Here is a 121,896-nt window from a genome sequence, read left to right on the forward strand (position 1 = left end):
TTACACCGATCAACATTTATATCCACTTGGGGACAATATTCAGGCTAGGGAAACTCATATTAATGTTGAAAAACCTCATAAAATGAAAATTTCATGCCATGGGACCTTTAAGAAATCATCACAATCCAAATGTCATTACTGACAAGATATGCGGCAAGAATTTTGTCCGTCACTTTGCTGTGAAACCCAAGTAAGCAGGTGAACATGTGAACTTGTGAATGTGAATGCAGAGCAAAATGAGGTAAAAGCCCACATGAGGATGCCGACAGCTGTCATGAGGTAACAGGAGATGGAAGACTCATTTGTCAACATCAGAAAGAATGACAAATGGAGACAGAGAGCCGGGCGAGGTCAGTGCACCTGTCAATCACTACAGAAATGGTCCTACAGCGGGTGGGGATGAATATACTGAGGGAGATTTCTCGTATTCATATTCTTTCTTACTCTGTAACATGACATCACCTGCTTCATATTGCTTAATCCATCTATTTTCATTCTCTGGGTACAGCAGATCCAGCGGGGATTAGGTGAACCAGAACCACAGCGCGGAGAGAGTGAGAGACGGGCCGTGCGCGAGCAGGCTGTGACCTCGTGCATGGAAGAACCGTACACAGTCCAATCTCAATCAACTCACTGGCCCCTACGGGACAGGAGAGGTACTGCAGTGTTAATTGCTCAAACTGTGAGCTGCTACACACTTTCATTATTCATGAATCATGATGTAAGATGTCCAAATCAAGAACAAAGAAACACTAATAGTGACAATATATAAGTGGCAAACAGCAAATCACACAAACTATTTAATATAGGCTAAACATTATGCGAGATGACTGTTTGCCGCCTCTTGTGACTGTGAGAACAGTGAGCAGATTCATTGCTATGATATATCAGGGCCATGCACAAAAATAAACATACAAAAAGTATTTTATATATTGACGCATATATATTGCATGTTCGCTAACTATAAGTTAAGTTAACTATAAGATAAAGTATTGCACATATCCATATATAGCACTGTAGGTGATACTCTGATGAGCAGGATGAAATATGATGCTGATATATTCTAAACAAATAAATCATCAACCACCAAATTAATATATACACACACTGCGTCTATTTCTGGCCCTCTGTGCATTCTTCCCGCCATGGCTCTATAAATAAAATAAGGAGTTCATTATGTATTCTATGGGAATATCTTAACAGTTCTCGCCAGGAGAGGCGACAGGAGTCATAAATCTGGTCAGATCTCAGACACACACGCATACTGGCGCAGTGAACACAAAGTACACATACATATACAATACACATATATATATAATACTTAACAATATTATTGATTTGACTGCACTGACACTATTGGATGGAAACTGAACTGAGCTGGACTTTTTTTTCTGCAGAACTGCTTTATAGATGCAATTAACTAAATTAGTAATTGATGATCTTTACGACGGAATTGAATTAATACCGACTTCAACTGAAAAATGACACTATTTGGGGGTCCAAGCACGTAGCTTTCAGCGTAGGATCAGCATTCTCCACTAAAAGTGATCGGACAGACCAAACAATAAGTCGTAGAGACCTGAAACTTTGAGGGCTGGTACTCACACGGTCTACACAACGTCACCAAGGCTCGTCCTGATTGGCCTGCCGGGGGGACGCTACAGCAGTCAAAAGTAAGAAATCGCTCATAACTCCTAAACCGTTAGGCGCAGGCTCAAGTGTCTTATATCGATGGAATCCGTGATTCAATGCGGGTATGGGTATTTTGGATTTTTTGAAAAATTGACGTTTGCAAACTAGTCCTACGTTTTTGGCCTGATCGGATGCAAACCAGTGCAGCAACATTCCCTGGAGTCTGATTGTAAATAATTATCAAAAATAAAGTTGAAATTTCAATTCACAGTCTCAAAACGTTTGAAGTCAGAGGAGACACTTTTACTAAAATGGTATAACTCGTGAACAGAATGAGATATTTTCACCAAACTCGGAGCACAAATGTAAGAGCTCATTCTGTGGTCGTGTGAAAAAGCACACGGCGACTGGCTAGTTGGTGGTGCTATAAAATGGAAAAAACAAAGATGGCTATAACTATGCTACACTAAGTCTGATTCATTTGAAATTTGGCATGCAGTGTTTTAGGCCTAGTACACACGTACATGGATATTTTTATAACCAAAGTTTTTCCTCCTCTGTTTTAAAAAACAATCGCATCCACACAAGCACGGTTTAAAAAAAATCTCTGTCCACATGAAAATGCGAAACCATGCTATGATTGGCTACCTGATTGCCACATGGTCCCATCCATGGCACCAATGCACTGAGGGATGCCATGGGCTCAGTAAAACCCTTCTACAAGTTCCTTTACTTTGGACTCAGTGACAGGTAAATGTACAGGTGCTGGTCATATAATTAAAATATAATCAAAAAGTTGATTTATTTCACCAATTCCATTCAAAAAGTGAAACTTATAGATTATATTAATTCATTACACACAGACTGATATATTTTAAATGTTTATTTCTTTTAACTTGGATGATTATAACTGACAACTAAGGAAAATCCCAAATTCAGTATCTCAGAAAATTAGAATATTTCTTAAGACCAATACAAAGAAAGGATTTAAAGAAATCTTGGCCAACTGAAAAGTATGAACATGAAAAGTATGAGCATGTACAGCACTCAATACTTAATTGGGGCTCCTTTTGCCTGAATTACTGCAGCAATGCGGCGTGGCATGGAGTCGATCAGTCTGTGGCACTGCTCAGGTGTTATGAGAGCCCAGGTTGCTCTGATAGTGGCCTTCAGCTCTTCTGCATTGTTGGGTCTGGCATATCGCATCTTCCTCTTCACAAAACCCCATAGATTTTCTATGGAGTTAAGGTTAGGCGAGTTTGCTGGCCAATTAAGAACAGGGATACCATGGTCCTTAAACCGGGTACTGGTTGCTTTGGCACTGTGTGCAGGTGCCAAGTCCTGTTGGAAAATTAAATCTGCATCTCCATAAGGTTGGTCAGCAGCAGGAAGCATGAAGTGCTCCAAAACTTCCTGGTATACGACTGCATTGACCTTGGACCTCAGAAAACACAGTGGACCGACACCAGCAGATGACATGGCACCCCAAACCATCACTGACTGTGGAAACAGTCACATTTTTGAATGGGTTTTGTTTCAAAATCCTCTCCAGGGTGCGGTTATCCCTATTGCTTGTACACTTTTTTTCTACCACATCTTTTCTTTCCCTTCACCTCTCTATTAATGTGCTTGGACACAGACCTTTTGTGTCTTGCCCTCCTTGTGCAAGGTGTCAATGGTCGTCTTTTGGACAACTGTCAAGTCAGCAGTCTTCCCCATGATTGTGTAGCCTACAGAACTAGACTGAGAGACCATTTAAAAGGCCTTTGCAGGTGTTTTGAGTTCATTATTTTATTAGAGTGTGGCACCAGGTGTCTTCAATATTGAACCTTTTCACAATATTCTAATTTTCTGAGATACTGAACTTGGGATTTTCCTTAGTTGTCAGTTATAATCATCAAAATTAAAAGAAATAAACATTTGACATATATCAGTCTGTGTGTAATGAATGAATATAATCTACAAGTTTCACTTTTTGAATGGAATTAGTGAAATAAATCAACTTTTTGATGATATTCTAATTGTATGACCAGCTCCTGTATATACACAGGGACAGGGCCCAAGTGGACTGTAATAGCTTCACACACTTGCCTTACTATTTTGTTATTATTCTGGCGCCTTTGTTCTGCAATACAATGAGAACTGCGCATGTATCTGTATACCTGTAATAAGCTCTGTTAGCAGAGTTATTAAAAGCTACGTCCGCCATTGCATAGACTCGACTCACGTAAACAAAAGAGATAACGTGCACAATCTGACGTCAAACAAAGAAGAGAACGGCGCACACTTCGACTTCACAAGCCGAAATCTCCGGTTTCACCATCTACACGACAACACTGCAACCGGAGTTTCGAAAAATCTTCAACTTGGCCGGAGTCTGGTTTTAGTAACCGGATACTGCGTTTGCGTGTGGACGAACAGCCAAACAGAGTAGAAAAAGCTGCGGTTTTGAAAATAGCTGTTTTCGTGTGGACAGGGCCTTAGTCCAAGGTGCCAAGACTGCCTTTGAGGACAATCTGAAAAACGCCAAAAATCTTGGAAAACGGCAATGAAGTTTGAGCAGCTATTAGACAAGGTTAACGGAGGCCGATCAAATTTGCGTTTTTCACATGTGTAAAAGATTGCGTACTATGCAATATTTTTCCACACGCCATTCATACCGCATGGTAGAACTCCTCATTCTGAGCAACTATGCCTCTATGACCGCTGCTGTCAATCAAAACGCTTATTAAATATTGGAGATTATTTCAAAAAACAACTTTAGCGAAGTAAGTGAAGAGAAAGTGAAAAGGCGTTGTGTGCACTGTGTGAACATGATGGTTATTATAGTTCTTGACTAAATGTGAGCATGCATTTACTCATATTGCAGAAAAAAAGATTCCGTATTCGTCAAAATGAATAAAAATGCAAATTCAGTCCATTACACAAACCTGTAATACTTAAATATGTTAAATAACACAAATATACTTTATGTATTTAATCTCACTTTATTAAGCAATGCTGACCTTCAACGATCCAATTCAACCATACTAAGCAAAAATGACTTTAGTTAAACATCACATTTGTCTTTCTTTTCCCTTCTTTCTTTCTTTATTGCTGAAGTAAGTTGAATTTGCTTCTCCTGCGTCCTATTCTTCTTCAATCCATAATGGCAGCACAGATAAAAGGTTTGTTTGAGCTGCGCCCTCTACTGTACAGGCGTGAATTTGCATTTCCATCAGACTGAGGCTTATTCATTTCATTTGTATAAAAAGTTTGCATAACAAAATATATGTAAATGTTTCTTTTCTTTGCTTTTTGAACTATGAACAATTAAAAGTAATTATATGCATTTAGCTTTATTTTTTTCTTGCCATTTACAACCCTCATATCAGACCAGTCGAGAGCACTGCCTTAGATTATCCGATACATTATTAGTTAATTCATGTAACAATCTCTGGTGTGCTCAGACAACCGCATGATCCACTGGTGCACAATACCAAGAGCAGCCATCAACACATTCCCACAGATCAAGAGTGACATGCACGCACACATGCAGTTGACTCTCAGTGTACGGGTCAGTTATGATGCATCCACTATAAAGGATGAATTCAGCTTCTTACAGATGCCCGACTTCATTTCTTCTGCATGCACAAGACTTGCCATTATACCACTGATGCATCTGTATGTTTATTATGCAAAAGCATTTTATGGGAGTGCTCTTGTACGCTTCATGCAGTGGCGAGCATGTTTGTCGCTGTGTGTGGCAGAGATGATGATGCATCCAACATTTCACAGCATCATCTGCAGCAAGTAAACATTAGCTTATGTGACCGCAGAGAGTATCAAATCACCTGCGTCACAGCCGGCTGTGTTGCCTAGGAAACAATGGGAATGATGATGTCACAAAGACATCACAGTTCACAGTGACCGCTCGTAGCACCACCCAGTCGTGGCCTGTTTTCTAATCACAACTTCATGACGCAAAGAACAAACGACAAAGGCATTTGTTACAAACATCCAACCACATAATCCTCTTCATCTGTGCAAACAAAATACAATGCAAATACAACCTAAAACTAGTTTGGTGGAGAGGGAACGAAGCAGAAAATGTTCAGCAATGCAGAAAGCACTGTAAACTTGACCAAGAGCTCTTCTGCAGTTCTTCTGTACTCAAACAAATGTACTTATTTAGCTGCAACTTATTTTTTCCTTCCAAGATTCAATCGCAAAAACAAAAAATTACAGTGGGAGTACCTTGGTATCAGATGGGAATACTGTAGTATGGTATGAATACCATAAAATGTAATTTAATTTAATTTCAGATACAACTATGATGGCAGAAGCATTCTTTGGTATATGGTACAGACAGATAGATAGAATGAAGGACAAATAGAGTGATAAACGAATGATAGACAGACAGACAGATGTAATGTAGACAGAATGAAGGACAGAGCGATAAACAAACGACAGACAGATAAGACAGTTAGATTGAATGAAGGACAGATAGAGTGATAAATGATCGACAGACAGATAGATTGAATGAAGGACAGAGAGTTATAAACAAACGACAGACAGACAGACAGACAGAATGAAGGACAGAGTGATAAACAAACGACAGACAGAATGAAGGACAGATAGAGGGATAAATGAACGACAGACAGAGTGATATAAACGATCGACAGACAGATAGACTGAATGAAGGACAGATAGTGATAAACGAATGACAGACAGACTGAATGAAGGACAAAGAGTGATTAACAAACGACAGACAGAATGAAGGACAGATAGAGTGATAAACGAACGACAGACAGACAGATAGATAGAATGTAGACAGAATGAAGGACATAGAGTGATAAACGAACGACAGACAGACAGACAGACAGTGATATAAACGATCGACAGACAGATAGACTGAATGAAGGACAGATAGTGATAAACGAATGACAGACAGACTGAATGAAGGACAAAGAGTGATTAACAAACGACAGACAGAATGAAGGACAGATAGAGTGATAAACGAACGACAGACAGACAGATAGATAGAATGTAGACAGAATGAAGGACAGAGAGTGATAAACGAATGACAGACAGACAGATAGATAGAATGTACACAGAATGAAGGACAGAGAGTGATAAACGAATGACAGACAGACAGATAGATAGAATGTAGACAGAATGAAGGACAGAGAGTGATAAACGAATGACAGACAGACAGATATAGATAGAATGTAGACAGAATGAAGGACAGAGAGTGATAAACGAATGACAGACAGACAGACAGAATGTAGACAGAATGAAGGACAGGGAGTGATAAACGAATGACAGACAGACAGAATGAAGGACAGAGTGATTAACAAATGACAGACAGAATGAAGGACAGATAGAGTGATAAACGAACGACAGACAGACAGATATAGATAGAATGTAGACAGAATGAAGGACAGAGAGTGATAAACGAACGACAGACAGACAGATATAGATAGAATGTAGACAGAATGAAGGACAGAGAGTGATAAACGAATGACAGACAGACAGACAGACAGACAGACAGACAGATAGATAGACAGATAGACAGATAGACAGATAGACAGATAGACAGATAGATAGATAGATAGATAGATAGATAGATAGATAGATAGATAGATAGATAGATAGATAGATAGATAGATAGATAGATAGATAGATAGATAGATAGATAGATAGACAGATAGATAGATAGATAGATAGATAGATAGACAGATAGATAGATAGATAGATAGATAGATAGAGAATAAAGGACAGAGAGTGATACAGGAACAACAGACAGAATGAAGGACAGAGAACGATAAATAAACTCAGACAGACAGACAGACAGACAGACAGACAGACAGACAGACAGACAGACAGACAGACAGACAGACAGACAGACAGACAGATAGATAGATAGATAGATAGATAGATAGATAGATAGATAGATAGATAGATAGATAGATAGATAGATAGATAGATAGATAGATAGATAGATAGATAGATAGATAGATAGATAGATAGATAGATAGATAGATAGATAGATAGATAGATAGATAGATAGATAGATAGATAGAATGAAGGACAGATAGAGTGATAAACAACAGACAGAATGAAGGACAAATTGATAAATGAATGATAGACAGACTGACAGATGTAATGTAGACAGAATGAAGGACAGAGCGATAAACAAACGACAGACAGATAAGACAGATAGATTGAATGAAGGACAGATAGAGTGATAAACGAACGACAGACAGACAGAATGAAGGACAGAGTGATAAACAAACGACAGACAGAATGAAGGACAGATAGAGTGATAAATGAACGACAGACAGACAGAGTGATATAAACGATCGACAGACAGATAGACTGAATGAAGGACAGATAGTGATAAACGAATGACAGATAGATAGATAGACAGAAAGAGAATAAAGGACAGATAGAGTGATACACGAACGACAGACAGAATGAAGGACAGAGAACGATAAACAAACTAAGACAGACAGACAGACAGATAGACAGAATGAAGGACAAAGAGCGATAAACAAACTAAGACAGACAGATAGATAGAATGTAGACAGAATGAAGGACAGAACGATAAACAAACGACAGACAAACAGATAGAGACAGACAGATAGATATTAGAATGAAGGACAGAGAGTGATAAACAAACGACAGACAGACAGACAGACAGACAGTGATATAAACGATCGACAGACAGATAGACTGAATGAAGGACAAAGAGTGATTAACAAACGACAGACAGAATGAAGGACAGAGAGTGATAAACGAACGACAGACAGACAGATAGATAGAATGAAGGACAGAGAGCGATAAACAAACTAAGACAGACAGACAGATAGAATGTAGACAGAATGAAGGACAGAGAGTGATAAACGAATGACAGACAGACAGACAGACAGACAGATAGATAGACAGACAGACAGATACACGAACGACAGACAGAATGAAGGACAGAGAACGATAAACAAACGACAGATAGACAGACAGATAGAGACAGACAGATAGATAGAATGAAGGACAGATAGTGATAAACGAATAACAGTCAGACTGACTGACTGAAGGACAGATAGAGTGATAAACAAACGACAGACAGACAGAGATATTTAGCATTCATTTTCAACTCAATGCAAAACTAACTCAGATTGTGTAGTTTGTATGGATTATAATTATAAATTCTGATATGCTAGAGTAAATTAATGTAACCCATCTCGTCTATATAAATGGGAACTTATTTTCATATACCTCAGCGTTTTATATATATATATATATATATATATATGGCCTCTTTCGGTCAAACGTGGGGCTAACTGCCGAGTGGGTTACATCACGGATTTGATTCACACACTTTAATGAAACGTCTTTTTCTTTCTTTTGCTCATTCCTTGTCTGTCTTCCTGTGCAGTTCTTGCTTAGCAGTAATATTTTGGCTTGACATTCTCCAATGCCCTTTCTATATTTGTGCGCTCTGCCCATGATAGATGAATGACCCTATAAAAACAGCCCTGAGCTGACGACTCCACCGTCCCTGGACCAGCTGCAAGGCTGCTGACTGCGGCGGGAATCTCTCACAGGTACATGCATAAAACAGATGCCTAATAAGGTCAGCCAACAGCACGCTTTCCCTCTGCAAACAGAGTCCTGAGGAATGGGCTTCATGGATGCTGATTCAGCAATCAGGGCATACACTAAGTCACAGTGATAGCGGAACAATTAGGAGTTGTGGATGGTCATCAATTAACCAAGATTTAGTAAAAACCATAGACTGTAAAAAATAAAAAATGGACGTAGTGTCTGTGACGTCACCCAAAGGATTCTGAAGGGCAGGGTCGAGCTGGCTGTTGCCATCTTGGAGGCGGAAGGATGTGGGTGGAGCTGAGGTGATGTGATGACTAACAGACAGCAGACAAACGGCAATCAACCTGTCACTCAAAGTGACCACACCCCTAATTATGCAGAACTTTAAGGCTTTATATAATGTAAACGAATGAGATATAAAAAAATTCACCCCCCTCACAGTTGTCATGAAGGGCAAAATTAGATATATAGATGAAAACCACAATCTGTACCAGGCTGTAAACATGTTATTTTCTGCTGTAAAGTTGGGCATTTTAACATGGGGCTCAATGAGATTCTGCTCCCTTCTGGAGCCTGTCCCTAGCGGCCAGTTGATGAATTGCAGTTTAAGTCACTTCCGTATTGGCTTCAAGAGAAACTGGGGGAGGTTGCCGCTTGGTAAAAACACTAAAGATGGGCTAATAACAGAGCTGGACACCAAGGTCAGCTATTCCAACACCCTTATCTCAAACTTTCAGGTACTTCCCAAGCAGTGTGAGACTCAGATGACACTAAAGTAAATTGCAATCATAATTACAGATGAAAATAAAGACTTTCTTTATAACCCTTAAACGCATGCATGTTTTACCAATCATTATTACATATCCGGGTCTTTAGCGACCCGGATCTATATCGAACACGGGCGGATCTCTACCTGTCACGATAATATAACACATTCTCCTGGGGCCCGTTTCAATAAGGAGGTTCAACCAACTCTGAGTTTAAACCTGAACTCTGAGTTGACTTACTCTGAGATGGGAAACTCTGAGATTTGGGTTTCAGAACAGCTGAATTGAGGTAGTTCAATCAACTCTGAGTAGACTGACTCTGAGTTAAGCACATGCACTCCAACTATGAAAAGCCATGATCAATTGAGCTCAGAAATTACGATTCACCATGGCAACAGCACCCAACAAAAAGACGTCCGCATACTTCCGGGTCAATACATAAGTTTAATTCTTAATTATTTTAATTAAGTTTAATTTTCATGGTATCCAAAAGGCAAAAAAAGATTGTAGCAGCAGCTAAAAAATGAAAAATAGAAACTTAATTCAATCAGGTAAAGCTTTAAGCATAAAATGTTCATGGTTGTAAGTTTAATGACTTTACAAACATTTGACATATTAAATAAATATCATTCAGTGTCCAATGTGCTGCAGCTTTTCCCACATAGACCCTTTTCACAGACTGTGATGACGGGTCATCAATATCGTAAATCCTGTAAGTCTTTTTTTATTTTTTTATGTATGTACATTTATAACACTAATACTTTGTATTATATTACTTTTGCATCAAATTACAAAAAACAAGTGACCGCTTCTGTGAGGGTGTTTCTAATAAAGCGTCTATGGTAGTGATGGTGAAAAATATCTTTCTTTTCACTTCCGTTAGCAATCTCACTCTATTTTTTCCCTCTTTTTGAAAGTTGTGAAATCACTATTGTTGAGTTTTTCTTTTGCTATTTGAGCAAATGGGGACACAACTATATATTTAATGTATTCTCTCATTCACTGCTATAAAAGTTAACCCAACTATGATGACTTCAGCTTCAAAGAAACCCGGAAACGTGAAAAGGGTCTGCTCTTTACATATAATGAAATGTTCTCCACCTGTTATTATATTAATTTAAGTTGTTATATTATTTATTAATTAGGGTAATGACATTAAGTATTTGTAGGAAATAAAGATGACCATAAAAATTGTAAATAAATGTATTTAGCAGCTGTGGTGGTGGTTATGGCATATTTCTCGTACTATAGTAAACTCTAAAGTATACTCTAAAAAAAAAAAAAGGTTCTATATGGCACCAAATATGGTTCTTGGCTCGTAATCAGGGGAACCTTTTTTAGTGCTATATAGCACCAATTTTGGTGCTTCAGTGGTTCTTTGGTGGTTCTTCACTGGTTCTTTGACTAAGGTGCTATATAGCACCTCTGAAGAACCACTGAAGAACCAATGAAGCACCAAAATTGGTGCTATATAGCACTAAAAAAGGTTCCCCTGATTACGAGCCAAGAACCATTTTTGGTGCCATATAGAACCTTGTTTTTTTTTTAGAGTGTACCATCTGGCAGCAGCCTTCCATCCCATACAGTAATCCGTTTTCAGCAAGTGTGATGATGGGAATATGAGTTATCTATGCGTCCAACCACTGGAAATCCTAAAGGAAATTCTAAGTAATATAGGATACTTCTAGGTTCATCAAGTGAAGGTCAGGATCCTGTATAAAAGGACATGTCATTTTTGTCACTTTGACAGTGTCCCCATGATGAAAATATGAGCAATGAATGAATGTTCCTGCACTGCAAAAAATGCTTTTCTTACTATGTATTTTTGTCAAGTGGCAGATAATTAAATTTGTATTAAGTAAACTTTGCTTACTTTAGATTTAGATTAAATGTATAATTTTTTTATATTTGTACTTGAAATACGATCAAAATACTCAGTATGAAAAGCATTTGTGGCGTTTGAATGAATGAATGAATTAAGTATTTAAACACCCCTGGTGCTTTAAAAAGGAGAGGAGACTGAAAGAAACTCTGGGTTTACCAAAGAAAACCTGCTCCTGACCAGGTTAGGTTCACAGAGTAAGTTACCCTGGTAACTGACTCTGAGTATAAGTTACCTCTTTCAGAAACGCGCTTGACTTACCCTGCTTTCTCAGGTTTGACATACCTCCGATTCTGAAACAGAAAACCCAGAGTATCCCTTATTTCAGGGTTAACATACTCAGAGTTTTCACTTAACCTCCTTTCTGAAACAGGCCCCTGATATAAAAGTAACAATTACAGAAGAATAAAAGAAAGCATATTTTGTCACCTTTTGGAGTGGGAAGGGTTCAGTTTGAGCAGATGTTTTATACCATCATCACTGTCTTCGTCAGAGCTCATTTCCCAGTACATTCAGCATCTGCCTCATATTCGCCATCTCAAACATTCTCAAAACTATATTTTTCAACAGCTTCAAAATCAATATTTTGATCGCTGACAGCTTTTTCACCAGATCCACCATCAAGTGACACTAATGTTTGATTGCATTCAGCACTTGCTCTGCAATAAATCGCTGAGCCATTTCAAGTTTTGCATATTCTTTTGTTTTCTGCCTGCGGTAACTATGAGTGAAACGTCACTTCATCATTGTGTATCAGACATTGCCACCTTGTGGAATAAAGGTGAATTGCACTTATTCATTAATCAAAGATTCAATTATTGTTGTGCAGAAAAAACATACTTACACTGTTACACACCTCGGGTCGTTAGCAACGTTTTTGCAAAAAATTAATAGAAAAAAAAAACATTCTTTAACATTTTTCTTCTTGTTTTATTCCTTATAATGATTGAAGAATACTAAGAAAGTTGAAGTCTAACTTTAAAAAACTGAATGAGGAGGGTGGTAGTTGCAGTAGGGTAGGTGCGTTTAAAGGAATACGCCAACTTTTTGGGACTTTAGTTTATTCACCGTATCCCCCAGAGTTAGACAAGTCCATACATACCATTCTCATTTCCGTGCGTGCCATAACTCTGTCTGACGCACCCACCGCTAGCCTAGCTTAGCACAAAGACTGGAGGTAAATGGCTCCAGCTAGCCTACTGCTCAATAAGTGACAAAATAACGCCAACATTTTCCTATTTACATGTTGTGATGTGTATAGTTACATCGTGTACTAAGACCAATCAGAAAATGAAAAGATGTGATTTTATAGGAACTAGTCTCTCATTCCTGCGTAGTAATCAAGGAACTTTGAGCCGTACCATGGATGCAGCGGCGCAATGATATAATTAAGAGTCTTCCATTTTCTAATAATTGCTCCCACAGTTGATTTCAGTCTTCCCAGCCTGGTGCAGGTCTACAATTTTGTTTCTGGTGTCCTTTGACAGCTCTTTGGTCTTAACCGAAATAAAAATTGTCAAATTCACTCAGTATTACTCTATCTCTCTCGACCACTACCTCAATTACAATTATTTGTATTCAGTTGTGTTGTATGGGCACTAAAACAGTCCAGTACTTTATAGTACACTTTCTTTGCCACCCCAAACTGGTTGCTGGCCCCTGCCTGGCCACTCCTATGAAAATAGCACTGTTGATATTTATCTATCCATAAATACCACAAAAAACAAACCATTTGGATGGACACGTTTGTTAAGTGGGTGGTTCTTGACGATAATAAAGGCTGGTTTGCCCCAACAAACACCACATTTGGGCTGTTGGAGATTGCTGGAACATTGTGAACTAGCATTGTATGGACCAGATTGTGTGTTATTAGTCAAAAGTCTGGCTACCTCCAAATTTGTTGATCTGAACACTGAAGAGCTTCAGACAACAGCGAGTTAAGATCTCAAGTCCATATCATCAGCGGAGATGATGATGATTGCGGCTCTTCGGGATGGTTCTCCAACCGTCTCTTTAGACCTGCATGAACACAAGCACTCTAACACATCAAAGCAGTCGAGATCCGTGTCTCCCCCTCCTCTTTTCTCGCTCTCTTTGATCCTCTCAGTCATCAGTGGCGGGTTTCACTTCCTCCCATAATTCATTGGAGCAAGTCAAGGATGCTCATTATCACAATCGCTTTCCTCTTGTCTCAGAGGACGGGTGGCATGCACAATTTATCAAAATGATAGCATCTCCGGAGGGGAACGGAACGCCCCTCTTTGTGCTAACGGTGGTCTGCAACTTTAGACCGGTTTGGCCCCTTCTGCTCGCATTTTCCACCACATTTAGCTTGATTGTACCCCTTCGATACTTAGCATAATCTGATTAGGTTTTGTTATGGGATGCATATGAAGAAAGATGGAGATAAATGGTTTGTTTGTCTGAAAACAGGATTGTAATTGAGTAAAGAAACTAAAAATAAGCTGAATTATCGCAGCGTGATAAGACAGAGCTCAGCTTGATTCCGCGAGGTCATCCGATAGACCCTGCTGCTAATTGAATATAGCGTACAGTCAGTGGCAGGGGGCATTTTTACAACACTATTTGTCCAAAAAACCATGGGAGGATGAAATCTGTAAAAAAATCTTATATTCATTACTTAATTATCTATTGTGAAACAACGGAAGAAAACAATTGAGCTTCATTGCACGTTCTTTGAAGAAAGTTAAACCTATGAGTGAGGAAAGTGCTGATATTCTAAGCGTTTTACACTTTGAAGTATGTCTGCAGCTAGTCTAACAGCTAAAACATACAATACGCAAGTGCATGATTCAGTTTGATTCCAATTCACAAGCTTTCTATTTGATTTAGTTTTGATTCAGATAGCCGCGTTTCCGTCGTAGGAACTTTCCCCAGGAACTAGGGACTTTCGGGTGGTACTCGGTGTGTTTAGGACCAAGGTCTAAATGAAGTTCCGGGTAAAAACGTCCCCCCTCAGAAAGTCACTGCTCGCAAAGTAGTGCCTTTTTAAAGTTCAGGAACCTTCGGGGGTGGGACTTGTGCGCTGAACATGCTGATTGGTTGACTCTGTGCAGCATTTTATTTCAACCAACACTTTTAAAAGTCTGATGCTGTGCGTGCAGTAAGAGTTGTTTGCTATTCGAATCAACAAAGGAGTTTAAAAAAATACAACCGATGAATCGACAATGAGCTTTATTAAGCTTATATGCAGAGGACGAAATCCAGTGGGAGCTGGAAAGTCGCACGCAGTCCTACTTCGCCGTTACGTTGCCTAATCTGCCTAATTTTCATGGTACTTTAGACCGAGATGGAATTGCAGAAAGCAACAGGTCTGGAGCCAAAAGTTCAGACAAATTGTTTCAGGTAATTTTGGTGGAAACGCAGCTTATGTCAGTTATAATTTCCATTTTGCTTACATATGAAAGAAATTCTCTTTGCTTATTCTGTAATATTATTATTATAATATTATATGATTATATTCACATTGCACATATTATATACATCATTTTTATCTTATGCCCACCATGGCTTAATTTATATGATCAAAAATACAGTAAAAACAGTAATATTGTGACATATTACAATTTAAAAGATCTGCCTTTTCTTTTCAAATATAATATAAAAAAATATATAATATATTGATATTTTTAAATATTAAAGACATTCTAAAGGCACATTTCCACCGAAATTACCCGGAACTATTTGTACCAGGAACTTTTTTTATTTTCTAAAGTACCGTGAAGATTAGGCAAATTAGTCTGGTGATGAAGGACTGCACGTGACTGTTCCTCCCAGTCAGCGAGGGACAATAATCATTTTTGTGCGATACTGTCTGTAACAATAACAAGTATGGAGGACATGCAAGCAGCGCTGCTTTTGCTGGTTATGTATTGGTTTACTATAGAGGTAATTAACAAAACGGCGAAAAAGAGACGAGCACTGACACTAAAGTGTATTCTGAAAGCTCGTAAAGCTAGATTTAAAATAAGACAACGTATGTTATTATCAGCTATTACGGACATTGACCGTGAGATTGCTGAGACAATGCGTGCCATCGGACAGAAAGAGCAAGACTGATATTTACTGAACGCAGAATGAACCTCGCAAGACTTTTAAAAATGCCGGTTGAAATAAAATGCTGCGCAAGATCAACCAATCAGCATGTTCAGCGCCCAAGTCCCACCCCCAAAAGTTCCTGAACTTTGAAAAAGTACTACCTCGCGAGCAGGGCCGTTTGGAGGGGGAAATATTTACCCGGAACTTCATTTAGTTCCTGCGATCGAAACACAAGGGCTGCATCCGAAACCTGGAAAATGTTGCCTTCGGAGGACACATTTCAAGGCAGGAAGGCACCAAGGCACGTCCGAATCTAATGTAAGCTTCACTTCCTGTCTCCAGAGATACCTTCATCTGATCGATTTTTGAAGGCAGCATATTTGTATCCTTCGCTGCCTTTGATATCCCACAATCCTGTGCTTTCCATTCGGTGACAGTTGAGCTGGGGAAAAAAGATGGCGTCTGAAAGTTGCGTTTGCTGGTCAGTTTGTGTAAATGTACGTTTTTTTTAACAACATTTTCCACTTCTGATGTCATTTCTAGTGAGAAATTACCAATGTAGTAGTTAAATATTTGTTTAGTTCTCACCAAAGCTCTCTCTATTTTGCTGTAGATCATTAAACGGTTACACTGTCTTAGAAGTCTGTCTGAAATTAGTTTCGTGAGGTGCCTTCATGCACAAAACGCTGCCTGCAGAGTCATTGTCTGATAAGGCAGCAAGGCAACGAGTCAGCTGCCTAGGTTTCGGACGCAGCCACCGAGTACCACCCCAAAGTTCCTAGTTCCTGGGGAAAGTTCCTGCGGATTTTATGCTCAAGTAACATTTCTTATTGTTATTAAAGTTGAAAGCGGTGCTGTAATATTTTTGTGACAACCATTTTTTCAGGATTCTTTGATGAATAAAGTTTTAGAAATAGAAATTTTGTAACATTACAATTGTCTTTACTGTCACTTTTGATCAATATAATATGTAAAAGTAATCTTACTGACCCCAGACATTTTAACGGTACTTACAGTATACATTACTACAGATGCAACCAAATATTCAAGAATGTACTGTTTTTATAAATATATGCATCCTTGCTGACTAAAAATATTAATTTCTTTCATTTTTAACATTTGAATGGCAGTCTATTCGTTATTTAAATGGGTCATAAGAATCATTTGTTTCAAGAATTTAAAATTGGTCTACACTGGTCACGGTGCATGACTAAAAAGAACTGGAACAAAATTGTGAATCAAACAACAGTCCAACCAACGGTTCATGCTTTTGTACTTGTGTAGAGAGTGTTACGTACTGTATATGTTTCGCATGCAACTTCCAATCCTTTGGATGAGTAGACTGATTCAGAGAGGAAAAGTTTTCCCTTGTCTTGTCTTTGGAAATAAGAGACTCTGACTGCACTAGAATAGCTGGAATATGAACAGAAAATCATGGCAGACATAAACAAAAACTAGTCTGTGCATAATCAGAAACATTTACAAATCAAATTACAATGACTTACCAAGCTGACACAACAGTCTGTACACAAAATTTAATTTACAGTACAGTGCATTTTCCATCTGAGAGGCCATCGTCAGAAGATATCATACAGTTTAAGGAGATCATTCTTGTTTTATGGCTTAGTCTGAATTTTAAGCATCGCAAAATGCCACAATAATCGCAGCCTAATGAATCAGCCTTAAAGAAATCTTTCGTTTGTTCAAGTTAGTTCTGGATACTTCAATAAAAACAATTCAGCCAAGAGGTTTATATCAGTAGTGGCTCAGGATGAGAGAATATCTAGATAAAGGAGTCTGAAATCTGTAAATACTGTAGTGAATAAGATTTTCCTCTTATGCTAAAGCTCAATGCATACAGTGCAAAACAGCGCAACATCCGCATTAGTCCTCATTCTTCTCTCTTACAACACAAAAAAGCTCACTCAGATAAATATTTTTTGGGGAAAACAAAACAAAAATAATAATTTAGCAATACTGTAATCACCGCATACAGAAGCAGGAGAGACTCTCCTCTGTCAAACGCATGTTTACCACATGACTAAAAACAGTCAAAATATGTTTTACATCCAGCACTGAGGCATACAAGCCCCAAAAACACATAATAACACTGATGATCAATCAGCATAGCGTAACAAACCTGCACTCTCGCTCCGTGAGAATGCACAGACGTCACCAAACGTCTCCACACGCTGTTTCACAGTTGCAAAAAAAGGCTAAAATTCATTAAACCCTATATAATGTACAGCATCAGTACAGTATTTGGCAAATAAAAGTAGGTTTGAGTGCACACGTGCATGGCATTTGCAAGTATACATTCATTTAAGATACAAGCTAGCTCCATACGAACGCCCCAGCGCTCCGACGGCGATTGCTCCGAGGCTCGTTTCCCAGACTAACAGTACTTTTCCCTCCCGCTGAGTCAGAAGGTGTCGCGTATAGTACAGTACAGTAGTTTAAAAGCCTTTGGCATAAACTGGGGCGGGAAGCTAGCTGCCAAGTGCTCACCTACAAACCGCCCCCAGTTTCTGTCGCTAGCGCCAAGAGAAACCTCGCGACCATTCCAGGCACAGAGCTTGTAATGGTATTGTGATATTTTTTTAGAAATTCGTTTTTAGGAAGCAACATTCAGAGACACGAATATGATACAAAAATGAATAAATAACTAAATGAATTGCTTAAATATTCTCCCTTTGACCTGGTGGAAGAACTGGCGTCTGCAGTGCATTCTGGGTACTGCAGAGAGTACGTACGTGAGGCTTTATGACTGAGAATTCTATTGCATGTACGAGGAAGAAATGTATTATTTACGAGATTGTTAAGTTTGTTGTTTTTGTGCTATGTAGCATTACAGCGTCCGTTTTTGCGAGCAGCGCATCAGTACTCCGTGTCAGAGCCGTCCGCTGGGTCGGTGTTGCGGGACAGCATGTAGTTGTCCATGTCTATGGAGGGGCAGTTGTGAATGGAATAGCGTAGGCGCTCGGCTAATATGGCCTGGCTTGTGTAGGGAGGAAGGCGGAGCTGAAAGAAGCACGTCTGGGCCGTAGGAAGGCCGTTCATAGGCTGTTGAGAGAACATAAAGAGAAAGTTAAGACCTGGGCTTCATCCCAATGCACAATACTGCTATTAGGCATGGAAAGTGCACACAACATACTACAATAATGCTAACCTATTTGGTGCGTTCATACCAGATGCGAATGAAGCGTTTCGCCCGAGTGGTTTACATGTTAAGTCAATGCAAAGACGCGAATAGACATTCTGCGGCACGATTCGCGCAAATAAGGCGGCGCGAATGACGCAAATTGAAAAATCTGAACTTTGGCGGATTTTCGCGCCATGTTAACCAATCAGGAGCTTGCTCTAGTAGTAACAACAATGAGGACAAATCATATGTGGATACCCGGAGCTGTACGATACATCTTCGTACTTTATAGAAACAGGAATAAAAAGGATCTTGCTTGGAAGAAATTAAGTGAGTGAGGAGGTCGGACAATCGGGAAAGTTGTAAAAAATGCTCTTTACTCAATTTGAGCTATATATACGGTGATATCAGGGATTTCAGTATTTCACCCTATTGAGACTAAAAGCTAGTTAAAGTCAGCAAATTGAGCTTATTCTCCGTATTTTAAAACAATCCATGTCAGCCATTTTGCAACGAGACGAGCCGGCTGGCAGAAGCCCCTCCCATGACGCGAATTCGCATCTGTTATGTAGTAAATGTCACACGCGAATGAAGCGAATTTCACGCGCGAATGAAGCGAGTAAACTCAAAATGTTCAAACGTCCAACTACGCGCGAATAGCACGATTTCTTCGCTTCATTCGCATCTGGTGTGAACGCACCATTTCCCTAACCAAATATACTGACCACCTTTTCATAAACAAACATTAATAATAATATAAATAAAAATAAATTATTTCAAATGTTTCATTTTTGGGTGAATTTTAATTAAATAATACAAAATTTTATATTCAAAAGTTAATTTCATTTAATAAAACTCGTCTCATTTGCTGTCATTACATCATTATATATTAAAATCATATTATATACTTTTATTTTATATATTAAATTACCCAGTTTTATACATACATATAGAAGAGTAATGATGCTAAAAATTCAGCTTTTTTTCACAGAAATAAATTACATTTTAAATTATATTAAAATAAACCAAATTGTCTCAATAAATGCATGCATACATTTATTTCAAAAGAATCAAAAATCTTACTGACCCCAAACTATACATATTTTAATAAAATATTTAAATAAAATAATATTTAAATGTAATCATGTGGCGGTGGCCGTACCCGATCAACTTTGATGATCTGAAACTTTTGTGTAATGTCTGCCGGATTGGATGGCAGTCTGGAGCGCCCGGACACGAAGCGCAGGAACAGGACTCTCTCCTCATTGGTGAATTCCTCGAGGCTCTGCCACAGCCAGCCAATGAGTTGGTGGCTGTCGGTAACGTCACGGTATCGTACCACCTTCTTCAGCATCTCCACAGAGACCTCGGGCAGGCCGCACACCAGCTGTTCCAGCTGCCGAGCCGTGAGCAGGGAGAGCAACGGAACTGGGATGATGGAGGACATGCCCTCCCTCACTGCTGCCACCTACATAAACACAGATGCACACGTGCTGCATTACCACTGCTTATGTTCTGTTAGCATTCAAGATCAGTTTATTGGCATTATTACATACTGCAGAGCCACTAACACTACTTGATGTGGAGTTTGTTGTTCTCATTCACCTCTACACATAGAGAGATTATTGCGTTATCAATATTTGAGTTATTGTGGCACTTAGTTAATGTCTGTTAGCTTGGAGATATGCTAATATACTCCAAATGTTGCCAAATTCCCTTTTAGCAGAAAAGTGCACTGGAAATGTAGACATTTCCAGGAAAATTGAATAAAATACTGAGGATTCACAGATGTAGGCACACTTTTGTTCAATAAAAATACACCATTATGAAAAGACTAATAAAGTTTCTCCATCGACAGCCACTGCAAAGCTATTGTGCATTCTGACTAAATACAAATGTCATATTATATTATTTCATAATATTTGTAATGAGAAGCATTTAATGGCATCCTGCAGTTTTTACATCAAAATAAAAGCTTGGTGGTTTAACGTTAATGGTGGTTTAAGAATATTAGTGTTGCCATTTTACAGTTGTACTATATTTAATACAAATATTTGTATTTTACTTCTTATTTAATATTTTTATTTAATAACATCAAATAATAATTCGATCTCATTATTCAGTTATATTGATTTCATTAATCACAATATTATTTGTATTTTTTTTGCCAAATTGTCCAGCCCTACAAACAAGCACAGCAAATCAAATTTTTTTTCAAACATTTTACATTTTTGACAGAAAAATCACTTATTTCCCCCCAAAAAAGGCGTTTAGCCCTAATGAATTCCCAACAAAACTATTATCTGATTATTTTAATCAATATTTTAATTATGTCACATTATGTTTTAATAAAAATATTTAATTTTCAAGATGGCAGTATACAAATAATGCAGTACAGTTATTCTAAAATCTCCTATTGTGTTTCATGGAAGAAATAAAACATACATTTGGAACTAAAGTGGCAGAATATCCATTTTCAGGTGAATTGTAGCTTTAATTGAAAAGTTTAGTGAATATAACAATTCTGTAATTCCAAAGCGTCCAAAGGAGAGGCAGATACCTGTCTGTCCATCTCATGTAGTCTGTAGTGCAGGGCTCTCTCCACATAATCGTTCCTGTTGGAGAATGTCAGGGGGAAATTATGTCCACCAGGAATCACTGGAACCAACGTGCCATCAGCACTGTGAGCCACAAACGAGTCCAGAGGGATCATCTACAAATCCAGAAAAAAAGACCAGACAGTGAGAAAGGACAACGTTACGTGTTGGATGTCTGAATGGGTGATCTCTGCTAGTCTGTCAGGACTGTATGGCTCACCACTGTGAAGTTCTCTTCATTGATCACGCTGTTGTCCAGGTGCAAGATGCCCTGAAGTGAGCGGTACGTGAGCAGGTCCACCTCCTCCAGGTCGCCGGCTCCCAGAGGAATGCAGCACATTTGTTTCCACACCCACGGCGCCAGGTGCAGGTCCAAGGGCTTTTTAGTTCGAATGGCCACCGCCATTAGGATCCCCAAGAAGCGAAACTGCACAATGTGATCATCCGAGACTGCTGCTGGGTTCAGCAAGAACCTGTCCAGATGGAGGTTAGCAGAAAAACAATCTATTTTTTAGAGCCAATAGAGTGTTGCAGGGTTGACATATTTTTGTAGGCCAAAACCCCAAAACAAGCATTCCAGCACTTCCGGTTTCAGCGTCCAGGGTTTTTTTTTTTATGGGATTTTGGTTAAATGTCTAAAATAAGGTCTGTGGTGAACACAAGCTCAAGATAATTTCACACTTCATTCTTCAACATAAAATACACCATTAATACCCCTAGTGAATTGTTTAAAGGTGCAGTATGTAGGATTGACAGCAAGTGGCCGAAATAGGTACTGCAGTCCAAATTCAAAATATTGGAGATCTTTGTTTCCCCCGCCCCCTCTTCCTCAGACTCGACGCTCACACAGGTTGCCAGCTTGAGGACACGCATCAGGAGTGAGCACAATTGACAATGAAAACAGAAGGAACTTAAACACTGTAAGTTGATTTAGCCGCATTTTAATATGCTCTCATTCATAGAGATTTTTAGATGGCTGCAGAGGCTTTTTAGGTCAGGTAGAATCTGCGATCTCTGACCTGGTTTGTTTGCTGGCTTCCATTGCTGCTGCAATATTCTGTGTTTTCCACCAACTGGCAATCTCGAAAAACTATTGGGTAAACTGGTGGCGTGCGGTTTCACACAGACCAAAACAAATGGCTGTAGCATTGTTTTTCTGAGAAACAAGTAGTTGAATTTAGCCTAAATATAAATATTCCTAAATATCGGCAAACATATTATGGTATTTATTCTTTAGGAAAGTGAAAAACTTACATACAGCACCTTCAAGCTGTGTGGCTAAATGTGTGGCTAAATGTGTGGCTAAATGGGATTACAGAGGTGGGGCGACAGAAATGGGGCGGCAGTGGCTCAGTGGTTCATGTAGGTTGTCTACAAACTGGAAGGTTGGTGGTTCGATCCCCGGTTCCACCTGACCAAGTGCCGAAGTGTCCATGAGCAAGACACCTAACCCCAGCTGCTCCCGACGAGCTGGATGGCGCCTTGCATGCCTGACACCGCCGTCGGTGTGTAAATGAGTGTATGAATGGGTGAATGTGAGGCAAATGTAAAGCGCTTTGGATGGCCGTAGGTCTGTTAAAAACGCTATATAAATGCAGTCCATTTACCATTTACCAGGTTGTCGGTACAAAACAACAACGTCATCGGGCTGAACAGATAAACTCATCAACTCACTAGTCTGCTTTTCGAACGTTGTGTTTTTAAATAAATGGTAAATGGACTGCATTTATATAGTGCTTTCAACAGACCCATGGCCATCCAAAGCGCTTTACATCTTGCCTCACATTCACCCATTCATACATCGAAGGCGGTGTCAGCCATGCAAGGCACCATCCCGTTCGTCGGGAGCAGCTGGGGTTGGGTGTCTTGCTCATGGACACCTCGACACTTGGTCAGGTGGAACCGGGGATTGAACCACCAACCTTCCGGTTTGAACCACTGAAAGAGTTGTCTAAAGCTTAAAGGGATAGTTCACCCAAAAATGAAAATTCTTTCATCATTTACTCACCCTCAAGTTGTTCCAAACCGGTATGAATTTCTTTCTTCTGAACACATTTTGAAGAATGTCGGTAACCAAACAGTTGATGGATCCCACTGACTTGGAAGTCAATGGGGCCCCATCAACTCCATGGTGTTCAGCAGAAGAAAGAAATGAATACCGGTTTGGAACAACTTGAGGGTGAGAAAATGACAGAATTGTAATTTTTGGGTGAACTATCCCTTTAATGATGGTTATGTTGAAGTTATTCGACTGTGTAGTTAGTTTATAGCTTACACTTAACTATTTACTTTGGTCAATTGTATTTAGGCTAGTTGTGTTCAATTGTGAAGATTATCATGATGAACAAAACATAAGAATCATGAACTTTTGTTGGTCACAGAGCTTATTTTCATTGGGTTTTTGTCGAGGGAACCAGGGTGGTACAAACTTCCAGGTTGGTCTACAAAAACACATCACTGCAGCACTTTATTACATTCTGCTTACACATCTGTGTCTAGAAACGTACCGGTCTGTGTTACTACCAACATCTGCAGTGCTGTTAGGAGTGTGAATAAGAAGGTCGACCACACCAGACTGCAGCTCCTGGGAAAAGAAAATTTGGTTTTGAATGCATGAATAAAAAGCGACCCCCTGGTTGTTGGAGTTGGAGTTACCTGGCACATCTCAGTGATGGTGTCGTCAAACACGCCCCCGGCGTCATCCGCCCCCTCTCCAACCAACTTCACCTTCCATGCTCTGGAGGGCAGACGCAGCTCAGTAGGGTTCAGGTTCACCACCTGCTTGGCGATCTGCACGAAAATGGGCTTGCTAGAGCGCCCCCTGTGAATTTGTCAAAAACAAATCTGTAGCTCAAAACGCGAACACTATCAACTCTCTGTCAATAAATTCTCTACACAAAATATGTAACGCATTTAACGCAGAATCCGTTTTTTCTGTCATCCTTGGGCGAGCGTTACATTATATGATCACGCTCTTATTCATGCAAATGCTTTTAAACCATTGAAGCATGACAAGACAAAAGAGAACGCACTGTCTGTGAATGTCCTGTCAAAAACACACACAACGCACAGAAAGACATGCGCCAGTATTATGCGCAGACAGCATGCCAGAATCGAGTTCTCTTTCGCACTTGAACGAATTATGCCAAAATGACCCTTTTGTCGAGTTGAGAAAATGAGATGCGCGTGACAGCGCATCAGATCAGCGTCATGTTCGGCAGCCTAATAAACCAGTTGCTGTGATGCCTGTCATTCATGTAAACCAAAGAACAAAGGTAACAGAGAAAATTGGAGCTTTAATAAAGATTAATCTATATTTAATGTATTATTTATCCAGTGCAGACTGATTGATGGCATTATTACATTTCTGTATATTTCATACTTGTTAGACAGGTAGAAAGGTCACAGGTAATTATGACATTTATTATAATGGGTTTATGTGAAGATTGATTTAAACTCACTTAAATTATACGTTTTTTTTTTTAAGCCTAATAAATGTTGAAATTGATATAGTTTTCAATTATACAGTAATGTTGAATGTCTATCATTAAAGGGTTAGTTCACCCAAAAATGAAAATTCTGTCATTAATTACTCACCCTTATGTCGTTCGACACCCGTAAGACCGTTCATATTCGGAACACAAATGAAGATATTTTTGTTGAAAGCTGATAGCTGAGAAAACTTCAGATAGGCCTCCATTGGCATTCAGTACATTAATACTCCCAAGACCCAGAAAAGGCACTTAAGACGTCGTTACAAAGTCCATCTCACCACAGTGACTCTACAATAATTTTACGATGCGACGACAATAGTTTTTGTGCGCAAAAAAAAATCAAAATAACACCTTATCCAACTTGTTATTGCCTTCCGTGTGTGCCTCCACGACGCATGCGCGAGAATAAAATAAAAATAAAAATATTAAAATTAAATCACAGAAAAAAAAGTGTGATTAATTAGTTATCGTTTTTTTATCGATTGACAGCACTAATAATTTTTATTTTCTTTCCCCTTCCAAAACAATATTTCTGAGCTAGGCAAAACTAGAAAAAAATGTTTTCATTATAATAATTCCCATGGAGTTCTAAGATTTTTATTTACATAACTTTTCCAGGTCTAGAAATGACCCTTTAAAAGTATGATACTGCATATATCTAGGTTTTTCACGACGTGGAAAATGAAGGAATACCTTGATTTTTAGTTGTTTTGGCTTACTGTAAAATAATAAAAATATAAATAGTTAATAATAATACATCTATATTTTTCTAATAACTTAATAGAGAAAAACATTATTCCATGAAACATATTATATTACATTTAGTTCAAATAATAATAAGAATGTCTATATAAATCACTAATTATTAATATTATTACCATTATTATTATTATTATTAATATAATTAAATACAATTAAACAAAATAATAAATATTACAAATATATTTTACTGTAAAAAAAACACCAGGCTGCTTGCATGTAAGAACACAGTGCTGCGCTTCGCTCTCTGAAACACGCAGTCTATATATTTATTTGAATGAATCCTAACCTTTGCAATTTTATAAATCGCACTAAGCCATATCACAATTTCAGTTTTATTTTGATTAATTGTGCATCTAGATTAAATTATTCTCGCACCTGGTAGAGATCCGTTTGACTGTGATCTGTGGGCCGTAGGTCTTTCCTTGGGTCATGGTTCTGCCGATAGTGCGAACGAGAGGAAGGGTGTTGACTTTCGGGGACAGGAGACCTCGGAGTTGGCCTTGTACGATGGCAGCGGTACCTGAGCTGTAGCGAGAAGTATTCACCTGGAAACCAGCCAGAGAGTGACACAGTCAGACAAAACGCTTGCTTGGATATCGAGCGACAGAGACCTATTAGTCTGGAGGTAAAAAACAGGAATAAGAGGGAACACTTTCACACTGGCCACAAATTCAGCTGAGCTTAGAAAAGGATGAAAGGTTGCTGGCAGCGAGTCAGAGCACAGTTTCTTTCCAGTAAAACACCGACAGACAATTCTGTGATTGATGTGTGAGTGTGTTTATGTTTTATTATTGATTATGTGTACCTGACTGCGAGGGTCGAGGTTCAGAAGCCTCCAGGACTTGTACATAAGATCAGAGAAGTGGTAGAGCACTCGGAGACGGGTGTTTAGCACTTCAGGGCTGCAGTCTTTAAGGGCGTTATACTGCGGGGGCACGGACTGGGGCAAACCCAGCTGTATCCCTGAACAACCTGCAAAATACAGAGTCAGAGTTGTTGACATGAGATGCAAAAACAAATCTCACATCCAACTGCTGAGGAACTCATCCTTGAACAGTACGGTTCACTGATACGGAAACTATGGAGATGTCAACCAAGATGAATTAATGCAGAATTCAGCAGAAAAATGTTGCATATCTGAATTGTTTAAATTACAGGATTTCCATAAATTTTCACCAATAAAAACCTGGGATTTTTCAAGGTGTTTGTGAATATTATATAAGGAGACAAGCATAACAATTATACATTAATTAATAACATTAAAAATCTTACTGACACCAAACGTGTGTGTATATTTAACCCCTAGGAGTCTGAGCTGTTTTGGGGCCCTTTAGAGGTTTTGACATGCTCTTACATTTGTGTTTTTTTTCAGTTGCTTATAAACACATTAACGGCAAAAGTCTAATTACACAGTATTCAGCACAAACTGGGCTACCATAATATGTGAGCAACATGTATGTACATGCTTGTATTTTTGAGAGAAAAATGTTTATGCATGATTAAAAAAAAATAATAATAATAATTGTTTTAAAATGAAGGCCTTAAAACACACAATAGATATGTGTTCACAAGACTTTTGACTCCAGGGTGTATTTCCATTGAGTTTTTGCTTCAAACTGATGTGAGAATCATTGAGCCTACTCATTCACATAAAACAATACACTGATTTAAAATTTGTGAGACAGTTTTTCTTCACAAAGCCAGTATGCGAGGAGGCGTGATATCTAATGAATAATGATGAGATAACACCTGATATGACAAAAGAACATAATATCCTGCATAATGAGCTGCATAATGGATGAGCTTCAAACCTGACTGAGAGAGCAAAAAATGCTCTTCTTATTTAGTTGAAATTGTACTTATCTAGTAAATGCATCTTGATTTAATAATGTTTAAATATTTAGAAGAGCATAAGAGCTTCTTTATTCGGCTGAACACAAAATAAGATATTCTGCAGAATGTTTGTAACCAAGCAGAGAGAGAAACCATTGACTACCATAGTATTTTTCCCCCTACAATGGTAGTAAATGGTTGCGCTCTCTGCTTGGTTACAAACATTCTTCAGAATATCTAATTTTGTGTTCAGCAGAACAAAGAAACTCATACAGGTTTGAAACAACTTGAGGGTGAGTAAATGATGACAGAATTTTCATTTTTGGGTGAACTATCCCTTTAATGTTGCAACAGGATTCATATTTAAACTGTCTTTTTGCATTTAATATTCACAGATGCTAACAGAATAAACTGACCTGACAATCAGCGGCGGAGTCCTTTGCTTTCAGAAATGAACAGCTTTGCATGAGGAGAATAAATCCAGGATTATAGTTCAACGCGTCTCAAAACAATGTAGCTGAAGTAACGTTATAGCGCTTCACTAGATGTGTTTGTATGAGTTAATGTGTGGGCGTCAACTCTGGATCGTCAGTATTTGAATCTCAATAGAGCGCGCTCTGTGTGGGCGTGGCCACATTACCGGATAATGAAGTAGCTCGCGGGTGACTGACATCTATCGCTTTTCGAACAGATTACATAAATACAGAATATTTGTTTCCGATTTGGTTTACATTGTTTAAAACCTGACATTTCAATGTTTCTTTAGACATATGTCTCATGTTTGTGAGACAAGTATTCACTAAGCTAGAGTTCCTTTTCTGAAGACTACCTGAATGAATATCTTTGAGAGAGAGGCTGCAGATCGCGCATAATGTTTGTTTTCTTTATTTTGCAAAAAGCAAAACATTTTGTTTTTATTGTGACTGTACACAAAAAAAATATAGAAACTTAACAGATTATAATGATGTATAACACTTGCCTGAATGATAAAAAAAAAACGACTAAAAAAATTATTAACATTTAAAATAACGGTTGTTGGTTTAAATACATTTTAAAATGTAATTTATTCTTGTGATGGCAAAGCTGAATTTTTAGCATCATCACTCCAGTCTTGAGTGACACATGATCCTTCAGAAATCATTCTAATATGCTGATTTGCTTAAGAAACATTTTTTTATTATTATCATCAATGCTGAAAAAATGTTGCGCTATGTAATTATTTTTTTTTATTCAAGAAATTATTGACTACCAAAAAGTGCTAGTTCTGTGGTGTATTTGAGTGGACATTAACGTGGCTGCTGCCCATGAGGAGCGTTCACAAAAAGTTCACTTATGAGGTTCCAAACCATCATACAAGGATTTATTTCCAAGCATGTGGGTGTGTACCTGAAGCTCTGGTTGACAGAGCCGGTGTGGTCCAGGCCGAGGTATGACAGCGTCCAGCAGAGATCTGCCTGATGTTTTTGCCCTGTAGAACTGTAACTAAAGTGGGCTCTTTGACAGGATTGGAATGGCCCAGACCCAGCTGCAATGAACACATAGAAGACATAAGCTCAACTAAATATTCACCCGATCACACATGATGGTAAAGCATCAATGCACTATTTCAGCCGACTTTACCTGGGCCTCACAGTTGCAGCCCCATGCGTAAACATCTCCAGTGTTGGATAAAGCAAGGATGTGCTCACAGCCCACAGCGATGTCCTCAATAAACACGCCCTCCAAAGCAGGAATGATCTGTGGACGGTTGTGATTCTTCAGCATGGGGTCCGGCAAACCTATCAGACGCTCTGTGAAAACATACACACACACATCAGGGCTGTCTCAACATCACTAAGGTGCTTTTGAAAGACACACAGTCAACTTTAAATTAAGACCTCTCTTTAAAAAATGTAAATAATGCCACATTTACACACAAACACATTTGGATGATGATTTCTTGAGGGTCTACCTTGGCCAAATGTGTAGACGTGCCCATCTTTGGCCAGAACCACTGAGAAATGCGTACCACATCCAACCTTTTTGATGCCTTTATTGCAAAGAGCCTCCACTTTCTGCCAACCAACAGAAACGAAGGTCAATCAGCGAATGGACAAACACATACATTACAGTTTGGAGTCAGTAGGATTTTCTTTAAAGAATTCAATACTTGTATTTGGTAAGGATGCTTTAAATTGATCAAAAGTGACTGTGATGGCATTTATAATGATACAAAAGATTTCTACTTCTAATAAATGCAGGATACTATTCATGAAAGTATCCTGATAAAAATTTATCACATTTGCCACAACAGTATAAAGCGGAACAACCATCAACATTGATAATAAAAAACAGCATTATTAGAATGATTTCTGAAAGATCATGTGACACTGAAGAGTAATGATGCTGAAAATTCAGCTTTGCCATCACAGGAATAAATTACATTTTAAAATATATAAAAATAGAAAACAGTTATTTAAAATCATCATCATATTTCACAAATTTTACTGTTTTTACTGTATTTTTGATCAAATAAATGCAGCTTTGGTGAGCATAAGATCTTTTTTTCAGAAATATCTTATCAAATCTGACCAAACCCAAACTTTTGAACAGTATTTTATGATATAAATGATCAACGAGTGAGAAGTTCAGTACGATGGTACCTGTGGGTAGCACTTCACTGTGCATGGCCCGATACCCAGTTTACCATAATCACCATCTCCGAAGGCCCAAACGGTCAGGCCGTCTGATGACAGGACCAAAGTATGATTGATACCACATGACACCTAAACATGAGAGGAAAGGTCATCTACACTCATCATGCATTGGTCTAAGGTCATATGCACCTATTAGCATGAAAGTAAAAAAAACACGGCAAAGTAGCACCTGTCCAATGTGGCATCCATCTAGTGCTGTAACCCTCTCCGGGACCATCTTGTTTGAAGTTGACCTTTGACCCAAGCGTCCAGAATCTCCACTACCAAAGGTGAAGAGTTTTCCGTCTGCTGTGACGACAGCTGAGTGTTTGAACCCACACGCCAGCTGAGAAGGGGAAAGGAAGCTCAAATGAAAGCTGATCATGTGATGGTTTTGGTGATTATCTTGAACTTGAATTTCCTGTACCTGCACAACTTCCTCTCCCTGCAGAGCCTCGATTTGTTTGGGTCGCCTTTGCCGTTCGCTGTTCCCATGGCCGAGTTTCCCATAATCCCCGTCACCCCAGCTGAACACCTCTCCAGTCTCTGTGAGAGCCAGCGAGTGTCCATCTGAACCGTATGATGTCACTAGCTGTGTCACTACATAACCTATGAGGAGGAAGAAAAAAAATCATATTCCATGCAATACATGCAACATATATTTCCTGCACAAGTACATTACATTGAGTTCAAGTTTAGAGAATTACATATATACTGCGATTTGTATTACCTTGTAAAGCTGAGATGATAGTTGGGGTGTAGAGGTCGTCTGAGTTACCCTGCCCGAGTCGCCCATAACTGCCCTCCCCTACAGCCAGAACTGTACCGTTAGCCTGAACCAGGAATGTGCAGTTCTGACCGCAGACGACCTGGGAGAAACACACATCAGACATCAATGGAGAGGATAACTCTTTCTTAAAATGAACATGCCAAATTTAAAGGGTTAGTTCACCCAAAAATTTTAATTCTGTCAGCATTTACTCACCCTCATGTCGTTCCAAACCCGTAAGACAAATTAAGATATTTTTAATGAAATCTGATAGCTTTCTGTCCCTCCATTGACAGCTACACAACTACCACTTTGATGCTTCAAAAAGTTCATAAAGTGATCGTAAAACTAATCCATATGAATCAAGCAGTTTAGTCAAAATTTTCTGAAGAGACACGATCGTTTTATATGATGTACAGATTAAATGTATTTTATTCACATTAGGGATGCACCAAATCCAGGGTTCGGGTTCGGATTCGGCCGAATATTGGGCTTTTTGACTGGGTTCGGTTTCTGCCGAACCTCAGAATTTATTTCCACCGAACCCGAACCCTAGGCTTGCACTATGCGCGCCCCGCTGGTCGAACATGCAAACAGCCTATAGATCTATAGATCAGATAAAATATAAATAAAATTAATAAAATATATAGGCCTACACTAAATATTTTCACTTAAATAATTACCAAATTAAGATGACAAAACGAAAATACACTGAATCCGTAAGCTTTGAAGAACCGGAATTAGGTAAATAGGTAGATAGTATATATGTAAAGATATATAGTATATTATTCTCTTAAAACCAAATTTCGTTATTTTTACTAACCCAAATAATGATTCATCCGCTAGGTTGCACGTGAGGGGGAAAAATAGGTTCCTTCCACTTAAGAGTTGAGCTCTTTTTGTTTTAATATATCTCTTTACATAAATACTATTTTCTACTTTTTAAGAAAATAACTTCGTTATTTTACTAACCCAGTGTTTTGTATGTGAAGCTGTTTCACGTGAATATTACCACAGGAGTGAAGCGCAAAGCTTTGTTTAGCCTAGAAAGGAAATAATGGTCAGATTGCACTTTTTCATTCTGTTTTGCAATCTGGATATGGTCACTCGATTTTCCGTGAATTTGAACAATAGGCCTAGTCCATTTTATCCCAATGGACATGGACATCTCGTTTCTTTTCACAAAAACTTCACTCACGTCGCACCCATGTTCGCAGGGGATTATAAACGTTTCTTCCTTTCGTTTGCTTATAATTAAGTCTATCATAACTATTCACATCCTTTACTGTGGGAAAGTATAAAAAACACTGTAGGACGAATACCTTTTTACTTAAAATTTTATTTAACACAGTTTGTTCTTGTTATTAAACTTGGTAAGGCGCGTCAAGTTTGGTTTATTTGAATAGCGCATTTCACACACACGCCGTTTTTTTTTGTTTCGTTTTCTCTGGCAGTGAATAATCAAACATTGCCTAAATGTCTTTGACCTTGTGGAAGATAAAATCCGCTCTTCAGACCTTTTACAACAAGTGTTGCTTTGCAACATCAGTAGAACATATGAAGATGAAGATATTCGAGAAGGTGTCTATTCAGTGTCCCATTCCTCTCAAAGCGCAGAGCGGTATATGACGCATCTTTGCGGGGAAATAGTATGAATCAAATATTTTTCTAACTAATATTTAATTTTCATATTTTCTTGAGGTTACCATTATTTACTGAAAATCGTTTTTGTTTTATAGGCTGTGTTGTTTCACTGATGGAAGTGCTAAAATAAACACGCATGCTTATGATGTTTCAGCCTCAAATGATTTCAAAATGTAGGCTATATATCTGGCATAGACAACAGTATTTAAAATAGCATATATGCATTAGTTACATTCTCAATTTAATTTACAGAGCAATCCCTGCTAAGTTTTTGTTTAACTAATACTATAGAAGAGGATTAGTGTGTGTCGCACACAACAGACTCGCAACGGGGGTGTGGCATCACGATGGTGGCACAACCCTAGCGCGCGCCTCCTGCGCTCTCCGTTGGGTTGTTCTTTGAAACGACAGAGGACGACTCGGGGTAATTTTTCTATAAACCATCATGAAATAGCGTCGAGAAGAACATAGACGACAATGTTTACTTTAATAAACTTGACCAAAACAGTTAATGGTAGCATCCCTACACTGCTGTGGACGTTGTTAACTTCATTAATGTGTTTACTGTGATAATGGACTGCGGATGGGAGTAGGATTCGGTATTCGGTTTCGGATTCGGCCGAATCTTAACCAGTGGATTCGGTATTCGGCCGAACCCCAAAAATCTGGATTCGGTGCATCCCTAATTCACATATAAACATTCATCAACACACATATAAATTGTGGTAACTGGAAGCTCAAGCATGTTCGCTTGATTTGCAAGAACCAATGAGATTCATTCTTGTCACACAGCACGTTTGAGCTTCCGCAAGAACCAATGAGGTTCATTCTCGTGTGTCACAGCAAGTTTGAGCTTCCGCAAGAACAACTGAGGTTCAATCTTGTGTGTTACGCAGCATGTTTGAGCTTCTTCAAGAGGTTGGTTCTTGCATGTCAAGCAGATTCTGTTGAGCTTCGGTTTATGTTCGCTGGTCAAAGATTATATGTGAATTAAAGCCTAAATTCAATCTGTTCATCATTAAAGCAAACATTTCGAGAAAATTTGGACTAAACTGCTTGATTCATATGAATTAGTCTTACGATCACTTTATGAACTTTTTGAAGCATCAAAGTGGTAGTTGTGTAGCTGTCAATGCAGGGACAGAAAGCTCTCAGATTTCATAAAAAATATCTTAATTTGTGTTCCGAAAATGAATGAAAGTCTTACGTGTTTGGAACAACATGAGGGTGAGTAATTTTGGGTGAACTGTCCCTTTAAGAGGTGTTGTGGAAGTTGTGCATGCATTTTGTGTTGGCACTCTACCTGTTGAGTCTGAGAGAGGGAGGGCGCAAGGGTTGGCACAGATGCGCTGGTTCCAGCATCCGCCAGCTGCCCGTGACGTCCGTTACCCCACAGGTACACCTCACTTTTACCACCCTGCTGCCAGTCCTGTAACACACACAGGAAAATTGGGAAAAAAAAGGAAAATTCATCATTAAAATATGATGTTTAAACTATCCCCATTATGCCATTTTAAAGGTCTCTAATTTTGTTTTGGAGGTCACCTACAATAGGTTTACATGCATCCAAAGTAAAAAAAAAAAAAAGTTTCTCATAATATACATTGAAGCATCACCTCACATTTCTCACAGCCTTTAAAACAGTTTGATAAAGGATTCAGTCTCTCTAAACCCCTCTTTTCTGCGAGCCTACTCAGCTCTGATTGGTCAGATGGCCCCGTCTGTTGTGATTACACCGCTTACAGCGGATGTCTCTGTGGAGGCTTCCTCAGCACTTGATACACTGTGATACGAACGCTAATGCGGTTTTACCGCAGAAAACAACGTCTTCTCTAAATTTCCAGGGCACAAACCAAAACTCTTACAGATCTCAGCAACAACTACAGTAAATGAAGGCGGGTCACAGTTGATGCTGTTCACAGGCAGCCAATGAAGACTATAAGCTGGTATTATGCAAATCGGAGTTATTTAAAAAAATGTCCTGGCTCTTCCAAGAATTATAATGGCAGCCACAAATTTAAAGCCTCCATCCATTATAAAAGTAATCCACACGGCTCCGGAGGGGTTATTGAAGGCCTTTTGAAGTGAATCGATGGGTTTTTGTAAGAAAAATATCCATATTTAACACATTATAAAGTAAAATATCTAGCTTCCTCCAGACTGCCTTCTGTATTCAACTATATTTAGTGTGTAAACAGCTATGTTACACACTAAATGAAAAGGTAATTTCCGAAAAGCCTAATGGGGGCACTTTAATTATAATTTTTTTTAAATCACAACATTATTATTTCCTTTATACACAACAAATTACACAATCATTATTCTTTTAATGCAATCTCAATGTACTGATGCAAAATAAGTCCATGTCCATTAAATAGCCAATTCAGCAAGCTGTAAAGATAAAAAAATGCAGAGATATGCTTTAAATGGGGATAAAATGAGTTTTATGTTAAGATAGCCAGGTTGTATGTGCAGCTAGCTGGTAGAGTTTGTGTGAGGTAATTTATAAAAGATGGATGAATAAAACCACGTAAAGAGCGATAAAAAGCTGCCTGAAAGAACAATGTTGAACACAAAGACTATACTGACAGAGACGAATGAGGAAGATCAGGGAAGATCCGGATGTCTTAACGCACACTTTCACATATCTGCTAAACCTCACACACGTTCAGGAACACACAGACTTACTTCAGGTTTGCTGGTCGCCCAGGACATGAGTTGTTCATCCATCATGAAGCTCCATTTACTGTTGTCCTATAAAGAGAACAAAAGACACTCTACATACATTCTCATATCAAAATAACCTTTAAGAGGCATATTATGGAAAAAAGGACTTTCTGTGCTCTTTTAAAACAATGAATCATAACATTACTAAATTGAATTTCAAGCAAAAAAGGTTTTTCGAATTTGGAAATATGTAGAAAAGTACAAGAGTCAGTATTTAAAGGCGCATTCTTTTGTATGCATTTTATGCATACTTTTTCATTTTTCATTTTGATCCATTTAAGAAACCAAAAGTCAAATTATGTAAACGAAGCACCAAAAACCGCCAATCATATCAGAGGTCATTTACATATAGAACTCATTTAAAAGGTACACTATGTAACTTTTGACGCTCTAGCAGCTAATATACAAAACTGCATGTGTCTTGAAGAACATTGTAGCCAGAGCTGCTTCTCTCTGTTTATGTATATGACGTGTCGCGCAGGTACTGGGTTACTTGCAGGGGTTGGCGTCCCGCCCAGTCTAAAATAGTCCAAATATAAACACTTATTATAGGTGTACCGTAGTGATTCAGGATAAGACAAAAACACAGTTTGGAAGATAGTTTCACGATGTACATGATCATTACATATATTTTGTAATTTTTAAACAAACAAACTAAAAAAGTTATATAGTGTACCTTTAATATTCCAAGGGTGAGTGGAACGGTCAAAAATATACGAACGTTATGAATAAGTAATTCATAAGAATAAGTGTAGAATGTTGCTCCTTTAAAGGGTAACTAAACCCTAAACCAACTTTTTTTAGTTAATGATCTGTAATACTGGGGCTTTATTAATGCTGTTCATTGATTCGAGTAAATGTTTTGACATTTGAGTATAAAGTGTTTTAATTCTATAAAATATGGTGTAAAACCGCCAAAGTGCTGCCCTCTTAAGGTTGAACGGTGGCTACTGCAGTTGAATTTTCCTATTGGACGTTGCGGTACATCGTGACGTAGGATGGTACCTCCAACGGCTCACTATCCGCGCCCCTAACACGAGCTCACCACGCCCTCAGAAATGTTTCCCCCAATCACACGACGAGAACGGCTTCACTCCAGTATGAACTGTCATGTTACATGAAGTGGAAACATTATGAATGAAACTCACTTGACACTTGCTTTAACATTATATTGAAGAAAATACGGTTAAATAATGCAGTTGTCACTACACGTCAGGCTTTTCTTGCGATATTATTGCCGCGCGTCATGTGTACAGATAATTTTCATACAGGCGACGCGCTTTCAAACCCTGACACAAGTGGTTGCCGCGGACGCAGATAGATTAGGTCAGTTCTCTTGCGCGGCTGCTTCACTAGCATCGTCGGCATCGGGAGTTAACGCAGTTTGAGCAGCGGCTCGCATTGATAAGGCTCCGGGTTTGTGTCTGATACAGAAAATCCACCCTCCTCCACTTCAGGTGAAGGTAGGAGAATGACCACTCTGTTGCAAAGCTGGCGTCACTCCAGTCATTCTCCATCTTTGCGACTCGCGAGTCTGACAGCTGTCAATCAACCCATCACTGCGGGTCTCAGGTGCACGCCCTCTGCTCAGCCCCGCCCTCGGTTCGTCCCCTCTGTGTCCGCCGGGCTCTGCCCACTTTTCCAGCATTTTTTGAAAATTGCCAGTGGGTGGAGTTAAGCTCTGAGCAGGGGTTTAGTTACCCTTTAAATATCTAACTAGCTAAATTACAGATTTGACAAGGATCAACTTTATTTAGATTCTGACCAGAGGTTTGGTGAACTCCGTGGCTCCAGAATGATGGAACTCAGGTGCGATGAAGGCTTCTGGGAAGGGCGTGCCGCGAGCAAACGCCTCTGCGCTCTTCACTGTGGTTGAATATGTGGAAAGCCAGTTCCACTCTGAGGGGCAGAAGGATCCAGGGGCCCCGTCCCGATCCGGCCCCGTCCCGCTGTGGTGAGGAGGTCTGGGCTGACGGCACAGTAACTGATCCAAGAAGAGACCCACGGACAGTGTGGCCAGACTCTGAAGGAAGGCGCTGTGGGTCAACTGATCACCCGCCATCACATGACTCTGAGGAGCAAGACACACATGAAGGGATATGATGTGATATAATAGCTATAATGCACTGAGAATACCTTTATAATGCATTACATACACTACCTGTTAAAAGTTTGGAATAATTAAGTTTTTTATGTTTTTGAAAGAAGTCTCTTATGCTCACCAAGGCTGCATTTATTTGATCAAAAATATACTATATTATACTATTACTATTATAATTTTAAATAATTTTTCTATTTTTAATATATTTTAAAATATAATTTATTCCACTGAGAGCAAAGCTGCATTTTCTGCATCATTACTCCAGTATTCAGTGTCACCTTCCAATATGCTCATTTTGTGTAAAATTTTTATTGGCACGTAATTATCATTATAATAATTATTATAATTATCAATGTTGAAAACTGTTTTTGCTGCTAAATATTTTTGTGCAAAATGATTCTTTGATGAATAGAAAGTTTAAAGAACAGCATTTATTTGAAATATAAATACTTTGTAACATTTGAACTGTCTTTACTGTCAATTTTGATAAATCAAATGCGTTCTTGTTTGTTAAAAATATTAATTTCTTGTTTTTTGTTTTATACACACACACGCACACACACACTTTTAATAAAACAATTTTAAATTGCACTAATATTTCACAATATTACTGTTTTTACTGTATTTTTGATCAAATAAATGCAGTTTTGTTAAAAATAAGAGACTTCAAAAATATTAACAAATATTAAGTTTCCAAATGTTTGACTGAAAGTGTATAAGCTAAAAGCTTCATGGAAAGGTTCTTTGATGGTTTTTACAGAGCTGTTTTGGAATATCTGATGTGTGATCTGTGACGTCTTCATTCAACCATTGCATCTCAATAACTTTACTGACATAAACAGGAACGTTTTAATATTTAATGTACTTGGGCGGTTTAAAAAGCTAAAATAAAGTAAAAAGAGGTGGTGCTGCTGAGGTGCTGTTGACCCAGAGAGCTGCAGTTCATTTATCAGAGCAGAAGCTGCAGTATGAACTGAGTGCCTCTGGTCTCTCTCACAGGACTGTAGTTTAACCGAGGAAGATAATGAGCTGTTAGTATAGACTGTAAGTGAAAATATGCGGATGTGCCAGCAGAACAAACTGAGCCTCAGCAGAAACTCAGATTTAGACTAGGCCAGAATTGAGGCAAATATGTATGTGTCAGTTATTCTAATGTATTGAATACAGTTATGTAATTTCTATAGTGTTCTAGAAAACTTCAAGAGTTTAGTGTTGGCATATCATAAGAACTCATTTTAACACAAAACACACATATAATTACAGATTTCCCTGTTTTATATGAGCATATTTCATGACCTAAATCTACCCATAAAGGTCACACAAATCAATTTAATGGAGAAAAACAAAATGTAACGCAGTGCCAGTTGACAAGAAAAGCTACCATAGTTAAGCACATTAAAGATATAATGTTTACATCTCCTTTCAGAATATCTGAAAACTAGGAAAATTCCTACAACACAACTTCTGGAACCTGACTCATTTGCATATCTTGTCTAGTATCATCTTAATTATTGACGGTTTCTTTTCAATTTCCCCGACATGTTCTCACATTATCACCATTTATTCGCTATAGTTCAGAAAATGTTAATAAAACATGACAAGTACTCAGAGTTAAACTGTGTCAGAACAAATTCTTCTTAATAACGTCAGATAACTTTGATAGAAAGGTATGTAATGGATTACAATCTACCAGTCAGCTGTCAGCTGTTAAATTAATAAAAGTACACAATTAGATAATACTAATTTAGGTCAACCAATGACCAAGCAATGCATAATTATGTCCAGTCTGTGGTGTAAAAGGTCACATTAGCAATTAAATAAAAAACACTTAAGCAAAACATGCTCAGCTCAAAATGTCTTGATTAATTTTGGTCCCAAATGTTTATACATTGTACTGGTAGTCCACTGTAAGAAGAATTTTTGGGTATTATATGTCACAGTTTACTTTATTTTGCTATCCTCACTTACATAAATTCACTATAGTGTCCTGCACCCACTAGTAAAAAATTCTATCTGTTATCTGAAGAATTTTTGGTTTGATTATAAATACAAAAATCAAACAGTAAATTGCCAATCTAGGACAATAACCGGTCTGGTGCCATTGGATATTTAATAGTTTTTGCCTATTTTATTTATCTAGCACTAACATAAAGGTATATGCTAGATAGATAATAGTAAAGATTTACCATTTAAGACCATTATCTCATGAAGATTATTTCCCCTCTTTAATGTGTTTATTTATTCTTTTTTTCACCACAAAGTAGCATAGATTTATAAGTAGTACTAGCAATTTATCCATTATCTGCATAACATGAAGAGAGCAAAATATACATCATTAAATTTTGGTTTTGATGAGAAAGTATATGTACCTTCTCATAGCTGTACTGCTCCTGAAGCAGTGTGGGAAGGCGCTCAAGAAAGACAGCCATGCAGGGAGCACGATTCAATCCCAGAATGCCCTGACTGCGTAGAACAGAACGGCAGGAGGCCAGAACGTGATTCTGAGAGATCCAGTCTGGGGTACAGCGAATTAGCAAAACATCCTGAGATGGGAGAAACAGATAATTAAACCATTTTTAAATTAACTATTAATTCAATTAAACACATTTTCAGAAAGTATTTTGTACCTTTGATCGTCCAGAGCAAGCGGTCACCCCTATGTGTGGTATCCAGGTGGTACAAATCACAGAGCCCATTCCTGTAACCATAGTCTGCAGGATTGAACCATCCTAGAACAGAGGGGAGAAGTGTTACAATCATACATTTTTTTGTAAAGCTAATAAAAGAAACACCAATAAGAAGTGTTTGACTCACCCTGAGAGACCAGATGTTGAGCACCCCTCCGATTCCTCCAGACACCAGAGCAAGTCCACTGGGGCAAAATGACAGCGTTTTTACCGCAGTAATGTGTCCACTTAGTCGGAACACACATTTAGCAGTGCCCCGCTGAAACACACACACACACACACACCAAAAAAAACTGCTTTAGGTGACACATTTAATCTAACAGAGTGAAAGTGAATTAAAAGGTAAGGTTAAGCAGGTAATAAATAAGAAACTTAATTTACTCCAAGTAAATTATCTCCCAAAAAATTATAAATATATAATTCTGACCTTGATGGCGCTGCTCTTGTCTTGGCTGGTCGATGGGGTGAGGAAATTGGGCACTGAGACATTAGTGCCCCCTTGAGGAAGAGTCCACACATACAGGAGGCCATTTTGACATCCACTGAGGAAATGAAGAAAGGAAAATCTTAACACTTGGATGATGGGTTATACACCTGTGCATCCTTGAGTACAACACGACAGCTAAATGTCCATATATCCTAAAAATACTTCATGAAGTACTGATTTAAAGCTCTCAAAAGTTCCTCTGAGATATCTGCTACCCATTCTTCAAGTAAATGGTGGTACAAAATAATAAAAGTGCCATTTTATACACTTTTGTAGCACCTTTCAAGTCCACTCATAACTTAGTCAAGGTTTAATCCACCAAAGCTGTCATAATTTAATTTGACACATTCTCCTCTATTTTCCAGACATTCCAGACTACCCTCAGACATTTAGGATTTGCTTTTAGACTTTAAAAGTTGTCATGAAATGAGAACACACCCTATATATCTATTTTCTAAATGCAAATTGTAATGTTTAAATCAGCATGTCATGTCACTGGATCTCCAGGTGAACAATAGATTTCGTCCATTTCGATTCTGCCTCCACTTTTGAGTGCAACACCCACATCTCAAAATCCTATCAACAACAAATGGCAAGAACCAAGACACTGCCATACAATTTTTTTTCTTTTTTCAACAATCTCTTACACTGGGATATACATCATAATACGAAAAGCTGTTGCTACTTCCGTTTCGGTGCAACTGTAATTCTATATGAAAATGGTTTCGGTCACAATTGGCTCACTTTTTCGAATGTAAAATGAGTAGTAACAGCACCAGCAAGATGCTAAATATTGAAGTGGGTGGGAATAGGTTAATGTGCACTAGTTCTAAACATAAATGTTTGCTTTAATGATTATTAAACATATGTCACACTCACACTGCCATCATTAGACGAGGCTCAGCCCCTCTCCCTGGCATAGGGCACCACTCAGCCGTGTTGACGGTGCCCGTGTGGAACAGAGAGTGGAGGGTGACCCATGCGCCGCTGGCACGACCCCAGATCTTCACCACCTCAGAGCGGCCAACAGACAGCAGCAGATGTCCTGTAGGGTCCCACCTGAGTGCACTCACACTCTCCTGTAAAAAAAAAAAAGAAGAAGAAGAAAATAATAAGGGTTTATTTATGTAAAAGTGTATTTTCGGTTTCACACAGTGTATGCCAAAACTCTAAGCTGTGTAGAGTTGAGAAATAAAATTTTATTAAATGAGTTTATTTGTATGGTTTATTTAAAAAAAAGAATTTTGAATCATCATTTAAAAGTTTTCCTGAAGTCCCCATGTAGCATTATATTTAATGAATAACATTTATTTTTGTGATTAAAGAATCTTTTGAACCATAGTTTATTTCATGTTTTTGAAAGCGCTCTTATGTTCATCAAGGCTGTGTTTGTTCAAATTATTTGAAAATCATATATGAAAATCATTCAAATATGCTGCTTTGATGCTCAACATTTCATATTATTATCTATATGGAAAATGTGATACTTTTCAGGATTGTTTGATGGATAGAAAGTTCAAAAGAGCAGTATTTATTCCAAATAGAACGTTTGTAACATTATAAATGTCTTTATAATTTTTGATAAATTCAATCCATTCTAACCATAGACTGTAAAAAAAATATGGACGTAGTGTCTGTGACGTCACCCATAGGATTCTGAAGAGCCGTTTTGAAGCGCATAGTAGGGACGAGCTGGCCGTTGCCATCTTGTTAGCGTGTCATCGCGCATCACTCCCGGATAATAGAAAATGGGCAAAGGGGCGGGACGTGGGTGGAGCTGAGGTGACGCGATGACTAACAGACAGCAGATAAATGGCTATCCACCTGTCACTCAAAGTGGCCACGCCCTTAATTATGCAGGACTTTAAAGCTTTATATAATGTAAACGAATGAGTTATAAAAAAAAATGTACCCCCCTCACAGTTGTCATGAAGGGCAAAATTAGATATATAGACCAAAACCACAATTTGTACCAGGCTGTAAACATGTTTTTTTCTGCTGTAAAGTTGGGCATTTTAACATGGGGCTCAAAGAGATTCTGCTCCCTTCTGGAGCCTGTCCCTAGTGGCCAGTCGATGAATTGCAGTTTAAGTCACTTCCGTATTGGCTTCAAGAGAAACGGCGGGAGGTTTTGTCGCTTGATTCTAATTGAATAAAAGTATTAATTTCTTCTTGACCCCAAATTTGGAATGGTAGTGTAAATATTTAAATGCTACTATTCATCACAATTGTGAATTGTAAACGAGTTTTTTTTTATTATTATTTTGTGCAAGTTTTTGTGATTTACTTTAAATGATAATCACACTAATCAGATCAATAAAATAGTCGGTTGTAAAAAATTGCCACCCTCAAAGCTCTTTTCAAATGTAGTACTCAGAAAGTATGCGATTTCGGACGCAGCGCACAAGTGTTTTGATGACTGAAGTTCTTACTCACAGGAAATGCTGTTAGCAGAATGGGTGGTTCGGTTTCATAGCTCTCTGCTGTTGCGAGGAGAATTTTGCCATCAGGATAGCCCACAGCAAAGGGTTTATCAACACTGTACCAGGCCAGACACTGAGGTGCTGAACCGGAGGAGGAAAAGGACACAGTTCAGTCGCCACAGAATGAATCATTTTCTCCAAGCACATTAAAACAGAGAGATCATCAGCACTTTTTTGCCACCAACCTTCTTTCCTGTGGCAGTGAGTGAGCTCTGTTCTCTCCACCCTCAAGTCCTCTGTGACCTCCAGCCAGCAGAGGGAGCCGTCCAGCCGCCCAACCAGCAGACTCTCAGGGCTGACCTGACTACAGGCTTCCTGGCTGAGGAACGGAGTGGAAGTCTGTACCCACGAGAGCGCCGTGACCCAGGACGACTGAGCCTCTACCTGTGCCTGAGTACCTACAGGAAAGAAGACAAACACAAATAAAGGCGTTTGTACCACAACCAATTTGTAATATACAGTGAGGAAAATAAGTATTTGAACACCCTGCTATTTTGCAAGTTCTCCCACTTAGAAATCATGGAGGGGTCTGAAATTGTCATCGTAGGTGCATCTCCACTGTGAGAGACATAATCTAAAAAAAACAAATCCAGAAATCACAATGTATGATTTTTAAACTATTTATTTGTATGATACAGCTGCAAATAAGTATTTGAACACCTGAGAAAATCAATGTTAATATTTGGTACAGTAGCCTTTATTTGCAATTACAGAGGTCAAACGTTTCCTGTAGTTTTTCACCAGGTTTGCACACTGCAGGAGGGATTTTGGCCCACTCCACCACACAGATCTTCTCTAGATCAGTCAGGTTTCTGACCTGTCGCTGAGAAACACAGAGTTTGAGCTCCCTCCAAAGATTCTCTATTGGGTTTAGGTCTGGAGACTGGCTAGGCCACGCCAGAACCTTGATATGCTTCTTACAGAGCCACTCCTTGGTTATCCGGGCTGTGTGCTTCGGGTCATTGTCATGTTGGAAGACCCAGCCTCGACCCATCTTCAATGCTCTAACTGAGGGAAGGAGGTTGTTCCCCAAAATCTAGCAATACATGGCCCCGGTCATCCTCTCCTTAATACAGTGCAGTCGCCCTGTCCCATGTGCAGAAAAACACCCCCAAAGCATGATGCTACCACCCCCATGCTTCACAGTAGGGATGGTGTTCTTGGGATGGTACTCATCATTCTTCTTCCTCCAAACACGTTTAGTGGAATTATGACCAAAAAGTTCTATTTTGGTCTCATCTGACCACATGACTTTCTCCCATGACTCCTCTGGATCATCCAAATGGTCATGAGCAAACTTAAGATGGGCCTGGACATATGCTGGTTTAAGCAGGGGAACCTTCCGTGCCATGCATGATTTCAAACCAAGACGTCTTAGTGTATTACCAACAGTAACCTTGGAAACGGTGGTCCCAGCTCTTTTCAGGTCATTGACCAGCTCCTCCCGTGTAGTTCTGGGCTGATTTCTCACCTTTCTTGGGATCATTGAGACCCCACGAGGTGAGATCTTGCATGGAGCCCCAGTCCGAGGGAGATTGACAGTCATGTTTAGCTGCTTCCATTTTCTAATGATTGCTCCAACAGTGGACCTTTTTTCACCAAGCTGCTTGGCAATTTCCCCGTAGCCCTTTCTAGCCTTGTGGAGGTGTACAGTTTTGTCTCTAGTGTCTTTGGATTTGGATTCTTACTGATTGTATGGGGTGGACAGGTGTCTTTCTGCAGCTAACGACCTCAAACAGGTGCATCTAATTTAGGATAATAAATGGAGTGGAGGTGGACATTTTAAAGGCAGACTAACAGGTCTTTGAGGGTCAGAATTCTAGCTGATAGACAGGTGTTCAAATACTTATTTGCAGCTGTATCATACAAATAAATCGTTAAAAATCATACATTGTCATTTCTGGATTTTTTTTTTTTAGATTATGTCTCTCACAGTGGACATGCACCTACGATGACAATTTCAGACCCCTCCATGATTTCTAACTTGCAAAATAGCAGGGTGTTCAAATACTTATTTTCCTCACTGTACTTCAGGTCGTTTTTATCCATTAGGATTTAACTGGATTGTGAATGATATTGAAAATATGAAGTTATTAGTCAAGACATGCACCACTAGTAAAAATTATAAAATCGTATAGAACACCAACTGCAACAGCATATCAACAACCCCCATCATTCTAGCATTTTTGGGGGAAAAAATTAAAATAATTTAAAGTAATTTAAATAAAGTTGAAATAAATAAAACATTTCCATTAAAGTAAAAATATAAAATAATAAAATTTTAGCATATGTTTTTAATTTCACTTAAAGGGACAGATTTACTAACAGCTTGCACCAGTGCAAATCCTCTTTTGGCATTAAAAAACTATTGTCAGGATTTAATAAAAGACAAGCAGTGGAAAATTTGCACTGAAAAGGCGTGGACAGGGTTATTTTGGTGCCCCGCTGAGCGTTTTTACCGGTCGCTGAGAGCTGAAGAATGTTCAACTTTGGGTAAAACACAGTGCTCATCACTGTCACTTTTTACCCAGCTGTCCAATCAGAGTGGAGGGGAGGCGGGAAAAACACCACACCAACCAACCGTCACATTCTGCTTGCACAACGATATCAAACGACAACAGCATGCACATCTCTTCATCCAAAACTAGTGCTAGAGCAAGTATGTTACATTGTGTCAACATTTTTATATATTCAAAATCAGATACTAGTAACAGTTCCACGGATATTCCGTAACAGCACATATAGCGTCTCAACTGAAGCGCTCTCAATCGCCCACAGTGAAGCATTTTCCGAAGAGCGCTAGCGTTTTCAACTGGCTAAAAATGCTTTGGTGGACACACAGCTTTACTGCTCCAATCAACTATAAAGTACATTATACCTGTTCGATTACACAAGACTAGGAGGCAGTAGCGCTGTAACTGTGTGTGAATATGTGACAGTGGGATGCTGTTCTGACCGTTGACAGTCCAGATGTTGATGAGTTTGTTCTGGAAGGCGGCCAGTAGAGTTCCCCCTGCGCTCCACAAGACGGCGGACAGCAGATGAGATCCCATCGAACCATCTGAGCTCTGAGCATCCTCACTACAAGGAAGACACACACACACAAACACGGATATGTCAGAACCCAAAGCATCTATTTCCATCTCATTCTACAGAAAAATAATTTCCCATCAGACCTATGAAACATTTGGATTTCTCCCTATCCTAATCAAAGAGATGAAAAGCAAGGAGTCTCACCTGACGCTGCAGCTGTGTGTGTGCTGCAGCTCTGATGTGTTTGGCGTTATGGCCCACAGCCGAACGGTTCCGTCCTGTGAACCGGTAGCCAACAGACCTTGTTCTGCATTCCAGCTGCAGCTGCTCACCTACAAACACAAAAGCCAATTAGAAAAACATCAAGATTTTCTGTGATGCCCTGGACAAACTTCACAGGAAGTATAGCTCTTTTTTTTATTTAATAATAATAATAATAATAATAATAATAATAATATGTTAAATTTATATAGCGCTTTTCTAGGCACTCAAAGCTCTTTACATGGAAGGAGGGAATCTCCTCATCCACCACCAATGTGCAGCATCCACCTGGATGATGCGACGGCAGCCATATTGTGCCAGAACACCAACCACACACCAGCTGATTGGTGGAGAGGAGACAGAGTGATGAAGCCAATCGTGTAAATATGGGGATGATTAGGAGGCCAGGATGGACAGGGGCCAATGGGCAAATTTGGCCAGGATGCCGGGGTTACACCCCTACTCTTTATCGAAGGACATCCTGGGATTTTTAATGACCACTGAGAGCCAGGACCTCGGTTTAACGTCTCATCCGAAGGATGGAATATATAAGAATAGCTCTTTATATATATATACACACCCACACACACATTTAACAGTTAGCAGTTGTGTACCTAATTTGCAATTTAGCAAGTTTCTTTAAGTGTTATATCTATGTCCTATTTACCCTGTTCTGATGTCCTTCCAGCTTCCTTATGGGGCACTTGCGCAGATCTCCGGCCATGTCACTGTATGTCTGGGGTCTGGCGATGTTGTCTTTCTCAGAAACTGCCAGGGCCTGGACTAGCTGTTGTGCCGCCCATTGACGGTGTCTGCTGGTCAGCCTGGCTGACAGGGCACAGGCAGCGAGCGCATTAGCCAGCTCCAGCGGTCCGACCCGTACCCCCGCTTGAGAGAGAGGCGGACCTGAGGGTGGAGGGCTTCCTCCTTCTGTCCAATGACATGTGGAGTTAATTAGGATAAATTAATAGCAAATCCTTTATTGCAATTTTAAAAAATTATATATGGGTAGATAAGTGAGTGACTAAAATGAAAACCAGCAGCGTTCCCAAAACCACCGTTTTTTTACCCTTTGATTCAGTGGAATCGCTTCTTTCCACACTGTAACGGAATCGGACACCTTTCTCTGTCAGGAGGGACACAAGACTCTGTGTGACCAGGAAGGTGGGCGGGGTCAGTTCTCTCGGCTCCTGCAGCACCCCCTTCAGGGCGGCGCTTTGCCTCATTCTCTGCTGCGGATCAGTGATAGCACTGATGTTCATCCCTGTAGCTGCTGCCATGAGATCCTGAGAGGAAGGACATGAAGGTGAGACAGCATGATTAGGAGGAAGACAGCATGATTAAATGAGCTTAAAGGAGAGAATGATGAAGAACATAACAAGGATAATGAGGTGAGAAACATTAGCAGAGGAGTTGGGAGGAAGGAGAGAGAGAGAGAGAGAGAGAGAGAGAGAGAGAGAGAAAGAGAGAGTGTGTGTGTGTGTGTTTACCTGAGTGCAGATGTCCACTAACTCTCTGTAGGCAGCAGGACTATGGGACACTAAGCTGCCGATAGCGGAGCTGAGGAAGGACAGAAAGGCGGAGCCTGTGCGATCGCTCACAGAGCCACGTCCCACCCCTTGCTGGTCCACGCCTGTGTGGACACGCCCCCCTGCTGCCAGACACATCAAACGCACCAGGATACGGATGTCAGCCAGACCCAGAGCTTCCAGACCACTGGACTGATTGCAAACTGAACTACTGAAACATACAGGGACAGAGAAGGCTTTGAGAGAGTGTTCATAATGTACAATAACATAAATACATTGTGTATACACATAAGTATATCAAAACAGACTATGCTGCAATATAACAGAAGTTGGTTGACAATACATTTTGATCAACTGATTATTTGTTTTGTATTGTTATGTACATCCGAAAAACAGATTATCAAAAAAGAAAAAATGAAGGGAGGGGTCTTGGTTCTAACCATATGATGTTGACTGGATGGAGGCAGATCTAAATGAGAGCATGTAATCGATTGTAAGAAAGTTGAAATGCTGGTGAGTTATTTACCATTAAACATCTTGGGGAAAACAATCTGAATCTGTCACAGAAAGGAAATTTGGATTCTGGATTTGTGTGAAGGAATTCATGATTGTGAGAATAATTTGTGCAGAATGGATTTAAATCAAGTAACCGGTGTTAAACAGAACTGAGAGTACTATACTTGTATTAGTATTTGAAAGAATTAACAAATTGGTTGAATAAAATTAGAGGGGCCAAAGGAAGGGTAAAACATTTGTGAATGACGGGTATGATGTTGATTGGTGATGAATTGTGCAAGATTCAGATTCCGTCGAGGTCAGTCAGACATTGATAGATCAATCACAGTATGACATGTCAGATTCGCTGTGAAGGAGTTCACAGAGCAGATGATATTCTGCAGGGTAGTAAGGCGGAGGTGTTGTTACCTGGAGGAGGTCTGTGAGAGAGCTCTCATCACCATACTGTAGGCCAGCAGGATCTGAGCGGTGGAGGTGACTCTCCTCAGAGCCAACAGCCTCTCCTGGGGCTCCCGAAGGGATGCTGCCTGCTCCCCTAGACTCAGAGGAACCGAGGAGCTCTTCAGCTCGGTGCTAACAACACCTACACACAATAAATAAACAACAATGCGTTGCATTTCATTGATTTTGGGAAGCTCTTACATGCAGTATGAATGGGACAAATGTAAACATACTGTAGTTGTTAACTATATGAGAATATTACCTTTGTAAAGCAGGTTATTGTCGCCACTGACCAGAGCTCCAAGAGGGTCGTGTTCTATAAAGGGGATGGGGTCGGGCACGGGCTTCTTCTCACTCAGACCCAAAGGTCTCAGAAGAATCCCAAAGTCCTCCAAACCTGTAAGCCGGTCTGAGTCGGAGTCTTCCTGGTTACCTGGATCCCACTCATCTAACACACACATCATTACACATTAAGTAGTAAAGCACAGTAGTTTAAACCTAATAAATATCACCATAATTCCACATTACATTAGGAATTGCTAACCTTTTTGCATTACCAGTTTTCTGAAAGGTTATGTTTAAAAATGCAAATCAAGCATTTTCTAATTAAATATGCACTACTTTCCATACATTTCAGAGTATAAATCTGAACATTGAATAAAGCCGGTTTCATTTTGTTGACATATTAGAGGTTTTTACAGACGGGGATTTTGTATATCTCTTTTAATCGCTTCAAAAATCTGAAAATAAATGTCAAAAGCAAGGGGAAAGAAACATTTACCTTGTTTGGAGGAATAAAATGTTGTATAAAACCAGACAAACTGTATATGAACAAACCACTCTGTAAAAACCTTCAGAATACAAGTCATATTATATATGCCGGCAATAAGATAAAGATATTTTCTTTCCACTAGTCTGAAAAGTCATGAAGAGCCAAATTTGACCAGTGCATTTAAAAACATTGTTTTTGCCTGTATTTTTTAACAGAAAAATAACCACACAAATACCTTCTGATGTACCATCCAACTGACCAATCAGATCAGACGCCAAACCTCTTGCCCTGAAAAAAAAAAAAATCATCTGGGTTGCTATATAGAAAAGGTAAATGACTACAACATGCTCATAATTTCCTCATCTTCACCTATCCTGTTTTGAATTCATAACGCCCAGGTTGGAGGCCAGATACTTTTCCCTGCATGCACTGCACAGGAGGTAGTATGGGCTTCCTGATCCGCATTCGCCTCCAAACCAGCCATCCACGTAGGCCCCATTGCTGCGGTAACCACGGCGACCGGCACTCTGACCGCAACCTGGGTGGTGACGCTTCATGTGGTTGTTGAACTGCAGGGTGAGTGTGTTACACAGCTCGCACTCCACCATCTCATGGGGTTCTGGGTGCTCTTCTCTTCCCTGAGACAAAACAGACGTATGTTCACTCAACTCTGAGATACATTGAAGGAGAAATTAAAAATACATGGACAAATGCATTCATACATGGACAAATAACAATCACACAACAGAACAATTGTCAAACGGAACAAAACAATCAACAGAAATAATACATGAAGGATCGAAAGATGAAAGAACAGAACGATAAATGAGATACAGAAACGATAAAGTGATAAATTATAGCATGGAAAACAAATGATATTTGATTGAAAAATAAATCAATGGATTTATGGATGGAAAAATAAAATGGTAAATAAGAGAATGATGCACTCTAAATACATAGATAGAATGATAAAAAGATTGAACAATAGATAGATAAATTATAAATATATAGAACAATAGATAGAATAGATAGATAAATTATAGAACGATAGATAGAACGATAGATAGAACGATGATAGAACGATAGATAGAACGATAGATAGAACGATGATAGAACGATAGATAGAACGATGATAGAACGATAGATAGAACGATGATAGAACGATGATAGAACGATAGATAGAATGATTGAACGATAGATAGAACGATATATAGAACGATAGATAGAACGATAGAACGATAGATAGAACGATGATAGAACGATAGATAGAACGATAGATAGAACGATGATAGAACGATAGATAGAACGATAGATAGAATGATTGAACGATAGATAGAACGATAGATTGAACGATAGAACGATAGATAGAACGATAGAACGATGATAGAACGATAGATAGAACGATGATAGAACGATAGATAGAACGATGATAGAACGATAGATAGAACGATGATAGAACGATAGATAGAATGATTGAACGATAGATAGAACGATAGATAGAACGATAGATAGAACGATGATAGAACGATAGATAGAACGATGATAGAACGATAGATAGAACGATGATAGAACGATAGATAGAACGATGATAGAACGATAGATAGAACGATGATAGAACGATAGATAGAACGATGATAGAACGATAGATAGAATGATTGAACGATAGATAGAACGATAGATAGAACGATAGATAGAACGATGATAGAACGATAGATAGAACGATGATAGAACGATAGATAGAACGATGATAGAACGATAGATAGAACGATGATAGAACGATAGATAGAACGATGATAGAACGATAGATAGAACGATGATAGAACGATAGATAGAATGATTGAACGATAGATAGAACGATAGATAGAACGATAGAACGATGATAGAACGATAGATAGAACGATATATAGAACGATAGATAGAACGATAGAACGATAGATAGAACGATGATTGAACGATAGATAGAACGATAGATAGAATGATTGAACGATAGATAGAACGATAGATAGAACGATAGATAGAACGATAGATAGAACGATAGATAGAACGATAGATAGAACGATAGATAGAACGATCGATAGATAGAGCGATCGATAGATAGAGCGATCGATAGATAGAGCGATCGATAGATAGAGCGATCGATAGATAGAGATAGATAGATAGATAGATAGATAGATAGATAGATAGATAGATAGATAGATAGATAGATAGATAGATAGATAGATAGATAGATAGATAGATAGATAGATAGATAGATAGATAGATAGATAGATAGATAGATAGATAGATAGATAGATAGATAGATAGATAGAACGATAGATAGAACGATAGATAGAACGATGATAGAACGATAGATAGAACGATGATAGAACGATAGATAGAACGATAGATAGAACGATAGATAGAACGATAGATAGAACGATAGATAGAACGATCGATAGATAGAGCGATCGATAGATAGAGCGATCGATAGATAGAGCGATCGATAGATAGAGATAGATAGATAGATAGATAGATAGATAGATAGATAGATAGATAGATAGATAGATAGATAGATAGATAGATAGATAGATAGATAGATAGATAGATAGATAGATAGATAGATAGATAGATAGATAGATAGATAGATAGATAGATAGATAGATAGATAGATAGATAGATAGATAGATAGATAGATAGAACGATAGATAGAACGATGATAGAACGATAGATAGAACGATGATAGAACGATAGATAGAACGATGATAGAACGATAGATAGAACGATGATAGAACGATAGATAGAACGATGATAGAACGATAGATAGAACGATGATAGAACGATAGATAGAATGATTGAACGATAGATAGAACGATAGAACGATGATAGAACGATAGATAGAACGATATATAGAACGATAGATAGAACGATAGAACGATAGATAGAACGATGATTGAACGATAGATAGAACGATAGATAGAATGATTGAACGATAGATAGAACGATAGATAGAACGATAGATAGAACGATAGATAGAACGATAGATAGAACGATAGATAGAACGATAGATAGAACGATAGATAGAACGATAGATAGAACGATAGATAGAACGATCGATAGATAGAGCGATCGATAGATAGAGCGATCGATAGATAGAGCGATCGATAGATAGAGCGATCGATAGATAGAGCGATCGATAGATAGAGCGATCGATAGATAGAGCGATAGATAGATAGATAGATAGATAGATAGATAGATAGATAGATAGATAGATAGATAGATAGATAGATAGATAGATAGATAGATAGATAGATAGATAGATAGATAGATAGATAGATAGATAGATAGATAGATAGATAGATAGATAGATAGATAGATAGATAGATAGATAGATAGATAGATAGATAGATAGATAGATAGATAGATAGATAGATAGATAGATAGATAGATAGATAGATAGATAGATAGATAGATAGATAGATAGATAGATAGATAGATAGATAGATAGATAGATAGATAGATAGATAGATAGATAGATAGATAGATAGATAGATAGATAGATAGATAGATAGATAGATAGATAGATAGATAGATAGATAGATAGATAGATAGATAGTCTCCAGCACCTCTACCATCCACAGCGTGTCCCTCTCAGAGGTGATGAACTCTGGGGTGAGCAGCTCCTCGTAGGGCTCTTCATGGTACGGATCATCCATGTAGCCCAGCTCTGAGTCTTCTTCAGCAGCAAACGGGTGCGTTTCAGCCCGCTCTGGCCACTCTGACACTCCCACGTCCTGTCTGTACAGTGATGGGACAGGACTGGGGGACGGGGAATCTAAAACACACAAGATAGGTGAGCAAACTTCAGAGCTGAGTCACTGAAATGTCTCAATGCACAGTACAATGTGGGTAATCAGTTCACATCCACATACAGTTACAGGACATATACATTTACACTACCGTTAAGTTTGGGGTCAGTAAGGTTTTTTAATGTTTTTTAAAGAAGTGCTGCATTTATTTGATTAAAAATATAGTAAAAACAGTAATACTGTGAAATATTATTATAAATTAAAACAGCTGTTATCTATTTTAATGATTTTTAAAAATGTAATTTATTCATGTGATGCAAAGCTGAATTTTCAGCATCATTACTCCAGTCTTCAGTGTCACATGACCCTTCAGAAACCATTTTAATATACTGATTTACATGATACATTTGTTTTTAGGATTCTTTGATGAATAGAATGATCAATGGAACAGCGTTTATTTGAAATAGAACTCTTTTGGAACATTATAAATCCAGTCTTTACTGTCATTTTAAGCCATCCTTGCTGATTAAAAGCATTAATTGGGATGACCCCAAACGTCTGAACGGTAATGTACATTAGTGTACATGTGTGAAAATCTGACCTGCTCTCCTGAAGGATGTTCTCTGACCCACTCCAGACCGCTGTCTACGTGCAGGTGGAGGTCTGTTCCTGGTGAGGTGAACATCTAAGAAGTTCTCTCTCTCCACCAGGTCCAAACCTGCTAATAGACTGGAAAACACATCAGAATACACAGTGAATAAATACAATATTCCATGCAGTGTGCTACTTTTTGGGACTTTAGCTTATTCACTGTCCCCCCCAGAGTTAGAAAAATAATCCCCAGCACGCTCCCTGTGCAAGCAGGTTGTCACGTTGGTTATGTTGACGGAAGTTAATCTATTTTCAGGCGGTGTGTAATATCATTGCACCGCTGCACCCATGGTACGGCAGCAAAGCTCCTTGATTATTACGCAGGAATGAGAGAATAGTTCATAGCCACCCGGCCTAGAAAATCGCAACTTTTCATTTTCCGTCAGTCTTGGTACACGATGTAACTATACACATCACAACATGTAAATAGGAAAATGTTGGTGTAATTTTGTCACTTACTGAGCAGTAGGCTAGCTGGAGCCGTTTTTTTTTTAAATCGCACTATCAGTTGCAGTTGATTAGGACTCAGATCAATATGCAAGAAATGTGATTTATCGCTTGTCACTGTGTTGTGCCTGTTTGGAACGTAGGGCTGTAATCTCCCAGTCGATTTTTTTGTCGATACGTTCTGGCTCGACCAAAATGCAGCGTTCATTTCATTAGTTTTGCCGCGTTCATTTCATCAGGTGGAAAGCACTAATTGCTAATGGGAGTGTTTTCAGAGCACCCCTGTTTCACAGGTAACAGTCTGTCTTCAGAACACCCCCTTGTTTTCACTTATATTGGATTAGCCCAACCCACTGGAGAAGAGAGACAGATTGAAGTAAGCTTCTTTGCTGTAGTATTTATTTAATTGTGAGAGCGTTTTCCTAGTCAGTCCTCTTCTACCATGTCAACAAAGACATCGGCAATGTGGCACCATTTTTTAAAAATAGAAAATGGGAAAAAAGTCGAATGCAAATTTTGCAAGCAACAGTTTGTATATCACAGCTCTACGACAAACATGTCATATCACTTAAAAACGGTAAGCTAACTTGTCTGCGTCAGGTTGCCCCGTCTGTTTTGAGTTGCCCCGTCCCTTTTATTATTGTGTATTATTTATTGGATTTGGGCACTTTGTTTTATTTTTTATTTGGAGCCTATAATGCGCTGTGCCCACTGTTTGTATTAGTTTTGAGCCTATGCTTTATTTTTCACTTTATTTCATTTCTGCTCTTGATCTGGCTTGTTTAATAAATATTCCTTTTTTATTAAAGTGGACGTGCCTTTTGTGTTTAAGAGTAAAAGCTTTAAGTTAATAGTCTATTCGTGTCTCAGCCGCAAAGCTGAGCTCATATCTTCGAGCTGCCCAGAGCGGCCGAAATGATAGTGTCTGTCAGTTATTATAATTTAGACAATTGTTTTTGTCATATGTATTATGTTGCATATTCCTCAAAAGTTCTGGTGATGATATCACTAGTTGACAACATAGTACTATATTTTCGAAAATCATAGGCTATGATATTGCGCAGGTGCATGTGATGCAACACTGTCAGAGCCGACAGCCTCGTGTGTCAGACTCATTTCAGTGCAAAATAATTAGGTCAAAAACTATTTAATATACTGCAAATAGCCTACTAGTTTTTTATGTTTATAATTCATTTAGGCAGACAACAAGGTTACCAAGTACTGCACACAGTGCACAGCTAATTAATTTAACGTTTTTTTTCCTAACGTCATTTTTAGTCGATTTTTAGTCGAAAATGTCATGACTTCAGTCGACCAAGATTTTCTTTGGTTGATTACAGCCCTATTGGGACGTGGCGTATGTGTGAATTCACCTCTCGTTGGGTTCTCTGCTCTCCTGTAGGGTCAGAGGAGCAGGAGACTCGGGGCACTGGACCGTCTCAGGCCCTTCAGATGAGGGTGTATCAGTGGCGCCCCCTGCAGACGAGCCCTCTCCCACCTGCTGCTCCTCTGTGATGGGGTGTTCCAGCATCCAGCTCGCCAGCACCTCGATGGTGCGCGAGTCCACCTCTCCAGTGACCCCTAAGAGATGTCACAAAAACGGTTAGGGAGAATACCCCAAAAAAGACACACTTGACTGAATTTATGTTGTTTTCTCATGAACTTGATGATCCTAAAAAATCTGTATAATTAATTCTCGAAATTAGTCAAACTGTTTCTGTGAATTAACTTCTTTAGAAATCTATACATTTTATTTAAACAAAAAAAGAATGGAAACTGACTTGTTGGACCAGATGGTGAAGGAAAAGCAGACAATTTAGATTTTTTTTTTAATTTACTTGAATATTAATTAACTTGAATTGTTATTTTTGTACAATTATACTGCTCAAGAAAATGTTAAGTATGCAATAAAAATCATACAAATCATACAGTACACACACACACACCTGTACATACATAAGATTGTGTGTGCAAATATATACATATTATATTATATATATATATACACACACACACACACACTTTTGATTTTGATTGCAATAAGTATGCAAAAAATATGCAAAACATTATGAAGACACTTCGAAAGAATTTCGTTGAATTGTGAATTTATAACACTAAATACGACTTCATGCGGTGCTCTACTAATATTTCCCATGATTCAGCTGAGGGTTCCAGTGGGGAAGAACAGTGAGGGGTGAATTGAGGCAGGATCTCACAGGGGAAGTGTAATGAGTCAATCACCAGTAATTAATTATTTAATTACAAAAACAATCAAACGCAGTACAAAACTCAACATAGTTATCCAATATTTCTATTTGTGAATATCTGCATTGCTTTGAAAATCCAATAAAACTGACTATTGTAACAGTATAAGAGTTTAATAGTCATCTAATAACATGATTGTCTCCTTCTTAAACAGGTAAGAATGAGTCTAGATGTTGCAAGCACTTGTTGGTACCTGCTGCCTCCATGGCCCTGTAGATGTGTCTCATTGAGAAGCCCATTTCAAGCAAGCGAACTGGGACAAACATTTGGGGCTGTTCTGAAGGACAGAAATAAAAATTATTAATTGATGATTTAAAATAAAGCACAGATCAATGTGCTAGAGAAGGCTGGGGACTTGGACTGCAAATTCAATTATCAATTATTAATTTCCATTTACTATTTTATATTTTATTTAATTATTTTTGTATTTTATTTTTTATTTTAATTTTATATTATATTTTTTATATTTTTATTATTAATTAATGTATTTTATTTTATTTTACTTTTTTTTTTACACTTTTTTTTTTATTTTACTTATTTTAGTTTATAGGTTAATATTTGAAACCACACTGAAACTAAGAAACCCTTTTCATTTAAATATAAAAATAAACATGGAAAAAAACTGAAAATGAAAAAATAGATACTTTTTATATTCAAATTTGTGCTATGAAAAATAATTTCGGAATGTCTTTAAGAATGTTATTTATTAATTGTATTAATTTTTCACTTTACTTTTAACAGATTGAGTGAAATGTGCCGTTTACATTAATTACTACAAATATACATATTTATTTAGTTTATAATATAACAACAATATTTTCATAAAAATTGCATAAAATTGCATCAAAATATTTATATAGAAGCAATAGGTCTTGTACTTCATTGTGAGATTCAAGGTGCCATTCAACTGGGTGTGAAGATGCACAAAAAAGACAAACAAAATTATTGAGTGAGTATACAAAAAAACTAAACAAAAAAACTTCCAAAGCAAGACTCGAGTGTTAAACATGCACAGGTCATCAGGGTTATGTTTAAGGAAACTTCTCAAACTGCAACATTAACCAATCTTGATGTTAGTTTATAAAAAAATAAAAAAATAATAATTAAGTAGGCAAATCACTGGAACATCATCCGTTGACCAGATAAACCGTGTCCATGGACCCCATATGCTAGACATCCACTTTTACTAGTCTCTTATATTCCAAGAGTTTGTCTGGACGTTATTAAACCTGCGCTGTCGGTCTTACCCATGGGGGTCCTGGTCTGACCGCAAGGCTCCAGGAAGCTGGTCTGCTGCTCAGTGAAGCCCTCACAGGACGCTGAGCTCGTCAGGCTGAGCCCGGGGGGCAGAACGGGACTGTGGACAAGACCTGCCAATGTGGGAAAGCGGGCCAGCACCATCCGCCTAGAGGAGCCCAGCCACACACACATGCACACACAAACAAAGGAAAACCGCTAGCACCAGCTCTAGAGCAAACCATCAGTTTGAGCGCGTGTTACCTTGACGTGTTAAATCGCCCTTGTGTCATTAAGCCATGCTCACACACTTGAGGTTAACAAAGGAGCATGTGTTTGTGGGGTTATAACGAACACATGCACAACTTTACACTCGCACACTCACCTGTATTCTCACTCACACTCTCAGTGACCTGTGTGAGTGTCTCAGTTGACAGCGATCTGGAGTGAGAACATCCAGACACGTCAGAGAGTTTACAGTGTGTGTGTGTGTTAGACTGAAACCCCTTCTCATGTCCCTTTGGTTTTGTTTTCAAATTGACAGTGAATGGCACAGTAATTAAAAGCTGTACGCATTTTAAGTGCCAGAGCAATTATCGTTCCGGAGAGGTTACAGGAGATGTCTTAAAAAACTGCCATTACTTCATAATTATTTCACAAATTCATAGGTTCCTTTAAGGCCAATTCACACCGACGGCAACAGACAGAGGTTTTGTCAGATCAGTGCGTTACCCCTGTCGGCATCTGTCAGAGCTCGTTTTTGCCGATTAAACGGCAAATCGGCACTTGTCGTTCTGAGAAGTGACGTACAGTAATCTGGTGATTGTCAGAGTCTGTTGGTGCGGTATGAATTGCCCTTTATCATATACTTTTTAAGCTTTAATTCGGCAAAATAAACTATAATATCAGAACTTTTAGAAAGTTTATTTGAAGTAAAAAATGTAGCTTTCTATATACACATTTTTGAGGTTCACATAGAAATATCAGAGTTAATGAGACAATGATTTCTGTACAAATATGAACTGCAAAAATGTTTAAATGATCATGCTCTATGAAATGTGTTCAATGGCTAATTTGTTTTACTAATATAAAATAAATAATACAATTTATTATTTTATTTATTTATAAATAAAATATATAATAATATAATACCATATATGATATTATTGCTTCATATTTTCTAATATGGTGACACTAGTGGTGCAGATATTGTACGTTTCACCTTTGCTCACTGCAATGAAATCATGCACAGAATAAACTGGGACTGGATGGAAGAGAAACTCACTGTAGCAGGTTGATGGGCAGGAAAGGGTTAAAGTTCTCCAGGCCGTCAGCCTGCAGGGCGGTGAGGAGGGAGGCTGTGAGGTCATTGGTGGAGGGTGAAGCTGACTGGCCGAAGATGGCGGTGCCCTCAGAGCCGTTGCTGTAAAGCGAGACTGAACTGGAGGATTTGGACACTGGCTGAGAGGAAGAGTGACCCCCTGAATCTATGTACACAAATACAAATGAACAAGCTATATCAAATACTACTACTACTACTAATAATAATAACTTGTATTAAAATTATTCAATTATATTAATAAATAATTTAAACCTAAATAAATAAGCAAATAGCAGATACAATAGCAATTCAATATCATTAGCTATTTTTTTTCTATTTTCACTTTTGCTATTCTAAACTATTAATAATAATAATAATACATTAATACAATTATATGTATATTAAATTACATTACAATTAGTGCTGTCAATTTGATTAAATCACAATTAATCGCATCTAACATAAAAGTTTGTGTATACATTTAATGTACTATATAAATACATATATTATTCTGTATATTTACATATACATACATATTTAACTTTTATGTTTAATCGTTTAATGTTTAATTAATCGTGATTCATTGATTTGGCAGTAATTACAATTTTCTAATTATATTAATAATAAATAAAAAAAAACAAATAAATAAATAGTAGTAGTAATAATAATGTATTATATTATTATTACAATTATTAATAATAATAAAAAATTACATTATTAAAAATTAAAATTATTTCATATTAAAATTAAATTAAATTAATAAATAAATAATTAAAAACAACCAAAGAACAGTAGTAATAATAATAATACTGATAATAGTAATTCATTTAAATAATAATCAATTAAATCATTATATTACAAATAAAAACAAATAAACAGTAGTAGCAGTAGTAATAATAATACATTTATTATTATTATTATTATAACTACTATGCAGAGATAAGTTACCGAAAGGTGGTAAACAAATGAATAAACCGTTTTCAGCTTTTTAGCTTGTTCACATGTTCATGCAAAAGCAACAAACCTTTGTGTTCCTTGCTTCCATCCTGCAGTCTGTTCAATGCTCCTTTAAAGATGATGATCTGGGCCCTCTCGAGGTCTGATAAGGCCATGGCCTGTTTAATCGGACAGGGTCTGACGGCCCACTTCACCATGCTCCGCACCACAAACTGCAGCACAGAGCGCAGCTCGGCGCTCTCCTCCCCACCAGCAGAGGTCCTCGCTGGGTCAGGGCTAGTTACGCTGACTCCTGCATCTGATTTGGGAACCAGGAGAAGATCTGTGAACTTCCCGCAGCTCAGGATGACAGCCAGAGATTTTAGTGCCCCCAAGAGGAGGTAGGAAATGCGGACTGCACGAAGTTCCAAAGCAAAAAAGTCCGCCCTGGGTTGGGGTGCAAGGATTGGTGGACAGGGGGCGCCAGCACGGTCCTCGTTTGACTGTGTGAGGGTTTTGAACATCTCATCTTGGTTCTCCTCTCTCCTCTCCTCTGCGTCATTTTTGACCTCTTCCACAGGACAACTCATTCCCTCTTCGTCCATCATAATGCGAGCGATGTCCTCATCCAAACGTCTCTCCAGCTCACTACGTGGGCCGCCCTCTGAGCTGATTCGGTTCCGTGGCAATGCGGATGATCCGGAAGGAAGCTTCTGCTCATCCAAGATGCCGGTCATCAGGATGAGGTCGAACAACACGGATGCTTTGAGGCCGCGGCAGCGGGACACGTCCAGCTGGGGGATGTCGCACGGCTCCAGGGAGGAAAGAGGTGTGTCGCTAGGTGACCAAGAATTCAGGAAGCTTTGGGTTAGTGGGACCACAGCAGGTCACAAGCAGTATGAAGATGAGGAGAGGAGTGAGACGGAGGGGGCAAGACAGAAATAAAAGAGTGGAAAGGAAAGGATACCATGATTAGAAAAAAATGAAAAGGACAAAAGACAATACAGGAAAAGGGAAGTGAGGAAATTGAAAAAGACAAGATGCATGCAACTGGCAAAAAGAACAGGACAGATATAACATACAAAATATACAAAAATTACAATGGCATCTGGGCACAGACGCCAATGACAGAGTTGGAGAACATCAAGTTGTGGTTTTAAAACATTTTGATGCCAAGGACACCAAAATATGAGGGACATCTTTCGTAAAATATAACGCCAGCTATATATGTTCATGCATAAAGATCAATATGTTGTGAGAAAAATATTAGCAGCATATTATAAGGACATCTTTTTTCTTAAATTAAATAATTGGCTTTTATATTGTCATTGTACTAAATTAAAAACAAGTTAATAAAATGTTATTAGTCTGAAAATTTGAGTGTTTTTAGATGTATAAACCTTTTAAAAAAATTATCATAAATAATGCATAAATAAATAAAAATAATTATACTGAACTTGGTAAATGTGTTAAAAATGTATTGTGTTAAGAATAAGATAAGCTACGGTAACACTTAGTAATTTCATAGTCTTGTTTCTCTTTTGACAGACCCCCAAACTCCCCCAGATCCCAGTTTGAAACTCTATATTTACACCAAGCATTTTCACTGCCAACTGAATAAAAAAAATAGGGTATTTTTTTTTGTCTGCATTTAAGAAAATCATCGTATAGCATATAAAGTGAGAGTACGGTATATGAGTGTATTTGTGTGCTTACCTCACAGTAAAATCAGTCTCCTCCCACTGAAGCTTAGCTAGGGGGCTTCCGTCTTTCAAGACCCCGAGCAGGGTCGCCCGTCGACCGCTGGATTTGTGCAGGCAGGTCCCCCCAGCACGGAGACCGCTGTCCACCCCTCCGATGAGGGCCATGACAGGCCAGACTTCAGTGCACAAAATGCTGAGCTGGGCATCAGAGAGCCCCGCCGGGCCAGAGAGGTGGTCTGTCGACGTCCCGACATCTACCCAAGCAGAGCCCCTCTCTCTGTTCACCCCACATTTCTCTTCAGACTCATTACTGGCATGACCTGCTGGCAGAGGACAAAATGCAGAATATATTAACCTTTAAATGAGGATTCTGTTATCAGACAGAGGATGATTTAAAACAATGAAGAACAGTGCACGCAAGGATATTTTACGGTTTTCCTATTCCTACACTTACTGTTTTACAATTACATAATTAGTGTAATATATAACTTCAGTGTTTAAAAAAATCTAAGAGTAATTTTGTAAAATCTTACAATGAAACCTTATTCACCATTGAAAATCCATCTGTCAATCATGGCATCACTTTAATATTTGCATAATGAGTTGTAAATGTGTTTTTAAATCACACTTTGCTTTGGAAGGACAGATTTTAGACAGTATTGTAGACAGTGTTTATATAAGTTTGGTAGATCCTACAAAATGGTTTTGATGAAAATAACTGACATATAATTAAAAATGTCCTTTTATATAAAGTATTTAACTTGAAAAATGTAAGATTATATACGCTCCTGCAAACAAGATACGTAATCAACATTTTAGACCCAGAAAAATACATTTAAAATGTATATTAATATATTTTGCATGCATTTAAATACATTGTATATACATTTTGTATTTTATATATCTGAAATATCTAGTTTATTTCTAGAATTTATGTACTACAGGCTTGATATAACATAGTTAAAGGTGCAGTGTGTATAATTTATGAGGATCTATTGACAGAAATGCAATATAATATACATAACTATGTTTTCAGTGGAGTATAAAGACCTTACATAATGAACCGTTATGTTTTTATTTCCTTAGAATGAGTCATTTCTATCTACATACACCACGGGGTCCCCAAACAGTGAAGTCGCATTTTGCACCATCATGTTTCTACAGTAGCCCTTAATGGACAAACTGCTCTACAGAGTGCTAGCTACTCTCTGCTGTCTCAGATGACATCTTTGTCCAGTGTCGGCCAGCGTAGCTTCTCTATGTGCTTCGAAAGGGAGGGGTGAGGGATGGGCGGTTGCAATTCGCAACATCACCACTAGATGTCGCTAAAATGTACGCAGTACACTTTTAAGCTAATGAACACGGACTAACACATTTCCAAAATAATAATTTGCAGTGATGCCAACTAGAATTCCCTATCATTCTATCCGAGACTATATATAATATTATATAATACGTATATTCTTGTTATCCAAGTAGTCGTTTAAGCAGTTAACTGACCTATCTTGCCATGTCCCTCCCTCATGAGAGGGTTGATGAGCTGTAGTTTATTCAGCATGTGCTGGTTGATATGTTGAACCCAGTCATCGTTCACGTACAGCCGTCTCAGCAGCTGAACTGTGGACTCCAGCAGAACCGTCGCCCGCGGGCTGCACAGTGGCTCCCCTGGTAAAAGATCGCTAGGCATTCCACGCATCTGCAGGTCACACAGCGCCACCTAAAGGCCAGTGGAGGAACAAGAGGTTTTTGTAAGTTCGGAGTTGATTTGTAGAGATTTGCATTTATTTTTAGCAAGCTTATTATGAATTGTGTTTCAGTTCCGGTATGATTTACTTAAAAAGGGCCCATTAGTGTATAGGTTTAAGAGGCTGACCTTTTCTCCTGGGTTGCTGCTGTAGAACAGAACACAGGGGTAGAGTTCTGTGGCATCCACTCCTTCAAATGCCAGCTTGGGCTCCTACACACCCACACACATAATAAAAAAACAGTTAAAAGAACTTCGTAACACAGTTTGCCATAGATTTTCATTAGTAGTAATATATTATTATTAAATTTTTTATTAATTTGTACAAAATTATTTTCCATAGTAAAAATGTGTCTTAATTTGTCAAGGCTTTTGAATCAGTTTCATGTGTGCGACTTCATAATACATCATACTATTTCCAAGTGAATAATTACAGAACTTGATTTTATCCCGTGGGACTCAATCATAAGGTATTGTTTTTCTTAGCATCAATACTTTTTTTCTGGCTGTGATTTTCATTTCAGGTTATTACAAGAAAAAATTAAATTGTGCACATTTATTAACAAGTCTATTAACCTTGACATATAAAATAATATATGATAATAATAATCATTTTGTATGAAATAGTATAATATGCATATGTATTTATGTGTATATGTGTTTGTTGAGTATCATATTTGATAGATCAGGCATTTATGGCTCATACAGTATGATCTAGGAGAATATAGAGCTCATATTCGAGAAAAACTAAACAAAACAACTTCAGTACAGTCTACTGTACAAGCGTGAATTTGTATTTCCTTTATCCTGAGACTTATTCATTTCACTTTTCGGGAGAAAAAGCCTTTACATTTACAACTTTCTTTATTACAAAACAAACAAGCAAACCCAGCCCAGCCCAGGTGAGAAAAAATGAACACAAAAGTAGTGTAACGCATTACAGTCCATAAAAATGTTAGTTGCTTTTTAGGGAGTAATGCAATATTGTAACACATTACTTTTAAAAGTAACTTTCCTTAACACTGCCAGAAAGTGTTCATCTTGAAATATTACTAACAATATATAAAAGTTATTTTTAAGGCCAGGACACACCAAGCCGACGGTCGGCCGCCGGGCAACATCGGGCCGTTTTTGAGCATCAGCTGTCTAATTTTTCCGGTGTGTTCCACATCGTTGGCTCTAGTCAGTTTTTTGGGCCGATTCAGCATGTTAAATTGGCGTCAGGACGTCGGTGAGAGAGAGAGAACTCTGATTGACTGTTCAGCTTAGCGAACGAGAATAAAAGTGAAAGTGATGAAAGCGAGCAGGACGGTACAGACAGAAGGCTATTGTAATTTTACATCATCTTACCTGGGCATTTGAAAGCGCAAATATTTCCGTAATAACGAGCTGACTGGAATGAAGAAAGTGATCAGCGTGATTGATATTCAAAATAGTAAGCAAGCGCTTATTTGTTTACGGTTTGTATATCTGCAGTCCTACTTTCGGTTTCCATTTTTGAATGACAAAAATAGACTATTGATACCTTGCTGAAATAGATATCTCCAAACACGCAGTCGCAGAGCTGCACGTGCTAGTTGACAGTCACCTTTAGTCCTTTTGGTGTGTTCAAGTGCAGCTTTTTGGACGAGATGTAGCCGACGAGAGGCGACAACACAGTCAATTTCCGTCGCTGCTAGTTTTTTGACGTCGGCTTGGTGTTATTTCACAGCAAAAAGTCACAAGTACCACAACCTGAAGAAGGATGTTCTAGGAATGATACTAAAATGACATTTATTTGCTAAAAAAGTATGAACTATCATGACAGAATGCCTGTAGTAGATTGTGTGCAACAGGTTTTTCAGCAAAGTTTTGATCACCTTAACAATTGAGGCCCTTTATCGGGATAAATCTATCAAGATCTACTCATTTTTATTTCATGTCATCTTTAAGTGTAACTACTGTAGCTTCTAAATCAAGCAACACTTTGTTTGAGGGCAATTATAATCCATATTGTACCTTTACACTGTTGAGCTAAGTGGGAAAGTGTTTTTATCTCATAAACAGGCACTGACCCTGTTGTTTTTGGCGAAGGAGATAGTTCTAGCCTCCATGTCTAGGATGCAGGTTATTGTGTCGCCCTGGGTGAAGGAGGGCAAGGCTCGTCCCAGTTCTCCTCCGTGATACAGGCTACCGCTGTAGGCCCGGTACAGCCACATGTCTGTGGTGGTGCGATGGTTGTAGTCCCGGATGGGCCATCGGGACACGCCGATACACGTCCCTTCATTTCCCCTGTTCTCCTTAGTGATATAAAACTAAGACAAAAAAAACTAAACATATTAGAACATGGACCCTGTAAAGGACACCAGTAACTGTATTTTGCATTGGTACCTTCCAGATGAAGCATCCAGATGTGATGGCAGTGGTGGCCAAACCGTACCCTTTTCCCCCTGATCCATGAGATAGCACATTCCCGCTCTCCAGAGAACAACAGATCAGTTTATGTGGGTCAAAAGAAAAATCACCAATAGGAATACATTCATCTTCACTTCCGCAGTCCTGGAAGACACATAAGCACATAAAACAAACAATCTAAAATCCATGGACACAAATACGAGCGTGTGAAATGTGGACCGATAGAGAAGAGTTGAAATACCCTAATTATATTTTCAGAAGTTCTCTCTTTTTCTAATTTCTTTCTCAGGGCCACAGGTTCCTCCCACATGTATGTGGACAAAAGGCTAAACAACTGATCCACAATCTGAAATAAAACGAAAAATGACATGGTAAACGCTTATTAGTCAGAATCAACCAAGCACCAATCATTCAGTGTTAAGTGAACAGAACTAATAAAAAAGCACTTCCTTTCTCACCTGTTTCATGACGACAGGGTCTGAACAGGAAGGGAGAAGAGCTTCTAGAATATGGAAGGCCAGCAGCTTTGTCCGCAGGTTGTGTAAATGTGGATTTCCCGAGTTGCATTTGTATGAGATAATTGTCATCAATGGATCAATCCACTTGACAAATGCTGAGACTCTTTTGGCGACCCTTAGTGACAAAATGCGCCTTAGGAAGACTAGAAAGTCAGCGAGCTGGGACTCCACAACCCTGCTGCTACGAACTATATCTGCACCTAAAATTCAACAAAAAAGTGTATATATGTATATATATAATAACATGTATAATATGTAATATAATATACAATACCATTCAAAAGTTTGGATTCTGTAAGATGTTTTTAAACAAGTCTCATATGCCCATCAAAGCTTTATTTACATAAAACAGTAAAATTGTGGGTTTCACTTTATTTTGATGGTCCCTTTAACACATTCTGTTGACTATAAATAACATTGCACCTACATGTCTACTAATTCTCATTAGAGTGTTAGTAGAGTATTAGTAGACTGGTAGGGTTAGGGTTAGAATAAGTTGACATGTACTTGCAAAGTTACTTATAGTCAGTAGAATGTCTGTTGGAGGACCATCACAATAAAGAGTTAGCAGACATTAAGCAGACAGTCTACTGATAATCTAATGAGAGTTAGTTGACATGTAGTTGCTAATTTACTTATAGTCAACATAATGTTCAAAAGGGACCATCAAAATAAAGTGTTACCAAATTGTGAAATAATAGTATATTATTACTGTATTGTGGTAGTTTATAATATTACAAAAGCTTTCTATTTCAGATAAATGCTGGATCAAAGAATGCTGAAAAAAGATTGTAGCTACTCAAGTTATTATTAAAGTATGATGAAACCGTAAATAACAAAATAAATACTATACTAAAGAAGTGTGTGTTGTTATGACTCACTTTCTTGTTTGGTTGTTTCTTCTTGGATGTGTTCTGTGGTGTCTCTCTCTAGCACCTCCTGCTGGTGGACTGCATGTAACAATCCCTGCAGCTGCTCGCTCATTACATCCATGAGAGCCTGGGACACGTCCAACGGCAAGGTCTCTTCACAGGAACTGGAGAAACACGCACGGTAACTGCAACTGAACAACCTGAATTATCTGTTGCCAGGTACTGTAGCATGTGGCCAATCTTTATGGCAGAAGGGATATTTGCTGATTCTAAAACTTTTTAGATGACATGATGTTTTGGAATTTCTTTAATTGACACTTTGTTTACTATGCAAAATTGTTGCATAAAAGCAATATTATGATGTTAACATGAAAAATGCTTTGAACGTGATTATCTAAGGCAGCAGTTTTCAATGTGTGTTGTTTTCAGGGCATATTATGGGAGGTGTTCTCCCGTTTTGTATTTAATTAACTAGTTTATAATCTCACCTGGCCGCTATGGCGAATATCTGCAGGAGTCTGGCAGCGGCCAGCTTCACCGCCCCACCGAGCTGCATGTGGCCGGACATGGAGGCGGCCAGCCAGCGTTGGTTCACCAGCACACAGGTGTTATCAGTCAGCGTGGACAAGATCTCCAGAACGCCACATTTAATAATCACAACCAGATCCACCGGCTGATAGTGAAAGTTCAGAGCAAAGACTGTAGCTAACAGCAGGTGCTGATAAGAGCCTGAAATGAGACAAATCTATGTTAAATCACTGATTAATTAAACTGGTGTGTGTATTATTAGAATACTAGGACTGTGCCAAAATACATAATGCAGACAAGTTCAAATTTAACCACAAAGCAATATCCCAAATGTTGAATCAGTGGGCAATGATAACATTAAAAACAAATCATGTATTTAAAAACAATATGTACTTTTTTGCCGCTCGAGGTTGCTTATTCAAAACAAAGGCGTAGCTTGATGACGCCTTGATTTCACAAAGCTTTTATTATGCCGCAGACGACCGCTTCCGCTTCTTCCGCTCAGCGGAAGTTGTTGCACACTGCAGTAAGCTAGATTGATATTAGGCACGGTAAAGCATGGTACTCGCCGTAAATCAAGAAAACGAGATTTAAACAATAAGACTAACTGTGTTGAGCTATATAACAATGATTCGTTTTCTGTCGATGAATGTATCCAAACAGTTGCTCACCTGTATGATAAAACACAGACGCTGTGTCCCAATTCGCATACTATCCGTACTAAATAGTATTCGAAATAATAATTAGTAAGTCCCAAATCGTAGTATGTTGAAAAGAGTATTCCAAAGATTCCCAGATGGTCTACTATTTCTGGTCAGAATTCGAAGTGCAGATCGATGCGCACTCTAAGGGCTGATATGGCCCACAACCCATTGCGAGATGGACAAGGATTTGATTAGAACTACAAAAGCGGATAAGAAGTGTTAAAAAACTACAAACATGACGGTTGTGACAATTATCAGTATTTAACCTGACGAAAAGATATTTATTCAATATTATCCACATTATATTTCACCTGCAGCAGCATTGTGAACTTTTGTACTGATACGATTGGCCATTAACTTTTAAATGCATCACTATATTTAAACAAAAAAAATCTATGAAACAATCCAAAAATTATTTAAGCTTAGCTGGCTTAAGTTTATAGTTAATTTTATAGTTGTTTTTTTTGTAGTTTAGATAAATGTTGCATGCATGAGTAAGAAGCATTACCCACCTGCTTGTTCTCTCTCTAGCGCCACCTTCTGTCTTAGCACACGCACAAGCTGCTGGTAGAGCGTGTGAGCTGCAGACTGTAACTCCCTCTGAACACTGATAGGAGCCGACTGAGTCCCAGCCTACACACAAAAACACAAACAAAGTCATCTAGACACCTGAAATCATATTTTAATATGCGTTTAAGATCACAGTGATTGTGCATCTAAATGTAAGAACACAGATTCTCCGTAATTTGGCGATCATAAGATGTCTGTGATATACATGCTTTTATCTTTGCTAGCAAACAAAGGATCATTTACCCCAAAAAATGGGCAGGACCTAATTTTTAAAACCAATCAGGACAAAATTATCTTTGTTTTTATTCAAACAAATGATCACCTCTATGAATGTTTTTTTCCTCAACATGTCTTGCATTCATTCAACAAAATTCAAAATAAGCATGATGAAAAATGAATTTGTATTTAGGCTGATGTCATTAACAGCATGTCTTACTGTATAATGGTGAATCTTGTTGTTAGGTGCCACTAGACTGCCGGTGATCGGGGCTCCCAGGCCAAAGCAGCCAGAGAGGAACTGGAGCTGCACTGACTGCAGGAGGCCTGGAAAACGTGGGGGCGCTAGCGAGCTGCCACTCTTTTCCTCCATCTCTGACAGGAAGGTGGAAATCTGACACAAGGCCTCCAAACGCACCTGGACGGAGAGTATGAAAACAATTATACTATTACTGTATGAGAATATTACATGACTGTTAATACACTTAGTTCTTCTGAACTTTAACCAGTTATTGAACATAAAAATGATCTGCCATGGCTTTCCCACCTGAGCTCTTTGGTGTTGCTGTGCCATGGCTACAGTGATGGCTTTGGGGTCCGCCTGTGCACCTCCATCTTTGTCTACCAGAGAAGAGATCCTGAGGAGGCTCCCACACAGGAAATGGAAGACCTGGCCCAGGATGGGTGTGTCACCTCCACCCGGGCACAGCACGGTACTGGGACTGATGCACTGCCGCAGTCTTTCCCAGGCGTCTTTCATGATGCCCAAAGAACAGAGCGGAAGGCCTAGCAATAAATAGGGCTGATTAGCACAGAAGTGTGATATTTAAGCAAACTAAAATCGATGACTCCGGTATATGTGAAAGGAGAGAGAGAGAGAGAGAGAGAGAGAGAGAGAGAGAGAGAGAGAGAGAGAGAGAGAGAGAGAAAGAGATGTAATGTGAGATAGCAGACATGTGAGAGATTAAACATGTAACTATAGATGCGTTTCAGATTTGATGTGCGAGATCAGATTTGTGACATTCTTCTGAATTCTTCAGAAATCCGATTAAACGTGAGATCAGCAAGTGAGATGAGAGATCAAATGTGAGATCAGACAGGTGAAAATCAGAAATTTGAGAAATCGGATATGAGAGATCAATTATGTGAAACATATTGTATGTGAGATCACTCAGTTCAGACATATAAGATGTTATATGACAAGATATGCGAGATCAGATATGAGAAAACAGAAATGAGAGATTATTTATGCGAGATGAGACATGGTCAATTAAAAATGAGAGATTAGATCATTTGAAAAAGCAGATTTGAAAGATCAGACATTTAAGATATCAAGTATGTGAAATACGTGAGCTCGGACGTAAGATGTAAAATATGTGAGATCAGACATGTGAGGGAACAGTTATGTTAGATGAAATGAGATAAGACAAGAAATTGGAAACAACCGATAAAAACGTGATATCAGACATGTTAGAAATCAAATCGGCAGCATATACAATATGTGTGAGATCAGACACATAATAACTTAGTATGCTACTATATACACTCACCCATTTTATTCTTGAATGACCCTGAGGAGCTTTTAGACTGATCTAGTGTCTTTAAAAGAGAGACGAAAGACCACAGGTGAAAAAAAAGAAAAACAAGAAGACCCAAACGAGAGATCAATTCATAAATATTAAACTACGGGGAAACATGGGATGCATAAATACCTCTCTCTCACTGAATATTCTCTCGGAGGAGGACTGTAACTCCATCTTTGTTCCTAACTCCTCATAGTAGAGTGGAGATCTGTGGAGTGAGAGAGATTTATTGCATACACTAAATTTATCCCACGGCATGCGCAAGCAAATGTTCTGTAATTGTACACAAACGCAAACCTTGCCAAACTCTCAGTGGGCGTCTGCGACGACACAATCTCCTCCTGCCAAGCAGCTCGGACCCCCAGCAGAAGGAAAAGGCAGCGGGAGACCAGCAAGTGGCATGCCGCCGGGAAGGACAGGCCCTGGTCAGTGGTGCTGTGGCGGTCCCAAGGCCGCTGGGGAGGCTCTCTGTCTGGCGTTCCTGGGCTCTCAGTGCTGCTGGGTAACGTGCTAGTGCCAGACGACTCGTACACGGTCTCGTTCTGTTGGAGCTGCATGGCCTCACGGGTGGCCAGGAAACACTGCAGAACTTCTTCAGGGAGGAGGAAACATGCAAACAGTTTGCAATTACACAATACAACAACAGAGTAAGTATTTTAGAGCAAATAATGCCACATGTTAATCACAACCATGACACATCTTGCACAAACCGATCGTTTCATAAGACCTTATGAATTGTGTATCGTCAGGAGCCATGGGTATTAACGCTTTCCCCGCCAGCATTAAAAAATTAAAAATTACAAAGTTGCCAGCCACCACCATCTTCATCATCATTTTTTATTGGCGCCGAGAATATTTTGTTGTTTGAATGTCTGAACATGCAAAATATCGAGAAAAAGAACAGAGCTTTAAAAAAAACCTTTTTTAATCAACACTTGAATGTGGGTAAGTTTCGTTAAAAAAAGCAACATTTTGAGCCAAAAGTTGAGAAAAACACGTTCTTGCCAAAGACTACATCCAGATTTGATTCAGAACAATGGTCAAAACATATATGGAGTAGATATAGTCCATCAACCCCCCACCCCCCAAGATTGCACAGTCCTAGCCACTTCCTGGGTCGACATTTCATTCAGTAACATTAGGACAATTTTGTTAATTTATTTGATGTTAAATGGTGATGATTGCATTATTTTACATATGCATCTGCTTACAAATGATATCGCTTGTTTCTGCTTCTTCTTTTGATAGGGAGATTCAGTACTTTTTCAGTAGATGTGTCATAGTGCCCCCTACCATATAACAGTGAAAACACGGAAAGCCAGTAACTTCTGTCAGTGGCGGGGAAAGAGTTGTTTTAGTTTTGCCTGTATCCACCTTATTCCTACGCCCCATGACGCTTTGCGCAAATTATGGGTGTGACTTCCGTTAAGATGTAAACAAGCAGTGAAAGGCTCGCTCTATGAACGCAATACCTAACCCTTCAACCATCAAACATTAAATGCACATTTAAAAGTGTAAAAGCATCAACAAGGTACTTCCAATAGACCGTGAAGTGATACTTTCCACTGCAAAAACATAATATATGTCTGTATTATGTAACATACAATGCCTTAATGAAAAATGCTCATTAACTTCATCATTGCGTGATACTATTTCAAAGGGATTTCTGTCATTTTGATAGATAATAAATTGTATTTATCTGTAAAAACAAACCTGGAAAGATACGTGAGGATTTGAGGAGAAAAACGAGAGATACTTTGTGCATTCCAGTTATAATTATTAACTGGATATATCGTAAATGAAATCAGGTGAACAAACCACAAATGTGCAGTGTATGTTGTCTTTTTCTATCCTGTTACAGTAGAATACAAAGGGGAAAAAGAAAATTATAATGAGGAAAATAATGCAGCGACTGAATAGAGCTCTTGCCATAGTTATAACGTCATATACTCGTAACGTACTTTCAACTCATTAAAACAGCAAGCGTTAAATTATTCTCGTGATGTCTGAAAATAAAACATGAAAGAAAATTGACAGCTCATTCAGTCAAACTAATGGATAAGCTTTATTTGTTATGCAACCTTATGATTTGAAATGACTTGTTTCAGTCTTTTTTTGAATCGAAGTTCCCCAAACCGGAAGTGCCGCCCATACTTCAAAACACAGTAGGCTTGTAAGGAATAAGGTGTATATGTTTTTTTGACTCTCAAAGTGACGGTAGCCATTGGCTTCCATTATATGAATCACAAAGGACCACAGTTTCAGCTAAAAATCTTCTTTACATTTCTACTGAAGAAAAAAAAAAGACACCTGCAGCTTGTAAGGCCTGAGGGTGAGTAAATTGACAGCAAATTTTCATTTTTGGGTGAACTATCCCTTTAATTCAATGTGTTACCTCCTGTTTGTTTTTTAAATATTTGTGAAATTTACTAGCGATTACTGTGTACAATGTAAATTACAATGTAAATCCTGCAACAATTGTTTTCAGTTTAATGACAAGAGGTGGACAGTAAGTATTTTTTAAAGTATTTTTACTTTACTCAAGTACATTTTTCAAGTATCTGTACTTAATCAGAATGTTTTTGTTTGGGAAAACTTTTACTTCACTACATTTCAAAGCATACTGTCATACTTTTTACTGCACTACATTTAATAAATAAAAGTGTTTTTTTCCCCTTTAATACTTAAAGGGTTAGTTCACCCAAAAATAAAAATTCTGTCATTAATTACTTACTCTCATGTCGTTCGACACCCGTCAGACCTCCGTTCATCTTCAGAACAGAAATTAAGATATTTTAGTTGAAATCTGATGCCTCTGAAAGTCCTCCATTGGCTCAATGGTACTCTACACTCTCAAGACCCTTAAAAGGTACTAAAGACGTCATTACAAAGTCCATCTCACAACAGTGGTTCTAAAATAACTTTATGAATCGGCGACAATAGTTTTTGTGCGCAAAAAAACCCCAAATAACGACTTAAATAGTTGATGACGATTTCAAAACAAAGCATCATGAAGCTTCGAAACGTTATGAATCACTGAGTTGATTCAGCAGTTTGAATCGCCAAATTTCAGCAGTTTGGCGGTTTGACACGCGATCCGAATCATCATTCGGCTCAGTGATTCATAACGCTTTGAAGCTTCATGATGCTTTGTTTTGAAATCGTCATCACTATGCAAGTCGTTATTTTGGGGTTTTTTGCGCACAAAAACTATTGTCGCCGATTCATAAAGTTATTTTAGAACCACTGTTGTGAGATGGACTTTGTAACGACGTCTTTAGTACCTTTTAAGGGTCTTGAGAGTGTAGAGTACCATTGTGCCAATGGAGGGCTTTCAGAGGCATCAGATTTCAACTAAAATATCTTAAAGAGCACCTATCATGGCATTTAAAATGTTCCAAATATTGTTTTAGAAGTCCCCAACAACAGTTTTGCATGCATGCAATGACAAAAAAGACTTTAGTTTTCTTATAATATGCATTTATTTTTACCTGTTTTGACAGCGATTCTCAAATGATTCCTTTAGTGATTCACTTTTCAAAACCCCGCCTTTACGTGACGCTAATCTGTGGTGATTGGTCCGATGACCCAGTCAGTTGTGATTGGTATAGTCTGTGCAGATATTTTCGGAAACGGAACGCCCATCAAAGTCTTATAGTGACAGTAATTTGTTAATATGTGTCAGGAGTTATGAATATGAAAACCGCGTCTGTACGTTTGATTGTAATATGAGCCTCAGCTGATCTCATTCATAAAAAAAACTCCTCTATTCTCCTCACGAAGACTCGCGACAAATCAACATCCCTCAGGGCTTTTAGTTCAAAAGTGTGCAGATGAGGAGACATATTGATAGATTCTCATATGTCTGTGTCAAATTTCTAAACAGAGGAGTATTTTTTATTCAATACTTCCTCAAAATGCGCAGATATAGCCTAATCATGAGCGATTGAGTCTCTTATGTGTTGTTTTCAATTCATACTGGCAGCCGGATGGCGCTCTGTGCACATGTAGTCTATGTACAGACAGACGAAGAAGATACCATGTGCCATAATAGAAGTCCATAATAAAAGCTTCCTGAGATCGCGAAACATACATTTGACGACTAATAAACACTCAATCGCGACGATGTATGGTTTGTCTTCAAGCCACTTAGTCTTCAAATGCTCATCCTTGGGCAGATGAAAAAAGTTTGCTTTTGAGTGGCACTTCAGAACACAGGGTCTCGTCGCCATGATGTTTTCTAGTTTTCACTGGTGTCTTGGAGCGCAATAAGTGGGCGTATCGTATTCAAATAACTTGACAAGTTGACGTCATCTAGTCAGAGAAAAGGCTTCGGTCTTCTAACGATTCTTAAAAATGACTCAGAGTCGACTCTTACTTTTGAAAGAAAATAACTATATATACGGTGCACTGTCATATTTCAAACTATACAGGATGTTTTTGTTCACTTAGATCTATGTTACACACTACATGAAAGGTACATTTCAAAATTCCATGATAGGTGCTCTTTAATTTCTGTTCCGAAGATGAACGGAGGTCTGACGGGTGTCGAACGACATGAGGGTAAGTAATTAATGACAGAATTTTCATTTTTGGGTGAACTAACCCTTTAAGTGAATTAAAATTGTAGTACTTTCATATTTGTACTCAAGTAAGTTTTACTTGAGTAAAAGTAAGAAAGTACTAGATTTTTTATGTAATTAAAAGGTGTCATGAACTGGCTTTTTTTATTTTTTTATACTGTTGTCTGAGGTCAACTTATGACGTTCACGTGGTTTTTACATTCAAAAACATTATAATGAATAAGTAATAGCAGGGATGCAAACACATGTATGGTCAAAAAAGAGAGAGGTAATCGAAACCCTCGCCCAGCGGCAAATATCCAGATACTTACATTGCCACCAACCCCTGCCATCCCCGACCCACCCCTATAGACACATTGTGTATTTAGATTTTCAGAATTTAATTTTACTCTGACACTAATTTGGAATATTAAATTATTTTTCCCCCCGAAACATAAACTCTTATTGAACTAGCACTTCTTCTTGCTTTACTCCTTCTTCCTTTTACTCCTTATTTTTTATTTAACAGTGGTTTACTGAAAAAGTTGTCTGTCCTTAAATAAATTCAATTATAACTAAAAGTTAACTTAAAAATAATTCTGTAAACTATATAGGGAGCCCTTACTTGCACACATTACTATAATTTAGGTTAACAACAAAGCCCAAATTAGCCTAAATTCAGTTGCTATTTAATTTTAGATATAATAATCAGCACTCAATTAACATATTGTATACAAACATGTAAACTTCACATAAGGCAGTTTTTGCATTAACTTCTAAATATAATTATAAAATTATGTTTTTTTTCTCCAATTCGTCGTTGAAATATAATTTTTACAGTGTCTGTCATTTTTATGACAGATTTATTTAAACATACATTAAATAATCAAGACATCACTAACAGGTTAAATAGAATATATTGAATATATAGGCTAATACAGTGCATATATTTAGCGATAGAGTTGATTTCTGTAGTGAACTAATGGCTGTGGACACTGAATGAGGTAAATGTAATGCTACGTGCATGACATTGTTCTCAAGCGGTTTTATTGTGATGTCTTTCCACGGTCGAAACACTGGTTGAGCGATTACATGATTACATGATACGTTCGGATCTGCACGATTCACACAAGTCACCCAAATTGACGTGAAAAAAGCGGGAGGCGCCGAAAAGCGCGCTGTTAGCATCCCTGTAATAGGCTATTTTCTGCCTTGGTTTTGAGGCTCTCTGAAAAACGGTCGGTTTTGATGGCCGTGCCGCACTGAAGACTTGGAAGTAAACGTAATGAGCTTCTGCTCCCCTGTCAGTGACAGCGTGTGGTTAACAGCAACCGGAATGAATCGCCCAGCCCACAGCCAGGGCACTCAAAATGTCTTTATCAAACAAACACAATGATTCATCTCTCATCAACCCACGACTGATTGGAATGTTATTTCTGTATCAGTTCGCCCAATCATCAGTGAATATAACCGCGAACCGTACACACACACATACGGGTGATAGCCCATCTGAAAAACACATAGCCCCGGGGCTTTGCGAGCTGGCGTTACAAGTCCGAGTCTGATAACGAATGAACCAATAACACCTTCTCCAGCCTGTGACAGCGTGCTAAGGTATGTAATCAATAGATATCAAACGATCTGTAACAATGCAATACTAACACATAAAAAAACATGTTTTACTCACATAAGTGTGTTGCACCGTTCCTGTCGGATCCAATATAGAAGGCACAGCACACAGCATTGTGTTTTAATCTCAATATGTCTGCAAATCCAGTCTCGACCTCTATCTTGTTTACAATCGCTTCTGAGTCCTAATACGTCAATGGTCGACATATTGTGAGATCTCTCGTTTTCTGGGCCTGGTGTCTATAAAAGCTTTTCTTTGAGTAACAAGGATGTTTTCAGCTCTGAAACTTACATGATATTCTTAATTCACGATGAACTTTTATATACCAAAGGCTCAAAGGAAAGTTGATTTCTCAATTCATCACCCCTTTAAGTATTAATTTAAATTAAATATTAAACGTGGTGCAGTAAAAAGTACAGCATTATATGTTTTAGCATTACATTGGAATGTAGTGAAGTAAAAGTTTTCCAAAGAAAACAATTCTTTTTTAATTTTTCAAGTGTCTATACTTTATCAGAGTAAAATACTATCTGTCCTCCTCACACACAACCTTAAATGTTAAATATAAAATAAAGGAAACAAAATAGGACATTTGCATGGTTTCTAGTTCATATTGCCTGTGTGAATGTCATTATAGCCATTATTTACTCTTCACTTATATATATAAAAAAAAAAGAACTATTACATTATCATTATTAATTATTATTATTATTATTCTAATAGATTTGCGGTATTTAATCTCAGAACTATGGCCAAAAAAAGTGGGAGTGCACCATAACACTGAGCTTTTAGTATATGGTCCAACAGAAGGAAGAACACAGAAAGCACAGTGTTTACCCGGCAGGTACATACTGCTGATGCTGGGCGTCTCCTCCTCTAAGGGATCGTCCTGGTTGTGTTCAGCTGCATGGGGCGTCTGGATGCTGGGATCTGCGTCTCTTCCTGTCTGCTCTCCTGAGCTCCCTGCCTCCTGCCTGTCCTCACTGGGGCTCTGAGAGACCAATGAAGCCTGGACAGGATGAAACACAAGGAGGAACAGTGATTATATTGGTTAATGTCATTTTGTTACTGGTTGCATAAAGTTGTTTTAGTGGTAGGGGAAGTTATTACATTTTATTATATTTAATTTTGTCTTAAATGTAACAAATTTGTGACAAACTTCCAAAGTTCATTAGCATGTTTCCAAAATATATAAATGCATTAAACATAGGTCCTAATATGGGAAACAAAGACAAATATATATACATTAATGTTCAAAAGTTTTGGGATAATTCAGATTTGTTTATGTTTTTGAAAATAATTCACTTATGCTCATTAATGCTGCATTTATTTGATTAAAAATATGTTAAAAACTAGCCTGGATGCCAGCCGAACTTAGCCCCGCCCACAACATTTTTACTCGGGCAGTTCGGTCTGGACTTGCTCAATAGAGAAGTAATTATGCCCGAACAGAAGCTGTTCGGACCAATGAAATTGTCAGGGCGGGCTTCAGACGATGATGGACAGATGATAAACAGTAACGTAATCATCCACGTCAAAAGAGCGCTTGGGTTGAATTTGTTCTAATCCTAAACGGAGAACTTGTTCATATATGCATTCACCTTTACTATTTCTCTCAGAAATGATGATCGTGTTGGTAAGTACTCTGTGTCTCCTTAAATAATTTTTTTACAACACCGGCAAAGTTCGTTTACACTCATCTTTTTCTTCTAACGCTAGGCTACTTATTCCAGCGTGCGTGCAGACAGGGTTGCCAAGTTTTACAACAAAACCCGCCCAATTGCTAACGTTCCTCAAAACTAGCCACAAACAAGCCCAAAAGCTTTCCAGGGGGGTTCTCCGGGAAAAAAAGGCATTTGGGGGGTAAAATATGTGTTATTTTGGAAGGGCTGCCTGCTAAAATTCACATTCCTGGGTCTGTATATCACATAATTGGGATCGCTTCAACCCGTGGACTTGGCAACACAGTGCAGTTGAGTTCTGTTGACATTTGACAACTAACGTTATGCGTCGCTCGGTCGCTCCGTTGCTCTGATTGGTTGTAGGTCTATCCAATTGAGGTCTTTCCTGGTTCGGTTGAAACACGCCCCATAATCACAGCCCAACGGAGCAGTATCAGACTCATATTCTGACTAGAATTGAGTATGACGACGTCAGGCTAGTTAAAAACAGTAATATTGTGAAATATTATTACCATTTAAAAAAACTGTTATTTTAATATATTTTGAAATGCAATTGTTTTTTCTGTGATGGCAAAGGTTAATTTTCAGCATCATTACTTAAGTCTTCAGTGTCACATGACCCTTCAGAAATCATTCTAATATAACGATTTGGTGGTCAAGAAACATATCTTATTATCAATGTTGAAAACAGTTGCAATACTTTTTCAGAATTCTTTGATGAACAGAAAGTTCAAAAGAACAGCATTTATTTAAAATATTATATTATAAATGTCTTTACTGATCATTTTGACCAATTTATTGTGTCCTTGCTAATAAAAGAATTTGCCTTTGAATAGAATGCGCTCTCCGTGGGCGTGGGCACATTAGCGGATAATGAGGAGGCTCGCAAACAACTGACATCTCTCTTTTCAAACAGATTACATAAACAGAGAATATTCGTTTTTTAATTATATTTACATTATTTAAAACCTGACCTTTCAACATTTCTTTAAACTTATGTCTCATGTTTGTGTGACAAGTATTTGGTAAGTTACAGTTCATTTTCTGAAGAATATCAGAATGGACTTCATTGAGAGAGAGAGAGACGACAGATCGCGCATCATGTTTGCTTTATTTTGCAAAAAGCACAACATTTAGTTTTTATTGTGAATTTCACCTGCGGTCATTAACAGTCACTTAACAGTTTCTTAACAGTTATTTGTATGACCAAAATCGACAAGAGTATTTTGAGTCTCTTTGACATTGATCATGTGATAATTCAACATTTATGTTAACTTTAACTAGTTTCACTAGTGGTCGGAGACATTTAAATGATACACCCTATTATATTAATTTAAATAAAATATGTTTATCAATGTGTTTTACCTGTTTGGTGGTAGTTGTTTGGAGGCTGCTTGTGTTTCCTACGCTTTCTTTATAGGACAGCAGAGTGCTGCGGATTTTATACACCACCTGGTATATTTCAGTCAGAACCTCACAAGGCTCATATCTGCAGTCAAACACACACACACACAAACATTAATGGACTGTTTAAATTATTGGTTGCTGCTGTCCAAACAGTGAGGAAGGTTTATCTGGATTCATGACTGTCAATTCATATTTACTAAACTCTCACTCTCACAAATGAGTCATTATGGCTAAGGCATTTATCATGTGATATTTCACACAGCACAGGGAGAAACAGAGACTGACACTTTAATATTCACATATAGAGCCATTCTTTAAATAGAGCATATATTCGTTAAATCGGGGTCAACTAATTACAAAGTTCATTACGCTATAGCATAAGTGAGACGTGGGAAGATAAAGGTGTAAAAAAAGAAATCTAGGTAAAGAGAGAGATAGAGGGCGAGGTGTGGATCTCACTCACTTATCCTGCCAGTAGGCTTCATGAAGGCCGGTGTGTTTGAGCAGAGCAGCCAAACTACAGCGACATGCCATCTCTAGCAGAGAGTCTCCCACTGATCCACTACTGTCCCAGTCTATATAAAAACATACGTCAAGGTCAATATTTGGACATGCACATGATGACAGCACTTATTGTATTCTGGAATACCTGACTCTGGTTGATTAATTGCAGAATTCTGCAGTCAAATTTTTGTAAAGACCACCGAACAATGTACTAAGAAGGCAGCTGATTTCCTACATAGCTATGAGATGTTTGTTTATCTCCTATTACTTTACAGTGTCTTTCTGCTCACATAAAATAATATAAATGTTTAATAAAAAAAGAAACATTTAAATATTGAATAAATGTAATTTATATATCTTTTTTAAATAAATGTAAATGTTTATTTTTTTATTTAGTTTAATAAAAAGAAACATTTAAATGTATAAATTTATAACTTTTAAATGAATAATTAATATATGTATAAATATATTTTATATTATACATTTTAAAATAAAATTAAAACTGATTTAAAATACAAAAATATATAATATATTACAATTATATATAAATAGAATTGCTTCAAATAATACTAAATGCTAAACTAAAGCACCACAGCGGTACTTGAATATAGTAATTAAATAAAAATTTAATAAATATATTATTATACATTTAAAAGTATTTATAAAATGTATTATATATTATACATTTTAAAATAAAATGTAATATATTATATATTTTTAATAAGTTATTGCATTACATTTATATACAAATAGAATTGCTTCAAATAATTCTAAACTAAAGTATCATAACAGTAATTCAATGTGGTAATCATTGAGTACCATGGTGTACAGAAACAAATACTGGCTCAAACAGGCCAGACAAAATAACAATGTCTCAAGCTTGTTAGATTGGCACAGAAAAAAAAGTCTGCAAATGAAGATCTTGCAATGTTTTTTACATTCTTTTTATATCCTATATACCTTAACAGAATCCTGTAAAAACCTTACCTCGACTCGTTGCATACTCCTTCATCTTCCTCCAGAGGGCGCTGGCGGGTTCTCGAGGGGAGCCGAGGGCGAGATCCACCAGCGTTGTGTTTTCTTCTGACAGGCGCAACTCAGCAAGTCTCACATCCCCACAACCCATGAACACAGCCTCAGTCAGCCAACCCATTGCCCAGTCTACAGGAACATAGATGAGTATTAATTTATTAATCTGTATTCATGCATGTGTTTATGCCTTAAAAATATAAACAAGGGCTGCTGCCCCCTGGTGGCAAGTCATTACCCAGCTGTTCAAAGTCAATCTCCAGCCCGTTTCTCAAGAGTGGGTTACACAGCCAGAACTCTGCCGTCTTCTCCTGGATGGATGGGGGCGGGCCCTGCAGCATACCTCCCAGGCAACGGCCAATGGCAAGAGCCACAGACCTCTCCAGGTCAAGAAGCCACGCCCAGTCATCTGACTCTGGTGCCAGGATTGGCTCAGAGGTTTCTGATGGTTCTGCAACAGGAAGGAAAGGTGTGTAATTGGCAGTACTGTGCCCATCTCAGTACATTTCTTCACAGTGTGTCACACTGTGCTGATCTTTCATTTGTTATTGTTGTTTTTGAATCATTTGGATGCCAAACAATTCATTAAGGTATCTGAAATGTTTTTTTTTTAGAGAATGACAGACATCGCTTACCCTGGTTCTTACCCTGTGAGGTTCCTTCCAGCTCCATGTTCTCCAAGTGTGAAGTGTTGGGCAGGTAACAGTTGAGCTCGTTGAGATGTTCAAGCAGAGTGAGCAGGTGAGGGAGGAGGGGTTTGACAACAGCCAATGGCAGCAGGAGCAGAGAGTACATCACCTGACACAGCAGACTGCCCGCCACCGAACCAAACAGCACGGCTACAGAGAAACAGACAAACAATTCAATTGGTTGGTTGGTTGGATGGATGGTTGGTTGGTTGGTTGGTTGGTTGGATGGATGGCACATAATGTGTGTTCTCACTGTGTAGTTTCTTGATGACGTGTTTGTCCAGTGTGCTCTCCTCCAGCAGAATGGTGGATCTCCTGAAGGTCTCAGCTGCGTATGGCAGCAGCAGGCACAGGTGCTTATGTAGCAGCACTACGCTGCTGTCATCCTACACAACACACGAGCAAAAAAAAAAATTCTTTAAACACTTATTATGCAGGTTGCCTCCAATTCTGGGTTCTGGAACAAGAATTAAGCATCTTTGAATAAATAGGCTCACACAACAGAATTTTACTTCTTACTAAACTACAATCCGTAACCAATGCAACTGGCAGGCTGAGGGAGGCATCATATGGAGCAGGTTTTAACAGTAAATGTGTTGTTGATGCTGTTGTACCTCAGCGCCTGTGTGGATGTAGCAGTGGGCCAGCAGGTGTCTGTGAAGGGCTGACAGCAGGTGGTGGAAGTGTGATGGAGCCTCCGTCTGTTTCTGGGACGGACTGGGCCGCTGTTTATCGCTGTTCTTCTCCAGTTCACCAAACGCACGCTCCTGTGTGTACAATGGAGTTAATGAAGTTTGAAGTTTCCTCAAAATATTTTGAACATTTATATATCCCAAGACACCTCAGGTGGATTGTCCATTTACTAAACAGGAGTTATAGGCAGCCAGAGAGGATCAGAGAGGCGTTTACATGAAAGAAAATATAAATTATTATATTCAATTATTATTATTATTATTATTATACACTACTGCTCAAAAGTTTGGGGTCAACTCTTATATTCAGCAAGGATGCATTAAATTGATCAAAAGTGACAGTGAAAACATTTCTGTCGTCACAAAATAATTCTAATTTCCAATAAATTCCTTTATAAATTTATATTCCTTTATTCGTCATTCCTTTTGTACGTTCATTTCATCAAAATAAATCACCGTTTCCACAATAATATTAAGAAGAATAGTTTCTTGAGCAGCAAATCATCATATTACAATGATTTCTAAAGGATCATGCGACACTGAAGACTGGATTAATGATGTTGAAAATTTTACTTTGCATCACAGGAATAAATAACATTTGAAAATATATAAAAATAGAAAACAGTTCTTTTAAATGGTAATGATATTTCACAAATCACAATATTACTCTTTTAATGTATTTTTGATTAAATAATTGCATTCTTGGTGAGCATAAGAGACTTCAAAAACATAAAAAAATCTTATGACCCAAAAAATGTTTATACATTTTTTATGCATTATCAATTATATTTTTTCTATATTCATTATTATTTATTAAAGTGGTTTTCCAAAAGTGTCAGTTTTAAAAGCATATTTCCTTTCCTAAACCAGTACAGGAAGAATCATAAAGTCTTTGGGAAAGAGCATATTCATTCTACACAAAAGAATATGCTTGCTTAATGCTTTTTAAAAATAATTTCAATTAAATATAAATTAAACCAAATGAAATGCTTGGAAATAGAAAGCATCTTTTGTGTCTGTCAATCTGGACAACTGTTGAACCACTGGACTGACCGTATAGAACCCAATGCTGAGCAGCAAGGTCTTCAGGAGGACTTCAGCCAGGTGAAGGTGGTCTGGAGCTTCTGAACTTGAGCTAACACTTCCTGTGGGGCGGTCAGGGGTGGGCGGCAGTGCCAGACCTGCACTCAGCTCCCCAGGCGAGCTGTATCCCAGCAGGGATGCCACATGACTCTGTTCCTGCAGGCTGTTCAGCACCATGTCCAGCTGTAGGCGCTGTAGAAGGGCAAACAGTAATATCACTGAATAATCAGCAAACATTTACATGATACGGTAAAAACAACTGGAGCGCAATAGAATGGCAGGGGTTATAAAGACATAGTTTTAAAGGGTTAGTTAGTTAGTTCACCCAAAAATGATCCCATAATTTACTCACCCTCAAGCCATCCTAGGAATATACGACTTTCTTCTTTCAAACACAAATGCCCTGGCTAATACAAGCCTGATAATGGGAGTGAATGGTACCCTAGATTTTGGATATTTTTCTTACAAAAACGCATCACTTCACTCCGGAAGGCCTTTATTAACCCCCTGGAGCCGTATGGATTACTTTTATGATGGATGGAATGCGCTTTTTTGGGCTTCAAAAAACAAGGTACCGTTCACTCCCATTATAAAGCTAGGAAGAGCCAGGATATTTTTAATATAACTCTGATTGTGTTTGGCTGAAAGAAGAAAGTCATATACACCTAGGATGGTTTGAGGGTGAGAAAATGGGATCATTTTCATTTTTGGGCGAACTAACTTGAGTTATGTTCATTTGAGAGCTTTTCTGTATGAGTACCTGTCCTTTAGACAGGCTTTCCCAGCTCTCCGGGCCCTGAGGTAACAGAGAGTGCAGCAGCTCCGTTCTCTCCCTGAGAGGAGGCAGCAACAGAGACGCTCCGATGGACAGCGTGCTCATTACAGCCTAAACACACACACACACAAACAAATAACAATTAATTTCCATGGTGAAGGGAATGACTCATATACTGGCATTCTGGCTACACTGAACTCTTGAAGGTTGTGAAAAGTCGTGTTCCCTGCAAACTCCCTCGAAATGAAAACAGAGCCAACAGATTCCATCATCTTAAGTGTTTTTAACATGTGGGCAGAACTCCAGCAGCATATGCAACCATTCTGATTGGCTGAAGTTTACTGTTGTGTAAGCCTGTTGGAGTGTTAAAAAAAAAAAAAAAAATCATGGACATAAAAATATCTTTGAAATTATGCTAGATGCCAGATTTGAATATAATCCACATAAAAATGAAGTTTACATGAAGCAGATAAACTGAGGTTTAAAAGTATAATATAAAATATATTAATTATTAAATTAAAATATATTTAAAATACATAATTTAGTATGTGTAAATGAGAGTCAGAGTAGCTTTTACAATAACTACAACTTCCATTTCTATTTGTATTTTTGCACCAGTTTCCCCAGAAGATAAGGTTTTGTTTTCTTGAACACAAGGTATGGAAATGCTTTTTATTTCACAATCGTTTTTAATATTTTAATATCATGAATAAATTAAATTAGCAACTTGGATGAAAACATAGCTACTGACAATTAACATATGTCTTGCCAAGTATCATATTTTCCAAAGAGCACAATTCATATATTCACATCTATTCAGCACTCTGTGTGCTTTACTTAGTTCTTGTAATATGAATTTAAAGTACAAATTTAAGGTATAAATTACCGTTTGGGGTTAGTACATTTTTGTAATGTTTTTTATATTTAATGTCTTTGTTTTAGAAGTCTCTTTTGCTCATTTATTTGATTAAACATGCATTAACAGTAATATTGTGAAATATTATAAAAATTTAAAATAACTTTCCCATTTAAAATATATAAGAATTCAAATGTAATTTATTTATGTGATGGCAAATCGGAAAAATGGGAGTCTTTGATTAATAGAAAGCTCAAAAGAACAGCAGTTATTTAAAATAGAAACCTTCTGTAAATTATTAACGTCTTTACGGTCACTTTCCTGACTGAATAAAAATTTTAATTTCTTTTTAAAAAGAAATCAATCCTTACTGATCCCAAACTTTAGTGTTCATCAAATGGATGAATATATGTGAATTCTAAATGTAAATATATGCAAATAAAGCTCAGAGTTTCATTGCAGACCTGTTGTATGGAGTCTGGAACATTTGAGTCAATGAGTCTGAAGAGCAGGTTCCTGAGGGGCCGACCCTGAGCACCAAGCACTGTGGCTCCTGTTCCCCCTGCGTGGGCCAGCGACAGGTGGATGGACAACAGTTTCATACACAACAACACAAACTGGTGATGTTCCCTGGGAAAGAAACCGAGAGGGAGAGGGTGAGAAGTTTAAAGATGAGAAGTCTAAAGTGACCTTTACCGAGTGCCAGGCCATATGCTGCTCTGACCCCATCCCTGTGGGTATGAAGACGGTCATGGGCTTGTGCCAGTTACCCCTGCGGATGTGTGTGTGTGTGTGTGTGTGTGTGTGTGTGTGTGTGTGTGTGTGTGTGTGTGTGTGTGTGTGTGTGTGTGTGTGTGTGTGTGTGTTTCACATTCCTGTTATATGAGTGTCTTTCATCAGCTGACATTGACACAGATAAACCAGATTTCTTCCTTGCCCATGTAGGACTCTCTGCCACAATGCTAAGGTGTGCTAGGTGGTTGCTAAGGATTTGCTATGCAGTTGTTTGGGAGGTTGCTATGTAGTAACCCAAGGGAAAACTAGATGCAGAAAAGAGTTAAAGGTTTCTTGCAATAGTACAATGCTCACCTTTGCAAGCGCCACTAAAAAAAGCATTTAAAGTGTTAGGGTATTCTGGGAGCTTCCACATAATGGGATCAATACGATATTTGACACGCACTCTTTCTTTAGAGATACTGCTGCAGAATTAAATGTTCTGACCTCAAGGTCAACATGTATCACTTAACATCTTGTGGCCTCAGAAGGAAATATCTGCAATAATATCTGTATGATAATAATCTGTATGACAGCTATTATGTAATCTTAAAGGGATAGTTCACCCAAAAATGTAAATTCTGTATGTTGTCTCTGCAACAGATTGGCATGGTTTAAGCATTCATCCATCAATCCATATCAGAGTTATTATTAGAACCGAAACTATAACTAAAATTATTTAAAAAAAAAAAAATATATATATATATATATATATATTTGTAATTTAGTTTAACTTGATGTACAAAAAAAAACGGAAATAAATTAATAACTATAGATATTATATTATATATATAATTTATATATATATATATATATATATAGTTATTAATTTTTTTAACCCTTAAAAATGACAAAAACCTAACAACAAAACTGATCAGAAATTGAACTGAAATTACAATGAAAATAGAAAATATAAACATTAAATCTCATTTGAAAAAACAATAATCAATGACACTAAAATAACACTGATCCATATATCCATATATATATATTCATTCATTTTATAAAGTAGTATAATTATAAAGTAGTAGCATTTTTTAATAATTTATGGAAATATAAAAATGAAAAACTCACAATATAAAAATACAATAATTTAAAAAGTAAAATCAATTTATTAAAACATTATTATAATTATTAAAATTAATAAAAAATAAACTAACTAAAATAAATAAAACAAACAAACACATTTAAATAAATAAATACATTTAAATAAATAAATGAATAAAAATGTATGTATTAATGCATGGGTTTTTTTGTTGTTTATTTTTCACGATAAATCAAATGTGATTGTCAAGCATGCGTGTTGCTTCCAAGCGTTTATTGTCAAACGTCAACTCTCTCACAGGTCGCCCCCCACTGTGCAAAAAGACGCCCTGGATGGTAGCTGGTTCTAATTTCCCATCATGCATCTATCCATCTACCCACCAACCTATCTGTCTACAAGATTTGTTGAATGATTTATGCTTCTACAACAGCAATATCTGACGTTCCGTGCCTCAATATGCATTATACTGTACATATTATTGTTTAATCGTTAGTGGTGCAAATCAAAATTCATAAGACATAATTTGTAAATCCAGGTGGTTTGGTGCTGGTCCGAGTGTGTTTATTTACCTCTTAGAGGGGAAAGGTGCAGGTGGTGTGTCTCCACTGATACAATCGCAGTAACGCTCCAGGAAACTGCGCAGGTACGTAAACGTGCTCTCCTCGAGATCCACACAAAATGGCCTGTGCCAAGCCACCAGCTGCCTGCCAGGCACACAAGAGATAGATCATTCACATTCAGTCATGCCAGGAAAACATGGTTAAGAGAAAATCTTTAAATAATGGAAAATGTAAATGCGATTGCATTAATGCATTAGTGGTGAAACTCACTCCAGATGGAGCGATACGGGTTTTGATTTGCATGACGATTATGAGAATGTGCTCATTTCAGGACAAACTGCTTTTGGTTTGGGTTTAGATGAGGAAGTGAGGGCTTTTTATTTCCATTATCCACACAATGAGGGACACACATAATGGACGTACATGCATTGTTGTAGCCCCGTCATATCTCTCATCACAACTAACGAAATATATCTTTGCCTCTCTCCTCACCTGTCTGTAGGAACTGCTGTCCAGGCCAGGCTGTGGGAGGTGCCTGCCGTGATCTGCTGTATTGAAACCCCTTCTAGACCAATCACTTTCTTGGGTTTGGTGACTGGTGTTGAGGTGTGGCCCTGCCCACACTGGCCCATGGCATTGTTGCCCCAAGCAAACACTTCGTTTTCTGTAACAAAAAACAAGCATTTTCACAAATTAAATGTCTTCATTTCATTTACTGAATTTCATTTCAGTAAATAACAACTTAGATTTTGGTCTTTTCCTCACACAGGTGTCATAGGGTTTCAAAAGATTTGTAATATAGTTGAATAGACTATTTTGAGTCCCTTTTTTAGGCTTGAAAGCATTATTTGGGATTTATTGTATTTATATTGAAAAGAATAACTAGTATGGCTCTTCAGAACCCTCTTTTTGTGTCGCACAAAAGAAAGAATTCAAAGGTTTGGAAAAACCTGTAGTGTTGTAATTGTCAACTATAAAAATTGTTTTCTGTAATTAAGTTAAAGCTGAAATAAAATATAATCGAGATACTAGATTAAAAAAAAAACGTATACCTAAATTAAACAAAATGTGGAAAATGTAAAATAAATTAAACAAAGAAAATATAGCCTTTGCAACTAACTGAAATAAGTTTCAACTAAAATGAAAAAAAAATATTGAAAAATGAAAGCTATATATAAATTGCTAAAAATCTAATAAAAAATGATTTAAAGTAAAATTAAAATGAAAACTGAAAAATATTAAAATATATTCTATTATATACTGTATATAAAATATAGAAATATTATAATATGAAAATAATAATAAAATAACACTGATCTACAATTAATTTCTATAAAATAAATTACTCATATTGAAGTAATAATTTTTAAATAATATATATATATTTATATACAATTATAATACAATATAATATATAATTATAGTATAATATAATATATAATTATAATATAATATACTGTATCATCTCTTTTATATTTTATTTCAGCTTTAATTTAATTACAGAAAACAATTTGTATAGTTGACAATTACAACACTACAGGTTTTTCCAAACCTTTGATTTCTTTCTTTTGTGTGACACAAAAAGAGGGTTTTGAAGAGCCATACTAGTTACTCTTTTCAATATAAATACAATAAAACCCAAATAATGCTTTCAAGCCTAAAAATGGGACTCAAGATAGTCTATTCAACTATATTACAAATCTTTTGAAATATAATATAATTAATATATAATATAATATAATATATAATATAATATATAATATAATATATAATATAATATAATATAATATATAATATAATATAATATAATATATAATATAATATAATATAATATATAATATAATATAATATAATATAATATAATATAATATAATATAATATAATATAATATAATATAATATAATATAATATAATATAATATAATATAATATAATATAATATAATATAATATAATATAATATAAATGATCTAATAATATTTTGGCCAGCAAAAGTTGCCTAGTGGAGCAGAAATGACACATTTCAGGGTTTTTTAATCTTATTTAATCGTGTCTTCTTCATTTATGTTTCTCCACCTCTCTCACCGTGAGACAGAGCGAGACAGTGGCTGTCTCCGCAGGAAATGTCGATGACTTTAGTGATGCTGAGTTCCTCTATCAATCGAGGTCTGAGTGAAGTGGTCTCAGACGAGCCGCAACCGAGACACGATCCGCAGCCCCACGCAAACACCTGCATCGTACACACAGGGGAACATAGAGACAAAAGAATTTATATGGGTGTCTATAACAGTACATATTTACTCAGTTCAAGTCTGTGGGATAAATGAGAGGTTGTGTATACCTGGCCAGCAGATGTCAAAGCCAGTGATGACTGGCTCCCAGCACACACTTTTCTGATAATGAAGCCGTGCAGGGCTTCTATCACTTTAGGCCTGTATACACGGTTTGTGTCCCCATGTCCCAGTTTACCTGTAACACAAACACACCGGTCACACTCACACACAATTCCCTATGAACAACAGTAATTTAAGGTGTGGCCGTTCCAGTACTTGTGTCAACAACTGGCTCTATATTTTGCTTCATTAAAACACATTGCAACAGCTTTATTACAAACTTGTTTAAGCTTGTCTGTGGATATTATGTCTGATAGTGCTGCATTATTGGATTTTCCTTGCTCTACGTATGCAAAGTGTCACAATGTCCTACTCATTCTGGAGGGCAAAAGACTTGAAGTGTAAAGGGTACAGTGGCTCGCAATATCAATATTCCTTGGGTGAACAGGAAATTAGAGATCAACCAATAATGCTTTTTCATGACCATTGCAAATAGATAGAATGATAGAAGATAGAACAATAGATAGTAGGGGTGTGGTGAGACAGTTACCTCACAAAACGAGACAAGATGTGTACACAGTATTTTTAAGAAATCCTCAATGGTGAAATATATGACTAGAAAATACAGCCTTCAGGTGCATTTAAAATATTTATTATTCATCACCATATAAATAAAACCAGTCTAAATAAAAATGAATAACAGTTTCCCAGTCTTATTAAGTGCAGCCATAATCAAAAGTACTATCTCAATATTCAAAGTGCAAATAGAGACCAATAGATATTTGCATGCATCAGGGAGTCGCTTTCAAACAGTGATAACCTATTGAAACCGCTTTCGAATGCGCGCTCACGTTTACTTCCGCTTTCAATTTCGCGATCGCGCATACACTGTGAATAGGGAGCGGTGGTGCTGAACGTGCATTCTACAAGATAAGGCATTTGTCAGATGCTTAGGCTTTGTTGCGCAACGAATCCTCCGCCATGGTCCTGTCAGTCCTCTCGTCACATGATCAGTGAACTCTGATTCCTGCTGAAAAAGACGTACTATTAAATGTATTAAAATGCATTATAGTATATTTGTATTGTACTAAAAACATACTCAAGTACATTTTTTATTAATAGTACGTATTTTTAACCTGGGGCACTACGTACGACTCTGCAGCTCGTGTTGGATGAGCTGGATGGAATTGAAGCGACCGTTATCCACCTGAATTCAATTGTTTTTATTTCTATAAAAAACTAAACGACAGTGGAGGCGTAAAGTAAATGTACGTATATTCTATCCTAACTTCACCCTCATACTCAGCCATGGCAATATCACGCGAGACAGCTTTTCACCTCGACGAGAAATCTCATCACATCGTGCCACGAGATCTTGCCATAGAACGATAGATAGACGGAACTATGGATAGCTTGAAACGCTGGATGAAACGCAGATAAACAATTGAGCAATGGAACAATGGAATGGGAGCTATTTTGCCCTGTTGGAATGGCGGATGAAACGTTGATACAATAGTTGGAGCGGTGGATGAAATGTAGGTGAGACATTGTAACGCTGCAAGGGTGGGTGTGTGTCTAGATGGAACATTTGAACGATTGGACAATGGAATGATGGAACGATGGATAGAAAGAAAGAAAACAAATCGTTATGCTGCTTGATATTGCAAACTGGTATTTCTTACACTATTTTAATGTATTTGCGTAATTATAAACCTAAGAGAAAGTCTAGGACATTCACAGAAAATAGCCCATATCCGCATTGCAAAATAATGTGGATATGAAATATTACCATTGTCCCCTCCTCCAAAGGACCAGACGATTCGGCCATCTTGAGCCACAGCAATGGTGTGAGAGCTGCCACAAGCCACTTGCCCGACCCCACTGATGTCCTTGACCAGAGTGGGCACGTTACGACTGTGACTGTCGCTATGACCTACATGACAGACAGACAGAGTAAAAATAAGACAGAGACAGACAGGCAGAACTTCTGACTCAGTCTGAGGGATCAGGCATCCTGTCGAGTGCCTGACAAATTATCTCTGTGGATTAAAAAAAAAAAAATCCTGTGCAGTGCATACTGCGCACAGCAGTCAGTCAAACCATAAAAACCACCTCACAGAAATCAATAGTGAATTGTATTTCACTGACAACACTACATCTGAGAACATATACTTAGGGCTCAGGTGTGTGTGTGCGCATGTGATGTTGCGGGCCTGTAAGAGGAGAGTGATGTACCGAGTCGGCCGAAGTCGCCTTCCCCCCAGGTGTACAGCTCTCCGTCATTAGTCACTGCAGCACTGTGTCTGTATCCAGCAGACACACACACCACCACCTGCAATACACACAGAGGAAACATGCACACTTTTACAAATGCAATGATAATACACAAACTGGTTTCTTACATTTTCTGAAGTAATATTAGTGGTTGCTAGGGTGTTTATGCATTTTTATGCCATTTCAGGTCATGTGGTAGCTATGGTATTGTAAGTGGTTCAGAAAGTTGCTTACTTGCCCAGGTCAAAAGAGCACAGGCAAATAAATGCCTATGATTTGACACAATTAGAAACAAGCTACATTCTGCATGTAGAAAACGTTATTTCCTCTCACCTTCCCTAAAAGAGGGCCCTGTATAATCTTGGGGTATTTCTGCGTGGCGCTGTTCCCGTGGCCCAGTTTGCCGTAATCTCCATCTCCCCAGCTGAACACCTCTCCCTCCGCCGTGACGGCCAGTGTGTGTCCGTCTGACCCCTTGGAAGATGACACCTTCCTCATAGTGCGAGGCGGCTCCAGAACCAGCTTCTTGGGCATAGACTGGTTATTAGAGTCTCCCAGTCCCAGACGGCCATAACTACCCTTGCCACAAGCCTTCACCGCACCATCAGCAGATACGGAGAACGTGCAGTACTGGCCTGCCTCAATCTGCAGGTGGAAGAACAAGAGCACCATTTAGAGCTGAGTGAATTGAATCAACTGTGAGCGAGGATGTCTAAACTGTATTAGTGAAAGGGCACAGTTTATTAAGATGCGCCTGCTGTTTTCTAAATTGTATTTCTCAATTATAATGAAAAGACATGTCTGTATTAAAAAGCAAAGACTGTTGGGCCGGAACGCAACTCCAGATTAGATATCTATGTTTGGCACAACACATATTCTGTTAGAGAAGAAACAAAGAAATTTAAATCGGTACAGATGGTTTACTATTAATCTAAAAATAGTCAATAACCTACAAAAGCCTAACTATATACACTTTATTTTATATAAATTTAACTTCTTGTTGCATCTTAAAGTTATTAAAAACTAATAAATAAATGAATGAATGAATGAATAAATAAATTAATGAATAAATTAATACATTAATTAATTAATAAATAAATATGAATTCATTCATTCATTAATCAATCAATTAATAAAATGTAAAAAAATATGCTCCTTAAACTAAAAAAAATTGGAACATTTTACAAAAACAAAAAAAATTGAAATAAAAGGACAAAAACTGCAATAAAATAAAAATAAATATTTAAAATACAAATACTTAAAATATAAAATAAAACATAACATTGAGAAAAAAAGAAAAAAAAAGAAAAACAATTACAAAAGATGTCCTTATATTATGAGATTTCAATACACATATTTAATTAAATAATGTTACAAAAACAAAAAAGACAGTCATGGGCCCCATTTAATGCATTTCTCGTCATGCAACGAATAATTTAATTTTCTAACTTTTTTCTGTCATACAAAAAAGTGGAACCAAAGTCCAATTTAATATCTCCCAACTCCCATCCATAAAATCGGACAAAAATGCGTATAAAACTCATATTAGACTACAAAACTGTCAATCTAATATAAATGAGCTAACAGCCCGGACAATGCCTTTACCAAGAAAACAATTTGATTAATTAAAAGCTCTATTGTACAGCCGTCAAACTGAGCGTTGCGATCTCTCTCATTACAAATTTCTTCGAGTGGTCTTTCTCCTCCTTCTCATGCTGTCTCTGTTTGAACTAATGTTAGCTTTATAACGGCTTCCAGTTATTTGAGTTTTCAATACACTTGAGTTACACAAACCCACACACACCATTTGTGCATCGCTGAAGCCCTGAGCCAGTTTGGGCTGTAAAATCTTCTCCAGCGTTCCCTCGGCGAGCTGATGGCTGCTGTTGCTACCCCACACATACACCATGACGGCATCGTTCTCCGAGCCGGAGGACGAGGAAGAGCCTGTGCTGCATGAGCACAAGCAGTTAGAGGCCAGGGTGCAGATCTACAACACACACGCACACAAAGATGAAAGATTTATTTAAAAGAAAAAAAAAGACTCATAAAGGCCAAAGTCTCCCCGACTTGGCATGAGAAAGCTTTAATAACACCTTATATTACAGTCTGTGAACATTTATAGATTTATTCACACAAACACACCTCTTCAAAAAGGCAAAGAGCAACATGCGAGAGGCTACAGAGTCCGTCTGCATCTTTCTTCAGCACCTGAGTATTGACAGATTCACCACGGAAAGCCTGTAAGAACAAACAACAAATTTAACAATAATATTTGTAGTGGATGCAACCGGTGCTACAGTGGATCATTCAAAAAAGAAAAAGAGTAAACCCACACAGAATAAAATGCTGCCTTATTGCTTGAAGTCGTAACGAAATGGAAGTAGTGACAGATCTTTTCTTCCTTATTATGATGCACATAAGAGTGAAACGGATTACTGAAAATGAAAATAAAAGTAGGGCACGGACTTCTATCAATAGGCTGTTGATTGAATGGAGGCTGAGCTTGCTGTCAATCGTTATTTTTATGTAAATTTGCATTTATATGGTTGATTTAACAATTTGAAGGCAAGATGAATCCCCATTGGCAACCTAGGTCAGTACTGTAACTGACTAAAATAAAATATGAATTGAGAAAACAACATGTAGAGTAGGACTTGTGAGGTAAAAAGTGGCCTAAAAACTAAAGTTTGCTGAAACGCAACAACTAAAATCACTGATTGGCTAAACTGGTTAGCATTATTCAGTGGCCAAACAACCTAGGTGACATTATCATGAAAAGAAAGTTTTTTGTTTCGATAGAAGTTAGTCTCAATACTGGCTCCAATGTACAAATTAACTTGGTACTCTGAAGTAGGGAATCTATAAACAAACAGTTGCTTCAATATGGGGAATGCATTCTGCTGAACTTCAAGCACAAAAGCCTTGAAGCAGACATATTTCCCATTAATTAAGACATGAATAAATTAGAACATGGACGGTCTGGTGTGGCTCAGGCAGCTTTCAGTGCTGGGAAGACGGCCAAGAGCTCCCAGTCAAATGAAAGCCACAATCTTATTTAGAGCAAGCAAAAATGTATGAGCCATTCCTGCCCTCCATGACAGGAATACAGACTACTCTATGGTGCTAATCGCAGTAACAATTAGCAACAACAATTTCCTTTAAGTGCCGAGGGAGGGATGAACAAATGGAGGGAGGTGTTAGCCTAGCCTCAGTGCTGTAACTCTATACTCTCTCTGCGTGTGAAAGAGGCACAGCTTTCTATACTAGTGCCCATTACCCATTAGTCTTACTGTATATTACTTCACTAATGCTATTAGCATGACCGCTAGGTCAACCGCGTGGTGTAGGAACGCACCGTGTGCTGGCGCATCTGTTGCAGTGTTTGATGGATCAGCTCGTAGCCCACTCCAACTGTTTCAGAGGTGGCGGAAGAAGCAGAGGCGGCCAACGCCACCTCCACCCACTCCAGAAGGAAGCGCAAGGACCCTCTTTGTAAGGCTAGCGAGAGAAGGAGCTCCAGGGCTAGTCTGCGACCCGCCCGATCCGCCCCGGACCCGCTGACCGCCGTCTTCTTCAGGAAGTCTCCAACTTGCGCAAGACAGTCGAGCCCCACTGTTGGGATCTTGTTCTCGTTGGCCAAGGAAAGAGGAGGCAGTGCGGCCAGGACTGAAGATGCAGTGGCCAGTACCTCATTGCACAAAGCGACATCTGGTGGGTTCTCGAGACGCCCCCGCTGCCAACTCTGCCTCAGTAGGGCAAAAAGGAGACTCAACCCAGTTCGGACACCCATTTCGATAAGAACGTCCGTGCCCGACTTCGAACGGGAACTGCCTGTTGGCCAAGGCTCAGACACTGACTCCAGAGTGCCCCCTTCTGCACTGGAGGACGAGGGCTGGGGGGGCAGAGGCGCTCGGAATCGGTCATGATACTTGCTATGGAGGGCGTAGAACACCCTCTGGAGGATCACCAGCCTGTGGTGAAGGGATAGGGCAAAGGGGGTCCTTGCCAGCATGCGGTGGGCCAGGCATCGTTGACTATGTAGCAGCGCGGACAGATATTCCTCCTTCTCCTCCTCAGCACTGGATTCGTACTGGAAGTCAGGCAAGCGTGGACCCATTAGGTCCTGCACCGGCTGAGCCAAGCCCACAACCTCCTTGTTGTAGAGCAGTTTTGCATAGAGAGCAGCCGCTCCATGCCTTGTGGCTGTCTGAACGCTGTCCTCCGCTGCCCAGGAGCTGTTCAGGTGCTCCTGCCACTTGAGCATCACGTGGGTCTGAGAAGGCACCATCACTGTACATTATTCACACACAAGAGGCACATATCTGGAAGAGAGAAAGAAAGAACAGATGTAAAAGACTGTTCTAGACATAAAGAGTTTTAATCAGGGTTGTGTATCGAGAACCATTCTGCAAATTTCCAAGAACCAGTGATTTGATAAAACACGTGCATTTTGATTCCGTTTAATGATTCCTGTGTTTCATTTTAATGTGATTTTAGACCATTCAAGCTCAAGAAGACATCCAATGCACGCTAACCAGTAGCGGCTCCTGGCCATAAATTTAGGTAGGGCAGATTCTGGGTCTTAGCACTAGTTTATGACAACCATGTCATATTAACTATTAACTGCATACATCCCACGTTTATCTCTGCTTTGAGTGTAGATTTCAGTGAGTGAGAGCGGCGCGCGCTCTGAACAAAACTCTGGCTAATCTGAACGCCTCTGATTATGAGACATTGCATTCATAAACTCAATAGAAACCAAGCTGCAACCTCCCGCAGTTTCTCTTGAAGCCAATACGGAAGTGACATATACTGCAATTCATCGACTGGCCGCTAGGGACAGGCTCCAGAAGGGAGCAGAATCTCATGGAGCCCCATGTTAAAATGGCCAACTTTACAGCAGAAAAAAACATGTTTACAGCCTGGTACAAATTGTGGTTTTGGTCTATACGGCTAATTTTGCCCTTCATGACGACTGTGAGGGGGGTGCATTTTTTTTATAGCTCATTTGTTTACATTATATAAAGCATTAAAGTTCTGCATAATTAAGGGCGTGGCCACTTTGAGTGACAGGTGGATAGCCATTTATCTGCTGTCTGTTAGTCATCGCGTCACTTCAGCTCCGCCCACCTCCCGCCTCTTTCCCCATTTTCTGTTATCCGGGACCGGGAGTGACGTGCTGCCAAAATGGCAACGGCCAGCTCGTCCATACTTTGCGCTTCAGAACGGCTCATCAGAATCCAATGGGTGATGTTACGGACACTACGTCCATATTTTTTAACAGTCTATGATAGAAACACGTGTGAGTGGTTATAATGTCTGAACTTGTTCGTTCGCTTCACGTTATTTCCCAGACGTAGTTTTGGTATTGAGGTAAAAGTCCACTTGCCTTGCGTTCATAGTTTTGAAGTGTTCCCCCTATTACAGCGACTTTCTTCTGGCATGTTCTGCAGACAGGGTGACCATCTTCAATTAAGTTTCCCTCAAGACTTATGTAAAAGCCAAAATATGACCACGCCTCAGATTTGGTCCTTTTAGAAGGCTGCAAATCTCCTGGCGCTGTCACTGCCTTATGCCATTTCTTCCCATTCAAAAAAACAGCGTTGTGCCTGCACCAGACTGACGCTGACTGGACAAGATTTACCGCGAGTTTTCAAAATCGTGATAAATCACATGCGGTTTTAATGATAATTACATTTTAAACGATATTACTAACCGTCATTAAATTTTATCTTGGTTTATCGTGAAACCGGTAATCGTTTCAAGTCTGTAATGTAAAACAAGAGCGTATTGATGCAGTTCAGTCTGCCTGCTATTTTATAAGAATGTTACTCCTGATCGGTATGGAATTCCAAACCTGCCATTATTAAAAATAAATAAATACATAAATAAATAAATATACAAATAAATGTAAAATATATTATATATATATATACAGTGTTGGGGAAAGTTACTTTGAAAAGTAATGCATTACAATATTGCGTTACTCCCTTAAAAAGTAACTAATTGAGTTACTTAGTTACTTTTTAAGAAAAGTAATGCGTTACGTTACTTTTGCGTTACTTTTTCTCACCTGGGCTGGGCTTGCTTTTTAGTTTTGTTTTTTATAGCAAAAAAAGTCATTTTTTGTGCCAATGTAAAGACCTCTTCATACCAAAATTGAAATAATAGGCCTCAGGCTGAGGTATAAATATGCTGCCATTCTGGATAATGGAAGAATAGGACGCAGGAGAAAAACGTTTTACCAATAAAAACAAAAAATCTAGTAATTTTTGCTCATGGCATAACTGAATCATCAAAGGTCAGCAGCACGACATTGGTCAATAAAGGTAGATTAAATGCATAAAAATATTTGTTCTATTTAACATTTATATATTTGAGGTTTGAGTACTCTGATTTTGCATTTGACTGATTTTATTCATTTTGAGGAGTACAGAATCTTTATTGTGCAAGTGAGATAAATAAATGCTCACATTTAGTCTAGAACTACAATAACCATCATGTTCACACACACGCCTCTCCACTTATTTTTCACAACATGGGGGCAGGAGAGCTGTCAGTCAAATAAATGTGAAAAAGTAACTTGCGTTACTTTTTTGAAAAAGTAACTCAGATATTTTGTTGTAAATGTGAAAAGTAAAGCGTTACTTTACTAGTTACTTGAAAAAGTAATATTATTACGTAACTCAAGTTACTTGTAATGTGTTACCCCCAACACTGTATATATATATGTATATATGTGTGTGTGTGTGTGTGTGTGTGTGTGTGTGTGTGTGTGTGTGTGTGTGTGTGTGTGTGTGTGTGTATATATATATATACATAGAAAAGCAAAAAAACGAAAAGAAATAATTATTTATACATTTATTTCCTTTATGTATATATGTCTTTTTTTCCATATTTATTTATTTATTCTTTTAATTATTTCCAAATTTATTCATTTATACATTTATTTATTTATACATTTATGTATTTATACATTTATTCATTTATACATTTATTTCTTCCTACATTTATTCCTGCGCAGGGTAATGAGGAGGGCGTGATTTACCTCAGACATAGCAATCGAGCTCAGAGTAGGCAAGGGCGAAGGGTTGAGGCCACAGTGACACCAAGTATACAACAAGTATAGCTTACTGACGTTCATACTGTCTGTGACTTCGATAGGTATATGGTCTAAATCTTAAATCTTACTGTATTGCATGGATAGGCTACTCTTTATTCCGGACATGGCTGTAGAACATCATCTGGTCTAGATTTGTAAAATGTCCTGGGCTAACAAACATGATCAGCAACATCTTCAACAGACAGGGATTCGATTGTATTTTCCATAGCGGTCAGAACACACAGAAAGGAAGCTGCACATATATATAGGCTACAGTCGACACAAGCTTATTGATCAATGCATTTGAAATGAGACCACATAGGCTTCACATTCATATTTCCTAATTGACAAACACATTAGAGCTTAGATTGGGCTCAAAAAAATCAGGCCCGTCCCTACCCGAGCCCGTGCACGTTGTGTCTGAGCCCGGCCCGGCACACAATGAGGCCGAGCCCCAAAGCGGACCGGTGTGACGCTCAGCTCAATAATCCGCTCTATGCCAGCGCTCCTGAACCCTCACCGGTAAAACAGCTCGCTCAAATCCCGCTCAGACATGACATTTATCTACTGTAGCCTACTATACTTGTTGTAGCCATTAAACAATGTATTTTTTTAATTCATATTTTTGTTAAAATATTAGGCTATAATTTATACATTTATTTTTTAATTTCATCTGATTATGATAAGTGAAAGATGCGAGCGGGTCAGAAAGAGTTTTGGTGGTTATTAGGTAAGTTTTGCTTAACATAAGTTTTGTTTTCTAGAAAGCCTTTCTGTAAAGTGAATTTCGTTTTGTATCAATTTTATCTTAATTTGAATCAAGGTTTCGTCAGACAATTGCCTGGATTTAATAAATAAAAAGCAAATGTGACAAAAAATCGTGACATGAGGCATGGGAGCGATCAATTTCACTGCACATGAACTGGAGAGAGTCTCAAATAAACCGAAATTCAGCAGGCTACTTGCCTCACAGTCAAAGACATGTTAAATAGCCTATGTAGAAAGCTTGAAATGTCCACTTTCAAACGAAACAATTTGAAACAAAAATAAATAGTAGGCTAGTTAAGCAATGTGCAGTCTTCACTACATTAGGCATTATAGGTTTTAAGTCTTTTAAAGTCTGTTCAGTTCCGTCTAGAATGTTTAAGTCGTTAAGCGAGTCCCTGGCTTAAATAATAAGACCACACTAAGAAAACCCCATTATATTCAGTGATGCTGTGTCTGTCCACACGTGAAGTGACGCGACAACAAAATGTTCTATTGTAACAGACGCCTTCTATTTTGGATCTTTGAAATAGCCTGTGTTGTAGTTTGTCACGTGTTGTGCATACAAATAGGAAATATGAATATGAAGTGAATATGTGGTCTCGTTCCAAATGCATTGATCAATAAGCTTGTGTCGACTGTAGCCTATATATATGTGCAGCTTCCTTTCTGTGTGTTCTGACCGCTATGGAAAATATAAGCGCTTCCATTTCAGAGTCCCTGTCTGTTGAAGATGTTGCTGATCATGTTTGTTAGCCCAGGACATTTTACAAATCCAGACCAGACGATGTTCTACAGCCATGTCCGGAATAAAGAGTAGCCTATCCATGTCATACAGTAAGATTTAAGATTTTGACCATATACCTATCAAAGTCATAGAAAGTATGAACGTCAGTAAGCTATACTTGTTGTATGTCGACCACAGTGTGTCACTGTGGCCTCAACCCTTCGCCCTCGCCTACTCTGAGCTCGATTGCTATGTCTGAGGTAAACCACGCCCTCCTCATTACCCTACCCAGGAATAAATGTAGGAAGAAATAAATGTAGAAATAAATAAATGTAGAAATACATAAATGTAGAAAGAAATAAATGTAGAAAAAATAAATGTGGAAATGAATAAATTAATAAATATGGAGAAAAAAATAATATATACAAAAATAAGGAAATAAATAATTATTTATTTTCGTTTTTTGCTTTTCTATGTATATTTATTTTTACATTTATTTGTATATTTATGTATTTATTTATTTTTAATAATGGCAGGTTTGGAATTCCATAGATCGGAGGCTTGCGTAAATATTTAGTTTATACGTAGATTAAGGCTTCAACTAAGTTTAATGGTGCAACACAAAAATATTTAGTAGTGCATAAGTTGTAACTTAGTGCCCATTTACGTCAAAACTGGGCTAGTTGTAACTTGCGCACAGCTGGTGCGTCAGGTGTCCTGACAGGAAAGCTATCCGTTCCTTTATTGATACACATGAAAAGCACCCCACGGACATTATAGGGATCTGTTATGTTTAATCTATGAAGTTTTGCTATGTACAAGTCATGTCTTTTGAATTAAAGTGAGCAGTGAACTCCGTTGCCTTGAAACTCAAGGTGGCGCTCGCTGTTCTTGCCTGCCAAAATGGCGTTGTAAACAGAATGGGTCACGTGACCTCCGGAGCTCTATATAGAGGTCTATGTTTGGATTCATATTTTGGAGGGGCTCTGCCCCACCTGCCCATACAGACGAGCCACAGCTGCCGCTATCAGAACGTTATTTTAATGTGATTTTAAACCATTCAAGTGCAAGAAGACTCAAACAAATCAGGAAGTTGCCGATATAAACCCCATATGAAATGAGTCTTGGCCATTGTACCCTTGAACTAGACTCTTAATATGTGGTAACATTTAACATTGCTTTGTGAAATCCACTTTTTTTCATAAGGAATAATGATCAGTTTTGCACGGCTAAGTTGGTCATGCACATTTGCCGGATTGACCAGCAGAAAGCTGGCTAGTTTGAAAGTGACTTGCATGTGAGCAGTCCTTCATGCAACATTACACCATTGACAACAGACAATGGATGTTTTTGCGAACAAAATTTTGCTGTGCTGCTAATGTGACCACACCTTTAACCCCAGGGTGCTTCAGGAGGACTGTTGAAGTTCATGACACTAAGGCAAATGGTGGTAAAAGTTGTTGAATTATAAATAAATGTAATTTAAATACATTCTACTAGCTTAGAATAAAATCGAATAAATGATCTAATTAATACATTTAAATAAATAATCTAATCAGAGTTCGTCTGGCATCTCACAGTTGTTGTTTTTTTTATGGTGCAACTAGCATTTGGGGGTGGGGCATGTCACCCATAATATTGATATAATCGGTCAATCAATATGTGTATGACAATGGTTGCTTTCTAAATTATTATATTTGTCCTCCCACAATCCAGAACATGTGGTTACTTACATCCTTGTCAGATACAGACTACAAATCAGCTCTTCCCCAAAAAAAGACAGGTCTTTCCTCTAGGGCCTCTCTGAATGAAATTTCTTGACAGACTGCACTTGTTTTTCCCAGTCGAGATGTAAGAAATGTACCAGGGAACATATGTCGAAGGGAATCAAGGTCATTTTCCTGAGGCACGGTTCGAATGAACATGAGAAACACATCAACATAAGCACAGCTTACTTGACAACAATAGTCATGCATTACAGATTAATTAGCGAATCACTGACCCCTACCCCTCACCATATTTGTGACTCATTAATCAGAAGGTTTAGACTTCACCCTAATCCAGTTATTATGTGTAAAACTGATTACAGACTGTAACTAGCCTACAAATAACCAAATGAGAGGTGACGTCAAGACGACAACAGCCTCAAAGCTTGGGTTTCTCCTCTCTGCAGTTTTGGGTTTCTCCTCTCTGGGTCTCTTTCAAATCTGAGAGTCAGTTAGCATTAAATCGAAAGATGTAACAAATGAATATATGAGACCACTTGAGAGGTGCGACATTTAAGTTCAAACTATACCTGTAAACTCCAAAGAAGATGGTGACATTTTTATTATTCCAGCCTTCATTTTTTATTGCTAAATCTCAGGAATGTACACTTACATAATCAACTAATTTAACCTGAAATCAACAGTTCCTTTTATTTTTTGTTAAAGCCACAATATGTAATTTTTCACCGCTAGAGGTCGCTTATTCAAAACAAAGGCGTAGCTTGATGACGCCTGGATTTCATGGAGCTTGTATTATGCCAAATACCGTTTCCACTTTTTCCACTCATGTGTACACAATGCTGTTTTATCATATTAGATACATTATTTGAGTGTGTTGAACGTTAGCTCGGTGGCTACTATGAGACTTGTTGCACACTACAGTAAGCTAGATGGATATTAGGCACGGTAAAACATGGTACTCGCGGTAAATCAAGAAAACTAGATTCAAACAATAAGACTAACTGTGTTGAGCTATATAACAATGATTAGTTTTCTGTCGATGAATGTTTCCAAACAGTTACTCACCGGTCTAATAAAACTCATAATATATTAAAGCGTTTTTGGTGTTTCCATGTAGCCTGGCGTGGCCATACTCAATTCTAGTCAGAATATGAGTCTGGTACCGTTCCATTGAGCTTTGATTATGGGGCGTGTTTCAACCGAGCCAGGAAAGACCTCAATTGGATAGACCCACAACCAATCTGAGCAACGGAGCGACGCGTAACGTTAGTTGTCAAATGTCAACAGAACTCAACTGCACTGTGATGCCAAGTCTGTGTTTTTCTCCATGTCCGCGGGTTGAAGCGACCCCAATTATGTGATTATATAAACCCAGGAATGCGAATTTTAGCAGGCAACCTTGCCAAAATAACACATTTTGCCAACCAAACGCCATTTTTTTCCGGAGAACCCCCCGGAAAGTTATTGTTTTGGGATATAGTTTTGAGTAGCAATTGTGCGCGACATTGCAAAAACACTTGGAAACCCTGTCTGCACGCACGCTGGATTAAGTAACGTTACAAGAAAACGATGAGTGTAAACGATCTTTGCCAGTAATAAAATAATTTAAGGATACACAGAGTACTTACCAACACGATCATTGTTTCTGAGAGAAATAGTGAAGGTGAATGCATATACGAACAAGTTCTCCGTTTAGGATAAGAGCAAATTCAACCCAAGAGCCTTCGATGACGTGGATGATTACGTTACTGTTGATTATCTGTCCATCATCGTCTAAAGCCCGCCCTGACAATTTCATTGGTCCGAACAGTTTCTGTTCGGGCATAATTACTCCTCTATGGAGCGAGTCCAGACCGAATTGCCCGAGCAAAACATTTTGTGGGTGGGGCTAAATTCGGCTGGCATCCAGGCTAGTTTCCATGGTTTCTGCAAAATAAAACCGGAAATCGAGGGTAACGTGCGTCAACAAAATATATAACAATGTTCGAGTGGTTTCTGGATGTTTTAATCCAAAAATCTTCCATATTGTGCCTTTAAGTAATGGTGTTATATACGCCATCCAAACAAAGTTTGGGGTCAGTAAGAATTTTTGAAAGAAATTAATACTTTCATTCAGAAAGAAGCAATAAAAAAGTAATTCTACAAAAGATTTATATTTCAAATAAATGCTGCACAACTGTTTTCAACATTGATAATAATCAGAAAAAATTTTTTTTGAGCAGCCAATCGTCATATTAGGATGATTTCTGAAGGATCATGTGACACTGAATACTGGAGTAATGATGCTGAAAATTCAGCAGAATAAATTACATTTTAAAATATATTCAAATATATATAAAAAAAGTTATTTTAAATTGTATTACCATTTCATAATGTTACTGCACATAAATGCAACCTTGGTGAGTAACTGTATAAACGTAAACATAAAATGTATAAATCTTACTGACCCCAAACATTTGAATGGTAGCCTGACTATGCATTATCTTTTACTTAACACACTATATAAACTTGCACAACTTTTTCAAAGCTGTGAAGAGCCTTTTTGAGAATAAAAAGAGGAATTGAGGAAACTGGGGGTTAGGGTGAGAGACGTACTCATGATATTTTATTTCGGTCTCGGAAAACATGATTAGCTAGCTAACATATGAATATGAAACCTTATCTGATTATATTTGGAAATCAGTATTGACTGACATGATTAATCCACTTGGACACTTGGACGGCAGTATGACTCAGATCTGAAATGGAATTCCAGGTCTAAAAAGTAAAAAACCTGAATGAACCAGAGACCATCAGCCTGGGAATTGAGCAACATGGACGCCTGCCTCCATCTCTGCTTGAAAACTCTCACGTCAATGAACCCGGTGACCTTCTCGCACTTTGAGCAAGTTACCCCCCACTACCCCCCGCTGGTAAGAGTCCATGAGCAACATGACCCAGCACTTCCACGTCTGCTCAGTCTTACACCCCAGAATGCATTAGGCCTACACCTGGCAACCTCTACTGTTTCATTATGTATAAAAATAAAAAGGATGCTTGTCAAAGCTGCTTCACAGTTATGTGGGAGGTGGTGTGGGACCGAGTGTCACATTCCCCAGCAACTCTGACTAATCCTACAAAAATCACGACAACACAAGTCCTTAATGTGGCGGACTACGCAAAGAGACGCTGGGCTTATACGCTGAGGTGTTTACCACTTTACAACAGACATATTGGCGTGAGTACAATGCCATGGGTGTAAATATAGACAAACTTAGGTTACAAGTTACTATTAATAATGAGAAAGAGGTAGTTATGCACCCAAATAGTAACTTTAGATCATGTTTAAAAATAGAGGCAGAGAACATGCAGTTTTAAACCAGTGTTGATCTGATAGCTCATGGGTGTGCTTTCCAAATTAAACCAGAGGACATAATAACTGTTGGGTCATTTCTTCTAAGAAGGTCAGATTCAAGTTCACGTCTACATGTGTTGGATACATTAAACTCACAATTTTTAAATATGAAAATTGGTTAGTTTAGCTTACGCTACCATTCAAAGGGTTGTCTGTAAGATTGTTTAAATGTTTTTGAAAGAAGTCTCATATGCTCACCAAGGCTGCATAAAAAATACAGTAAAAAATGTGAAATATTATTACAACTTCAAATAACTGTTTTCTATTTTCTTATATTTTAAAACATAATTTATTCCTGTGATTCAAAGCTGAATTTTCAGCATCCTTACTCCAGTCTTCAGTGTCACATGATCCTTCAGAAATGTTGATTTGCTGCTCAAGAAACATTTCTTCTTATTATCAATGTTGAAAACAGTTGTGTTGCTTAAATTTTTATTTGCAAATATGATGCATTATGTTCAGGATTTGTTGATGAATAGAAAGTTCATAATAGCAGCATTCTTTCTGTCCCCAAACTTCTATATGGTAGCAATCATTTTGAATTACTTTGGTTTGAGATAAATAAAAATATATTTTGACTAGATTAAGGATTATCATTTTAATTGCCAATTAATCGATAGGATTTTCTGTGTGCTCAATATAACTCTTTTATAACTTTTGTAAAATCCCTTTCACTAAAAGCCAGTTCCTTAATAACATTATCTTCCAGGAAGTGACATAATTTTAGTGGGAAAACAACAGCGCAAACATTAATATGCTCCAGCAATAGATTTCATGATGTGTGTGTGTGCGTGTGTGTGTGTGTGTGACTTAAAAAAAATTCAATCCTGTTTGATAAATTTACAGAAAGTCATTATGATATTATAATTTTTAAAAAACTCAGAATAAGGTTAAAAAAAGCCACATTAACTATTAAAAATATCCAAATTAATGCAAGCCAAATTTAAATCCCTCAATAATTTTACCATCCTATTAATTTTCTTTATCTTTGTTTACATAATCACATCTGACCAGTGCCTAATTATGAAAGTCCGCAAACACATTTTTATGGAAATACTCTCTTTTTTCTCTCTCTCTCTTTACTCAACCTCAAGTTGTTCCAAACTGTATGAATTTCTTCCTTCTGAACACAAAAGTAGATATTTTGAAGAACGTCGGTAACCAATCAGTTGATAGGTCATAATGACCTCCGTAGTGTGACATGTATATGGAAGTCAATGGGGTCCATCAACTGTTTGGTTACGGACATCCTTCAAAATATCTACTTTTGTGTTCAGAAGAAAGAAATTCATACAGGTTTGGAACAATTTGTGGGTGAGTAAATGGTGACAGATATTACAATTTTTGGGTGAACTATCCCTTTAAATCACAACACAAGTGCATTTATCTTTGAATGTTACCGAGTTCAAAAGAATGCTGCATAACAGAAATGACCCAGTAAAAAATGTGTATAGTAAAAATATCAATCCGGTATTTTGTTTGTCTTAATGGAAATAATTCATGAAATGTTTTCAAGTATTTCTTGGAATCTCAGATGTCAAACGACCGCAGTCAAATGATGAAAACGCACAAAGGGTGTTAACCGAAAACAGCGCATGGAACCACAGGGTCATTCCCAGGCACAGAGGTGAAGAACTGAGCTTGAATCTGTCAGACAAACATAAAGCTGCCCAGCCAAGGTTTTCCACTGCCAAGTGCCTATCACCGTTGACCTTCTGTTGAAGTGAGAGAGTGAATTCAATTCAGCCAATCAAAAATTATCTGGCAGTCTGAACACCTGACTAATCCAGGCCAACTGCGACAACTAAAAACTTCTGTCCGGTGTGATCACATTTCAGACAGAGGGCATCAAAATATAGGACAAGAAGAGAAGACGGTATACGCACAACAGTGAACTAAAAACCCGTCCTTTGGGGATCGTGTTGAGAGCCACATGTCTCCTGAACACTGCAAAAACAATAAATGTTTCATTTATTTCATTTCAGCCTGCATGGCTCCAGTTATGAGATCTGGATTGACTTGTTTACAGAAGTAAACAATACAGATGCTGATAATGACACGCACAATACAATCATACAACACGCAATACGGTGAAGTTCTCCTCTCACAGAATTAGGAAACTAAATCATTATTATTTATTAGAATTAATCACTATTAGAGATGCACCGATCGGCTGGACAGGGATCGGATACATGATGGCATGAACAGATGAACTTCATCTCCAAAGCAACTCTGAGAGTCACTTCATGAGCATTTTACCGTTTCATTTTAGGAAAAAATGGAACGGTTTATTTACGTTTCATTTAAATTCATGTTTTATGGCATCATTTGATTACCAGAAACTAAAATACACACCACAGAATGTGTAAAAAAAACAGCATTAACAAAATAATTCGGAAATCAGCCAAGAAAATTGCAATCGGTGCATTTCTATTTATTATTTTATTAAAAATGTATTTTAGCCAAAGTGACTGTCAGTAGACTTCTTATGGGAACAGTAACCCTGCAGTAACCTGATGTTAAAGTTGTGTTATCATTTACACACGTTCACGTCGTTCCTAACCGACATTTTCTTTCTTCTGTGAAAAGCAAACTAATAAATTTTGCATAAAATAAATAGAATGAAAGTGAATGGGGACTGGAGCTATCAAGCTCAAAAAATGACAAAAAAGCACCATAAAACAAATTCATAAACTTCTTCATTATATTCCGAGTTTTCTGCAATCATATGATAGTTTTGTTTGGGAACAGATCAAAATTATTACAGTTATTAACTACAAATTTCCCTTCTGGCTCCGAAATATCTTTTGCACTTGCCTACATTTAAATTAATTGATTTAAAGGGATAGTTCACCCAAAAATTAAAATGGTGTCATCATTTACTCTTACTCATTTACCCTTAAACTGTTCCAAATCTGTATAAATGATTTTTTTTCTGCTGAACACAAAAGAAGATTTTTTTTTGAAGAATATGGATAAACAGAAAAAAAAAATACTATGGAGGTCAATGGTGGCCCACAACTGTTTGGTTAGAAACATTCTTCAAAACGTCTTCTTTTGTGTTCAGCAGAAGAAATAAATTCATACAGGTGTGGAACAACTTGAGGATGGGTAAATGATGACAGAATTTTCATTTTCGGGTGAACTATCCCTTTAACAAATGACATGCAAAAACCAGTTATTTTTGACTTCACTGACATCAAACCTGGCTCGAGTTGGTGTCATATGTATTTATTTAATGATATTTCAAGGTGTTTTATCCCATTTGGAGCTCGGCGGCCCTCATGTCCATTCACTATCATTGCATGGAAAGGATCAGCGTTGATATTCTGCAAAAAAAATAGTTTGCATTCCACAAATTACAGAAAAACACCGGTTAGGGTGAGTAAATTGTGACAGTATTTTTATTGTTGGGTGAACTGTCCCTTTAAATGCATTGCTCAAAGGAACAATGGTGGTAGTTCACGGGTCACCTGTTCTCTGCTGTAAAGACAAAATTGGACCAGCATGAATTTCCATGCTTGTCTAGCTGGTGGACCAGTATAACTAAAAAAACAAGGCTGGTCAACCAGTTTTGTCTTTCTAATGAGGCTGGTTAACCAAGGGAGGCTTGCTTTGTTTTTGTCAAATCCAGATACGGACACCAGCATTCAGGCATCTAAAGCAACACATCCTGGTCCTTTACAACAGTGGTACGAATCTATAACCCCAACACCACATCACCTCAAAGAATCTGCTGTTTCTCAAGCATGGTGGACCAGAATGCATCAGTGGTCTGCCAAACAATGCACTGTGCATCTAAACACTGATCTTTGGAAAAAATACAACACATTAGGCAAAATGTGACCACAATCAGATCAGTTACCACAGCAACATGCATTAACTGTCACTTGGACAAGACTTAACGTTACATTGTTGCATCAGCTGGGACTAGTGTTAGAAATACAAAAATAGCTGACATATGACGGGCTCAGCTGTTTAAAGAGCTAAACCACTGTAATTACAGATACGAAACCCCATTATCAGCTACTGTCGAATGAAATATAAAAAGACAGTATAAATAACGCTTACCAAACGATCCGAGCTTCTCTCTTCCTTATGTCATTCACGCCCAGCAGATCAACCCACTGCCCCCTGCAAGGCTCTTTAAACCTGCTGTCTACCAGAAAGGACGTGTATCCTCCGCTTTATTATGAACCATACCCTGTATTTACTTTCACAAACACACACTTTTGAATTAAATATAACTAAACGCCAACCGGCAAAGAGGAGTTACGCAATGCGAGGACGAAATGCCGGTTAATCTCGCGCTGGAGGGTGTTTATAGTAGGGTAGGTTGCCGCTCCGCAAGCTGTTGCCATGAAAAATAGCGGCGTTCGTTTTCGGGAATGCGCGTACAGCGGTGGATTTTACGCATATGGCGTAGTGTCATGACGTCATGACGTTTATATCGTAAAGGTCCGTTATGTGGAGATTTGGTTGTCGCGATATTATTTTTTACCATTACTGTATCAGGGTTATTATCGTTAACTAAAACTAAAATGATATATATACACAGAGAAAAACAGTCATGTTGTGAAATATTATTACAATTTAAAATAATGGTTTTCTATTTTAATATATTTAAAATGTAATTTATTTCTGCGATGCAATGCTGAATTTTCATCAGCCATAACGACAGTCTTCATTGTCACGTGATCCTTCAGAAATCATTCTAATATGCTGATTTATTATCAATGTTGGAAACAGTTGTGCTGCTTATTTATATATATATATATATATATATATATATATATATATATATATATATATATATATATATATATATATATATATATATATATATATATATCATATATATATAAAACCTGTGATATTTTTTCAGGATTCTTTGATGAAAAAGAAAAAAGAACAGCATTTATTTAAAATAGAAATCTTTGTACAATATACACTACCGTTCAAAAGTTTGGGGTCAGTGATTTTTTTTATTTCTTTTTTGAAAGAAAGTAATACTTTATTCATGTATTAAATTTATAAAAAGTGATAGTAAAGATTTATATTGTTAGACAAATTTTCTATTTTGAATAAATGTTGTTCTTTTTAACTTTCTATTCATCAATGAATCCCGAAAAAAAGAATGAAAGCTTCCACAAAAAAATAAATTTATATATATATATATATATATATATTTTTTTTTTTTTTTTTTTTTTCAGTTAACGATAACGCTGATACAGTAATGGTAAATAATATCACCAAAACAAAAGCTCATTCAGAAAATTCAGCTTCGCATCACAGAAATAATTTACATTTTAAAGTATATTAAAATAGAAAACCATTATTTTAAATTGTAATAATTTTTCACAATATTTATGTTTTTTGTCTGTATTTTTAAACAAATAAATTATTCTTTATTTTTTTCCAAAACATCCAAACTTTTGACCGGTACTATATAAGACTAAAAACTTAAGACTTATTTCAGTAATTTTTGTTTAATGTAACTGGAAATAAAACAAATAAAAAATAAAACTCAACAAAAAACTAACGCTGAAATAAAAATAAATTAAACCTAAATAGTTAAAAAAATTTAAAAACAACAAAAGCACATAACATAAGCACATAAAAAAAACTAAAATTTTTACTAAAATTAGTAAAAAGAGTGTATAAAAATAAAAAGCGAATTCAAAATTAATACAAACTACAATAGTAAAGTAATAAATAATAAAAAGCTCTACTACTATAACACTATACTGTATTCAAGTTTAAACAACTCGACCAACTCTTGGCTATGCTTTCCATACTTCAACATTTTCACATTATTACACAATTTTAATCTATAATTTTATGTTTATGGAAAGTTCATGAACAAATCCTTTAGAACAGTTTTGACTTCAATTTCAATCATATTGCTTGAGAAGATTCGGCACATACAGTAGCACCAGTCATAGGACCTTAATACTTTTACTCTGTCATTTGGAGCTTGACAGGCCCATCACAATAATATTGCTTAACCGCAACAAAAGCACACTGAAACCACAGAATGTTTTCAAAAAGGGTTTGTATTACAATTCAAAGCAAAATCAAAGACTTCTCGCTTGTTTTAACTCTGAAACAACGGAGGACAATGAAGTCACTTTCTTCTTCAACCTTCGAATCCTGGCGCTCTGCAGTTTCAGCCGTTTCCTGTAGACTGTAAGCTTGCCTTTGGCCAGGTTTAAATTGTTCTTCAGCATCTCTGGCGATTCGGCCATGTAGGTGTGATCCATGGAATGACAAACTGTGTCCGATGGCACAGAAGGACAGCAGGATAAATGGCTGTATGAAATGTTACATCTTCCACTGGGATGGATCTCTGATGCCCCATTGCTTTCTTCCACAATAACCCTCACAATCTCCTCCACAGCTTCAGCGTTTCTCAAATCATCATCCCCGCGCCTCTGCCTTCGCCTGGTGTGTTGTGGCTTCTTCTGCAGGTGTTCAGGGAAGGAAAAGATGGTGGGAACAGCAGCTGTGGTAAGGCGCACTTGGCCCAGATTGTTTGTAAAGAAACAGTTATCTTCAAAGTGGACAGAACATAGGCGAGAACAGGCAGTTGGCTTCCACTTGTCCCGTCTGATGTTCACCATCCACTGCCGCAGCCTGCTGTTCTCACCTAAAGGGAAACTGAATGAGAGATAAAGATAACTAGACAAAAGACAAAGAGGATCAATCGATTCACTAAATGATTCAAAGATTCGACTCAAAAGAAGCATCGCTGAACGCTCTTATACAGACTAACTACGAAACTGGTCACAACTTTTGAAGATGTGATTATATATTAGATGCACTGCTGGTAAAAAATAAAAAAAATAAACAAACAAATGCTGCTAATAAGAACGTCGTCCGTCGAATAGCGGGTTTTTTATGTATTAAATTGCAGCTTGTTGAATAAAACTCAACCAGAATGCATCATGAATGGTTTCTGACAAGGTTCTCCGCGCATAAATGTACTATGATTGTTGTTGTTATTAGTATTATTATACCATATTGGCAGAGAGAAATCATAAAATCAAATCATTCAAGTCAATATAACGTTAACTTACCGAAAAAATTGCAAACAAGATCCTTGTGAGGGGCGATTTGTACAATTTATAGCTGCGCACGACATCACATGAAGCTTCAAGTTTAAGGCAATGACTAAAAATATAAAACTACTTAACAAATAAGAGAGTTGTGTCTGTTTTTACAACCAATACATGCACAAGAAAACAGTACTTGTTCTGGCGTTTGACAAACCAATGGTGCATTTCCGCCAACTACTGGACTGGAGACAATCTGGAGTGTGAGGATGGTTGGATGTGGTTGAATGCAAAAAGCACCATAACTTGTCGTCCATACGACTGCGCGCTCTATTACATCTCATATGAAGCCACAAAATGCGTGAGGAATACACTGAAGTTGAAGTTGTTAAATCAGCCTTCCCTCTGCCTACCGCGGATCTCCTCATTCTCCTGCAATTATTTTATGCATCAGCGGCATCTAGTGGTGTATTGCATGCACTGCAGCGCTGCTGAGCGTGTGAGCTTCTTGTGTTCCTTTATGATAGAAACATTTATGAAGACAAAATCAGACGTAGATTGCAGAAAAGAGAATTCAAAGAGTTTCAAGATGGGTATACAAATTACTCAATAATATTCAACGGAATGCTTATATTTAAGTTTAATAAAACGTAATAAACATTTTCTGTTTTTTCTATTTCTATCAAGTCAATGCTATAATAAAATATAATATTATTAATATAATTAATATAATAATATAATATAATATAATATAATATAATATAATATAATTAATATAATATAATATAATATAATATAATATAATATAATATAATATAATATAATATAATATAATATAATATATTATAATATAATATAATATAATATAATATAATATAATATAATATAATATAATTAATATAATATAATATAATATAATATAATATAATATAATATAATATAATATAATATAATACATTTATAATATAATATAATATAATATAATATAATATAATATAATATAATATAATATAATATAATATAATATAATTAATATAATATAATATAATATAATATAATATAATATAATATAATATAATATAATATAATATAATATAATACATTTATAATATAATATAATATAATATAATATAATATAATATAATATAATATAATATAATACATTTATAATATAATATAATATAATATAATATAATATAATATAATATAATATAATATAATATAATATAATATAATTAATATAATATAATATAATATAATATAATATAATATAATATAATATAATATAATATAATATAATACATTTATAATATAATATAATATAATATAATATAATATAATATAATATAATATAATATAATATAATATAATATAATATAATATAATATAATATAGGCCTAATATAATATAATATAATATAGGCCTAATATAATATAATATAATATAAAATAATTCATATAATATAGGCCTAATATAATATAATATAATATAATATAATAATATAATATAATATAATATAATATAATATAATATAATATAATATAATATAATATAATATAATATAATATAATATAATATAATATATAATTAGGGCTGCCAAAATTAACATATTAACGCATGCAACATGTTTTAATGAATAACATTAAATGGTATATTGATGTTCTCTACAAGAAAAAAAATAGCAGAGAATTAAAAAATTACAAAATAAATTATTTCATGAAGAAAAATGTCAGCTAAAATTGTTCACTTTATGAAATTACTTGTTTTTAATATTTTGATGGTCTCATGCTTTAAATTGTTCAGATAATAGGCGAATGCACTTTGAAGTACATTTATATTGAATGTATGCACACACAATCTCCACAAAGACACTCTTCGTGTAATTCTATTATATAGGTTAAATAAAATTTGAAATAATTATAATAGGACTTACAGTGGTTGTTTGTTTTGCTGTAGACTCACTGGTTCATTTACCTGAGCACAATCAAATTAATATTTATTATAATCATTGCATTAAATATTTCATAGGCTTGGGTTTATGAGTTTTTTATGACAGAAGAGGAGACTTGATTTCCCTCTCAAAGGAAAGGACCATTTTAATGCTCTTCATAACCAAAAACATCTTATCATGCACGTTCACGTCAGGAACGAGGGGTCGTGTGGGTCATCTTTAAAAACCTTCAAACAAACAACTCCAGACTTCAGTGATGACATCAATTCCTGGATGGCAGCACTCTAATTCCACTTCCACGCCGGATTTCTAAAACAGGGAAGGGGGGAGGCTGGCAAATAGACAACAACACCGGATTGAGGAAATTGACGAGGGCATACTATGTGCAAAACAAACTTGTTTAAAGCTGACAGCCATGCAGCCCGAGCTGTTTCATTCACTATCGCATCTGAGAAGAGGACAGCTCCTCCCTGGTGCACTAGACCGGAGCACAGCATCCAGCGTGGTGTTCGCAATCACTTCAAGTCATGCATTTCTACGCGATCCCAGTGTTCTTGTTGATGGTGTTTGGAGCTGCTGACGCGTGGGGTGCCGGTGGTAAATACGCCGTGAACTGCCCGGACAAATGCAACCCCGCGCAGTGCGGCTCGACGCAGCGCTGCAGGCGCACGGTGCTGGACGACTGCGGATGCTGCCAGGTCTGTGCGGCGGGACGGGGAGAGCACTGCTACCGCACCGTGTCCGGGATGCACGGCGTCAAGTGCGGACCGGGACTCTTCTGCGACTTCTACAAGGATGAGGATGATTATGGAGATGAATATGGCATCTGTAAAGGTACAGTCTGCTGTGTGCACCTGCTTAGGCAGATGGGATTGTGCATGGAGGGAATATTCAAAGTATTCAATGATTTTGTTATCAGTTATGGACACAGCTGAAGTAAAAATGCAACTTTCAGAATAAGAGAACCCTTAAAAATAAGTTAAATTCAGATCATATGAAGATATAGAAAAAACTTGAAATTATTACTTTTCTCTTACCAAAAACATATATATCAGAACATTTCTTCCTAAATCAATTTATTGAATTTATATATATCAATTACTTGGTATGCACTTATTACTTAGTACCCATATCTATAATCTTATAGCCTAAATAGAAGTTATCTATGTACATGAGATATATTCTGGGTTTTTTTTTTTTTGTTGTTGTTGTTGCCAAGTAATCATTAAAAATCTATTAGAAGTTTAAAGTCTTTAAAGTTTAATACAATTATATATATCAAACCTTTAATATTCTGTGATCAATATATAATCTCCTGTGATCGATATCAAGATCAGATCACTTTCATAAAGGCTTTTTTAAAATTTGAAAATATATGTATTGAAAATGTGTATGCAAGAAAAAACATAAAATTATGCCCTGTACAAATACAATATTTTATATATTTCAAATTCAGATTACACACACACACACACACACACACACACAAATAAATTGTAAAACAGTGATAAAATGACAACAATGTAAAAAAAATATTTGAAAAGAAGGTAAAAAAAATTATGTATATGTGTGTCTATATATATATAATTTAAAAAAGAAGAATCATAAAGGAATTTCGAAACAAGTGTAGAAGAAAAAAAATTGTAAAGGTTACAGTGACAAAATGAGTCAACAATGAGAAAAGAAAGTAAAAATATATGCTATATATATATATATATATATATATATATATATATATATATATATATATATATATATATATATATATATATATATATATATATATATATTCATGCATACATATAAAATCTGTTAAATGTCCTCACAATTTCAGAAATTTTTCTAGCTGACATGTAACACAGTTTCATCTCAACTTTTCTAGGCAGATTCATTGTTTTTGTTTTGTTTTTTAGAATATTTGGTAAATCTTTACCAAAATCCTCATGGTTAGCTGATGTTTTCGGGTTGGGTACAGGTTAAAGAACAGTTCGGCATACTAAAGAAAACTCACCCCAGAGTGTCTTACTTAATGTATTATGTAAGAACAACGTGAGTTGGTGAATGAACACTTTGTATTAGGGGAACACTCTCTCTCCACACCAATTACTCACACTCAGCCCTTTAATTGAGCCTAGTGTTAGTGTTAGATGAAAGTGAGCCTTTCTGATCCCTTTACACTTGACACAAATACTGGATCAGCAATGAGCAAACATCTTCACAAAGAGATTATTTGCCAGTGACAAGTACGGCAAATATTTACCTCCAGATCCTGTAATGGCTAAATGAACTGTAACATGTTTGTTTCTCTTATCAGACTGCATGTATGGAACTTACGGCATGGAATGTCGGAAAGCATGCAACTGTAAAGCAGGTGGACTGTGCGACAGAGAAACGGGCGCGTGTCTGTCCTTTAAGTTCTTGGCTAAAATGGCCATGCTGAAATCTCATTCAAGTGAAGGTGAGTTTATTGTCTATTAAAGTGCACACATTTTTTCACTTGAAATTTGAAGTGTTGGTCACACTTTAGATTAGGGTCAAATTCTCACTATTAACTAACTAACAACTATGACTTTTGCCTCAATAAACTCCTAATTACAGATTATTAATAGTTAGTAGGGTAGTTAATTTTTAGACAATTAAGGGATGTAGAATATGATCATGCAGAATAAGGCATTAATATGTGCTTTATAAGAGCTAATATTACTAATAAGTGGTAATATAAGTAGCCAATATCCTAATATGCCTGCTAATAAGCAAAACAGTGAGAATTGGACCCTAAACTGAAGTGTCCTTTGATATAAAGTGAAATGTGTCAAATTGTATTACTTATTTTTTATCATATTACAGGTAATGAACTGGGCTCGGGGGACACCAACACTGAAACCAGCAGCAATCGGTCCTCGGCTCGCAACTTTCTCACCCCTCGCTGACAGCAACTCTCTCTCCTCAGTTTAGTTAGTGTACATGTAGCATAATATATTCAAAGACCAAACGGATATATTTTAATATGTTTAAAAGGGTCAAAGAAAACGAAAAAAAGTTTTATTCTGTATATTTTACAGATGTGTATGCCAATTATGTATTTATTCCAAAGCATGTCACCATGAATTCACATGTCACTTGCTCACACACACACAAATATGCAAACATCCATTAGAGTTATAACACAATAATAATATTCCCTCAGCAACTCATTATGCTGAAACACAAAAATGAGATGTCAAAATTGTGGTTGAACTGAAAAGAACACACACAAACACTTTTACATTATGAATGTATTACAATTAAACATGCAGCAGTGTTTATATAATCATATTTAGTGACATGCATACATTCTAAGATTATATACCGGGCTCAGTTCCAATGCTGATCAGCATTAGCATCAGTTATGACTTTAATATGCCATCATATATTTGACCTCATGGTCTCTGTAACGCTAAACAATGACGTTTTTAATGTGGTGTATTCTAGCCAAGGAGATTATTATAATTTATGGACTGAATATCCTTCTAATCTGTGTGTAAATTATTCTCTGTGAATCTTTGCTTTAAAACCCTCTTGAAAGAGATAATAGGAATTATTTTATGTATGAGATTTAAATTAAAACATGTCATTCTGAGAAAAAAAGACATTCTCTTGGTTTATTTAGCTATTTCTTTCTTTCTTTTTTGTCAAATTTGTTGAAGTGGAATTTCTGTTTTTAAATATTTTAAAAGTGTGGGAAAAAAAATCCAAAATGTTAACTAATGTTGTCATTTAATCTAATCTGAAGATATAGGACATTGGGGCAAGTTGTCAGAATTATATATATATTACTTTTTTCTTTAAAATAAGCATTTTTGTCAGGCTTCTATAGGTTTCTACCTAAGTACCGGTACTTCTGAATGGGCTGAGGCTGGGATTTAGTGGGTTTGAAGTGAAAGTATTTTATGAACATATACTACACTCTTAAAAAATAAAGGTGCCAGGAAGAACCAAAAAGGGGTTTTCACTGCAATGCCATAGAAGAACCATTTTTGATTCCCTGAAGAACCGTTTTGGGAAAGATTCTTTAAAGAACCATTTTTTTCTAACCATTTATATAGTCTAAAGAACCTTTCTTTCTTCGCTATAAAGAACCTTTTGTGCAATGGAAGGTTTCTTTGGATATTTACGGTTCTTCATGGAACCACACACTTTGCCAAAGAACCTTTATTTTTAAGAGTGTATATGTGGAGAGCATTCACTCAGTATCGTTATCTCATTTTTGACCGAAGTGGCTTTTAGAGGCTTTTGCATCTGAACTCTTCATATATATATATATATATATATATATATATATATATTGCCAAAAGTATTGAGACACCCCTCCAAATCATTGAATTCAGGTGTTCCAATCACTTCCTTGGCCACAGGTGTATAAAATCAAACACCTAGGCATGCAGACGCTTCTACAAACATTTGTGAAAGAATAGGTCGGTCTCAGGAGCTCAGTGAATTCAAGCGTGATAGGTTGCCACCTGTGCAATAAGTCCATTCGTGAAATTTCATCACTACTAAATATTGCACAGTCAACTGTTAGTGGTATTATAACAAAGTGAAAGCAATTGGGAACAACATCAACTCAGCCACAAAGTGGTAGGCCACGTAAAATCACAGAGTGGGGTCAGCGCATGCTGAGGCGCACAGTGCACAGAAGTCACCAAGTTTCTGTAGAGTTTGGTGGAGGGGGGATTATGGTGTGGGTTATTTTTCAGGGGTTGGGCTTGGCCCCTTAGTTCCAGTGAAAGGAACTCTTAATGCTTCAGCAAACCAAGACAGTTTGGACAATTTCATGAGGGGATGGCCCCTTCCTGTTCCAACATGACTGCGCACCAGCGCACAAAGCAATGTCCAGAGACATGGATGAGCGAGTTTGGTGTGGAGGAACTTGACTGGCCTGCACAGAGTCCTGACCTCAACCCAAAAGAACACCTTTGGGATGAATTAGAGCGGAGACTGTGAGACAGGCCTTCTTGTTGAACATCAGTGCCTGACCTCACAAATGTGCTTCTAGAAGAATGGTCAAAAATCCCCATAAACACACTCCTAAACCTTGTGGAAAGCTTTCCTAGAAGAGTTGAAGCTGTTATAGCTGCAAAGGGTGGGCCAACTCCATATTAAACCCTACGGGTTAAGAATGGGATGTCATTAGAATTCAAGTGCATGTAAAGGCAGGCGTCGCAAAACTTTTGCCAATATAATGTATATTCAACACTGATTTGAGAATATTCGAAATAGTGTCTTTAATAAACTTTTCTAAAACATATTTATTTAAAATCCAAAATCACTATAGAGGAAAAAATGGTGTATTTAGATTTAGAATTGTGTAATTTGACCACACAGAAAAAAGATACTGAAATGCAAATCTTGTGACAACTAGCTAGCCCCGAATACAAATAAATAGGCCATTTCAACAAATACAAATATTCCACACCGTTAAAAATAAAAACGACACTTTGAAAATGTATTTAAAGTTCATCCAGATGCTCTAACCTCTTTACAGAGGTTTCTGAATGAAAACTGCCCCATGACCCGTCCTCATCCTGAGCAGTACAGCAGATGCGCTTCAACACGAGCTCTGAAAATACCCACCGCTGACTATTAATAACCATCAGATCCCTCACCTCGAGTTCTCATATGAGGCTGTTTCCCAGCATCCCACTTGTTTATTTCCTGTGTTTCCTGACACCTGTGAAAATGGCCTTACTTCCTGTTGTTGTTGTGTCTGCCTCTGGGACAGGATTCAAAAACGTCTGGAATTTGTCAACTGACACACGTCACCACAGGACAGGACGGGAAAAGAGGAATGTCACGCTTCCGTCACCGCAGCAGGTTAACAAAATATCTTCCGCGGAGTCAAACTTCACGTCACTGAAACATAAACAGAATTTATTGACGTGTC

At 37.5% G+C, this 121,896-nt stretch overlaps 2 protein-coding genes across 13 annotated transcripts; one reads left to right on the plus strand and one right to left on the minus strand.

Annotated features, from left to right (window-relative positions):
• Positions 1-17,341: 17,341 nt before the first annotated feature.
• LOC307137543 (putative E3 ubiquitin-protein ligase HERC1) lies at positions 17,342-111,193 on the minus strand. Of its 12 annotated transcripts, none has more exons than XM_079835264.1 (78): positions 111,039-111,193; positions 96,608-97,574; positions 95,395-95,490; positions 95,054-95,239; positions 93,583-93,894; positions 93,211-93,307; positions 92,765-92,908; positions 90,984-91,111; positions 90,728-90,872; positions 89,137-89,308; positions 88,654-88,788; positions 86,730-86,895; positions 85,395-85,520; positions 84,605-84,826; positions 83,474-83,626; positions 83,113-83,245; positions 82,806-83,009; positions 82,409-82,621; positions 82,129-82,302; positions 81,101-81,212; positions 80,596-80,719; positions 78,386-78,557; positions 71,654-71,948; positions 71,486-71,564; positions 71,324-71,372; positions 70,321-70,559; positions 69,994-70,191; positions 69,500-69,620; positions 68,244-68,484; positions 67,765-67,919; positions 66,824-67,083; positions 66,607-66,711; positions 66,342-66,509; positions 66,026-66,265; positions 64,101-64,184; positions 63,728-63,944; positions 62,241-62,550; positions 60,613-61,361; positions 59,553-59,754; positions 58,279-58,436; positions 57,225-57,308; positions 56,140-56,347; positions 54,270-54,397; positions 53,486-53,694; positions 50,253-50,521; positions 50,119-50,171; positions 49,374-49,559; positions 49,079-49,253; positions 48,116-48,362; positions 47,695-47,911; positions 47,293-47,555; positions 46,569-46,696; positions 46,288-46,412; positions 43,517-43,729; positions 43,285-43,412; positions 41,728-41,927; positions 40,789-40,903; positions 40,489-40,620; positions 40,302-40,403; positions 40,044-40,217; positions 37,339-37,644; positions 35,535-35,600; positions 34,150-34,275; positions 31,164-31,302; positions 30,861-31,042; positions 30,624-30,779; positions 30,401-30,523; positions 29,710-29,812; positions 29,379-29,548; positions 29,145-29,283; positions 26,731-26,897; positions 26,301-26,470; positions 24,325-24,490; positions 24,177-24,253; positions 21,890-22,142; positions 21,633-21,785; positions 20,235-20,540; positions 17,342-18,993 (listed from the first exon to the last, which is right to left on the minus strand). In XM_079835264.1, exons 2-78 carry the CDS (start codon positions 97,538-97,540, stop codon positions 18,808-18,810), a joined length of 14,361 nt encoding a protein of 4,786 aa, XP_079691390.1. In that variant the 5' UTR covers positions 97,541-97,574; positions 111,039-111,193; the 3' UTR covers positions 17,342-18,807. The 12 variants fall into 12 exon arrangements, with proteins under 12 accessions (XP_079691390.1, XP_079691387.1, XP_079691389.1 ...); XM_079835261.1 differs by having other exon boundaries at positions 48,116-48,365; positions 60,613-61,385; XM_079835263.1 differs by having other exon boundaries at positions 48,116-48,365; positions 60,613-61,385; positions 78,401-78,557; positions 111,039-111,178.
• Positions 111,194-116,189: 4,996 nt separating this feature from the next.
• esm1 (endothelial cell-specific molecule 1) lies at positions 116,190-119,593 on the plus strand. The gene is made up of 3 exons (XM_079834514.1): positions 116,190-116,807; positions 118,288-118,431; positions 118,821-119,593. The coding sequence occupies exons 1-3, from the start codon at positions 116,501-116,503 to the stop codon at positions 118,901-118,903; spliced, it is 534 nt and encodes a 177-aa protein (XP_079690640.1). The 5' UTR covers positions 116,190-116,500; the 3' UTR covers positions 118,904-119,593.
• Positions 119,594-121,896: the final 2,303 nt, after the last annotated feature.

The sequence above is a fragment of the Gobio gobio genome (genome assembly GCF_949357685.1).
Source record: "Gobio gobio genome assembly, chromosome: 14".
Lineage (NCBI taxonomy): Eukaryota > Metazoa > Chordata > Actinopteri > Cypriniformes > Gobionidae > Gobio > Gobio gobio.

Bases quoted from the DNA above. Each gene is read 5' to 3' on its own strand.
- esm1 (XM_079834514.1), top strand. From the start codon at position 116,501: ATGCATTTCTACGCGATCCCAGTGTTCTTGTTGATGGTGTTTGGAGCT. The intron at 116,808-118,287 runs GTACAGTCTGCT...TTCTCTTATCAG, and splicing joins TGAATATGGCATCTGTAAAG to ACTGCATGTATGGAACTTAC. The intron at 118,432-118,820 runs GTGAGTTTATTG...ATCATATTACAG, and splicing joins GAAATCTCATTCAAGTGAAG to GTAATGAACTGGGCTCGGGG.
- LOC307137543 (XM_079835254.1), bottom strand. From the start codon at position 97,540: ATGGTGCCTTCTCAGACCCACGTGATGCTCAAGTGGCAGGAGCACCTG. The intron at 89,309-90,727 runs GTGAGAGAGGTG...TTTTTGTTACAG, and splicing joins CTGTCTCGCTCTGTCTCACG to AAAACGAAGTGTTTGCTTGG. The intron at 40,621-40,788 runs GTCAGAATTATA...TGTGTGTTTCAG, and splicing joins ACAAGAGCAGCGCCATCAAG to CGGGGCACTGCTAAATGTGT.